At 46.3% G+C, this 144179-nt stretch overlaps 1 protein-coding gene across 1 annotated transcript; it reads right to left on the reverse strand.

The window, feature by feature from the left end:
* Positions 1–21384: 21384 nt before the first annotated feature.
* Positions 21385–91301, reverse strand: TUBB6 (tubulin beta 6 class V). The gene is made up of 4 exons (XM_069620480.1): positions 91125–91301; positions 88826–88934; positions 44899–45009; positions 21385–22733 (listed from the first exon to the last, which is right to left on the reverse strand). The coding sequence occupies exons 1-4, from the start codon at positions 91179–91181 to the stop codon at positions 21670–21672; spliced, it is 1341 nt and encodes a 446-aa protein (XP_069476581.1). The 5' UTR covers positions 91182–91301; the 3' UTR covers positions 21385–21669.
* Between the last annotated feature and the right edge of the window lie 52878 nt (positions 91302–144179).

Consider the following 144179-nt stretch of genomic DNA (forward strand, 5'->3'; position numbering starts at 1 on the left):
GGTGTTCCAGGTTGCAGGCGGGCGTGGCTGGAGCCAGGATGCAGGAGCAGATACGGTGAGCGTCCAGCTGCTAGATGCAGAACAACGCGAAGCGTGAGCTGCTGTCTGGGCGTGGTTTAAATAGCCCCCAAAGTAGTTCCAGATAAGTATTCTTCCTCAGCCACGCCCGAGTGGTAAAATAGTCCCATAGGTAAAATAGTCCCTTTCAGACCTCAAGGAGGTCTGGATCCGGCAGCATGGTCTGCATCAGGTAAGTCCATCCAAGCACTCCCATAATGAGCCTGGCACCTATGGTGCCAGGACTGATGCCTTCTATGTCCAAAGAGCCCCTATAAGGGATTGCTGGGTCCCTCCCTGGGGACATGATGTCTGCTTTCGGGGACGCTGGTCCTGAACTGGCTTCCCGGGAGTAGGCATCATGACAGCACTCTCCCCAAGGCCCCTCCCAAGATTGTTCCCTCCGGGGGTTTTGGTTTGTTTGGGAAGATCCGGTGGAATTTCTTAATTAATCGAGGTGCATGTACATGGTCACTGGGTTCCCACGACCTCTCCTGAGGCCCGTATCCCTTCCAATCGATTAGATAGAAAAGTTTTGACCTTAACATCTTTGAATCTAAAATGTTCTTCACCTCGAATTCAGGTTCTCCATCTATTTGAATGGGTTCTGGAGGCTTGATTAGTCTGGTTCCAGGTTGCACTGGTTTCAAAAGTGACACATGAAAAACAGGGTGAATTCGCATGTTAGCTGGTAAATCAAGTTTAACGGCCGCTGGATTGAATATGGCCGTAATGGAGTAAGGCCCCAGATATTTTGGATTAAAAGTTCGGGGTCCCTTGAGCGATAAGTGCCTGGTAGCCAGTCATACTTGGTCCCCAATCTGGTACTGAGGTGCTTCACTCCGATGCAGGTCAGCATTCTTCTTGTATTTTCTCTTGGCTTGTTGTAAATGTGTAATTGCTTCTTTGAAGGCGTGGGTAATTGTAGAATGCAGATGGTCCACTGCGGGCATTCCGAGGCCTTGAGGTGAGTCGAGGTCTGAGGTTCGAGGTTGATGCCCATATAAAGTATATAAAGGACTTTGCCCAGTTCCAGAGTGTACCGAATTATTATATGCATATTCGGCTATCCAAAGAATGTCTTTCCAGTTACTTTCAGATTGCTGCAACATACACCGTAAATATTGCTCAAGGGTCTGATTCGTCCTCTCTGTTTGACCATCGGTCTGAGGGTGGTGACTAGTCGATAATCTTACATCGATTTGTGCCAATTGACAACATCTACGCCAAAAGTTGGAAATGAATTGGCTTCCCCGGTCTGAGATTAGTACAGACGGGAATCCATGTAAACGAACAATATTTTCAAGGAATTATTTGGCTAGAACTGAAGCTGAAGGTAAACCTTTCAATGGAATGAAGTGGGCCATTTTGGAAAATAAATCCACAATAACGAGAATAGTGTTATATCCTGAACAAGGAGGTAAGTCCATAATAAAATCCAATGACAGGGTGTGCCAAGGTGCTGGCGGAATGTCTAAAGGTTGAAGGAGACCGGCTGGTCTTTTCTTTTGGCCTTTATTTTGGGCGCAAACACCACAGGTCATCACAAATGATTTAACATCTTTTCGCCAAGAAGGCCACCAGAATTGTCGTTTCACCTTTTCTTCCGTCTTGGCAATACCAGGGTGCCCCTCTATTAGTGTATCATGATAACGAGAAATAACGAGCTCTTGTAATTCCTTGTGTGGCAGAAATAAGCGCCCTTGGAAATAAGGTAAATCATTATTTATAATAAAGTCAGATCCCTTTTGTACCCAATCCTGTAAATCTGTAGGGTCCAGGAGTTGTTTAACTCTAGCTTGAATGTCTTCAAGCGTTTGTAAAGAAGTCATGCCCAAAATTCTCTGTTCGGGAATTATCGGTACAGGTTCTGAGTTAGTATCAGTTTCTCCCATTCCTATTCGGGATAGAGCGTCCGCTTTGCCATTCTTACAGCCAGGACGGTAGGTGATTACAAAATCGAATTCCGCAAAAAACAAAGCCCAACGGAGCTGTCGAGATGATTGAGCCTTGGCGGTCTTTAAATACTGTAAGTTCCAGTGGTCGGTGATCACCGTGACGGTATGTCTAGCGCCAAGTAGATAATGCCGCCAGGCTTTAAAGGCGGATTTAATGGCTAACAGTTCTTTGTCAGTGATTGCGTAGTTAACCTCGGGTGCCGATAATTTTCTGGACCAAAATGCAACGGAATGCAGTTGGTTAGTTTCGGGATCTCTTTGAGACAGGACAGCTCCCATGGCTAGGCTGGATGTGTCAGTTTCGACGACATAAGGGAGATCTGGGCGCGGGTGCTTCAATACTGGTGCGGAGGTAAATTTAGCTTTTAGTTCCTGAAAGGTCTGCTCGGCTTCTTCAGACTATTCGAAACGTTTATTTTTCCTTAAGAGCGTAGTGATGGGTTGTACCACACGAGAAAATTCTGGGATAAACCTGCGATAAAAATTGGCAAAGCCAAGCATGCTTTGAACACCTTTCACGGAGCTAGGCGATGGCCATTTGAGGATAGCATCCACTTTTCGTGAGTCCATGCGGACTTCTTTAGGTGTCAGGATGAAACCAAGAAACTCGACTTCTGTTGCATGGAAAACACATTTTTCAAGTTTAGCAAATAGTTTGTGTTGGCGCAATTTCTCGAGAACTGCCCTGACGTGTTTTCTATGATCAGATTCCGAAGAGGAGTACACAAGAATGTCATCGATATATACGACAACACAAACGTCGATGAGTTCCCGAAAGACATTGTTCATGAAGTATTGGAAGGCAGCCGGTGCATTGCACAATCCGACAGGCATCACCTGGTACTCGAATAGCCCATATTTGGTGCGGAAGGCAGTTGTCCATTCATAGCCTTCCCTTATTCGCACCAGATGGTAGGCCCCCGGAGATCTAACTTGGTGTATATGCAGGCATCCTTCACCTGGTCAAGGAGTTCAGGGATCAGAGGCAAAGGGTATCGGTTTTTAACAGTTATCTGGTTCAATGCGCGGTAGTCAATACAAGTTCTGAGGTCACCTTCTTTTTTAGGCACGAAGAATAAAGGCGAGGATGCAGGAGACTTAGACGGGCGAATAAAACCATTGGCTAGGTACTGATCTAGATATTGTCGTAAATGAAGATTCTCGGGTTCGGTAAGGGCATAGATCCTGCTGCAAGGGGGTTGTGCACCGGGCAATAGATCGATCTGGCAATCATACAACCTGTGAGGCGGTAGAGTGTTGGCCTGTTCCTTTTGGAAGACGTCTTGAAAATCTTGGTATTCTGGCGGTATTTGCAAAATGACACGGGTTACTGTAGCCAGGCCAATATTTGGATTTCTTGGATAACAGGTTTGTGCACAATCTGGAAAGGTTATCCTCTTTGCTTGCCAGTCAATTCGAGGATTATGTGTTTCCAACCAAGGGATTCCTAGAATTACTTGAAATTGCGGAGCCTTGATTACATCAAACACAATTGCCTCCCGATGTCCGTCTTGACCCAACAATGTCACTTCAGTAGTGTAGTGTGTTACCGGCCCAGAGGCGATTTCGGTTCCATCCACTGTGGTGATGACATCCTTACAGGTTTTAGGGCAAAGAGGGAGGTTGATCCTGGAAGCCAATTCACGATCCACATAGTTTCCTATAGCCCCATTATCGATGTATGCCTTAATGGCATATAACCGCCCAGGCTGCTTCGGATTTACGAGGACCATTGGCATGATGAAATGCGAGGTCAGAGAGTTCGTTTTTAAGCTCGGCAAGCGGACCCCTACACTTGTCAGGCGTGGTCGTTTCCCGACTCAGATTCCATCAGGTTCTTATCAGCGACACTTACCGCCTTCTTAGACGGTTTTATAGGGCAATCTCGTAAAAAGTGTCCAGAAGCCCCACAATAAAGGCATAATTGCATTTGCCGTCTTCGTTCACGCTCTTTTTGAGTTAAAGGTCCTTTAACCCCTCCAATTTGCATAGGTTCAGTAACATCGGCACCCTTGGGGTTAACATGGGTTTTAATCAAAACCTGGGTCTCAAACTTGGACCGATCTGCCTTTCTGTTTTGAAGTCTGTGATCTAATTGGACCACCAAGTCTATATATTCAGAGCAGTCTTGGGGTGGATTTACGACCTGGGCCAGGACATCCTTAAGTTCTCCACGTAGACCTCAATGGAATAAAGTGATTCTTTTATCTTCCGGCCATCCAGTCTCCACAATTAACCTATTGAAGGTCGCGATATAGGCTAAGAGGTCCAGGTTACCCTGTCGTAGGGATAGAAGCTCGTTGTCCAGGGCCTGTCCCTGAGAATGCCGCGCAAAAAGTCTTTCCATGCTTGTCTGGAAGGCTTGAAAGTTCCGAAGAATTGGGTCATCTTGAGTAACCAGTGGAACTGACCAATCCGCAGCACTGCCGATGAGATATGATAGTACAAAAGCGACCTTGGTTTGGTCGTTAGGGAAGGCCCCAGGTCTGCAGAGGCAGTGCAATCGGCATTGATTCATGAATACGGCGAACCTTTTGGGGTCCCCGGCAAAACGTTACGGTGGGGCTAGTGGCATATTTCCAGGTAGATTAATTTGCACAGGGTTATTTGAAACCACTGGGGCGGAATTACCCCCAGAACCTGGTAAAGGAGTTTGACCAGCCTGACCTTGTAATAGCTGTCTGGCAAGATCATCAGTTCGTTTTTTAGATACAATTAACTCTCTCCTGAGGGCATTCGTCTCCTGGCGACCGGAATGAACTTCAGCCCGTAATTCCCCCAATAGCTGGGCCAGCTGGTCTGTCTCGGAAGTCTCCATAGCGCCCGGGTGGGAAATTGTAGGTAGGCTTCGTGTTCTGTAACGCTCACCTGATTCCCACGGAGGCGCCGACCTGTTCTGGACTGCTATGACCTCTTCTAAGATGATGCGCAGGACTCGGAAGACGGACTGGACCAGACCCCCAAACCTCGCCTGACTGGCCCATAGAAGAATCCTTCTGTAGATGGAAAAGGGGATTAACTGTCTGCTGGATAATGTGTCGGATTCCCCCCCTTCACCCTCTTACACTCCTCGAACCCCCTCCGCGATTCCCCGTAGAGTCTGAAGGGACGAGCTCTCCATCCTGCTTCCGATGCAGGGGCGCGTTAATTTCCAGTTACTTCACTGGATCTCAGGTTTGGTGAGTATTCAACTCCGCTTGACTTTTCCGATATGAGGCCGTAAGTATTCAGTTGCAAAAGTTCAAGCCTTAATTGTCCGTTGTCCTTTTCTCTATTTCAGATGCAGGATGAAGAATCCGCGTTGAGGAATGGATTCACCGAAGGTAAACTCTGGTGAGTCTTTTTGATGGATGCTTCCCTTAGTGATCTTGCTTTCACCCACTAATGCGTGTGTCTTTTTCCCCTTAGGGGCCGGGGTACGGAAGTGCCAAAGAAGCGGCGCCGAACCGAGGTGAGGAAAGATTGTCCCAACAATAGTCAGGTAAGTCTTAAGGTGGAAGAATCAGGCCTTCCTCAATCCGTTCCTTCGCTCACCTTTGTTTTGTCTCTTTTTCTCCTTAGGCGCTGAAAGGCGACGGATGGTGCCAATGGTCGCTGAAGAGCCCGAGGGCGCCTCGTGAAGGTGAGAGGAACACGGCGCTGCAGCGAGCGATGCGCTGCGCTTCTAAAAATAATATCTTTTCTCAGGATCGTCAGAGTGATGGTTCCGGACTCTGGATGGAGGTAGGTAAAGTTCAATTATTCACCTTTCTCTCCTTCCTTTTCCGGTGTTCCAGGTTGCAGGCGGGCGTGGCTGGAGCCAGGATGCAGGAGCAGACACAGTGAGCATCCAGCTGCTAGATGCAGAACAACGCGAAGCATGAGCTGCTGTCTGGGCGTGGTTTAAATAGCCCCCAAAGTAGTTCCAGGTAAGTATTCTTCCTCAGCCACGCCCGAGTGGTAAAATAGTCCCATAGGTAAAATAGTCCCTTTCAGACCTCAAGGAGGTCTGGATCCGGCAGCATGGTCTGCATCAGGTAAGTCCATCCAAGCACTCCCATAATGAGCCTGGCGCCTAGGTTGCCAGGACTGATGCCTACTATGAGCCTGGCGCCAAAGGCGCCAGGGCAATGTCCAAGGAGCCCCTATAAGGGGTTGCTGGGTCCCTCCCTGGGGACATGATGTCTGCTTTCGGGGACGCTGGTCCTCAACTGGCTTCCCGGGAGTAGGCATCATGACACAAACCCTTGCAGGCAGATTGACCATCTTAGAAGTTTTGGGTTCGCCCCTTTCATTTGCATTAACCATCTCAAGGGTTGGTGGTCAGTTTGAATCACAAAAGTAGATCCATGCAAGTATGGTCTAAACTTCTTCAAAGACCACACAATGGCAAAAGATCCACGCTCTATGGTTGCCCACCTTGTTTCTGGTTCCTTCAGTTTCCTACTGATGAAGCAAATGGGGGGCACCCTACCTTTCTCATCCAGTTGACTAAGGACTGCACCTATACCTATATTGGAGGCATGTGTCTGCACAATGAAGGGTTGGTGATAATCAGAAGCTGTTAGGACTGGAGCTTGACAAAGGCTTGAGTGCACTCCTCATTCCATCTAACCTTTTAGGGAATTTTGGAGAGGAGATCACATTCAAGGGAGAAGCTATGGTCCCATAGTTCTCAATGACATTCCTGTAGTACCCAGTGAGACATAGGAAAGCTCTCACTTAGGTTTGAGTAGTAGGGGTGGTCCAGTTTTGCACAGCTTGTCCCTTGCTGGGCAATGGCCTTATCTCACATCCTCCTACCTCATGACCAAGGTAGACCACTTTACTCTTACCAATTTGACATTTGCTTGCCTTTATGGTCAGATGTGCCTGCTCAAGAGCCTGCAAAACATATCCTAGGTGATCAATATGTTCTTTCCATGTAGGGCTGAACACTGCAATGTCATCCAAGTATGCCTTGCAGAAGTCCTCCATCCCATTCAGAACTTGAGTAACAATCCTTTGAAATGTAGCAGGTGCATTCTTTAGTCCAAAAGGAATTACCTTAAACTGGTAGAGGCCTGCTGGGGTAGAAAATGCAGTTTTCTCCTTGGCATGGTCTGTCAGGGCTATTTGCCAATAGTCTGAGGTTAGATCAAATGTACTGAGGTACTTGGCTGAACCAAGTCTATCCACCAGTTCATCTGTCCTTGGTAAAGGATGGGCATCAGTCTTAGTGACTGCATTTAGAGCTGTTTAGTCCACACAGAATCTCAACTCCTTGGATCCTGCCTTTGGTACTAGAACAACTGGACTAGACCATGGACTTGTAGAGGGCTCTATAACCCCGAGATCAAGCATCTTGTTGACATCTCCTTTTATGTGGGATCTCACATATTCTGACATTCTATACCCCCTGCTTTTGACAGGTAAACAGTCACCAGTGGCGCACACGAGCAAGTACTCGTAAGTACCGCTTGGCCGTGTGCTCTGGACTTTCCTGTCTCCATTTGCTACCTATTGAGGACTTCACAAGTTGCAACGTTCGTGAAACACAGTGAAACACAGGTGATTGAATTTTACAACTGGACTTCACTAACGCTGCTCCTGCTTTCACTCAATCTTCACGTCTGTTTTCTGTTTTCCCCAGCGTTTTCTCCAGCATTTAGAGTGACATTTTCAACAACAAAAAAACGCCCCCCTGTGGGGAGTGGCTGTTGGGTTCTTTCCAAGCTCCTTGGCTATATCAGCCACTTTGTACGCGCACAGCGTGCGCGCGCACGAGCAAGTACTCATAAGTACCGCTTGGCCGCTTAGCCGCGCAGCCATGGTGCCACGGTTGAGCTTAATCCATTCCTCATCTGGAACATTGTAAGCTGACACCAACTCAATACCTTCCTCTTAAAGAAGACAATTAAAGAAAACAGGTCGAGAACATGTATATATTTGTCATGATTGCCTGTTGGTGGTTGTTTGTTTAAAACGTTAGTTATTGTTTTGCTCTATTGGGGAAGTACTTTGTTGTGTTTTACATTGTATTTTTTATTTGTATTTATTTTGCTGGGCTATTCTTATTAATGACTGCATTTACTTCATATAAGCTAACAACTAACATGCCTCCAATAGTGCCGTTGTCGTTAGCAATCCAATTTGACCCATTAGCACCCCCACCTTCACTTGACTCTGTGCTACTACCCCAAACATTTTTTTCCGCCACTTCTGTGACCCCACAGTCCGCAAATCAGTAAACTAGATTCCCATTTAATCCACCAAATCATAGACCTGGTACCTCACCTCTGTCATCTGCTACTATCTCATGTGAAGTACACACTCCATCCCCTTTAACTATCGGGAAACTTAATGTATCCCAATGTACTCCTGTGAGAGCTGTCAATACTCAACCAATTTCTGATATGACGATGATGGAATCTACAAAAAACGGTCAAATTTTGCATACTTCAAAGCTGTCCATCTGACCAATTGCATTTCCACAATTGTTATCTGACTGAGTTGCTCTTTCAATCCACGGTAGTACACGTGGGTCTGATCCCTCCTCGCGAGAGGCTGATTATATGCCTAGTGTTATGTCGGCAACTTGTGACTCGCCCCATGCGAATGACGTGCCTATGCTAAAATCCTTTGCAATGCCGACTCCTCGGGCGAATCACCCTTATCCAACTGATACCGCAATGCAATCTATTTAAATGATTCCACCAGCACTCTCAGCTCTTAACACTGCTGTATATAGCCTGTGCAAACTTTTTGAATCATTGGATTCTAAAGTCACCCATCAGGCCCTACAATTTGAAGACTTGATGAAATGGTTGTCCTCACAACAGTTATCAAAAATTTCTCAAAATCAGGATTGTCCCGAAGAGTCTGTTATCTTGATTTCTAACCACATGGCCGACGATGTCCTAAATAGATCAAGCGTACAAATATCATCTCAAACTCCCCAGGTGGTCACTCCTGTTGTCTTGGCTCCTTGCCCTGTTCCGCCATTTCCGGGTATAATAGGACCGGTGATGTCTTACGTGGCAAAACCCACCCCTATGTTGCCAACTCCAATTTTGAGTAATGAGGCTCCCTCTGGTCCACTAGAGATGCCAAATTCACAACTGATTGCAACTGAAGGGCAAAGTCACCTTCAACAGCTGAAATCCAGAAACCTGAAGCTCAATAATAACAAAACAAACAAAAAATCTGCTATTCCGATAAAAAAAAACCTAAAAATATGATTGGCACCAAGAATTCAAAAAGCATCCTTAGTACCTTTTTTAAAACCCTTGGTAAGTCGGCAGTCTTACCAATATCAATTCAACCCATCAGCATTGCCTCTGGTAAAATAGAGCAACCCAGGACAACGGGAGTGACTGACCAGTCATCACTTGCCATCTCTAACTCTAGTGCAAGTATAAGGTCTACTGTGATTCTTTCTCCTTTATCACAACTAGTCCGCGCCTTGCGTGAGACGCAGGAAACGTCCGCTGAACACCCAAATCCAATTGCCAGTGCCTTTGCTTGTAACAACTCGACGCCAGGCATTGACCAACAAATTATAGCTAAACCTGGTTCCAAGCAATTGCAAGTGCCATTACAACTGACAAAGGCCCCTTTGACTCAGCCTAAATCAGTATCTTTCGCGCCTTTACCACAACTGCCTCATCAAACGGACCCTTCTGTGTCCCAGACCATAACTGACGAACTTAGGAAAAGAGTGGACGATTATTTAGTGACTAATCTTGCAAAAACGTTTTCCCAAATAGTTGGTCAGTCTCAGTGTTCGTCTGACGTTGCACAAGGTGTTCATAATCTGCCTGACGCTATTTCTCTTAATAATTTTCCTAATGTGAGGGACAAGCAGTTGCAAAAGAACGCATGGCCACAAGATTGCCCTAACACCCCTACTACTCTGAAATGGTCATCCGGTAAATCTGAAACTCTGCCCCCCTCACGGCATTTACATCCACAACGTGCAAAGTTTCACACGTTGATTTTAAAATGCAGAGAGGGAGAGCACCCCGTGTACGACCTAAATCGGCAAAGTGTGCTGAATATATTTGGTGAATTAGAAGATCTGTCCAACATCTCTACGTCCGACATAGATCAGATTGAATTTTTAACTGACTCACCACTTTCTATAGTCCGACTCTGGATTCCATCAGGCTTGGTTTGGCATTCAATATGGCGCAATAAAATGCTCCTATTTGACATGGGCTGCCTGCTAGCTGAAGATCCGGAATATGCCACACCAAAATCTAAGTTACATACTACACTGCCTAAGATCTATCAAGGAACGCGTCGAGAAACCAGAGAGAATTGGGTGTCGGAGAGTGCACAACAATAACAACTAAAATGTACTATTCCAACTAAATTAAGTATTGTCTCCAAGGAATTCCATAGGTCACAGCCATTTGTCCACCTCATTTAGAGATATGTGTGACTCTTATCACATCATAGCATTGCAAGAGACTTGGCTAACTAAATACCCACTCTGGGACAACTATGAATTGTCCCTAATCCCGGCAAGTCCGACGGGTGGCAGACCATCCTCAGGATTATTGGTTGCTGTAAATATTAAAGCTGGTTTCAATATTTTGCCATGGGCTTCTGTCGGACCACACATACAGTTAGTTAAGATCATTCATGGTGCACTAATTCTAGCCGTGATTAACATATATAGAAATGTTGTAAGCATGCCCGATGAAACCTTTTTTTCTGGTCTTAGAGACATCCTACAGCTTATCACATTGGACATCTCAATAACATATACCATCCTACTGGGCGATCTAAATTTAGATTGCTGGAAGCTTGGTTCACATAGCCAAGCAGCGGAAAAGTGGATGGCACTGATGAGTGAGCGAAATTACCACATGGTAAATGGTTCAGTGGAGGGAGACTTTCCAGCCCACTATACATGGCATCGCAGATCATTCACGAGCATAATTGATTATATCTTTGTTGATGTCAAACTATTCCAAAAGATTGAATCATTATCCATAAAAGATCACCCTAAGAGTGATCATAGTCTGCTGTTCTTTCATATCAATCTAGCTATGATATCAAAGACTAGCAATGCCTATTATAGTGGTAACATGGAAGTCAATAACTCGCGCTCATGCCTCAGATGGACCACAAACAAACTGAATGAGTTTGACCATTTGGTTACTGGCCATCCTTAATGCATTTGGTAGAAATGAATATACAGATTTGCTATGCTCTTTTGCTCAAACAGTCACAATTCCCCGCCGTAACATCATTAGACATCCGCATGCCTTTGATCCCACCATCAGAAAAAGAAGAGCAGAATACAGGTTGACCAAAAAACAAATTCTTATGTCAACATCGGCACTTAAATGGGTGGAACTTAAATCAGCCAATTGCAAATATAAGAACTGGTTGCATGCCCAAAAATCAATTTTATTCCAGCAAGATAGCGAAGCCATGGCGCTCGCAATGCGCAACAAGAATTCCTCTGGCATGTGGTATTTGTTAAACAACCATACTTGTCATCAGCAGGCAGATGCACAGCTTAATGGAGTATCGGAGCAAGCATGGGTCAAACATTTTACAAATCTTTATACTGACCAAAAGTTTGCCGAATGCGTCTATGAACCAGTATCCATTTCATCTTGGCACATGGAAGCCTCCCATGAAACGATCTATAACATCATTCAATAGATCATTTCCTCGAGGGCAGAAGGTCCAGATGGGTTATCGAATCAAATGTTTAAAACACATCCGCAGATATGGGCCCATATATTGTCAACAATTTTCAAAGACATACTACATACGCATACCATCCCGTTGTCTTGGAAGTGCCCTATAATAATTCCCATTTTCAAAAAAGGTGATCGATCTGTCCTGGTGAATTATCGCCCTATAGCGTTATTAGACGCCCCTGGTAAGATTTTTACTAGGCTTGTACTTCGCGACTTCAACATCTGGTCAAAGACCTGCCATCTTCGTGACACCAACCAAACGGGGTTCATGGCAGGCATGGGAACGAACATCAATCTGTTGACCCTCAATGCTACAAAAGCTCAATGTCAGGATACAAGGGGTCAAGCCTGGTGAAAGTGAAAACAGGGAGGCAAACTGATTCAACAGAACTTTGCACTCCTCCTGTTGTTCAGAAGTCAGTTGAGAAGAGAGATTAACTCCTTCTATCTGTTCTTCTAAAGGTTGGCCTCTGAGGAGGTCAAGTAGAGGTGTACTCTCCTCTTTCTCTTGAGTTGAAGATAGAAGCAAAACTCCCACTTCTGGTCTCGAGACATAAGCCTTTAAACGGTTGGTGTGAAAGACTCTGGGAGCCTCCTTAGGTCTGCCTAAGTCCACCAAATAGTTTACCTCTCTAGGTTTGTCCACAACCTTGAAGGGTCCTATCCATTTGTCCTGCAAGGCCCTCTGCCTTGTTGGCACCCTAACTAGTACAAGCTGGTCTTGAGTAAACTCAACCATGTTGGCCTTCTGGTCATGCCAATGTTTGACTAGAGCCTGACCTGCTTTTAAGTTATCACTTGCTTCTGCCATCATGTGTGACATTCTCCTCTGGAGACCTATCACGTAGTCGGTCACTCTGACTGGCTTGGGGGAAGGAGCACTCTCCAACCCCTCCTTGATCAGGGCCAATGGACCTCTGATTGGATGGCCATAGAGAAGTTCAACGGGACTGTAACCCACTCCCTCCTGAGGGACTTATCTATATGCAAAGAGAAGGCATGGCAGCAGATGGTCCCACTTTTTATTAAGGGGTTCCTCTAAAGCACCTATCATGCTCTTCATAGTACGATGAAACCTCTCTACCAATCCATGTATCTGTGGATGGTAGGCGGTAGAGAACGTGTAAGTGACACCATAGTTTTTCCACATGGCTTGCATGTAGTGGGACATAAAGTTGGATCCCCTGTCGGATATCACTTCCTTAGGAAACCCTACCCTGGTAAAAAAATACCAAGTAGAGCCTTGCCCATAGCCTGAGCCGTAACAGTTCTCATAGGTATGGCTTCTGGGTATCTTGTAGCATGGTCTACTACAACCAGGATAAACCTGTTCCCTGAAGATGTGGGAGGGTCAAGGGGACCGACAATGTCAATGCCCACCCTCTCAAAAGGAACTCCCACCACTGGGAGAGGCTCCAGGGTGCCACATTCTTGGCTCCACTCTTGCCAGAGGTTTGGCAAGTGTGACAGCTCCTATAGAATTCGTCAACTTCTGAACCCATTTTAGGCCAGTAGAAGTAGAGAGAGAGCTTTTCCTTGGTCTTCTTGAAGTTCAAGTGACCAGCCAAAGGTATCTCATGGGCTAACTGCAGGAACTTGAGTCTGTTAGCAAGGGGCATTACAATCCTTTTGCAGTCCCCAGGGAAAGACTCAGTTCTTTCACTGTAGAAGAGGCCATCTTCTCAGCTTAACCTGTGCTTTCCAAACTTCTTGCCCATCAAGTTGGTTAGCAGCCTGTTGTCAAAAACCTTCAAGAGTAGGACACTGTCTCTGTCCTTTGGTACGGTACAGTCTGCCCTGTTGGGTCCACCTTCTGCCAGTAAAGACTGCAGCGCAGGATGGTCAACAGGGTCAAGATCTCCAACTAAGACAGTGTCTTCTTCCAGATCTGACTCTTCGGATGCTGGCTCAACCACACAGGGTTGCACATCACACTCTGCCTCAGCAGGTGGATAGGTCACATGTGTGACTTTGGTCAATCTTGGTGATGTCCTTGTTGGTAGCACAGGGGTGCTGTCTGACTTTTTCCTGGAGCTCTTAGGTTTCCCATTTGCCTCTGTTTTCTAGAAATAGCAGTGAACAACTCCTGTGGATTGGGGGTGATAGCTTCCTCTATCATCTCCTCTGGAGAGCCTCTCAAGGTTCTCTCCCTTGCAGACCTAGTGAGCTCCTGTTTCCTTTTACTGGGAGGCCTGGGGGTTCTTGACACAACTCTAAGAGTTTTAAGGTCATCACACTAACAGGTATCTTGACAGTCATTTCATTACACTGGATGAGAGCTGGTAACTGGGGAAGCATTTGCACAGGGCCTCCAGCTAACTTGGTGAGGTGTTTGGGTGCCTTAGCAACATCCTCCACCTTCAAAAATGATTCATCCACCACAGTTATGCTGGCTCCAGTGTCTCTGATGGCAGGGGTTTCCTGACGATTCACAAGAACACTATCTTTATAATACTCTTTAGTATTATCTGGGATGGAATTATAGACATCTAAATTCTGTTGTTGCCAGAAGCCCAGGGACACTTAAACACTAGCCAAGACTCTCATGGGTTCATCGGCCAGTAGGTGAAAGTTTCCACTTGTCATTGGTACTTCTTCCTCTGGGGAGAAGGCTAAGGAGACAGTGTGGATTCCTGAAGGTTTACCCTTACATCTGGGATCCCCTTTCACATGGTCAGTTGACCCACAAACATAATGAATGGGGGCTTGTTCCGACCTCCATCTGGTTTGGGTCCAGATGGTACACTAGCCTGATTTGGTTTCCCTTGTGGTTTACCCTTATGTTGCTGTTTGTGGCCCTCTTTTGGATTGGAGGTATTAGAATTCTCTTTGTTGTCTTCCTTTGGCTGTTTCCCCTCATCCTTTTTCTGAGTAGCCCCAGAATCCTTGTGAGTAGCCCTGTTGGCAACCCACAAGTCAGCAGCCTTAGCTAGTTTCTTTGGATCTATCTCCTTAGAACAGCCAAGTGCTGTCTGAGCTCAGGAGAGCAGACATCAAAAATAGACTCCAACATAACAAGATTTCTCATTCCTTCATAAATGTTTACTCTGTAACCCTTAATCCAACCATCTAAGTTTTTCAAACACTCACATACCCAGGTAGCCCAAGGGGTACCAACATGCTTTTTGAGGGTTCTAAACCTCTTTAGGTACTGGGAAGGGGTCTTCCCAAATCTAGCCATTAAAGCTAGCTTCACACACTCATAATCCATCTCCCCCAACTCCATCACAACATCAGATGCAACAGTGGGTAGCCTAGAGAAGAGCCAGGGAAGCAATTGATTCCCTGAAAGACCTTGAATACCATGGTTATATTCAAACATTGCCAACCAATCCAAAATATCAAGCTTAACCTCATACATACCCACAGTTTCTTTAGGCGTATACAGGGTTTTTTAGGTCTGGAAGACCTAGAAGACTCTGGGAGAGAAGCATTCTCAAGAGACAATTTCCTTATTTCAAGTTCATGATTCAACTCAATTTCTCTGAGCCTTAACTCTTGGTGCTTCATGGCAGTTTGTGCATCAATACGTTTCACTTGCAATTCAAGTCTCATTTTCTCAAGTGCAATAAACTCAGGAGTAAGTGTAGGAACTGTGGGGGTCCCTGTGGACAGAGGTTGTGCTTTCTGAGCAGGCAAAGGAGTTGTAGGGTTTCCTAACAAGGACTCATCTACTTCTTCAAAATGAACACTCTCAGAATCAGAAACATCAGTATCCACATTTGCTGGAGGGGTAGGCCCTTCTGACCCACTCTCCAGACTTTGTTTTCCCATTAACTTTGCAATCAATTCAGATTTTTTTCCTTTACCAGAAAGACTCCTCTCTCTACACATGGTTCTCAAAACCTCAGCATTGTAGTTCAAAAGACCCTCTTCAGTGTAGCTTTCTATATTTGACATGATTTCTTAGTTAAATAGAATTAGTGGTGTTAGCCTTGTGGTTAGTTGAACCCAAGCAACAGCAGCACTAAGTGTAATCACTCTACTTCCAAATCCTCACTGCTGTACACCAGTGTTAGGCAGAATCCTGTGCAGTGCCCTTAGGGACCACTACACACAATTAAGACTACAGGTGGCAATACAAGTTTTACCTTTGGTACACGCCTATACTACTATGTTATAGTGGTAGCAGTAGTGGAGCAGCCAGGCTTATCTCAAGAGTATATGAGCAGTAGCAGAGATTACACAAAGGGACCACAATTACTGTGACTCAAGCAAACACTGACTCAAGGTTTCAGGTAAAAAATATAAGTACATTTATTTTAAACCATTTGTTGTAAACAAGACACTTCTATTAATTAAAAAAACACACATAAAATACACCATCACGGGGGGCGTGGCTCGGAGCTGCCGTGATCGGCATGTCTTCCTAGGAGCTCCTGCCTGGCCCAATGTGCCGCACAACAATAGTGCCGTTTCCAGACCCCGTTGGGATCCTCAATTGAAGCATTTTGTTGGGGAAACCCTGCTGCAGCGACCGCTCGAGTGGGTCCCCGCTCCGATGCCGATCCAACATGATTCAGACTGTTCTCACAACAGGACCCACTCAGCGACAAGATGGCCGCCGTGACCCCAAAGCATGAAGAACGTCCATAAGGGGGAGGAGCAGGCATGTTAACGCCGCCAAAGCCGCTAAATGACTCCAGCTCGCTCGCAGGCTACCCAGCACTCCGACGAGTGAGCCTGCAACCGGGACCATAACACCCTGCATCGGCATCCCTCCCGGGTGACTCCAGGGGTTGAGGTATGAGGCGTCCCAGCACACAGCGACACACCGCTGCTCAAGACCCACTGCCCCGGAGCCTCCTACTCCCTTCCTCCCGCCTAGCACCCGTATGTTACCCCTCCAACGGCACTGATCTGAGCGCAATCACCCGCTGCACCCCACAGCACCGTCAACCAGGGGGCCGCGCCTGACCCCCGTGTGGGACCCAAAGCGGAGGCAATTCGTGGGTGCCTGCCCGGATCATCCCAGGGCAGATCCGCCAGCTGCCGCAGCCCACCCAACGCTCCGGAGGGTTGTTGCTGCATTGAAATGGGGCGCTGCGCTCCACCCACAAGGCCCGGCCGCATCGGCGGGGGATCTGGAATATATTCCCAGGGGCGGAGAACCGCCGAACAGGCACAGCAGCCTGTCGGCCGTGCCCGCCTCAGACAGCATCCAGCCGTCCATCAAGCCAGTGGAGTGAGCCCCTGCCGGCGGACCATCTAGGTCTCTGGCCCCTCCAGCAACACCAGACCTGCCGGCCTGCACGAGTGGCTCACCCGGGGGCAGACCAAAAGCCCAGCCCTTAAAGACACAGCGCTCCGAATTGAAGCAGGTGAGGAGTTGGGGTTGCGGGGGAGGAGGGCCCATCTGAGTCCTGCCTGGCTCCCGGTCCCCCTGCCAACTTTTGCCACCAGTCCTATCCTCAAGGGGCCCAAATCAGGACACTCACCTAGACCCAGCGGTGTCCTGAACCTTCACCCTCCTGCAAGCAGCCTCGTCACTTCTAATCCGCATCCATCAAAGTGCCCACTGGATCCCACTGCAGCCAGCAAACGGCCCGCCAAGTGGTTGCGCACTCACACCCTCCCCTCCCCATCTGAAAATCTGAAGCAGAACCTGGAGCCCGGGAGGGTGGGAAACAAGTGCTGACTCCTGGGCCCCTCACCTGCGGAGGGGAGCCAGGAACACTCCTTAGAAAGCGTGGCTGGGATCACCTAACAGAGGCAAAATGTCAAAAAGCGGGAAGGCATCCAAGCAAACGGACATCGCTGCCCTAATGCCCAGCTAATCTATCGAAAAATCCAAAAAGGGGGACCCGCCAGAGGACTCCACCAGCAGCACCACGTTTCTCTGAGCTGAAGTTCTTGGTGTTTCTGTTCAGTTTGAGCATTTAAACATTTGAATTCCAGTTCAAGCCTCATTGTCTCTAGAGCAATGAATTCAGGACTGAGTGTAGGACCTGTGAGGGTCCCAGTGGACAAGGGTTGGGGTTGCTGAGCAGGCAAGGGGCCAGGGAGGCCTACATTAAGACACACATCTATCTCTTCCAACTCATTATTAACAGACATAGCATCATCCTGAATACTTTCCACATTTGCTAGAGAGTCAGGTATTTCAGACCCACTCCCCAGACTTTTCAACTAATTCAATCTTTTTGCCTTTGGCAGAGAGTTTCCTTTCTTCACACATGTTTCTTAAATAATCAGCAGTGTAACTCAGAAGGGTCTCCTGACTGTGGCTTTACATATCAGACATGATTAATTTTGCTTTTTAGTGATGTTAGACTTGTGGTTAGTTGATCCAAGGTAATAGCAGCACTCTAAGCGTAATTACTATACTTTTATCTTCACCGATGTACACCAATGTTAGGCAGAATTATATGCAATACCCTTTGGGAACACCACACACAATTAAGACTACAAGTGACAGTACAATTTCACCTTTGGTACAAGCCTGTACTACACAGTTAAAGTGGTGGCAGTAGCAGAACAGCCAGACTTATCTCAAGAGTAAGTGAGCAGTATCAAATAGTTACACAAAGGACAGCAATTACTATGATTCAGGCAAACACCAACTCAAGGTTTCTAAGTAAAAGAATATATATTTATTTACTCAACAGTTGTATAACATTTCACTATTCTAAGCAAGTTAAAAATCACAATAATAAATACACCACACCACTTTCCTTAAATTCCAGACAAGTTAAGCTCACAAAATGAAGTGGGAGCAAAATGGCATTCCAGCAATTTAAAAGGGAGGGAAAGTCAAAGTCATTAGAAATTAAATCAAACCAACAGGTAAGTACTCAGGGCAATTCAACAAGAGAAACTACAGTGAGGAGATCAGCTAGAAAAGGCTTAGGGCCGCCAAAGTCAATGGGTCAAAAGTCTTTTGCTCAAGATCACACAGTTCAGGGTAGTTCGCGGTAAAGTTTGTGGCACAGATTACGGACTAGGTTGGTTGATAGAAAAGTTAGTTCAAAGAGAAGAGAAGGACAAGGCCTCGTCTTGGAGAAAGATTTCAAACACTTTCACCACGGTTGAATGAAACGGACAACCTGATTTGCACAGTACCTTAAAACAGATAGGGAGCTGTAGCTGAGGCAGACGTTCCTGGCAGTTCCTGCAGGCTCACGGTTCCTGAAACGACTGTCGGACTGACGAGAAGTAGGAAGACTGCAGGGTCCTGCGCCACCCAGGAAAGAAGCCAGCAGTAGAGCAAAACAACGAATAAAAGGTGCGCCCCTTAAAACCCAAGCAGGGACAGACTTCCTGGTGATCCGGCCTACTGTAGCGCTGTACAGCGAATTTTTACCAGAGGAGGGGTCCTGGCTTGTAGTTTGGGCGAACTGGTTGGTCCCATCAGCTCAAGGGAAGAAGTTTCCTGGAGGATCTTCTCTGTCGTTGGATTCTGAAGATTTGGACCTGCAGCAGGGCTTCACCGGGCGGTTCAGTCGGTGTAGGGGTCCTCTTCTTCCAGTTCCTCATTGGTTCTTTCGTTCTAGTGGCGACTCTGCTTTTCCAGTCCCAGAGACCTGCTTTTTATGCAGTTTTCCCCCATTCATACAGCCTGGCTGTCAATCACACAGCAGGGTGGCTGGCCTGGCAAGGCCAGCCCCCTTAGCCAATCAGACAATCAGACAAGAGTGCGACTTGGGTTACCAAGGGAATCCATGGCAGGGGCCGAAGATCCCTCCCTTGCATCCTGCCTGCCTAGGCTTTCAGGTGCCTTAAGGAGGGCTTCTGTGCAGAAGCCCGCAAAAAGATAGCGAACAGAGGAATCATCCCTGGTTTCACGTGCAGAGAAAAACATGAGAAATACTTTAATAAGAAGAAATGGCGAATAAACCCAGCAGGATCCAAAATAAAATGTATTTGGTCAAGTGGGTTTATGTTCAAGGATAATATAATAGCCTAAAACAATACCACGTTTATACAATAATATTGCAGTAGAAAAGTTACGGTAGTTACCACTGCCACCAGCTAAGTCTTAATGTTAAGGGAGCGAAACCAGGCTCCAAGAGGTACAGACAAAAAGGGATAAGGATTAACCCTTTCCAATACTTCATGTAAAATGGGGTGTACTGGGTCTGTGGTTTAAAGAGACTACATAAAGTTAATGGCAACTTTGCATGTTTCTGGGGCACAGTAGTCAGCCCCAGAAAAATGGAGTCAGTGGGAAGTCTAAAAGACAACCCTGTGTCACTGCACTGCATGTGCTGTGTAACACACACAACAAAGTGGTGCTCATGGAGTAGGTGAGGCTCCAGAGCCCATGAACACACAAAATGGTAAAAACACACATGGCAAAACACATGTAAGAGTGGAGAAAAAGGCTCATACTCTTACCAGGTAAACAAATTAATCCTAGAAATCCAGCAAAGCTGCTGAGGGATTCATTAGGTAAGGGAAATCGGCCATTTATGAGACTTCTCCCTAACAGTGACTGTGCTGTATTTCAGGCCTTTGGTGCCCCCAGTGGAAAGTCTGCACCATCGAGATGAGAGAGGATCAGATCCTATGTTCAGGGCACATTGTTGCCTCGGAATTCTGAAAGGTCGCGGGATGAAGAATAGGGCACTATGAGACGATCTGCCCAACTGAAATGCTTCTGTGCGCTTGGTGAACGCCATCCTATTCATGGTCTCGTGAGCATAATGTAACCATTTACTAAGGGGAGTGGAGGGCATTCGCAGTCAGCAATGAGATCCCGTATCAATGCATGCCTGATTGTGAAGATAACCGTGTGATACAGACCAGGTAGCCAACAATAGAATTGTGCATAGCTCCGGATTGCGATGTAATCGCATCTAGGAATGTGTAATCCTTATTTTTGCCATACCCATCAATGCAGAACTGGAGTTGTTAGCCAATCGGCCAGATCTAGACGCGGGGCTTGGCATCATGCTCATTCGGTGCCGGAATCAAGAGTATAGCAATGGAACAAGATCTACAGGAAACACAATTTAGAAAGTGAAGTTCTCCCAATCATGCACAATGCGCAGCTGCAAACATAAAGGACACAAGCAATGTGTAGCACTCGAGGCTTCTTTTGGTTTGCATGTGGTCAGTTACCATAAGATCCCTTTAATGTTATGTCATCGCCACAGAAACGTCCCGTGTCCCGCCCCAACCCTCTCTAAAAGCTTTCCTCCATCACAACTCAGATCTAGTAGGACCACGGAAGTCTGACCACCAAGAGGATGAACTGTACGCTCCATCATGCTTAATACGTCAAGCTCTTCCACCAGAATACGGCCTGGCTACTGTGTCCCTCAAACGCTTTCTTTAGCTAGTTTAACCCAGACTTTAGACTTGCAAATTGACCTCTGTCTACTGCTTGCCCCATCTTTTTTTTTTCTGCATGTACAAATATGTTCAACAAGATTCACAGTAAAGCCTCGATCCTTTTGTTTGCATAATTAACGAGTTTCGAGGCCACACCTAAGAAATATCTCACACAGGCTAAAACAAAATGACAAAATCGTGATTGTTTGAAGTCTGGATGCTCCCTGGCAATGCTGCTATAACTATACATTACCTGATGTTTAACCAACCGCGGTCTTGCAATTACGGATATTTTTTTACCGCGGTCTTGCAATTACGGATATTTTTTTTGCAATTCGGATCATTTTGCAAAACGTAGCAATGTTTCTATAAGTCTACTTTTCAGCAACAACAAAAAAAGACACACTGAAGTTGTTTTAATTTTTATTATGAATAGACATGTCTTTCAAAAATGTAATTCTGCCCATTTACTACTTCCACATTTTGCTTTAATTCCCTCAGCCTTTCTTCCCAATTCACAGCTTGACCAAAATACAGTGTCCTACTTTGAAGCAAACTACATTCCAATGGGTGTCCCTTACTTGAGTTCAAAGCAAAAGTACTCGGTTTCACAGAACACGTGCAAATTGATTTCAAATTCTGTCGAGCAACCTATGCAGGACGCGTTCATAGGTGTTTTGGTTAAAGGACTCCCTTTATTCCCCAATTTCTTCTTCCTCCTCGTCAAACTGCTCCTCCCCATCATCGGCAGTCGCTTCCTGGTACTGCTGGTATTCTGAAACCAGGTCGTTCATGTTGCTCTCTGCCTCTGTGAACTCCATCTCGTCCATCCCTTCACCAGTAAACCAGTGGAGGAACGCCTTTCTTCTGAACATGGCAGAGAACTGCTCTGAGATTCTCTTGAAGAGCTCCTGGATGGCAGTGCTGTTTCCAATGAAGGTGGCGGCCATCTTGAGCCCCCGCGGGGGTATGTCACATACTGCTACCTTGACGTTGTTTGGGATCCATTCCACAAAGTAACTGCTGTTCTTGTTTTGAATGGCCAGCATCTGCTCGTCTACCTCTTTCATTGACATGGGACCACGGAAGACTGTGGCCACAGTAAGGTATCGCCCATGCCTGGGGTCACAGGCTGCCATCATGTTTTTGGCATCAAACATCTGTTGAGTGAGCTCTGGCACAGTGAGTGCCTGGTACTGCTGACTGCCTCGAGCTGTCAAAGGTGCAAATCCAGGCATAAAGAAGTGAAGGCGTGGGAAGGGGACCATATTTACAGCTAACTTTCGAAGATCAGCATTAAGTTGGCCGGGAAAACGTAATGAAGTGGTGACCCCGCTCATTGTTGCAGACACTAAATGGTTCAGGTCTCCATAGGTTGGAGTTGTGAGTTTTAATGTGCGGAAGCAAATGTCATATAAAGCTTCATTATCAATGCAGTAAGTTTCATCAGTGTTTTCAACTAGCTGGTGAACAGAGAGGGTAGCGTTGTACGGTTCCACCACAGTATCTGAAACCTTTGGAGATGGCATGACGCTGAAGGTGTTCATTATCCTGTCGGGGTATTCCTCTCGGATTTTGCTGATGAGCAGCGTTCCCATACCAGAACCCGTTCCTCCACCGAGCGAATGAGTGAGCTGGAATCCCTGCAAGCAGTCGCAGTGTTCGCATTCTTTTCTTATCACGTCGATGATCGAGTCGACCAGTTCTGCCCCTTCCGTGTAGTGTCCTTTTGCCCAATTATTTCCTGCACCAGTTTGTCCTGCAGATAAAAGGAGATAGCACAAGGTTACTCAACTTTCTGACCAACCACAGTTCACATCTTGATTAAAAAGAGCTTCACGGTTATAGCCTTTCTGGGCAGAGCGTAGCCGTGTCTAAATACTTCCTGTTGGCCGCCATACTATCTACATGCATATAATGTATGTGAGGCTGAGAACTGCTCTTTAGGCAATTCACTTCTGTCTGCTGGTAGAATAAACTTAAAAGTAACTCTTGGGTAGTATGCCGAGATGTAAGTGTCTAATTAACAGAAATAGAGGAGACCTAAAGTTACCACCGTATAGTAGCAAGCACACAACATGGTATATATTTAGGTTGCTAAACTCTGAAGGGTCAAAGGTTCTAATTGTCACGGCTACTGGAAAATATCCCAGAAGTATTCTTTGAGGAAGCCATTTGAAACCAACCATGATCATTCTAAGTAACAACTGGCTGTTACGTATCGCAACATATCGTTGTACACCAAAATAGTGGAACAAGTTATCACAAACTAAATCTTCTTTCACAAGAAAAGCCCATAAGAAAAAACAAAAGTATGTCACAGAAATGTGCTCGAATATAGGGTTCTCCTTGTTGCACATAATGCAAACAGATGGTTACATTATGGGTTAATTGCAGACATGCAACAATATCTACTATGTCAATCGAAATATAATCCAAAACTCATACTCTAAGAAGGAAATCTGCCAAGAACTCATCAAGTGGTACCACAAGAGGGCCTTCACCAGTTAGGGCAGATAACCTTGCGGGCACCAAAGTAAGACTCAAACCGCGTTTACACAGGTTTCTTTTAAAAAAGATTTAAAATTATTTGTCATTGAAACCGGTTTCAAATACTCAAAAGTTATAAACAAAGATTTTTTATTATATGCATTTATATCTTTTTTGTATTTGGATGTATAATTAAATTTGTTATCACTTAAAAATATATTTCAAGTACAAAAGTAGTTAGCATGATGGTTTAAAAACATTTCTTGATGCCACAGACTTGAGAATTTGTCGCACTTGAAATAGCAAATGTTACTACCACTTTCATCAGCCAAGAAAACCAAAGAATTGCATGGGCTGAGAGCAAAGTGGACAGGGCTGCCCCTCTTCCCCCTATGCTGAGAGCTCGGTCCCAACTATTGGAGAGCACTCGACTGGTAGCACCTCTATATCAACTGAATTGTTTACCTTGATAACATCCACAAGGCCAAGTGCTTTGAAGCCGATGGAAGGTGGCGTGTAGCCCTCTACAAAACACCCAAATAAATACGTGTATGCAGCCGTCAGTTCATCTAACGGGCTATGATGCCAAAAGTAGACCTGCAGGATAAGCTAGTATCCAAAATCATCCAGCGGCCATCTTTTACAGCAGAACATGGTAACTGCGACCAGGGTGAAGAAAGGGTGGATTTGACGATTAACTCCCAGAAGGACCCAGACTGCCAGACCCTAAAGCCATCCCCATAAAGCTCCTAGCTGGCTGCCTCAAGGACTTCAGGCAGCCTGGTAAAGGGTCTTGCTCTAAAGGGATCCACAGTTCAAAGCCCATCCCCATTTAAATGTTCTCGTAGTCCCACTCAGCTTGCCTGCCCATAGAATATTACAGTTTGTGGCAGTTCACGACTTAGAAAGTAGGTCGCATTTTCTCTCCTGTCTCTTGTACATTTTTTCAACACACCCAAGCTAACACTGGCACCCAAGCATCAAGAAACGCCTTGTAGGAATGATATGATATGGCATTTATAACGTCCCCATACACAAGTGTTTCAAGACGCGACGAGACAAGGGAGGGGAAACAGTGGGAAGACAGATACAACAATCTTACAAGGCCAGGTGTCATTGAGATTGCGCAAGTGCAGGCAGGGGAAGGGTGACGGGGCAGTGCAGTACATGGGAACGACAGTAACAATAAATAGAATAAATAAAAACAATAAGTAAAAGTGCGGCCAGCTGGTGGCAAGTGCAAGGGTAAGTGCAGACATCAGGTGTCAAGTGCTGGGAGGGGGCTGTAGGGATACAGAAAACAGTCCAAAAGTACTGGGGGTGCAAAGGAGGCTGTGCAGGCAGGGGTGCAACTGGTGGGGAAGGGGACCTGGGCCCGAGATCAGAGGGTAGCCAGGTGACCAGTGCAGTTTCAGTTTCAGCCAGGAGTTCAGCAGGGGAGAGGAGGAGAGAAAGCAGAAGGAAAGAGAAAGGTTTTGAGGTGCTTCCGGAACCATACATGGTTCTCCTCAAGTTTCAGGGAGGCTGTTCCAGAGGGAGGCCCCAGGCGAAGAAAGAGATCTACCACCAATTTGTTGCTTGGATAAGCGACTGACCCTGAGGGAGTTGGAGGCGAATGATCGAAGAGCTCGAGAAGGAAGAAATTTAGGAATAGACAGCGGAAGGTGTTGAGGCCCCAGGCTCCAGAAGGCCTTGTGGACAATTCAGAGGGTTAATCCTTGCAGCCACTGGGAGCCAGTGCAGAGATTTCAGTCCTGGAGTACGATCCCTGGGCTTTAAGCCAAGGACAAGTCTTGCAGTCCTGTTCTGGATGAGATGCAGAGGGTGGAGAGTAGAAGCAGGCAGATTTAGAAAGAGGCTGTTGCAGTAGTCCAGCATAGAGAGAATCAGTTCTCTGGAGATACTGAGCTTCTGGGGGAAGGAGAGGAAATTAAGAATAAATGTGAGGAGATGAAGTTGGTAGTGTGATTTCATAGAGACGTCAGAGATGTGAGGAGAGAAGGAAAGTGTGGAGTCGAAGATAACCCTGAGGTTTTTAGACTCACAGGTGGGAGAAGGAAGAGGGCCAAGGTCTCAAGCCGTCATCCAAAGACCTATTCTAGGGTGTCAGGAATTTAGTATAGCTGCCTCCCTACCTGGAGAAATCTGCCCAGGTGGAAACCCACTTCCAGGGAAACAACCCACGTTTTCCGTGTTTCCATCCTCACCAAGTAGCCATGGAAATTGGGAATCGTGTGCCTTACAAATACCACATAAAATAACACAACAAAACACAAAAATAAATAAACAGGACTACCACTTTACTGTAGCGCCAATTGTCCTAACACACATGCAGATGTACTCCTACAAGTTAGACTTCCTTGTGCTGTGGTATTCAAATATATTACACACAACTGTGCTGTAACATTCCTATTGCAAGAACTTTGCAGTTAAACCCCATTAACAAATTCTAATACAGCTTCTCAAATAAATAGCATAGATCTGTTTAAGTCAAATGTTGTCCCTTGGGGACACTTTCAGGCTTCAACATGCTGCCATCTTTAATGGAAGGAGGTACCTGCGGTACAAGGAGGGAAGGCTATAGGGTATGGAGAATACCTGGGACTCGGGCCAATTAATTTAAGTTTTGGGACTTTAGTCTTTTATAAGAAAAGTAAACATAACAAACATGTTTTCTTTTCTATATATCTATTCTTAATTCTGTATTTTGTATTGAGTTGTGATCTTTGATTCTTTTATTTTCCTTTATGTGTAAAGTCTTTGAACATAACACATTAAAGTATAAATAAATAAATAAAAACATATTCTTAAAAGTAAGTCCAAAATGTAGGAGAATAATCCCACAAACAAATGCACAATCTGCCCTAAAATGTTTTCACTGGCTCTGATCCTGGCACTGTGGCTGCTACTCGAAATAAAAGTATAGGCTTGCATTGATAAAAATAAATGTGCATTATTTTAAACCTTAAGTAACACATCCTTCAAAAACAAAAAAAAATGCATTATCGTCCAAGGTCTGAAGGGCCAAATGGGCAAAACAATCCGAAGGCCTACTACCTTTCCATACACCTGTTACTGAATGTGGAGATAAGCTGTTGCAGTGGAATGGCAAAGGTAGAAAAGTGTCCAATCGAGGTAAAGTTGCAAAGTACATGGATGCGATACAAATTGGTATCACTCGTTTACTGCGAGCAAAACAAATTTGAAAGCACATTTATTGTGCATTCGGCAGTAACGAAAATGCTGAATCCCGTTATACTGTACAGGGGGTATGGGGGTTGCAGGGGTGTCCCCAGCTCCCTTTCACTGTATAATGGGTACGGAGGCAGTGGGGATGTTTGGAAGGATTGCGGCAGATAACAACAAATTATTTTTTTAAAAGGGACCCTGTGACGGAAGTCCCTACCCACTTTAGGGATAGGAAACATCCGTCACAGGGAGACGGGCGAGGGTCTGGAGGGAAGGTAAGTAAGCAGTTAAAAAGTAAGTATGGCTGCATGGGTTGCAGGTAAGGGGAATGTGGAACAAAGTGATCCATGTGAAGACTGCACAGCTCCATTTAGGATTCGCCATTTTCATTTTCGAAATTTCGGGGCGTGCAGTGATCACATAGATCCAGGGCTGGACTGACCAATAGGGGATTCCGGAGATTTCCAGGTAGGCCGCTGCACCCTGGCCCTCTTTTGTGTGGTATTTCCACACTTTTCCCATAGGGAAAGCGTTAAGCTTGCTGAAAATGTGTAACATGGGGTCACTTTGAAAATGATGTGCAGGGCCTCTTTTGGTTCCCAGTCCGCCCCTGCATAGATCCTAAAAATCTCTTTGTAGGCTTAACCGATTCAGTCACTTCCCATGGCAGACGGTTGTGGACTCGTAATAAGTGCTTTGTTGTCATGAGCACTGGTCTGATAAGATTCACAGAGTGACTATGGCACTGTAGACCACCCAATAAGAGCAGGGTGAGCTGGGAGTATAAAAACAAAGACAGCGAGAAGGAGCCGATGGATATCGACATCAGATAGAACCATGCATCTAGCCAAAGAGAAACTCAGTGAGGAATGAATCAGGGAAATGCTCCCTTTTCCAGTCATCGTATATAAAATCAAGATCTGGTTCATTCCAAGCATAATAACACCTGTAGCCTATCACTAACCGAAACAGCTGACACCATTATTTTACTGGTGATTTCTGTGGCACTTTATGCCAGACTCCTCCAGCTTCTGAGCGCTTGAATGTGGATCTAACCCATGTTGCACGACATCATCCTATCCCTGGCGAGGTCAAAGGTCTACCCATAGCCACCCTCCTACAGTGTGACAGAGGTGTGGTGGGCATTGGGACTATTTTGCTAATGGAAGGTGGTGGCCTAGTAGCTCCCACATCCTTATTAGGGCGATCCCCTTACCAATAACTAAAGGGAAAGACCGGCAAAAAAACCCAAAAAAACACTTCGTGTTTGGAAAACATGATCTATTTGTATTGATCAGCAACTGACAAACACAGGTCAAAGATCTCTTTTGCTTCGGAACACTAGCATTTATTTCACTTAAATGAGTTGTTGGGGCATTTTCACATTACATTTTTGAATGGGTTTCGGTATTTGAGCAAATAGCCAGCAAACTGCATATCTCTGCATTGTTTGTGCTGCCTCTCTGGGTAAGACCTGGTGTCAAACTTATACATTTCACCCCTTGGCTCCCTATTCCTCACCCCCCCATCTCTTGCAGTCCTCTGTGCTGTCCTTAGCAGGAGACCGCATAATATGCCCACTGTATTTGTTGAAACTAAACGAAATCGGTCAGTTGGGGACCACTTTCCAAGTTCTGACGATCAGACTGATATAATATGATCGGTTATTTATAACGCGCTTAATACACAGAGCTTTCTAAGCTCGGACCCAGAGATCGAACCTGTGTTGCTCCGTGTTGGCTTGCTTCCCAAGCGAGCCCGTTGCCACTGAGCTATCCTCCAGAGGGAAAGAAGAATACACCAATTCTATGTCAAGACGGAGGCGAGCATTATGCTTCCTCTTCTCATTTATTTGCTCTCCAGCAGTTTCAACAAAGTCAATAAAATAAACATTTTTTTTTTCCAAACTTCCTTTAAAACTTCATTTCCCATCAACCCTAGGTCCCTGTTCCCAGTGTCCTGGTCATGTGACCTAGTCCTTCCTCTTCCTGTAACCTCCTCTTCTTTTCCTGCTCTCCAGAGATAAGTACCCTTTTCATCTAGCTGTGTAACGCTACAGCATTTGTATGAGGGTTTTGATAGTATTTTAGTGTATATATTTTAGAACTATGTATATGAACATATGAGCTGCGAAGGAAGGGACCGCGCAGCGTATCATTCCGAGTTCGGGATAGTTTTGGAGACGCGGCGGCCCCGTGCTGCATTTCCAGCACATCAGGGGTGGCGCCAGAACGCTCCGGTGTCACAGCGCCTGCAGCGCTAAGGAACCGTGAGCGGACCCGGAGGAGCCGGTGAGGGTATTCCTCGCCTCACGCTCGCAGTCCGCGAGCGAAGGATTGACCCCCACCCTTCGGGTGGAGGAGGACAGAGGCTCCGAGCCTGTCAACGCCGCGACCCGCTCGCACGCGAGCGCGGCAGCGGCCCCCACCCTTGGGGGGGCGGAGCGAGAGCTTGAACAGAGCTCCGCTCGCAGCCCCCACCTTCGCGTGGGTGGAGCCTAACGCAGAGAGACCGGCGTTAGGATTGGAGGAGCGCTCAGCCCCCTCCAGTGGGAAGGAGGAGCCGGAAACGCTCCAGAGCGCTTCGCGGGCATTGCGCCCCGATCTCCCATCGGTGACACTCATGAATAGTTTTACCCGGTGACACGGAGCCTTCAAAGAGAATAATTTAAAGCAAATTATTGCACCGTTACAGCTCAGTGAGAGCTTTTTTCCCATTTACTGCAGTGCCCTGCACTAACTATAATAGAAACTGCTTTGCAGCACAGGTGCAGCCTCAGGAGAGAGTGACTAGTGGACGTGCCAAGACACCTAATACAGGTATTACAGGGCACCAAGCAGCACACACATCATGGCTGAATATGAATGGAGTGAGGAGGAGCAAGAAGCCACATATTCAGAAGACTTGGCTCAAAGCTTCAAAGATGTGCTAGGTGAATCACTCATAGAGGCAGTGGCTCTCGGGGTTAGACCCCTGCAGGAACGCTTGTACACAATCGAATCTTTCCTCAGCCAAAGAGATAAAAGCACCTCACCACGATCTAGCACGTCCACAAGGGCCGCGCCAGAGGGCCCTCAGGGGTGTAGTAAGGCCCGGAAGAGCGTGAACTCTTCTGACCCCCCGGGCCAACTTGACGGGGCAGATCCTAAGGCCCCAGAGGCATCCAACGCTTTCCTTAGGCTGAAAGAAGCCTTTATGTCCAAGTCGGGGGTGCCATGCCTCATGACCCCCTATCCAGGGGAAGATAATATGGGAGATACTGAAGAAGAGGTTCCCCAAGAAGAGGAACCCGCCGAATCTCCGACATCCTCGCAGGAGGAAGGTGAGAAAGAAGGAGATTACGGGAGCTTGCCACCTCCAAAAAAGAGACTGAGAAAGTTGAACAACATTGAGGAGGAAACCTCAGACATCTTTCAGCCAGAGGAGATCAGAAACCCGAAATCTTCAGAATGGGTGCCCTCTCCGAGAGTGGCACGATATATGACACAGAGGCTCCGAAAGGCTCTGGAAAAGGAGGTGAGGCAAAGGATGAGGGCGGAATGCCCCAGACCGGAACTCCCAGGAAAGGTGGCAGAAGCACCGGAATTAGACCCCAAAATGTTAGCCTTTGTAGCTAAGTCAAATAAAGATCCGAGAAAAGGGATTGACCGCTCCTGGAGAAGTTGCCAGGAGAAGGTCCTGAATCTAGCTGGGCCTCTGGCAAAGATTATGGACCTCGCAGAACGAGCAAAGGATACAGGGGAAGAGATCGACCCGGAAGTATTGGCAAACTGGGCTCAAAGAGCCGTATGTCTGTTAGGGAACGCAAACTGTGCGATATCTTCAGAGCGCAGAAGAGGCCTACTCCTGAAAATAGACCAGAAACTAGAAGACCTATCCTCTTCCGAGGCAGGCGAAGCGGCTCAGGGCCTGCTCTTTGGCGAAACATTCAGAAAGGAGATGGGGAGGTTCGTAGGGACCTACACCTCGCTAGAAAAAGCACAGGCCTCAATAAGAAAGATTTTCCCCGGAAGGGTTTTTGGAGGGACCGGTCGATACAGAGGCCGAGCGGCCGGTCGCTATCACTCGTCCAGAAGGCCTCAATCAAACAGAGCACAATACTGGGAGGATAAGAAACCAGACACCTTCTTCCAACCCAGAGGCCGTTTCCCCAGAGGAAAGAGAGGAAGAGGTCAAGGAAGAGGACAGTACGTACCCTCAGGTGAGAGCATCCGTATATCCTTCAGTAGGGGGGAGGACAGCAAAGTACTGGGAAAACTGGCGAGCGCTTTCCAACGACGCTTGGGTGCTACAGTCAGTCAGAGGTTTACACATACAATTTATTCAGACCCCGACACAGTGCAGTGCCCCCAGACCTATAGTGACAGCAAGAGTAGAGAGAGAGTTGTTACACGCAGAACTGCAGAGCCTAGCGAAGAAAGGAGCTATCGAGCCGTGCAGGGCTCCGAAGTTCATCAGCAATAAGTTCCTGGTTCACAGAAAAGAAAAAGTGAGACCAGTCATAAATTTAAAGGACATGAACAAGTGGGTAGTCTACAACCATTTCAAAATGGAAGGGACGCGCCAGCTGAGAGACACACTCAGACAGGACGACTGGCTGGCCAGAATAGACCTGAAGGATGCGTATCTCACGATCCCAGTAGACAAAGAATACCGATCTTTCCTGGCCTTCGACTGGGACGGGCGATTATGGCAGTTTGCCACGATGCCGTTCGGGTTGGCCTCCGCTCCCTGGGCATTTACGAAACTGATGAAGCCAGTAGCAGCGGCGATCAGGGAGAAAGGAATACGGATTACCATCTACCTAGACGATATCCTAATAATGGCGAGCACCGCGGATATTCTCCGTTACCAGACGAGCTGGGTAGCGAAACTCTTAACTTCCCTGGGTTTCCTCGTGAATATAGAGAAGTCGGAAATTACGCCAACAAGAAGGATAGAATTCCTAGGTTTTATCATAGATACCAGGACAGCGACCCTGGAGCTGCCGAGCAGGAAGATCAGAGACATAAAAAGGGAGATAAGGAACTGTCTCGGCAGCCCGAACACATCTCTGCGAACGATAGCATGGATCGTGGGCCTGTTAGCAGCATCGATCCAAGCGATCTTTCCAGGACCCATGCATTATCGAGCCCTACAGAGGCTGAAGATAAGACACCTGCAGCAGGGCCTCGATTATCACCAGCAGGTACCGCTGGACCAAGAGTCCAGAACAGAGCTAGAGTGGTGGCTCCAGAACATGGAGGCATGGAACGGCAGAGCCATTTTCGGCGATCGCCCAGATATAGTGATAGAATCAGACGCCAGCAGAGCAGGCTGGGGAGCCCGATGTGGGGAGCTCCAAACGGTAGGCAGATGGAGTTCGAAGGAACTCAAGCTGCACATAAACTGGCTGGAGCTATTGGCAGGCTCTTTTGCAATCAGAGCCTTCACGAAAGACAAAGTGTATTCTTGTATACTGCTGAAGATGGACAACATCTCAGCAGTCAGATACATAAATCACTTAGGTGGCACGAAGTCCAGATTGTTAGCAGAAATAGCCAAGGACTTTTGGCACTGCTGTCTGGAGTCCGGGACGGCAGTGATAGCAGAATATTTACCAGGCGCCCAGAATGTAGTGGCGGACTGGAACTCCAGACATCTAACAGACTCCAGCGACTGGAGACTAGACAGGACAGTCTTTCTACAGATAGAGAAGCTCTGGGGACCGATTCACACAGATCTGTTTGCGTCCAGACTGAACGCTCATAAGAGCAGATTCTTCAGTTGGAGGTTAGACCCAGCAGAAGCAGGGACAGATGCCTTCCTCCAAGACTGGAGGGAGGAGATACTCTATGCGTTCCCACCATTCGTAATGATAAGCAGAACTTTGACGAAAGTCCGCAGGGAGGCAGCAAGTCTGATAATAGTAGTCCCGATATGGAAGTCGCAAGTATGGTTTCCAGCGCTGATGGAACTAATAGCAGACTATCCGAGAATATTGCCACAAAGAGAAGACCTTCTCACGGACCCAGTTGGGTTGTATCACCCTCTGAGAGCGAAGGGGACGCTGCCGCTGATGGCGTGCAGGATAGCAGGAGACGCTGGAATCTCCCAGGAATTTCGGCAGAGGCTGCGAGTCTCATCGCAGAGTCATGGGCCCCGTCGACCAGAAGGAGCTACGACGCAGCATGGAGCAGATGGTCAAGGTGGTGCAGGAGGAGAGGTTTTCATCCCGTTTCTGCCCCTTTAGTAGAGATTTTGAATTTCTTAGCGGAGCTTTTGCAGGATGGCAAAGCCTATAGAAAGATTGGAGTGTATAGATCCGCAATATCAGCAGGTCATACGCCTATAGAGGGATCCCCAGTAGGGGAGAATGTAGCAGTGATTAGGCTTCTAAGAGGGATTAGATTTAGGAAGCCGCCACAGCCAAGATACAGGTCCCTATGGGACGTGACAGTAGTATTAAGGCTACTAGCAGACTGGCCCAGTAATAGATACTTGTCATTAGGCAGACTGTCAGAAAAGCTAGCAACGCTTTTGTGCATGATTTCTTGTAGAAGAGTAGCAGATGTCAGAGCCCTTGATATAGACAGAATGGTATACGGCCCAGATGGAGTGACTTTTCATCTGGCCAGGAGGACGAAGACAGATTCGGCATCAATATCGTACCCGTATATGCAAGAGCACCCTAAATGGTGCGTGGCCGCATGTATAAGATAGTACGTGCATAAGACAGCTGAGCTAAGGCCGATGGGGACGACGCAATTGCTGATAGCGCGCAGGAAGCCGCATAAAGGCGTAGCGACAGCCACCATAGCGAGGTGGGTTAGAGAAGTTATGACGCTAGCAGGTATAGACATGGCGAAATTCGGAGCACACTCAGTGCGAGGAGCAGGAGCATCCAAAGCGCTGAAGCAGGGCGCAACGTTACAGGATATACTGAAAGCAGCTGATTGGGCTAGTGATAATACATTCAAGACGTTTTACTTTAAACCTATTAGCTCACTAGCAGAAGCTATGGTAAAAAGCTTTGAACAAGCATAATGCTCGCCTCCGTCTTGACATAGAATGAAGATTCCCCCTGCTAATAGCGCAGGGAGCTCTTGATTCTATTAAAGACAAGGAGGCAAGCATTACTTTCCCGTCCTAGATACAAAGGAGAGACCGAGAGGGGACATAGTAATGTACTGTGTTATGTATCTGAATGTATAATAAGATTTTCCTTTCAGAATAGGATGTGTATCCACCGCCCTAACATGTATTTTTGTTTCCGCCTTAGGAGACGATTCGAAGAACAACTGAAGAAGTTCAAGAGAAGAACGAGGCAAGTTGATCAAGATCGCAAGTTAGAAGGCGAGGGATCGTTTTTCCGCTGAAGTCTACAGTTCAGAGACTTTCCGGATCAAGTTGATAGTTCAGTATTGGTTATGATTGCAGTTGAAAAGCAGTCAAAGAAGAGGAGGTTACAGGAAGAGGAAGGACTAGGTCACATGACCAGGACACTGGGAACAGGGACCTAGGGTTGATGGGAAATGAAGTTTTAAAGGAAGTTTGAAAAAAAAAAAATGTTTATTTTATTGACTTTGTTGAAACTGCTGGAGAGCAAATAAATGAGAAGATGAAGCATAATGCTCGCCTCCTTGTCTTTAATAGAATCAAGAGCTCCCTGCGCTATTAGCAGGGGGAATCTTCATTACTTTACCCTTTGGCATGAATCGGTCTCTCTAAAACCTGCAATATTTATCATCTAGAAGAGAATACCTAGGCACACTAGGGGAGGAATGAAAGTTGGCCAAGCCACATATCATGACTTGGTTGTGTTGATTGAAGTCTGGTGTTAAGTTGGCTCGCTCACTTTATTGCATGCCCCGCTGCTAAACCTAGGTCAATTTCACAGGCCTGTGATTGATTGAGATCCATGAACCCATTGCCCCTCTTCCTTGTCATAGTCCTTAACAATTGAGGTGGATCCCGTCTCTGGGGCAGGAATCCCTACTGCTTTAAATATGTGTCAACCCTTTTCAGTGCCTGCAGGCCGACTCTTCCAGGTGAGTTATGAAAGGCAGTGGAGTACCCAGAAACCATGTGTGTGTTCCCGGTCTCCTGCTGTAGATGGGGTCTTATATGAATGTAGGAGGGAACTCCTGCCGGGCTTCCATGTCACTGCAGCCTCTGGTAGTCCCACCCCCACCTTCCATGTCAGGTAAGGAGGAGAAGACTGATATGTGGCTTTATAATTATAATTGCCCTTTTATACTGCGCTTAATACCAGAGATTGGTTTCTAAGCACGGGATCGAGATTGTGCTGCGTTGTCTTGCTTCCAAGACAAACACATTGCCCCTGAGCTATCCCCCCTCTCACCATTCATTCATTTTTTTGTCATTTGCATAGCGCCTTTCACCATAATTATGGTCCAATCGTGCTGTTGGATGAACGCCCTCAGAGGGACCAGATTCCATATTTGGGAGGATTGGGAGGTGCTATTATGTGTGTGGGAGGGTTAACATAGGCAGTCGGGTACTGTTCGCCCCCCCCCAACCTGGCAAGGTATGTACAATCCTACTGTAGCCCACTTTGGCTAAATAACTGAGGCCAAACCAGCTCTTCTTATTGTGGTACAACAAGGCCGCAATTAATTCTTACACATTTCACACCATATATTCAAACCAAAACATTAATATCTTTAATAAAAGTTGCTCCTGCTGCAGGGGGCGCAAGCGTGCAAAGAGACCGCTCTCTCTGTGCAGGCACTACATATAGGGGCTAATGTTTATGGACCCATTTCCCCTTCCTGGGGGTCACCATCTTGGTGACACCGAGCTTCCTGTGCTTTCTTTCTGCAGCAGAAGGCAGCAGGGGGGCGGGGGTGTGCCTCTTCCACCATGTTACCACTTGGTGCCCACAGCCCCTTCGGGGTCGCACCATAGGCTTCCATGTGTGTGCGCAGGTCTGAAAATGCACAAACAGTGCAAGAGCACTGCACCTTTGTGTGAATGAGTGTTCCTGTCAGGATCGGAGTGACCTATAGGTAGCACCCTAAGTGCCAGGCCTGCATGGCCGGTTATATGTGCCAGGTCAGCTGGTTGTCTAGACCAATGCTCTTTAAAAGGCACCATTTTCCACAAATGTTACCAAAATGACACCCCCAGAACAATACACAGTGTGAGATACCTGATGATGTCTCACCCGCTAGTCCCCGGGCATCTGTCATCGCTTTTCGATCCAGTTTCTGAGAGTAGACCAGTGGGGAGGATCACCTGGTTGAAGGGTCCCGGGGGAGTGGAAGTGGGATACCGGATGGTGAGACGCGTAATCTCATTCCCTGTAACACCTTTACCCCATCCTACCAGGTAGCATACGTGGGAACTCAACCCCCACCCCCTTTCCCAACACAAACACTTTCTCACGGACAGCTCACTGTGAGAGAAAATGGACTAACACCTGAGCCGTATACCAGACATGTCCCAATACAATTGTCAGGCAATCACTGACCATTACACACACCTGATTTACATCACACTTCTCCACACGGATAAAAGGCAAAGCATGAGAGCACACTCTGAGCAAGGCAAACTCCACGATGAAGCATCGGTTCCAAGATGGCAGTTTAATGCAAGGCGAAAGACGGCACAACCCAAGAGGGTAGCAAGGGGGGTGAAGTTCCATTGACCTTTTCAATGAAAAACAGTTATTTTCAGGAACCTTTCTAGAATAGGAAACATAAGACCAGCAATCGAAGTTGAAGAATGCAGCATTGTGTGTCGGAGGTACCCGGGGCTCTCCCACTTCGATAGTCAAGGTGAGGAGAATAGTTTGCCACAGTGGTACTGTCCTAGGCTCCTACAACAAAGCATTGCCAGTGAAGTCAGCACAGCCGGTGAGTTGGGGAGACTGATACCAAACTGGTCTGTGTTGAAGCCAAGGTTGCAAGCAGCATTATTGTATAATCAAAACTGAAGAGAACCGTGAATGAAAGATTTGTGGCGAACGACGCCAACACAATTAATCAGCGGATGAGTGATTGAACTTTGAAGCCAAGATACAATACCGTAGACAGAGTGGTCCGTACCACGTGGGTGCTCATTCGAATGTCTCTGTTCGGTATCCAGCTGAAAGGTGGCAAATGTGATGAGTGATAACGAATTGTGAAATCAAAATGGTCATGCAACAGGTCAAGCAAAACCCTGTGCACATTTGAAAGTCTTTGATAGTTGATGAAATCATATAAGAAGTTGTTCCGAGCCCAGGCGAGGGAGATCAGCTCAAAGCGTTTTGGTTAAAGCAAGTTTGTGTAAAGTAATGAACTTTGAGTCAAAAGGAATCTGAGCCCGACTGAGGGAGATCTAAGCCCGACCGAGGGGGATCTGAGATCTGAGTCACCCAAGAAAGAATACCCTACGAGGAATTAGATGCATAAATAATGTATGAACATTGTGGTGAAAGGATCTGAGCCTGGCTGAGAGGGATTCGAGGTGAATAGCGAATCGCCTAAGAACTTGAGTACTTGTGATAATCTGAAAGAGGAAAATAATTTATTGTTCGCTTGTCGCATCAGGCCATCTGAATGAAGAGACTTTGAAAGGCAAAGAGACTTGGCACAAAAGGCCCTGATGCTAATGATTGAACTGTATCCTCGTGCTAGAGAAGCCAGAGACTGTGTTAAGCTTGTGTACCACCTTGTCCCGTGCTGAAAACGTGGGGAAGGGATGCCAACGGGCTGAACATCCTGACATATCATTTTGTGAACACTTCTTTGTTTTTCATAACATTGTCTCCCACACTATTTGTATTTGGAGGTAAGGATTGGCAATACGTTTTATTAGTATAGGCCCTTTTGTTTTGACAAGACACTACAAGGACGGTGTTATTATTATTTGATGGTCATAGCTTGCTCCCATCTGTAAATTTAGGATTAGATAGGCGCTTTTCAAACCCTTTTTGAAGTTCAATAAACATCCTTGAACTGTGGTCACTTGTGTTTGTCTTACTGTTGACACCATGACTTCCTTACAATAGTCTGTAGACAAAAGTAACAAAAAATATCTTTCAAATTTGAGGCACTTTTTGGGTGCCATGTTGACTGTACACATCCGTCACTTTAAGAATACTATTTTGTAATATTCTCATGTCACCCACAGCCAGGGGCCTAGTCCCTCGACTGTGGTCAACCCAATGTGTCAAGACTGCATGGAGTAAGTGACCCTAGCCATGAATGCCAACAAATGAGGCCATTGGCTCCAAGCAAATTAATCATCATGAGATAAGAGAAGGACTGTGACAAGTGTGACTGTCCCACGCATTTCAAAGCATAGCATTGACTAAGAGCTGGGATGGGCGGAGGGGGGAGACCTGTTACTCTGTTACTCACACTAGGGCCAGCTCTGTAACCTGAAATTGCTGCCATAGTACACGGCATGGAATGCTTTAAGGCTGTGCCTTCTTGACTCACAGGCGCATAGGGTTTTAAGATGAAATTGGAAGTGGAACTACAAGACTTACATTTTTACCATGCCTTACCCATGTGAACGCACCCCGTGATCTTGGAAATGCCCATTTTATCTACCTGTGCCTTCATTCAATTTTCAGTCAAGAATTGAGAGTAATTTCTTTCCAAATAATCTAAAAAACACTTTTTGATGCTGCACTTTAAGAGGAATAATGTACCACCTAGTGAACATTATAAGGATGTTGTGAGCCACCCAGAAGTTTCTCAACCAGCCAGATGTACAAGGTGCACTTCCTCTGCTACTCCTCCCAGAAAAAGCCCCAACTGGCGGACCCAAGCTTAGAGACCCAAGTTTCTACTCACTACTGAGGTCCAACAAGGCTGAAACATGTTTGGGGATGCTTGTGGTCTCCTGGAGGAGGGATGTGACCAAGCAGTTTGGGCTGGCATGCCCCTTTTGGGGTGGGACCAAGCCTGATTTGCATATGGTCTTTCCCCTTTGGTAATGGCTTGGCATGCGAAGAACAGTGGTCTGGAGAGTTGCCCAGAGCAATGCCAGAGGTTACGATTAATTCTAAACCTTCTAGCCTTCTCCTCTTTTCTTTTGCTATGCTCACCCCGAGTGTGACGGGTATGCCCTTAGGACTTATAATCAACGTCCCAAATTGGTGGACAATCTGTGTGTTGCCACAAAGCTGAGCAGTATGTACAACACCCCTTCAGAGTGGTGCAAGGTATTTATTTAAGATAGATTTGATACATTTCAAATAGTGTTTAGATAATACCCACACCCCTTTGCTCTGCACCTGGGATTGCCTCCTGCCCTATGAGGAATTCTGAGACTCAATCAGTTCACCAGCTTTTCATCCCCATTTGGGATGAACTAAAGTCGCATCTGTGTAAAAACAGGGGGGTTTCTCTGTGGTCTCAAGCAATGCAGATATCTCAGGGTAAAAAAAAGTTATAAATAAGGCCAAGAGTTTCTGGGTGAAAATAAAGGATCTCCAGATGCAAAACAAACTTTTCAACGGTTTTTATCTCGTGAGTATCAAATTTGAGTCAATCAGAATCTCTAGGGATTTAAGTGGCCCCACACTTCTTTAAGTAGATCTGGGGTCCCCACTAGTGGTTGTCTTCTTCTCGTCCTGGTTCTACTGGTTACAGGAGACCCAGTTGCCTGGGGCTCAGGCCGAGGTGCACTTGCACGTTAGGCTAGGCACTTAAGAGGCTATGCAGAGTGGGTCCAGGCCAGGCCCCAAAGCTGCCATCAAGACCTGGGCAACTTAAGCTGGTTTGTGAACTGGGGTCGGTATTGCACCTCTTTTCCCTGTTCATGGAGCTCTCAGCACTGTTTCCCAGTTCCCCACCTGTCGTCACCTCCTTGGCGAGTCAGGACGATCGCCTTCCGAAGGGTCTTTCCTCTACTCTGTACTATTGCCTTCTTGGCGTTCGTTCCACCACGTACTTGCCCCACCCCCGCTCCCTATCCACCTCGCTCACTGGCTTGTAGGGTGCCTCTTTCTCTTCTCCTTCTGGACAAGGTTGGCCGGTCTCATTGCATCCAGGGTTTATTTTACCTCCCTCCGCTTCAATTACTCTTCTCCCACACAATAAATTCTTCTCCACCTCCTGACCGTTCTCCCTCTCCACATCCTTAGATTCTGCCTCCTCTATTAAATAAACAATACCACTTCAGGCATGAATGATAGCACAGTGACATGTTACACTGGCTGGTTATCGGCAAGGCTCAGGTTCGAATCTCCAGTGTGGGTGACTTTTTTTTTTTAAAAAGATGCTGGCCTGGAACGGTAATTCGCATTACATAAACAAAGGGAATGATCATGGATTGCGCCGAGAAGTAAGGGAATGGCGTACCCTTTAGTTCCTGCCCACTTTGACCTCTGGCTGTTCCCTTAATATTCAACCAGTATTACTTGGTTGACAAGCCTTACAATTGTTATCAATTGCTAATTTTTACATTCTGTATTCATTTATTATAAATACTTAATAAGAATTGCTTAAGGAAAATATTTACCGAAACATAACTTCTGCTTTGTGCTTAGATTTTGGGTTGAACGATTTTAATGGGGACTGTTAAATAGCTGTGTGGGTTGACCACCCCTAACAAAGTACAAAAGGGTGATGGGGTGAGGTTGAGTCTTCCTTTCATTTTTTCTGGGCGCAATACAATTAGCACCATTGAGTGGAAACATAATGACACATATTCTTACAAGACAGAGAGTGTTCTGATGTCTTCAGTAAACTTAAGCTTGCAGGCATAAGCTACTGTATTTGCATCTGACACTCAGTCCATATTTGCCTCCTGCCCGTAACCTTGGTTTCACCTTCTAGTAGCCTAATTGCATCTTGGAGTGCCCTTGCCTTGGCTCATAATGGAGGAGCAGGGAATTAACACACAGCATTACTGTTTGCATAAGTGGGCAATAACACGTAATAAGAACATGATTTGGAATATTGAGAACATGACAATACTGACATCGACTAGGATGGTTATGCTTCTTGTGATCTTGAAACTCACAGTTCCTTTCCATTTTTTGCAATTTAATGCTGTTATTGACTTTGCTGCTGGTCAATAGCACTGGTTATTTTCAGTTACTGTCTTTATGCACCCTTGCATGTGAATCAGACCCATAATTGGGTACTGGTCAATAACTGGTGGTATTTGCCAGCTACGCTGTAATTAACACTTAATTACACTTTGGGGAATGGTGTGCATTAGGCGAATATTTGCCACGCTGCAATACAGGCTGTGCTTGGCACACACGATTTTTGCTTTCCAGCACTTATTTTAACCATTTGACTGCTTCCTCTGCACTTCACCCCCAAGGGTCAGACTGTCACGTGCCAAAAAAGGTTTTGGCCATGGACAGATGGAGCTGTTGCGCACTGCGATTAAGTCTCCTGCCTGACGCATGGGGAGAAGGGTGGGGTAGCTGTGGGGGGACAGGTTCTGCTGTCCTCTAAGTGATGCAGGGCCCAGGAGCAGTGTGTGGGGAGCATCTCCTGGCTTGCCCCACCTCACCCGAGTGATGTGACCGGGGCATGTCCCAAAAAGCCCACTTGTGACACTAGACCTTTAAGGGGTCCTTGTAATATGATCACATTTAAGAGCAAACCAGTTTCCCTTGGTCATATTCACCCAGAGTCTGGCTGTACCCCAAAACTGTGAACCCTCCCTAAACCCAACAAAGTATAGTGAGAAAACCAGATGTAGATACACCTGGAGTGCAGGCCTTAGAAATTCCTGAAGGTTATGTGGAACAAAACCAGCCAGTTTGCACTAATCCCCACGTGCAAAGCGTATTTCAGCTTCCACGCCCAAGTATGGGAAGCCCACAAAGCGTGCAACTCTGCTGCACCCACTTCTCTTCGGGCAAGAGTGAACTGTGAATCAAAGATGGCACTGGTCTAATCTAAAGGTCCAACAAGTGGGCTAGGCGGAACCATAGTGTGGCAAGAAGGCTGAGACAAAGTTAACCAGTCATGTCACGACACGCAAAAGCCGATACAAGCCCCTCCATAAAGGCTGAGGGTTGTCAGAAGGGTGTGGACAGTGGTCAAAGTGGACGGGAGCGGTTGGAAGCGGTGCACCTCTACTTTTTTAAATAAGGTTTTACTGTCCCTATACTTTCATTTTTAAAAGAAACGGTTCCGCAATGGTTTCCTCTTGAATAAAAGTGCAGGAAGAAGCTGAAACGTGCACTTCGGTGCACTGCACTGTACAGTCCCTTAAACAGCAGGAGTGTTTGGCGGTTTAGATTACGTATGGGAGCGATTGTGTCGATAGTGTTTGTGGCGATACTTCTTTTCGTACACTTCGACCACTGATCTGGGTGTTTCAGAGTTGTAACATAGAGAGAAGCACCAGCAGACTCCAAAAAGCACCAACACAGCGTTCTGAGTGTACTTACAAATCCATGTTGGCATCTACCCGGCTATCCGTCCTTCAACGCCTCTTGGATCATAGTCCAACACGGTGCAGGAATACTTCTTCTGTCATCTTAGTATTCGTTTTGCTATGGGTTGTGTTTCACATAATTTGGAACGAAGCCGTACAGATCAATATCACTTCCCATTCTTAAAGTGTGTTTTGGCATACCCCAAGAGGATTATGGGGATTCTGGTTGGCAATGAAAGCCTAAGTGGGACAATCACATTTCTGGAAAAACAGAAATTCCAATGAGTGGTCCAGCTTTTCTTGAAGGGTTACATTTTCCTATAAACTTAAGGTAACATTCCAGGAATTAAATTCTCTCCATCCGTCCCTGGTGGTCGACTGATGGTCCTCTGATTCCCCTTCTCAATAGGTGGGCATCTTCTCAGCGTTTGCACTACACTTAATTCCATGGGATCCTCCCCAAGACTGTACTGATTGAGCATCAAACATACTATACTTCAAGCAACAGCTTCTACTAACCATCAAGTCAGGTCTGTGTTGCCTGCCTCGTGCTCTGCCCCATGGGCATTCATAATGTGAGAGTGCAACACTAGGCACCAACATCAAATGATGCAGTGTCTGTAAATACAAGACCATGTACTAAGGGACATGGTGGGATCACATCCCCGGGCTTTTACAGTTGCCAGGATACGGAAGATCATTCTTCAAGGTTAACATCGGAAAACAATGTATTGTTTGTCTTTGATTCAATCAGATATACAGTGGACTGTATCTTTGGCGATAAATCTCAAATTAAGCACATTAAGTCCCTTTTCTTGTGGAAAAAAACAATGAAGATCACTGTTCATTGCATTTTTGACAGGGCTAAGAATCACTGTAATTTTCATCAGTGTTTTAAAGTAACACATATTGTTGTATTAGGACCTAATTATAGGTACCAGTGATTTGAAGATGTATTAGATCATTGTTTGACATTGCTGGTCTAATGATCAACAATGATTATTGGCATGGTGCAGGTCTGAGATTACCTGTCGTTCCCAAAAAAGTGGTTATTTAAGAATCATTGAATGTACATAGAGTACTGTAGAGCACACGTCACTTTAATGATTTTTGTATTTGCGATTGTGTATATTTTTTGTATGTGTTTTTAAAACTTTGTATTTAATAAAATGTCTTATAATTGAATATCGATACTGTAGTTGTTATTTGGATTACTAACCGTACGAAGTGTCTGGAGCAACAGTTTAATGACATTAGGATCTTTTGGTCTTTCTAATTCGTGGTCTATTGCAGGGTTTGATCCTAATGTCTTTACATACCCTGTGCCTCTTGTAAGTTATTTGTGTTTTTGACAAGGTCGCCATATGAAAGGAATCTAATACATCCAACAGTTACTTGAAGAGGACGAACTTATGTCTTTTTGTAATTGAATGTACAAGCATAAGCTTTCTCTATCAGGTTTTCTTCATTATTTAGAACTGTGAATGCAATTAAGAGTAAAGCTGTTTTATTAACGATCGATCACGCATCTCCAGATAGCTACAGGCTGCCACCGCAGAAGCTTTTTCAACCTCAACTGCTTCCTTATAAAAATCCTTACTGGTCCTGCCCCCTCTCACCGCCCCCCATAGAGGCAGGCCGCGCTTTGATGATTTCTGTTCAACTCGGCTTGAAAAACTTCATTTTAGGGAGTTTATACATTGCCTGCGGTCCTCGTGGAACGGTTCCTAAATTAGTTGATCGATTTATTATTGTAAGTGTACAAACTATTTCATGTGACTGGAAATAGGTTTACTAATCAAATGCTAATACATAGTGGCGCAGCATTTGCAATATTCATAGATACGTGACCAGACATGAGTCTAAAGGGACGCCATTTATTCAATATCTTTCCAACAGCAGAACTGCACCTGACCCAGTCACATCAATAAATGGCTGATGCGGCTGTTAAAATGGCAGCTGATTAGACTGCATCGTTACTTTTCTATGATGCATTATCCTAATTCTCATGCAATAGAGTACGCTGTGATCCGCAATTCTCGCTGGTTACCTGTCCCTCCCTTTGCATCTTGTATTGTCTTTTTAGTGTCTTGTTTATGTATTACATAGATATGTGGTAAATAAATGGATGCCTTTTCATATATTCGTGTAACTCATAATCATTGATGTTTATACCATACTACTGCTGTAGAGCAGAGCAAATCGGCATGCCACCATGGGCAAATCGAAGGTAATATGCATTCTAACATGCATGAAGTCCACCGAGCTGGATGTTGACTGGACGACAACTTGCAGGTGGCAGATACCATTTGAGCACTGTAGGAGGGTGCTAGTGGCAGATACCATCTGGGCATTGTAAGAGGGTGCTAGTGGCAGATACCATCTGGGCACTGTAAGAGGGTGCTAGTGGCAGGTACCATCGTGGCATTGTAAGAGGGTGCTAGTGGCAGATACCACCTGAGCATTGTAGGAGGGTACAGTAGATATTATCTGAGCATTGTAAGAGGGTGCTAGTGGCAGATACCATCGTGGCATTGTAAGAGGGTGCTAGTGGCAGATTCCATCTGAGCAGTGTAAGAGGGTGCTAGTGGCAGAAACCACCTGAGCATTGTAGGAGGGTGATAGAGGCCGATTCCATCCTAGCATTGTAGGAGGGTGCTAGTGGCAGATTCCATCTGAGCATTGTAGGAGGATGCTAGTGGCAGATACCACCTGAGCATTGTAGTAGGGTGCTAGTGGCAGATTCCATCCTAGCATTGAAGTAGGGTGCTAGTGGCAGATACCACCTGAGCATTGTAGGGGATTGCTAGTGGCAGATACCACCTGAGCATTGTAGGAGGGTGCGGTAGATAACTTCTGAGCATTGCAGGAAACAATATACAATAATCAGTACATACCAAAAATGAAATTGTCGGGCCGGAAGAGTTGTCCGAATGCGCCAGATCGCACACTGTCCATGGTCCCTGGTTCCAGGTCCACCAGTATCGCCCTGGGCACATACTTCTGAGCTGCAAACACAAATAAATCATGGTCATGAATTTTCTTAAGTGGACTCAAGCTACCCAAAACGTCACGGTATCTAGTCAATTAGAATACATGCGTCTACATTCTAGCTTAAAATGCACAATGATTTGCCTCTTTCAGACATAGTACCCATCGCAAAAAGGCTACAACTGCTTCAGGACTTATATACTTTTCATGCTTTGCATTTGGGTGGGAACAACATACAAAGCAGCGGGACAGTTTAGCTTGCTGGGGGAGCAAAGAGGCAATACGTGCTACTTGCAGAAGCAAAATGAACGCATTCAACCTCATTACAGAGTCATTGCTGTCCAGAAAGCAATTATTCTCGCCAGGTGGGAAAGTCACAGCAAGTATACCCAATCACCTTGAGCGTACAGGACAAATGGCAGAGTGGCCTGGTTTTCTCCCACCTGGCCATATCTGCCCTTCTTAATCCTACTCCCCCTCCCCTGTATATTCGATCTGTTGTTACCTCTGAAAAGCGCTCCATTATGCATCTGTACTTTTGTATACCTCTGTAAAGCGCTGTGTTATGTATCTGTACTGTTGTATACCTCTGTAAAGCACTCTGTTATGCGTCTGTACTGTTGTATACCTCTGTAAAACGCTCCATTATGTGTCTGTATTGTTGTATACCTCTGTAAAGCGTTCCGTTATGCATCTGTAGGGAGTAGTTTCTTACCTGTAACTCCATTTCTCCAGCATTGGTATCTTTCATGGATTCACATGCTTAGAATATTCCCCGTCGTCAGACTGGGAACCCTCAACCGAGGGTTCCCAGTCTGACGACGGGGAATATTCTAAGCATGTGAATCCATGAAAGATCCAATGCTGGAGAACTGTTGTATACCTCTGTAAAGCGCTCTGTTTTGCATCTGTATTGTTATATACCTCTGTAAAGCACTGCGTTATGCGTCTGTACTGTTGTATATCTCTGTAAAGCGCTCTGTTATGTATCTGTACTGTTGTATACATCTGTAAAACGCTCCGTTATGCGTTTGTATTGTTGTATACCTCTGTAAAGCGCTGATTTGTATCTGTACTGTTGTATACATCTGTAAAATGCTCCGTTATGTGTCTGTATTGTTATATACCTCTGTAAAGAGCTCTGTTATGCATCTGTACTGTTGTATACCTCTGTAAAGCGCTCGGTTATGTATCTGTACTGTTGTATAATTCTGTAAAGCGCTCTGTTATCTATCTGTACTGTTGTATACCTCTGTAAAGCACTCCGTTATGCGTCTGTACTGTTGTATACATCTGTAAAACGCTCCATTATGTGTCTGTATTGTTGTATACCACTGTAAAGCGCTCTGTTATGCATCTGTACTGTTGGTACCTCTGTAAAGCGTTCCGTTATGCATCTGTACTGTTGTATACCTCTGTAAAGCGCTTTGCTATGCATCTGTACTGTTGTTACCTCTGAAAAGCGATGTGTTATGCGTCTGTACTGTTGTATACCTCTGTAAAGCGCTCCATTATGCGTCTGTACAGTTGTATACCTCTGTAAAGTGCTCCGTTATGCATCTGTACTGTTGTATACCTCTGTAAAGCGCTCTGTTATGCATCTGTACTGTTGGTACCTCTGTAAAGCGTTCCGTTATGCATCTGTACTGTTGTATACCTCTGTAAAGCGCTCTGCTATGCATCTGTACTGTTGTTACCTCTGAAAAGCGATGTGTTATGCGTCTGTACTGTTGTATACCTCTGTAAAGCGCTCCGTTATGCGTCTGTACTGTTGTATACCTCTGTAAAGTGCTCCGTTATGCATCTGTACTGTTGTATACCTCTGTAAAGCGCTCTGTTATGCATCTGTACTGTTACCTCTGAAAAGCGCTGCGTTATGCATCTGTACTGTTGTATACCTCTGTAAAGGGCCCCGTTATGCGTCTGTACTGTTGTATACCTCTGTAAAGCGCTCTGTTATGCATCTATACTGTTGTTACCTCTGAAAAGCGATGCTTTATGCGTCTTTACTGGTGTATACCTCTGTAAAATGCTCCATTATGCATCTGTATTGTTGTAAACCGCCATAAAGCGCTCTGTTGCTTCTCGAAGCCAGGTCTGCGTGCAATAAATAGCATAATAATAATAATACAAATCTGCTGGCGGTCTGTAGGACCACTGGGTTGAAATACCTCTGCCAGGAGCAAGGTCTGTGTGTAGCCCCCTGCCAGGGAGAAAACCCTTTTAGATCCCTTCCTTTGTGGCAAAGGGTCCCATCGCACCACACCCAGTGCAGCGCGCCGCTGCCCTCCAAGAAGTCCACCCATTTTCAGAGAGCTCTCAGATGGTGTCAAATTGGCCAGATTTGCTTTCTTTGCTACCAGCTGTGTAACAGGGGACGAGCACTCTGAGCCTTCATTACTCGCAATGAGGCTGATTAATTCTACTGAACGGCCCCTACCACCCACCCACTCCGATCTCCTCCGAAAGCGATGGGCGGAGGTTCACAGTGGTGGGATCCCCATCTGGCATTGCAAGCCTCTGTGGGAGGCCTTCGGGGTCACCCGGCTACTTCCGGGCAGTCCGCTGCTACCCATTCCTGTCTTGTGGCCCATCATATTTAATTAATAACTTTTGCTGCAGAACTGTTAGATGGGTCTCCCTTCCTTAGTTTAATCTGTTTAACCAAACCATTAAATCTATTTATGTTCAGTTTCTCTCCCCAGAGTTATACGTTATAACTGCCATTCGGCTAGGTACTGTGACAGTGCTAAGCCCGTTTAGGGATAGCCTTCCTAGTTATGGCTACGTCCTGCAGGCCTGGACACAGTACCAAGTCTGGTTACGTAAAATCAAACCAACCCAAGTGGCACTGTGAGAGGAGCACAGGTATGTCTTTTCTGTTTGTCTTATGGCTGGCTACTCATTGGATCAGAGAAAGTTGCCATTTTGAGTAGATACAGTGTACATACACTCAGAGTAGTTAACTGAAGCACGTGGGTACGGAAGGGAGTCCTGAAGACGCTAAATGCTGTCAACATCCACATATGTCTAAAGTTATTGAACTAATGCTGCTCTCGGTGCCTTTATGCTTCTCGCCCCCAGCCAAACGGAGGGACTAAAACTGCAGAGGTTGCTCTTGAACATTAACTGCTCTTGTGCAATGTAAAATCTGCCTGTGGGTGTCTACAAGCATGTCCCGCCTATAAGAAAACTACTCGGAATTAAGCTGGATGCCTGGAACGTGCTTTGTTTTTGCTGTCACTTTCACATCAGGTCAGACAGCCTGGAAGCGACTGCCAATGGTCAAAAGAAAGAAGTGGCCATCTTGAATTCACAAACTATTGAAGCATGAATCCTCTGGCTGGGTCCTGATGGGCCAGCTGTGACCTTGAGCCAGGCTGGCACCAGAGGCCCACAGGACACAGGCATAGTGGGCATAAAAGGGAGGCACACGAGGCTGTTCAGCGGGTGCTCTTCGCTCGGAACAGGTGTGCAGGTGGCCTTCCTGTATTTAGTTGCTTTTCTGTATACGAATTGTTCTAAATATATGCCAGCCAGTTATTTGGACGGTATGACCGTTGGGTACCGCAGCACTTGGTGACCCTCTAAGCAAGATTCACAAAGTGTCTTCATGTCCTTTCTATGATAGGCCCAGAAGCCTTTAAGAATAACTGCAAAGACTGGTTGTGCATGATTTCGCCAACTTACTTGAACCGAACCAGCCACACACCTGATGGAGATTGACGCCTGTAGGTGGCAGACAATTAAGTGCTGAGGTTTTGCCAATGTCTTATTAAGTTCTTGGACCCCAGGCCCTGGCCTTAGAATATGAGCATGCATGGTTATAGCGCAGTGAGGCCACCAGTGTGGCAGATGGGCGCTATACAAGACCCCTTACATTACACACGATTGGTGAATACACGGACTAAGTCCTAGCTGATGGCCGCCACACATCACTTTTCCCAATGGGAACAGTGGGAAGTTGCTGTAACTGCACTGCAAAGAGAGGGATACTTTCCATATTAGAGCAGATCCACTACACTTGGCCTCGACCCTCTGCTTCTCCTCTACTGTTCGTCTTGTGGCAGGTGTTAAGATGGATTTCTGAACTCTGTCCTGGAGGGGCAGAGGTTCAGAAGGCCAGCCTAGTTTCTTGGAACAGGGTAACCTCTGGACAAGCCAGACCAATCAAGGTAGCGATCGCGGCGGTCAAGACTAGGTCTCAAGAGGGGTGAGGGTGACTGAAAGCCCGCAATGAGCACACAAAGCAAGGACACTTACAAATTACTCCAAGCAGGTGTTATATTAAAAATATAGACACATTTATTACAAGGCCTTTGTAACATTGACCATAGCGAGAAATCACAATAAAATTCAAGTAAACCAATACATCACAATCAAATACAATATATATATACAATTACCAACGAGTTAGACGCACGAAATGTGCAGACCACCTAGATGGGGAGGAAAACAGGCAGTGCGAATAATAGTTAGACCCAGTCCGCCTTCAGAGGCATCTAAATAGAAGGAGGTCCGAGCCCTACGAAGAGTGGAGCCTTGTGCTCAAAAGTACCTGCACACGCGGGTGCCAACAGGCAAAGGGGAGTCTCCTCGAGGGAATCAGGCAGTTCAGTTCGGTGAACAAATGAAGATGAACAGAGCTCCGCGACTCAAGCGCAGCCTCCACTGTGGGCAGAAGCAGAGCGCGAGTACGGAAAGGCGTGCTGTTTGAAACAGCGGGGAAAAGCTATGGGCTACTGCAGGAGGGCGACCAGTTCCTAGCGATGCTACTCACCGGTCTCCGATGCAGGCAGACCCAGGCTTCTCCGCGTCAGTTTCAGTGCTGGCAGGTTCAGATGCGAGCAGGGGACGTCTCGGCGGTGTGTAGATTAAGCGGCAGGAGAAGTTAGAGTTGAGGATGTCCCAAACGCAGTGAAACCGCACAGTTTGTTACTACAGCAGGGCAACGGAGCGGTCGTGTGTATTTCAGCCCAATGTACACTGCTCCCTTCAGACCTGGGAATGCCAAGTGTACGAATCGTGCGAGAGTGGCAAGGACTCGTAATACAGCAGCAACCTGACGGCGGTTACAGAGCAAGACTCCTGGGTAGGCTGGTCAGTCCACTGGATGGCCCAGAGACACTTCCGAAGGCTTACGTGCAGGAGATGGTGAAGATGCCGAGAATAGTTGTTCCCACTATTCCAAAGGGTCAAAGTACCAGTACAGGCCTTCTCGTTCGATCAGAGGTAGAAAGGGTTTCACAAAGCGACAGCGGTGCAGAGGAGCAGTCCTTCAGCGGGTCACCAGCGATTCCTCGGTTCAGCCTCGTAGTTGCAGGATACTTGGCTCCTGTATCCCTTTGTTCGTGAGAACTCAGGAGATCGACATGGTAGTGGTGTTTCCAGCCTCCTCTTATCCACGGGTCCCTTCGCGCCAAAACGGAGAGGACCCAATGGGAGATCTGCTCACAAAACACTCACACCATACGTGGACCTATCACGGACCACGGTGGTCCCAGGCGTTCACGACCCACTAGACTCTCTGGCACCCAGGATGTGTATTGGGACCAGACATCCCAGCCCACATCCTGGAGGTACACATAAGGCCTGTAGAAGCCCCCAAAAGCATCTGTGGTTCGCGGGAAAGTACATACCCAAATAAGGAAGGCCCTGGGTCGGCTCGACCTGGGGAAGGTGAAGGGGGTAAGACGGTCAGCGGACCGGACAAAGAGCCTCGTGGTCTGGCCATTTTGGAAGCCAGGCCAGCATTTTGGGCTAAGTGCGAGAAACGCGCTTAAACAGCCAAAAGGAGCTCAAAACACAAAGAAACAATCGATGCCACCAGTCCCGTCCGTGATTCACTTGCACCGTTCGTTAACAATCCAAAGAGTGTCTAGGGCAGTGGTATTCAAACTGTGGGTCGCGACCCACTAGGGGTCCGCGGGTGCATTCCAGGGGGGGCCCTGAGAGCTCAGCATGAAAAAAAGATTTTTTTTTTTTTTTTTTTTTTTAGATTGGAAGAATTGGGCAGGGGTGGCCCACATGGGCGGGCTGAAGCATGAAACTGTCTCAGGCAACAATGAAAAAGTGGCCCACAGTTGTAAATGGATATTCATTCCTTTAGTCACAGACTGGGCCTCATTACTACTATGGCGGACCAGTAACAACGGTGCTGGTAAGCTACCGGCACCGTTGCTACCGTTCCGCCATAGTAAGAGTTGTGCTCGTGGGTGCTTGACAGCCCCCGCCAGGTCTGACCTCAGCTCGTCGGATGCACCAGCACCGTTATTAACGGTGCCGGTGCATCCGAGCTCCCCATTCCCATTTGAGCCATATGGGGCTCAAATGGGAATGGGGATCTACCGGCACCTTCGAAAGGGCAATTATCATGTCCGCCTAACTCGGCATGACCTAGTAATTGCCCATTTGCGGGTGCCAGACCCGGATGCAACTCCAGTGGCAGCCGTGCCGGTTTTACCGGCACAGCTACCGCCAGAGTAGTTATGAAGCCCACTGTTTCAATAGTACCCAAAGGGGTGCTTTGTGTTAAAATGTAAGTAAATTGTGATATATTCAGCAACAATGGTCAACATTACTAACTGCATAGTTAAGTAACTCATCAAAATGGTCCACATTGGCCAAAATGGTGGCCCATTTTGATTGGCCCAAACTAGCATTTTACATTTTTGGTACAGGCATTGCCCTATAGGCCTGTCCGAGCCTGGCGGCTCATCCATAATGGCAAGAGGCGCCCACCCAGTGGCCCCTCACCCATTATGGAGGAGCTAAGGAGCCAGCCCAGTGAAACAGTGAGCACTCCCTCAGCTGCTTTATCCAGCTAATGGAGTGCTCCTGGGCTGGCTGAACTGTCAAAGGGAAACACTGTTTCCCTTTGACAGTTCAGTTTAGTTCCCCAGCCGCACATGCTCACTGAGCCATGCAAGTGCTGGGGCGTTTTGCTTCGCCAGCATTGCATAGCTCATTGGAAATGCTGGCTGGGGCACTGCATGTCTGTATGTCCGAGGGGGAGCTCCTGCGCCTCCTCGCACATACGGACAGAGCAGCTGGAGCAGGCCGTTTCAGCACCCACACACAGGCCAATGCAGAAGGTACGTTTATGTTCAGTGTTTTTATTTAAACATGTGTATGGATGCGTTATGAGTGAGTGTATGGTGATGGATGCTCATGTGAATGATAGAGTGATTGCTGTATGAATGTGCAGCGCCTTGCATATACACATAATCATGTTCATTGTGTTAGGACCAGTGGGGCCCAGGGGACAGGGATGGTATCTTTTTACCGGACATCTATCATTCAAAACCCTCTGCCTTGTCCACAAGGCTTTCTGGGGCCTGGGTCCAAAATACCTTCAGCTATTCCTCTGCAAATACCTCCCCTCTCGAGCTCTTCACTCCTCTACCTCCAACTCCCTCAGGGTCAGTCGTTTATCAAAGAAACGAGCTGGGGGTAGATCTCCGTCTTCGGCTGGGGCCTCCCTCTGGAACAGCGCCCTGCCACTCTAAAACTTGCGGAGAACCATCTTTCTTCCTGCACTTATCAGACCTACCCTGTCTGCTGCCTTAAACGTAGCACTTGCAAATTGCTGGCTGCACTACCACTGTTTGTTGCCTTTATTATTTATTTATTGTTATTTATCTGTTTCTCCTCTGCTTCGCACTTTCCACTTCTCCCCCCTTCCATGCACTTTTCCCCTCACACTTGCGCGTTCTCAATGTCACTGGGCCTAGTAAGATCGCTGTTTTATTCTCCTCTGTTCCCCTCCCTTGCCTTGTCACGCTCTGAAACACTTGTGTACGAGCGCGATAGAAATAAAATATCAATGCCTGCCCCCTGGACTCCCAGCAACAATTGCAAACTGTTTGGCTATTTACCCATTTTTTGTTAAAAGTATGCTCTACAATGCAACATTTTAACCTATTATTTAAAAAAAAAAAACAGGGGGAAACCCCCCCGAACCTCCCCTTAATGCCCCTCCACTTAAAAAAGATTCACCAGCCGCCACTGGCCCTCAGACTGTGTTGGGAACGGGATGGGGGAACCGAGGGACTATGGTGGGAGCACAATGGGCGGGAACCATGGGATAGTGATGGGAGCAGAGTGGGGAGAGCCCTGGGTGTGTGATGGGGTGGGGAGAGACCAGCGACTGGGTAGGAGTGGGATGAGGGAGCCCAGCGACTTTGATGGGAGCAGGTGACGGCGCGCAATATATACTGTCCATTTGGCATTTCTGGGGGGTCCCGACCTGTCCAAATTTTGCTCAGGGGGGCCCTGGCCAAAAAAGTTTGAAGACCACTGGTCTAGGGCCTGTAGAAGACTAGAGACCCAAGAGAGCAGTAATTTAGCTTACAGTGCCCTCTTGTGTCATGTTGCGCGAAAGCTGCAACATGATAAAAGAACTACGGAAAACAACGTTTCCCGGTACTGACTGTCTTAAGGGCATGTCAGTTTCCCCGTAAGAATGGAGCGAAAGCCCAGAGGAGTGCGGCAGAAGGCTGCACTTCTCTGGCAAAGTCTAGATCATGGTGAAAACAACAACAAAAAGTTTAGGGGTTGCCACATGAAAGGAAAATTACCCACAATTAAGAAATCTTTCCTAACAGCAGGGTCATTTGCATGACTACGTGTGCCTCTCATGGTTAGACAAGGTCGTGGTGTCCTGAGCCAATCAATGCAGCCCAGGTGCAGGGCCCTGACACGAGCTCTGAACTCGCCAGAGCCGCAGCTGAGTTCTGCAGAGCCAAGGCTTGCTCCTCTATCCCACATACCTCTCAAAATGACAGTAGCCTCATTAAGCTAGAGGCGCCGATACATTAGGAGTCTTTGACTTTGCATTGATATACTTTGCTCAGTAATAACAGCACATATAGTTGTATTGGTTCTAACTTTATAGGTTGTAGCTGTATAAATGTACTGCTTACGTTGAAACATTGTGTGTATCCAGCAAAGTTATTTTTGCCAAATGAAAATGTTCTGTAGCGCCCGTAGGCGAGTGAGGCGACTTGCCGCTTTGGTACTGTTCTGTCCAGTCAGTCTGTCCCGCCTGTGAACAGACTAACAAAATTGCACTGGTGCTAAAAGTCGAGCAAACGCATTTGGCACCTTTTTTCTGCTTGTATAATGCGGAACAGAGCAAAGAGGTTTTGCCCAAATCCGTAATGCGCAAAGATGTTTTCAATGGAGTGAACTGGTTTTGCCAATTCTTTTGGGCCAGCATGGTGGGAAATCGAGAAAATAGGACTTGCTCCAAATAACGGGTACATATCACGTTGAACCAAGGTAAGAAAACTTGGCCCACATAGTGATTTTTCTTGGTTTTCGGCTTATGCAAGAAAGGGTCAAAAATGTTACTCCACTTTTCCAACGTGAAAGACGGGCCTTTGATGCAACATTTGGGAAGGTGACCCAACAAATAACAGGCACGGCTGGCAATCATTTCCCTTGCAAGGCCGCCACTCTATTGCATAGCTTGAGCTATGGAATACGTACACTATGCAGATACTCGCTCGTACACCAAATCTAATCAAACCTCATAATTATAATTGGCTATTTATAACACGCTTAATACCCAGAAGTTTCTAAGCACAGACCCGGGGATCGAACCTGTGTTGCTCCGCGTCATCTTGCTTCCAAGGCGAGCACTTCACCCCTGAGCTATCCTCCCGAGACAATATACACTGATGAATGACTGCGTCCCCATGGCGACAAAGTAGCACAGCAATGAGTGCACTGCGAAACCCTTCATTGATAAGAGAGAATAAATGTGGCCCTTGCATGGACTTCCAAAGACTGCAATGGGATCGCAATTGGGTGGCATTGGTAGTATTGTGTTCAAAGCCATTGGTAGCCATGCTGGCCCCTCAACCTCTTCTACACCTGCTCCTAGAAACCTACCACATAGCCCACCAGGGCTATCTGCAGCCATCTAGATGTGTTGGCCTACAACTCCCATGATACCTCTTCATTGCTTATACTGGCCAGGAAGGATGGGAGTTATAGGCCAAAACATCTACAGGGCTGCAGATTGCCCACCATTGCTGTAGAAAGTAAGGAGGCTGCGCTGGGACATGTATGGCAGGAGCTGAGTCACAGAGATTTTCGTGTGCCCACCACTTCTTTTTGATACTAGATTGCGCGCACCCGAGAAAGTACCGCAAGTACTGCTTGCTGGCAAGTTACGTTACGAGCAGCAACAGAAAATCAAGCAGGAGATGTGCTTTTACTGCTGCACCGTCTGTGGAATCTACGAGGACTGCACCTTTAATAGAAATCTCTGAATTCTGGTCACGTGAGGCTCGGACCCCTTCCCCAGAGCCAAAAAGAGACCCATATATACCCAGACCCCAGCGCACCCTGCGTGCACACCCGAGAAAGTACTGCAAGTACTATTTGCTGGCAAGTTGCGTTACGAGCAGCAACAGAAAATCAAGCAGGAGGAGTGCTTTTACTGCGGCACCGTGTAGAGACATCGCGAGAGCCCGCGCTCTGCCTCCGCGCGATTACGGGACGAAAGGAGGACGCGATAAGGAGCGTCCTGCTTAGCCCTTGCTGCTACGGGGCCCGCTCCTTACAGATCTTGGACAGAGACTCAGTCATACATTCTCCCAGCCACCTTAGGCCCGTTGGCCCTTAGCATTAAGGCACACACGTTGTGTGCACGCTGCATAAAGCTTGTGAGTTAATAAATACAACGTCACAAGATCAGAGGCTCCTGTCTTCATTGAAAGCATTATACTACATAAATTGGCGAAGAGGATCACCACCAGGACCCACAGAGGAACATGCAAGGAGCAACTCCACCGCCACCATTTCTCCAAACTCCAGGTAGGCCTGCCATTCCATGGCCACAATGGCAGCCCCTATTCACGACATATGTGGAGGCCCTAGGTGGGGCGGGGTTTTCAGCGGCGAGGCGCAGGGCCATGCTACTAAATGCCCTGGGAGTGGAAGGACAGAGAATATTCGAGAGTCTCACCCCGATACCGGTGGCTGGCGACAATGACGATGTTTTCAAGGAGGCTGTCAGGAGAATCATAAAAAGGTTTGCCAGTAAAGAGAACACAGTGCTCCACCGAATACGCTTTTACACACGAAGGCAAGAAATATCTGAACCAGTTGACGATTACGTCACCAAGCTGAGGGAATTAGCGGCGCTGTGTAATTTTGGCAACAACGCGGAGAGTCTCATATGTGACATGTTGGCCGTCCATACTAACAGCCGGAAAGTCCAAGATAAGTTTATTGTCGAAAAGGAACTGCAGTTGGAGAAAGCGATTGAGATCGCCAGGACAATCGAGGAAACGGCGGGAAGACGTAAGGAGCTTACTGGGGCCCAGAGTTCTGCAGAAATACAAGCAGTGGGTTTCCATGCAAGAAAAGAGAGGCTGGCTGCTGACACGAAAGAAGGGAGAGGGAACAGAAAAGAACCCCTAAAGTGTCACAGGTGCACCAGCACGAAACACCTGGCGTTTGACAGGGAATGCCCGGCCAGAGACAAGGAGTGCTCCATTTGCAAACGCATTGGCCATTTCTCCATTGTGTGTCGGTGGAGGAACAAGAAAGTCTCCAGCCTCAATGAAGATCGCAATACGGAGAAAGAGTCATCCTCAGAAGATGAAGGTAGACCCACTGTAATCATGGTTAACAGCACAAGAGCGAGGAGAGAGAAGCCTCATTGCATGATCAAGATTGATGGCATGGAAACTAAGGTCATGGCAGATTCAGGGTCCGATCTAACGATCATTCCCCATAACGAAGCACAAACCCACGGTGTTTGGAGGGGCGTCAGTCGAACTGCTAGGATATATCAAAGCCAAAGTTGAATTCAAAGGAAGGGAAACCACGACCAGGGCCTATTTCAGTCACGAAGGCCCAGCAGTGCTAGGGTGGGACGACCAAGACAAGCTGAAAATCAGACTGGATCCCAGCACCGAAGAACAAGTCCTGTCGGTCAGGGTGACGGGAAGACCGGTTGTCAAAAGCGACTACCCAACACTTTTCTCCGAGGAGCCGGGGCACATCAAGGGTTTTCTGCACAAAATAATACTCAAAAGGAATGTGGTCCCTGTAAAGCACCGACTGAGGCCAGTACCAGCCACGGCAAGGGACATCCTTAGAAGTCAGTTGGAAAAGATGAAAATGGAGGGCGTCATAGAAGAAATCGAAGCATCTGAATGGCTGAGCCCTGTCGTGCTCATAAAGAAACCCCAATCACAGGAACTCAGGGTATGCATAGACCTATGCAGCTTAAACTTGGAAGTCATCACAGATAACTACCCCCTTCCAAGCATAAATGAACTCATTCTGTTAATGAAAGAAGCCAGGATATTTTCAAAACTGGACATGAGGAATGCATATCACCAAATACAGCTACATGACGAATCGAAACCCCTCACGGCATTCATCACTCCATTTGGCACATACCAATTCACCAAAATGCCATTCGGGTTGTCATCAGCAGCGTCGGCGTTCCAACGCATGATGGATGTCTTGCTGAAGAAAGTTAAAAACGTGGTGTACTTCCAGGATGACATCCTCGTGTATGCGGAGGATGAACAAACGCACAACGCCACGTTAAGAATTGTCCTAAACAAGCTACAAGAAGCAGGGGTGCGGTTACGCTATGAGAAATGCCTGTTCAGAGTGAAAGAAGTTGAATACTTAGGATATAAGATTTCAGAAAAAGGGATCAGTCCCAAACAGAATCTCATGCAAGCAATCATTAAAGCACCGGAACCAATCAGCAAAGAGGAAGTAAGGTCATTTCTGGGGCTGGCTGAGTACTATGCGAAGTTCATACCGAAGTTTTCCGAAACCACGGCACCCCTTCGCGATGTACTCAAAAAGGGCTCGGAATTTGTATGGCAAGAACCCCAAAAGACAGCGATGGTGAAGATAAAACAGCATATCGTAGATGCACCATGCCTTCAACCATTTAATCCGGCGTGGGTAACAGTCGTCACCACCGACGCCAGTGCTTACGGACTGGGAGCAGTGCTAACTCAAAAGAAAGGCGACACTGAACACGTTGTGGCCTTTGCATCGAAGGCATTATCGGAGGCGGAACAGAACTATTCCACCATTGAAAAAGAAATGTTGGCCTGCGCATGGGCGGTGGAACATTTCAGGACCTATGTATGGGGCACCAAATTCAAGTTGGTGACTGATCATAAGCCCCTTATCCATATGCTTAGCCCGGGAGGCACAAAAGTATCCACGCCCAGAGTGGCACGCATTGCAGCCAAGCTGCAAGAGTACACGTTTGAGATCCAGCATATCTCAGGCTGGAAAAATTCACAAGCCGACTGCATGTCGAGACTGCCGGAGGGTAAGGATAAAGCCACCACGTTCCTCCACGGAGAATGCATAGTTGCATCCATTATGGACTTGAGAGCGCCTGATTACCTGGAACTCAGTGAGAGACACTGGGAAGCGGAAGATGGGAGAGACCCCACCATGGCCATGATCCACAAATGGACCAAGGAAGGATGGCCAAGTGAAAAGGCGTTACCCGAGGGCATGAGACCCTACTGGAAGGTGTCGGACGAACTATCAGAAACGGAGGGGATAATCATGAAGTCAGACCAGATTATTCCTCCCACAGGAATGAGAAGAATCATCCTGGGTAGATCCCACGCGGGCCACTTGGGAAACACCATGACCCGTCGCAGAGTGAGAGAAGCCTACTGGTGGCCATCCATGGACCAAGAAATTCGATCCATGATAGAACGTTGCCATGAATGCCTCAACAGCGACAAGAGACTCAAGGTCCGCCAAGCACCCCTAATACCCACAGAAATTCCAGAAGCGGTGTGCTCAAAGGTCGGCATTGACTTCATAGGGCCTTTGGAAGCAATGGCTCCCGAACACCGGTACGGCATAGTACTGGTTGATTACCTGTCCAAGTGGGTGGAGGCCGCGTTCGTCCCGAACATAACCACGGCAACCGTTATAGAAGTACTTACAGAAATTTTTCAGAGGGAAGGCCTCCCCAAGGAGGTAGTCACAGACAACGGGGTGCAACTATTCTCAAAAGACATGGAGGAATTCTTAAAAAAGAATCACATAAAACAAAAGAAAGCGGCCCTGTATCACCCCCAAGCAAATGGGCTTGTTGAGAGGGCCAACAGGTTCATAAAAGGCGCCATCCAATTGGCAACAGCTTCGGGCATGGACCCGCTCAAAACCACCAAGGAGGCCATAGCAGCCCACAGACTCACACCAAATGGGATCACCCAAATATCCCAGTTCAAAATGTTGAGAGGGAGGAGTGCGGCATCCACGCTGATCCCACCATGGTTGTCGAAAATACGAGAAGATGAAGCGGTGGACATGGCAGAAGTAGTCTGGAGAATCGAAAGCAATAAGGCACGCATGAAATCATGGAGTGATCGGAGAAGAAGAACCAAGCAGACGTCAGACATCGGAAAGGGAGACTTGGTTAAAATTCAGTTACCGAAGAAAGATCAAAGCACAGGGTCTCGGTTTAGCCGACCCATCAAAGTGATTCACAAAGGAGCAAACCACATCCGCACGGAAGATGGGCGAGCGTGGAATCTTGAAAGAGTGGCACTATACCAGAAGAATCGAGGAAGAGCGAAGACCCCGGAGAGATCACAAACGGAAACCGAAAGAGACTATGGAGCAGGCGAAGAAAGAGAACCAGAAAGAGACGACAGAGAGAGGGTTGAAACCGAGGTTGAACCGGAAGCACTGGGTGCAGATCCCGATCAGGAGCAACAAGAGAATTGCACCCAAACTGATGATCGTCCCCGAAGGGAACACAGAAGACTGGTGAGATATGACTATGTTTTACAATGAGTTCGGTGTGCGTTGAAAAAGAGAGATGTGTAGAGACATCGCGAGAGCCCGCGCTCGCGAGATCTCACGCGAGGCTCAAGCTCCGCCCCCGCGCGCTCCGCGCGATTACGGGACGAGAGGAGGACGCGATAAGGAGCGTCCTGCTTAGCCCTCCTGCTACGGGGCCCGCTCCTTACAGATCTTGGACAGAGACTCAGTCATACATTCTCCCAGCCACTGTAGGCCCGTTGGCCCTTAGCATTAAGGCACATACGTTGTGTGCACGCTGCATAAAGCTTGTGAGTTAATAAATACAACGTCACAAGATCAGAGGCTCCTGTCTTCATTGAAAGCATTATACTACACACCATCTGTGGAATCTACGAGGACTGCACCTTTAATAGAAGTAAATATCCCTTTATCTCCGTGTGAGATAATGATCTGAACATTGATATCTTGATACATGTAACCCGATCGAGCATCCGCTTATGGACTGCGGAACTTCTTTAACTGTGGACTGTGGAGCCTTTTCCACCGTGTGTGATAATTGAAGTCCTTCATTTGTTTTTGCCCATAGATCTCTGAATTCTGGTCACGTGAGACTCGGACCCTCCCCCAGAGCCAGGAAGTGACCCATATATACCCAGACCCCAGCGCACCCTGCGTGCGCACTCGAGAAAGTACTGCAAGTACTGTTTGCTGTTTGCTGTGCGGCAGGTGGTGAGCAGGGGGTAGTGTGGAAGGCATTGGCGGGCTGAAAGTTGGTGATAACCAGCTAAGATAATTTATATGGTAAGGAACTCTGTGTCTGTAGAAAAGTTGTTTACTCTCTGCTGGAGGCTTAGCCAAAGGTAGAGCGTAATATAAGTGCAATAATCTATGGAACTAAGATCCCGCGCTAAAACGTGGAGTGAGAGCGAAAGGATAATGGAAGTACAATGTACTAATCCTAATACAGATACGGAAAAAAGACCTAATAGAACATGCAAGCGCAAAATTATCACTAAACCAGGTTTGCTACCAGTAGGAAAACTAGCCAAGATGACATCCTTTTTTAATAAAATTGAACCTAAAGCCTCCTCCCCCCAGATGACATCCGCTGGGAAAGAAATCTGTCGGAGTGAAATAACAGACAACTTAATGTTAAATCTACCATGCATAGATTCTAAGTTGTTCACATTAGCCTTTAAAGAACCAGATTATACTAATAACGCTATTGCTGGTCCTGGTATATCAATGAATGAATGTCGTGCAATCACTAGATGGGAGAAACAAAACCAATATAATTTAGATGCATTCCATGATGCGAGGAGAAACAACCTCCTCCGCGAGATGTGGTGTATCCAATCAACTAATACAGCAACCCCACTATTGAAGGAGGTTGATATTAATAAGTTTGATATGGGAAACATGAATCAAACAATTACCAGTTTGATATCTGATACCCATGTCCTCACTACTGAAACAACTATGATGGCCACAATAAAGGAAGATAAAAGCAGAATCATTGTCGATCCTAAAACAGGGCTACTTACGTGCACTGAAAGATTGATTGAAAGTGGGAAACCCACAGAATGTCTCCCCCTACCCTATTAAATAACCATAGTCCCCGTGTTAGTAACATACCCATATCCAGCAATACAAGCTTTGCAACGATGGGCACTTAAGAATTGTCTGAAGAACTAGAAAGATTTCTGACCGATTTAGTAGACAAGTGTGATAATATTGAAGAGAAGCTAGATGTGTACTCTATTCTGCAACATAAAAGCTCAAATAGAGCAAGGAAAGCTTTTACTGAGGTTGGCGTTAATACAGAAATTTCACAAACTGAGCTCAGTCTCTCTGTAGTAACAGAGGTACCAATGAAACAAGAACAAGATAGGTGCAATAATTTTCCTGAATTAAGTTATACGATATCAGAACAGATAGAACAAAACGAATATGGTAGGAAAAATAGAAAAACAAGAAAACAGAAGATCAAAATACACCAAGCAGCGATGTATAAAGGTTGCAATGAATGGAAAAGCAAGAATGGTTGTATAATGAATGAAATGGTTGATGCTGGCATTAGCGAAGACTGTAAATTGAATACTGAGGTAAAAATCTCACCACTGTCTAAATCCTCACACATTACGAAGGAACCAAACTATTTAGTTGAACATAAAGTAGTAATTCATAAACAAAGATAATACCTACAAAAAAGGAGATGTGGGAAAAGTAATAAATAATAAGAACAAAACCAGTGATGCTGCCTCCCCCACGAACACTGGGCCTCCGACATTAGACAAATGGATATTGTGCTCTAAAAAGAAGAAAGTAGGCAAATCTAAGAGAGTCAATGAATGTGGTATACCCAATTAGGTGCTAAAAGACATACAAAAATGATTCGCCAAACCAATGACATCTAATAAAATAGATCTAAGAACTGATAGTTGCCCTAAACAGATGTTAAGAGACAATATCAAAGGAGATCTAGGTCGAAAATCTGCGCATTTTCATGAAGAAGAGAAGGAAGAAAATAATATTCCAACATATAAGAGTGATTCAGCGAATTATATTAGAGCCTTGCAATTTCAGGGTATAGAAGAATCACAAAAGGTTGAGGTACTTAATAGACGGCAAATTTTGGATCTATGTGCAACTATTGTTCCACTGAGGATGGTGACTCTAGCAATTTTAAAATTGTAGATCAGCTAATTACGCCGAAGCAAGCGATTACTAATGTATGGTGTAGTGACAATGTCATTTTAGAATATATATTAGAATTCCGTGATCTATTTGACCAACTGGGATATAGATGTCAAGAAACATCCATGCGTAAAGTAAAAAACCAACAAATACCAATCCCTACTTTCTGGAAGAAACCAATTGAAGCAGATACTAGAAAGATCTTTCCGAATACCTTTGTGGAAGTAGTAAGTAAAAACTGTGAAGAGGCTGTCCTACAATTCTGCATAAAGGAGACACTTCCAAGTCTAGTAACAATTTTATAAAAAAACTCTAAACTATAAAGAAGTGCAGATGCGAATATGGAGGGCTATTGGCAATGGCTACCAGCAGCCTTTAAAACCCATTTTCAGTCATGTCCCTGATGAGATAGGGGTATTTATGTCATGTAATACCTGTGGGAATCTACATTATGCTGTGGAGGGTGGGCTACTAGAAAATATATACTTGTCCTGCATAGTAACACTTCAAGAAACATGGCTACACAAATCTTGCGACTTTGATGGTCGTAATATCATACAAAGCTTAGCCACTAAAGGGAAAAAAGGACACCCAAAAAGGTGGCCTGATAATCTCAATTAAAAATCCCTGGTCTGCTGAAAATACCAAATGGTCAACTGAGATGGTATTAGCAGTTATTGTCAACATGAACTTGGAGGAATCCCCACACGTATTGGTAATTAATATATATAATCCTCCAAATGGAGCATATGATAAAATAAATATAGCCACTGTGTCAAAGATTTTGCATGAATATCGTAAAGAAATCCCCATAATCTTAGTAGGAGATTTTAATGCTAAGATTGTGTTACCTGGCAATGCAACTATGACAGGAAATAGATCTGGACCTATTGAGCATGGACAATCCAATCGCAGTGGTAGAATATGGGCTACTATGCTTCTAAAACAACATATGAGGATGCTCAATGGAAACACTATAAGTGATGCTGCTCGATGTGTTACGCGGGTGGGCTATGGTAGTGTTTCAACAATCAACTATATATTTGTGAATGAATATGCCAACAATTTGGCAATAGATATGGCTGTAGGTGTAAGAGAAGAAAGCGACCATCTTCCACTCTATCTACTGACGAAATTCCCGAGAATAGAGAAGGAGTACCAACTTAATGGTAAAATACAAATTAACGTAGCGGCAAATAGAATAATTTGGAATCCCACAAAATTGGCTAAAGCAAATGAGATCGCTCAAAATGAGTTAAAAATATTCATTAAACAACAAACAATAGTAAATGATGAACAGCCTCACGAAACTATTAGGAATTTTGAGCAAATTGTTAATAAAATTAAATTAGTCACGGCAAAGAAACAGGAATACGTCAGTATTGGAGAAAGATGGAACCTTTCACATAACAATAATAAGAAATTTGATTGTGAAATACCCAAGGCAAAACAAAAGCTACGACACTCTATAAAAGAAATAGCAAACTCTGGATTGGGTGAAACTGCCAAGGTGATAAAGTATGTGAAAAAACAATATGAGACATGGCTTCGAAAACATTGTAAACATAAAGAACAAGAAACATGGTGATCTATTGCTGTCAGTGCACAGTCTAATAATCATTGTGGAATGTGGGAAGCAATTAATAATGCTAAAAAGAGATCCTTACCTATAAATAGTGTACCTGAAAATAAATGGATATTACATGTACAATCCACCTTGGGGATGTCCAGAGGAGATAGGAAAGCAAATGGAGCCATAAAAATTGAATGGAATGGTATATACACTATAAATAGCCTGAAGAAAATAATTGAACAGCTCCATACCTCCAGGGCAACCGGCCCTGATGTTACATGTAATGCCCTTTTGAGGCTATCACCTGAGTTATGAGCTAAGATACTCTTTTCTTTATACCGCTACATAGGAAAATCTGGTGTCATCCCTGATACATGGCGTGAAAGAATCATCCTCCCTATATACAGAAAAGGCGTGCAGAGTGATACAAAGAACTACAGAATGTTAGCCATGTTAGATATCCCTGCAAAAATATTTGTCACGGTCTTGCTCATAGAATTAAATGAGTGGATAAATGAGAACAACATACTTCCAAGAAACCCAGCTGGCTTTAGAGCAAAATCATCGACCCTCCATAATATTAGCAACCTAGTATCCGCGGTTGAATACTCCTGGGAGGTGAGGAAACTACCGGTATATGCTGCTTTTATAGATTTTACTGCTGCCTTTGATACCATTATAAGAGAAAAACTATGGACTAAGCTAAAGAAATGGGGGATACCGGGTGGCTTGTTATTTATGATACAACAGCTCTATCAAGACACATTGGTACGCATTAGACTTGATGCTGAAGGAAGATTATCTGAATCCATATTAACCCACCGTGGGGTAAAACAGGGGTGCACACTTGCGGCAACGTTATTTAATTTATACCTTGCAGATTGTGAAAATGAAATAAGGGAAGGGAATACAGATATGATTAAGATTGCTAAACTTAAGCTGTGCTGGTTGGGAAACGCGGACAATTTAGTTCTATTAGATTACACCCCTTATGGACTACAAAATAGGCTCAATAGCCAGGTAAAGTTTGCGAAAGAAAATGGGTTAGAGATAAATATTAGAAAAACTAAGGTGATGGCCTTCCTTGATAAAAGAAAACAAACTAGATCCAATAGATCTAAATGGTATATTGAAAAAACACAAATTGAACATGTAAACTACTATAAATACTTAGGAGTGATTATTGATGACAAATTAAGTTGGAAACCCCACTGGCAAGATACCAAAATGAAATGTTTAAAAATAACTGGAGCCAGTAGTGATTTTACAGGCAGACAAGGCGGCTTCTCTACCAATACAGTTTTATTATTATATTCTTCTAAAATTATCTCATCTCTACTCTACGGTGCTTAGATGTGGGGAAAAAAGTTCAGTAAAGAAATATGCACGTTCGAAGGAAAAACTTTAAGATGGCTTTTTAGACTTGCTAAAGCTGTTTCGTGTGTATACATTTTACTTGAAGGTGACTTTAGATATGCAAGTGACATTTTAGAATACAAAGCTGCCATGCTATTTGTGAAATTATGCACTTTAAATAACCATACCTATGTAGTAGATCTGATGAAGATGTTTAATGAACAAGATCATCCGAAAGGTTTTAAAAGTATATATCTCCTCTACATGACGTATGTGAAATGGGCGAAACAAAATGCAAGTAGTTGGCTACTCTATTCCCATGCTAAGGTTAAACGCCTATTGAAAGGGACAATATATACTGTGGCAAAAGAAAGAGATATGGTAAGTTTAGCCGCTAAAGCAAATAGTGGCATGTTTTTCGAACACTGGACCATGTATACTAGAAAACCTAAATATTTTTACGCATATCCCTGTGCTGACACTGTAAGATCCTACATGTTATTTAAATATAACAAATGTGATACTATGGAAATAATAGGTGCCAGACTGGGCATAACAAGAGCTTTAAGACTGTGCAGACTGTGTGGTTGTGAAATTTTAGAATCTGCAAAGCATTTAATATGTGACTGCGAAAGCCTAGAGAAGTTGAGAAACCTATATTTGAAACAATATAATAACGCCTGTACAATAGCAGAAATTGAAAAAATATGGCAATGTCTTCTTCAAGGTAACAATACTAACTTGATATATCACATGATGAAATGTTTTAGTCTCATTTTAATGGTTTGAAAAAACTTGGCTTTGGGAATTTTATATGTTTGATTGTATTTTTAAGCTGTTTTTAAGTGATAATTGGATGTATTGATTGTATTTGTATGTAATATGTAAAGCCAATCGCACTAAATGAATATTTAAATAAATAGATAAAGATACTAGATTGCCTGACGCCCCACCACACATCTCTTCTAGAGGACTGGTGCAATAATAGTACAGAGGTCTGCAGCCTGCGGCTCCACATGTTTTGAACTACAATTCCCATGATCTCTCACATTTGGCTATGCCCGCTAGGACTGCTATGAGTTTTAGTACAAAACATCTGGACAGCCAAAGGTTTCAGACTGTTGCAATAGTGGCTCAACTGAGCTGCTGCCATGCACAGTCACCTGCTCTATTATAAGAGTCGGACGCAGCAGGGACGCAGAAGCAGTTTTGTTTGGGGCCCATTTTTTTGCAGAAAGTTGGAACTGAATATTGATGCAATCTTTTATTATGCGGGTAGTCTTTTTTTTTAACTCTGTTTATTTGGATTTTACCAAGGAAACAACATGAACACAAACAAAGGCACTCATCGGGAAATCACATCAGCATTATCCGTGAAAAGAGGCGATGCATGCATAAAAAGTAATATTTCATCCGCCTAACAGGTAATAGATGGCAGTTCTGGTAACATCTCATAACTTCAGATTATAGGAGGGGGGTGATAGGGAGAGCAAGGGGGGGGGGGGGGGGGTTGGGCAGAGGTGTGTCTCAGAAAGCGTCTAGCCATTTCCCCCATATCTTCTCAAATTTTCGGGGGCAACCCCGCGCGTTGTAGATGCGGCGTTCCAGAGATGCGCACCTACTCAGTTCAATGGTCCAGCGGTTCAAACATATCGGGTCCGCTGAGCCCCAACCTGCAGCAATAAGTCTTTTCCCCGGACCCAGTGCCACTGCCGTAAATGTTTGTTCATGCATAGTAAGGTCAACCTCCCCCCAGATTCCCAGAAGTGCCATTTTGGGACCCTTGGGGATTGGCGTTCCTAATATGGTGGAGATCATGTCCATGCATTTACCCCAGAAGACTTGTAACACCTGACAGTCCCAAATCATATGAAAGAAGGTGGCTGTCTCTCATTTGCATTGGGTACATGTCGGACCTCCGGTTTCGCCCCACCTGGCCAGGGCGGTAAGAGAGTAGTATGAGCGGTGAAGTATTCTGCGTTCTATCAGTCTAAGTTTGGCCTCGATGCCTATCTCACAGGGGGACATTAGTGCGTCCGTCCAGTCCTCAGGCTCCAGAGCCCCCAGGACCCTTTCCCACCTTTCTTTCAGCTTACCTAGTTCTTTGGCACCAAAGGAGTCAAGGGCCAGCTAAAGTGTGGAGGTGACCTTGGAGGGGATACGCTGCAGGAGAACATTGGTTTCTATGGGGGAGCAGGGAGGTATGGTAGTGGTATCTGGAAATTGGGTGCATATAGCATGGGCGAGCTGTGCATATCAAAACCGGTCCATAGGTGCCAAACCATATCTGTCTTGCAGGGTATCAAAGCTTAGTAGGCGTCCCTGTTGAATCACATGAGCTAGTGTGGTTATCCCTCTATTTCCCCAGTTCCCAAACCATCCCAATTTCCTTATTTCTGGAAGATGTGCGTTGTGCCATATGGGTTGAGCAAGTGTTGGTTTCGCCTTCCAGCCAATAAGTTTATGTGCGTTCCTCCAGGCATGCCGGAATTGACGTCTCATTCTTGGTATTCTCGGGAATTGGTTGTTGGTGGCGTAAAGGACCTGTAGGGGCGGGACTGAGAGCATAGTCTCAATTTCAATGCGGACGTGAGGTAGGGTGGGGTCTGCGTGTAGCCAGTCATTCACCACCCCAAGCTGTGTTGCTAGGTAGTATGTGCGTATGCAGGGTAGTCCAATGCCTCCCTCCCACACTGATCGCTGGAGTGCAGTGAGGGCGATTCTGGTTTGTTTCCCTCCCCAAAGCAGCGTGCAGAGGTTCCTATCTATGAGTGCGAAGGTTTCATGGGGGATGGGCAGCGGAGCATTTTGGAGAATGTATAGGAGTCTAGGTAGTGTCATCATTTTAAACAAGGCTGCCCTACCCATTAATGATAGGGGGAGCAATTGCCAGTAAGAGACGTCCCTATTAAACCTGTCTAGTAGGGGTTGTAGGTTGAGTTGGAGAAAACTGTCTAGGGTCTGGCCAATGCGTATGCCTAAATATTTAAACTCCCTGATGCAAACGTGGAAGGGGCAAGGCTCGGGAATTGCAGCTTCGCCGCCTTGGATCAGAAAGTAAATAGTTTTGGACTTGTTTACCTTTAGGCTGGCAAAGGTTTGGTATTCTTTAAGGATGCAGGATACAATAGGCATGAGGTGACTGGATTACTGAGGTATATAAGGAGGTTGTCTGCATACAACGAGAGCCGATCGTCTCCTCCCCCTGGCCAAGCGAATCCGGACCAGCTTTTGCTTGATCGAAGTTCGATTGCTAGTGGCTCGATGGCGAGCAGGAATAGGAGTGGGGAAAGGGGGTAACCCTGTCTGGTGCCTCGGCCCAGGGGGAATGATCTCGAGGAGTTGCCATTCACCCTCACAGTGGCCTCTGGAGAAGCCTAACGATAAAGGAGTCTAACTCAGGAGATGAAGCTTCGCCCAAAGTTCATTCGGGCCCTAATTTCCCACAGGGCCTCCCATCCCACGGAGTCAAACGCCTTCTCAAAGTCCACTACCAGGAGGGCCAGCCCACCCGATATCTCAGAGGCTCTATCGAGGGCGAGTTGGATCCTACATAGATTTATGCGGGTAGATTTGTTGGGCATAAAGCTGCATTGATCTGCATGGACGATTGTCTCTATCACCCTGAGCAGTCAGCAAGTACCCTGGCCATGGTTTTGGCTTCCCCATTGATCAGCGAGATAAGGTTCGGGGGGAGTGCGCCCTGTTCTTTACTGCGAAGAAACAATGCGGTTAGTCTTTAGTTTCGACTTTTCACATTTACATAAAACATTCAACAGTAGAAATACTGAAATTCCCGTTTATAATTCATCGATTAAAAGCATTCAAAGCTTTATAAAGCGAAGTTCATTCAAAAATCTTCATAATTCCAGTATTAAAAAACGTGTCTTTTTGGGAACGATGACTAGTTTATATAGTAACATTATCCTCCAATCCAAATAAACTCTGAGTGCCAGCCCAGTTTGCACCGTGGGCGAGCCTTGGGTAAGGATAGGGGAAGATTCAAAACCTTCTTCCACAGGAGGCCCTCAATTCTTGTCTAGTTGATTTTCCATGCATTAGGTTCAATATCCACATGATATAAAATGGTCGGTATCACCTTCCCCTTATAAAATCTTATCAGGGGTAATAGGGAAAACCTACAGAATGAATGCACATTTATTTTAATTTGACAACTCAGTTGGCTTATTTCACCTTCAATAATACTTTCCACGGATCTTATAGTCCAATTGGCTGTTATCCGGAATCCCAAATATATAAGTTCACTTGTTACGGGCAGATGCTGGCCCCCTATCTTCCAGCCATATTTGGGAATTTGCTTCATGGGATTACAAAAGATTTACGATGTTAGATTTCAAGGGATTCATTTGGAGATTGTTCAAGCCTGTATCATTTTCAAAGGCGGTCAACAAACGTTGAAGACCAATGGACATATAATCTAACAAGGCTATATCATTGGCATAAACCAGCCAGCTAATGGAGCAAGAGCCAACTTTGGGACTAGCTAGCGCATGCTGAGCCAATATTTCTGCCAGATAAGCCAAGTATAAATTAAACAGACAGGGAGCTGGTATGCATCCTGTCTGATTCCTCTTTCTGTTGATATTGGAGATGACAAATGACCCAGCATGTCTAACCGTATTTGGATGCCTGTATTCTCATGGAGATTAATTACAATAGCAAGGAAGCAAGCTGTCATGTAAGCCCCATTTGTTTAGTTTAAACCACAAGTTGCCTCTATTTATAGTATCAAATGCTTTGGATAAGTCAATCCATGCACCATAATCGAAGGACCATTCCTCGGTCAAATTAAGTGTTTAATGATGTTCATTACTACCCCATTCAAAGTAGTTGACAAACATTTACTAAACCCAATCTGATATTCAGTAAGGATTCCTTTCTTATCCACCCAATCCTCAAATTCCTTTAAAATGATCCCTGAAAAGATTTTATCAGTGTCCAGGACAGCTATGGGACGGTGATTAATGGGATTGGCCCGGTCCCTTTTTTTAAAGATAGGAATTACTATGGCCTGTTTCCAAGAGTCAGGGACTCGTTTAGCTCTTAAGATTTCAGTGAATAGCATCATAAATAACCTGCCTCAGGTTGTAACATCGTTCTTCAGGATTTCATCAGTCAGACAGTTAGGTCCTGGGGCTCTCGAAGAGGAAGCCTGGATAATTAGGTCTTCAACGGTCTGTAGGTCAAACGATAACTTCCATGAGATGTGATTCAGCAATTAAATTCTCACTGGATTAGATTCTTTGAATATTATACAACAGTATATCAACCAATAATTTTCTAGAACTGTATAACTTTGCATGTATACTTGAGAGAACTGCTAGAGTTCCCGGCATTAGCAGCCTCAGGTGACCATCATGGCGGTTACGATTAAACCTGGACCAGTTCCTATACTGGTTAATCAATTACCTTTTTTTTTCAAGAAGGGTTAATCTTGGGATCTTTTGAACTTCAAGAGTTCTTATTGCTTTTCTTAGAGCTTTTTTGCGCAAGGCATTTGCTTCATCAAAGATATGTTTATGTTTACTGATTTTTCGATTATTATTGACTTGAGATTGATCCAGTTCCCACAGAAATTCTACAAATGAAGTCAGTGAACAGGACTTTCCCATATCATTATCTTCTACGATTCCTAGGACCTCCATTAACTTCCTATTTAAGTCGCAACCCCCTTTCCTAAAATGAACCGTTCTATTTTTTCTTGAGAATGTCTTAGCCACAGAATAAATCCCTCTTTCTGGTTCTTGTGTTTTAACGGAGAGGGACGCTGTTAAGAGATTATGAACACTCAAACCTTTCTCCAAAATCTAAATATTTTATTGATGAAACCGTTCCATTTTTCCAGGTGTTCTTTCGAATCAAATCTCCTCGAATATTCCCATTTGCCACATAGATTCCACTCTGCTAAAAATTGTTGCCATTCTGCCGCCCCACCGAATTTTCCTTGTTCTTATCCCCATTTGTGCAGCAGTATGAATTAAGGTCCCCTGCCAGCAGTATAGTATCATGTTAAAAAACTTGTTTTCACAGCAGTAAGCAGGGACGAGAGATCCTCCAAAAGGGTGGCAAGTCTGGAGTAAGCAGGGTTCCAGTAAATATTAATAATGATCATGATTTTAATCAATTTGCCCCCTCTAAAGGAGACTCTTGCAGCTAAAATTCCTTGTACGTCCATATTGATGCATTCCAATTTGAACACCAAAGAACTACTACCTACTATTAGTAGGCCAGCTGAGGGTCTACCACCATTCAAACGAGTGGCAAATTGATCCATAATCATAAAACCATCTAATGTGTAGCTTTCTGGAAGCCAAGTTTCCTGGAACAGAATCGGATCATGCCCTCCAAATATTAGGCCTCTCATATTGTTCCCTTTAAAAGAATTAGAACCCTGCGTATTCCAACTCACCACATGCATTCGATCCCTTACTAAAGTAAATCTTCAGCCTCCGTCAACGTTTGCAAACCTTGAGTCAAAATAGCTGGTATGAGAGAGAAGATTTTAAACTTATTTTCAGTAGGGGCGTTGTTGTTACTTTGTCCCAGTCTTCCACCTCTTTCGGTGTTGGATCTTTGGGGAACACGTGTGTCTCTCCTGTTAGGAGGTGGACTATTTCTATCGCTATTCGACCCATAGTTTAAGAGATATCAGCTCAGGTAACGAAGCCAAGATCTCTTTCCCAATTTTTTTAAATCATTCGAAGCGTCCAATAGAGCTTTGGCACCCATTTTAGTCTTACGACCAACCTCTACTATATTAGTTACTTCGTCACATGGAAACCATACGTACTCAATGTCATGTGAGGAGAACAAAAATCGATCTGGAATTTCCCTCACAATTGTTAATATAGCACCACAATTTAACACCTTGCCATCCTTATCTCTATTTAGTTGCTTCAGCTAGATTCTAGGTATTGCAAATGGTTTCAGAGTTAGTAGCTTTACATCGTCAGCCCACTCTTTCTGAGAACTAGTAGATAAGTCATCTACTGGGTTGGCCTCTTGACACAAAAATTTACTGCTAATCTGCTTATTGTTAGACTGAACAGATGTAGCAGCCAAAGCGGTCTCAGCAGAGACGTTCACAGCAGGGTTCACAGATGAAGTTGAAACAATTAAATAATCTGTTGGAGGCTTCACAGATTGAGCTTTGGCAAAAGTCTTTAGATGTCAATTATTCTTTGTTCTGCAGAGGATAGGTGCCCAGAGAATTGGTTGTTTTGTTGGTTTCTCAATCAGTGCTTTGTTTGAACAGCCAAACCTGTTTTAGACAGAGCTGATATGGCAACCTTTGATTCCATATTCTGAGGTAGTTTGATCATATCAGGCTCAGGCTCTACAATTTGAGTCTCGCACATATCCACCTGCTGACTAAAACTCTTGGATTTCGTTTTTTGTGATATTCCAGTCATCTTAGGCTCATCTATTATCTTATGTAGGTTTTTTAAAAATCTGTTATTTTTAGGCTTTTTTTCTTCTTTTCTTTTGTGTTGTTATTTTTTAGACTGCTATTTGCATACCAGATTCGGTTGCGGCTGCCAGAACTACCTTTGAAGAGTCTTCAAAATTAAGGTCAGAGACCACAACTTAGGATCAATGAGCGGAGGACTCTGATGAGTCACTTCGCGGGAATTTGAAGCCATCAGCCCAATGATTTCATTCCTCATCAATTCTAGTTGGCAATCGACTTTCCAAAAATTGTCACTGAGCTTAACTCGGGCAGCTGTTTGTTCATGTGGTGTGTTTTAAGGTCTTTCAATGCGCTTATCAAAGTTGTATTAATCGCCCCACTGATGCCCACCATCGATGCATCACAGCAACTAGATCCCTTTGTAAGTTCCAAGAGCGTACCCAAATTAGATTGAACCTCACTTTTCAGCATTTCAAATACATTAACTAAAGATGTCAAGACATAATTCAATGCAGTTAATGTAAAATTCGAAAGGTTCTTTTCAACAGAAACGTCTGGATTTGTTTCAGAGTTTATTTCAGGCTATTACTTATGTAGGTGTCCTAACCTGCTCCATTTCCAATCTAAAAGAATGTGGAGCAAGTGGGCCACCTAAGATTCATTTAAAACATTGTTCCTGTCCGTTTCTATTATTAAGGATTCTCGCAATGGAGACTCTCCAGAGGCTGCAAATATTGAAATTGAGGGAATTACTTCCAAGGTATCTAAATCTCCCAAACTACGTGATCTTCTCTTCAAAAATAATTCCGATATTTTCCTTTTCATCAAGGTTGTCGATAAGGTGTATTCAAGGTTGTTTTGAAACACATCTCTTGATAACCCGTCCCTTACTGTAGAATTAGAGAGGGAGTTTGAAGGAAAATTGGGAGATGATGCTCTGCATGTTATAATGGTAGCTGCAGCCATGTGTACCATGTCCAAATCATTGTTCCTAGAGGGGCATACAGAGCAGAAGTCGTAGCCTGTTCTCTTGTAGTGGGCAATGATGATAAATGAGACTGCGCTGTCCTCGGGTCCAAACATGGGAAGTGGTCCATTTCAGGCGTCTGTTAAGCTCCCACTTCTTAAATAATAAAAGCTGGTTATTCGTAGAGCGTTGCAAGTGCAGCATGGCTCAGCAAGAGGTAGTTAAAGAGAAGCACCTGTGCTCTACCTTAATCACATTTTTATGTAGGTTGATTAGTAGGCGTATCGCAGGTTCAACAGTTGCTATGATCACAGCAAATGATTACATCAATTGCCCAAAAGTAGATCACAGGACTCCAGACTCGGTACAATTCTTCAGTTGAAAGACCTTATATAAAATGCTAAATAAAATTGCGTTTCATTTTACGTTTTGACCATGCCACCACGGGTTTTGAGCTTAGGTACCAGTTATACAGTGACAAATGCAGGTCACAATCCAAAACAAAAAGAGGAGGAAAATAGTAAGTTCTGCTTGTCTGGGATCGAAGAATAGTGACTGGAGTCAACAGGAGTCACCGAGGCCGGAATTACACTCACAGATCAAGAGACTACTAGTCACTCACTGCTCCGTTACCCTTCTCCACGCAGCTTTTATCGTACAGTTTCTCCGGGTTTCTGCTCTGTTCCATGTCACCCGATGTCAGAGTCCAGCACCCAACACACTCCACCACACTCTGCAGCACTCTGCTAGGAGTCGGGCTATTAATAACCTTGGAAATCTTGCCGCCGCCTCCTCCATTGAAAGGGTAAACAGACTGTAGTCCACCACTCGGAAATACACTCTGCCACACTCCACACCTCTCTGCTAGGAGTCAGGCTATTAATAACCTTGGAAGTCTTGCCGCCGCCTCCTCTAATGAAAGGGTAAACAGACTGTAGTCCACCACACAGAAACACACTCTGCTAGGAGTCAGGCTATTAATAGCTTTGGAAGTCTTGCAGCAGCCTCCTCCACTGAAAGAGCAAACAGACTGTAGTCCACTACACGGAAACACACTCTGCTAGGAGTCGGGCTATTAATAACCTTGAAAGTCTTGCAGCAGCCTCCTCCTCTGAAAGGGTAAACAGACTGTAGTCCTCAACACAGAAACACACACCGCCACACTCTAAATGCTACCTCGACATTCACATGTATCTTCAAGAATAATGTGGATGGATACTTCCAGGCCAAGGGTAAACAATCCAACCATGAGCAACTCTTGTTGCGCTGATGTTCTATTCTATCTGCGCGCTATTCGCTGCTATGGCAGGTAATTTCCCAAAAATGTCACCATGTGTTTGTGATGTATACAAGGCTTTGTGAAGCTGTATATATACTTGGACCAGTTCCCAGTGGAAATTGGGCGGGTGCCCAAGTTGATCCTGTATACTTGTGAGTAAGAAGGTGTGGGAGGTGGTGCTGGATGTTCCATCAATAGGTGCGTGCCATATTGCTCAGATATTGAGGCATCTTGATTTTAAATGTCTCATCCCAATCCCGCCACTTCAAGGAGGGTGGGCAGTGAGGGTCAGTAGAGGCTTGTTAGAATCCAAAGGCATCACTGTATTCTGCAATATTCTGGTATTAAGACATTTGCACTGGGGTCAGCAACTGGACAAGACTGTTCAGGGGTGGGTCTCTGCCCCCGAGAGAACTGCATGGCTAGGCAATCCATTTGAACTTGGCCTCGTGAATAGTTACCGTGCGTCTACAGCGAGGCAGCTGTGGGTGCTAACGTGGGGTAGGGAGGCTACATTTGGAAGGCAAAATGTGTTGTGTCTGGACTCAGGGCACAGGGTCCAGGCACATAGTTGCTGTGGGGCGCCCGGCCGACATGCCCAGTTACAGGGAGCACCCTGTGAGACGGTGAGCACACGGTCTGATCATGGCCTGGGGGCACCCAGGCCCACACAGCATTATGCAGCTGGAGTTGCACAGCAGGGGCTCGAGCTCACCAACGCAGAGTTGCCGGCAGGGACTTTGCTAAGCAAAGGTGGTCAGGGACAGCACAGGCGCAATATTGCCTCACAGGGGCACTGTCATGGTGGCGGGCCTTGCAGGGCAGGCCCTCTGCCTGGAAATGCAGCACCAGCACATCACTGCAAATCACAACACATCAGGCAGGAGTCTGGTGATTGTGACTAATGAGCGGGAAACCGCTCCTCCCTTTTATTGTGTTGGTCACCTGGTCACAGGCATGTGACATTCGCACAAGCCCTGGCAGGGACTCCTATTTTCTTAAAGGGGTGGCACACCAAAAGCCTCCTTTTTCATGACAAAACAAAAACAAAACCAACCATCAATGGAAATCACAATAAAGCCACAGTCACAAACAGTAATACTTGGTACAATTGGGTGCCGTGGGGTAAATAATAGGTACATATTTGTTATAGCCCCGACATGATGCAACATGAGATTGTTCCAAACACCTCTGTCACATATTTCTTTGACCACATATGATTTTGGCGGGCTGTTGGTCATAGTGCAGCATAAAAAAAGCATGCCGACCCCCACTACAATGACTAATGGGAGCAGGGTTTGTGGGGGGGAGGTGACCCCCTCTCCCCTTTGTCAGTGTATTGGGGGGTCAAGGGTTGCAGAGGTGTCCCCCGCTTTCCATTAGATGGTAGCGAGGGACAATAAAGAAAAAAAAAGTTTGGAAAAAAGGACTCTGCAACACCAGTTCAGACCCAGGTTAGTCTGCAGGGTCGGAGGAGACTGCGGCACACTTCGCAGTGTGCCGCTGAAAAAGTAAGTGGAAAGGGGGAGGCGGTTATGGGGATGCAGGGTACAGTGATCTATGTGATCACTGCGCCGCACCATAATGGGAGTCAGCAATTTAATAGTCTACATTTTGGGCAGCGCAGTGATCACATAGATTCTTTACCATGATGGGCCGCGGGTAGCAGTGCAAAGGGTTTTCAATGGTGGGAGTGATCTTTCTGATCAGAGGGAGCCGCTCATCCCTTTTATTGTGTTGGTCACCTGGTCACAGACAAGTGACATTCGCAGGAGCCCTGGCAGGGACTAATATTTTCTTAAAGGGGTTGCACCATCCCCTTCCCCCAAAATAAGCTTTATCCATGGTGCACAATGTTTCCATCCATGTTGTTCCAATGGAGGCCAGAGGCAGGATTTCAAATCAGTTGTTATTTTACATTAATGCATGGCTGGTGACCTAGTTTTGTATCGGCGCAGTGTTTCATTTGTTGTTTAGTAGGCCAGGATGGTACAGTAGTCCTAGTCCAGTCTTGATAAGTGATTATAGGCTCCACTAGAAATACCGTGCATTTTCTGTTGGAATCTCGTTCCCTTGTGAAATAAACTATTGGGAAGAAACGAGAGCAGGATGTTGAATACTTTTTTTGTTTATTTGCTTGGTATCCATGGAGACCGTGGAGGGACCCCTGGCAGACCGTAGACGCCATGGTCTAAAAACGCACAATGAGACGTGCGGGACGACACATTGTGAAATTAACAGGGTGCCAACGCTCCCATCAGCTTTACACTGCGTGTGACCATCAATATCCCCCTCTCCATGGCGACGGCCACGGGTTACCCCAAAGTGCCCTCCCCCAAACGCCTGGGTCGCGGTCCTCCATAAACTCGTTGCTGTGTTACAGGCTTGGTGTTCCGGCCCGAATCGCCTACCACCGTTACGTCTGTTTCAGTTCCGTTCAGACAGAGGGCAGGAAGCGCTCCTTTATCCTGTGCATACTTGAGCCATGTCTCGCCGGGACACGCCCACTTACGCACAGCTTCCTTAGTCACTCAGCATGACTCTTTCCTGGACAGCTCATGGGCAGGCTGGTGACGCTGACTCACCATCACAACTTAATCAACGCTGAGGGTCTGTGTGACCTTGGAATATTATGCTTCGACAAAATTACTGAAACGTAAATATTGAATTTACAAACATCACGTCTATGGACCTAGCCGCATGCGGACTTTGCCATCTTGAAAAAAATGTATTTTACAGGAGATGCTAAAAGAAGGTTTCCAACCACGGGGCTCTGTTCTAATGTAATCAGATGCCAGTAAGCAGACCATATATGTCACCTTTATCCGGGAGAAGAATGCCGGAGAACAATTCCAAAATATAAACAAAGACTGATAAACTGCGAGCCAGGGAGAGGATTGTTCGGAGTTACAGGTTCAGGTCTATTGAGGAAACTGAATGCTAAAATCTGAGCCCGAAGCCATTCGGGTATTATAAAGATACCTCGTGCCATTCACAGACCACATCACACATGCATTGTTTATGGTGCCTCGGAAGCCAGAAACTCCAGGGGTCAAGTCCTAAAAATTAAAGTGAGGGGACTCATCAACAAACGCAATGGGATATGACGTCGCCAGAAATTAGAAAATCAAGGTGAAATATGCGCATTTCATTACATTGGCTTTGGATAACCATGCAAATTGAACAGGACGAATGGCATTTGCCTTTCATAAAATCAACACACACACAAAACCAAGAGAGGATATTTTATTCTAATAGTGTTTTTGAAAACTTTAAAAGATGTGCCTGTTTTAAACTCCAAGAACCAATAACAATGTTTACCTGGAACTTGCAGTACAGAATTTGAATATTTCACCTTGAGTTGTTTGTTATTTTTCATCAGGTTATATAGTGTAGTGGTGAAGTGTCCGGCCTACAAATCTGCCGACTACCAAGGATGTCTTTAATTCATCAATCCATAGGGGATATTCAATGTTTCTCATTTTTGCTGGGGGGCGGGAGGGGTTGAGTCGACCCTCTGAATGAAGTGGGTGGACTTCCTCCCCCCGCGTGTACCCTTGACTTGAGCCCTGAGAAACTCATAGAGCCATACAGATGAGCATTCTCAGCACAGGGGTTTGCAACCTTTTGCTCTCCAGATGTTTTGGACTACAACTCCCATCAGCCCTAGCCAGCAGTCAGTGTTGTGGGATCATGGGTGTGACATATTGTATACTCCTGATCTACAGCGTGAGGTGGAGATGGTCAGTCTCAAGACAAGGTTGAATTTTATTATTCTACGAGTCAACAAGTCCAGCCTTAACCGTTTTTAAAGAGGGCAAACTTCTTTCAGTAGATATTCAGAGCATTTGCCTTATTCTTTATTTTAAAGCATATAGCACATACCCGGTACAGGTCTCCATGAAAGCAACACATTGATCGTCTCAACCTACCACTGCCCAATCCACAAAAAGCAGAATCTGTGGGCAGTATCAATTTAATTAGAATTCAGCTTAAAAAGTCCCCAGCGACCTCTTGCATCCAAGGAGCCTGGGCTCCAGTCCACTGATTTCCTTACAGTAATCTTTCCTGGGGGAAATCCCTGTCCGGCCACGTGCGGCCGGGGGACTCCATTTGATGGCCCGTCATCAAATAGATGAAAAGGCCCTATTTCACAGACACAAAGCGGATTCTGTAGGCTGCCCTTATCAGAAAGGATCAACACTGCAGTGGAGGCTCCCTGCTAGCAGCGGGCATGTCCCCAGCCCTTGCTGCCTGCCCAACAAGGAGCTCCATGTCCATAATGCTGGTGCTACCCGACATCGCCCATCACTGGTGAATAAGAAGTCGACGAAGAACAATTTTGGCTGCATCTGTCTCTCGGGTCAGGCCTGATGTGTGAAAGAGAATTTGTATGTTTTGTCATGCTATTGTGTAATTTTGCTCACTGTCTTTTACTCAGTGTCTATCACTCTGTATGTTTCGATTGTAATTAGGTGACCATCATCTGACATAGATAGGGGTGGGCTGAGCAGAACTGGGGTTCAGGTCACTGTGTCGCAACTAGTGGGCGAAGTGTACGAAAAGAAGTAGTGCAACTACGCTCCCTACTGGCTTGCCCCTGCTCCCCACAAACCCTATCGCCACCCCTCCCCCCAAACACACCTGCCTGCTGTTTAAGGCAATGTTCAGTGTAGTGCACTGAAAGTGCAAGTTTCAACTTCTTCCTACACTTTTATTTTAAAACTAAACCAAACTAAAAGTATAGGAACAGTAAAACTGTTTTTTTAAGTAGAGGAGGACCACTTCAAACCGGTCCCACTCAATTTGATCACTGCCCACAAGTCAACCTAGCACTCATTAAAGCAGTGAAAATGCCTCACCCATTGTGCCCTTTAAACCCACTGTACTTGCCAGGCTGCTGTTTTGGATGTAGTAATAATAATACTGTTTGCTTATATACCTTTTCATGCCAGACTCCCACAGCTTCTAAGCACTGTAGCAACAGTTGTTATTATTACCCCATGTTTAATGGTACTTAATTGATCAACTTTGGCATTAGGAATGGCTAAAATTGCGCAATTGGAACTTGAGAGGTGCAGGCTGCCCCTGTGTCAGAGACCAACGCTCTACTTGTGTAGCTATCCACCCCTGGCTAAGAGCTCAATTTGTTCTGTTATATTTCCAATTTTATGTAAAACAATCAATGTCAACGTATTAAAAAAGTAGATTATTTATTGTGAATTTGTAAGGCGCATAGACATCAAATTGTGTTTCAAAGTGCCCACATGGCAAATGGGAGGGAATATGGGGACAAAGGTAAATAGAATAACTGATGAACAGGAAAGGGGCTGTCCTACTAGGCCTTGTAAGTATTCAGAGCGTGCAAGGGCAGGGAGAAGAGAGAAGCGACAGGGGTAAGCGCTAGGTGTTCCACAGAGGGAAGTGCCAAGGACTCAATTGTATACAACAGTAAACGCCTGTCAGAGATCGCTTGGTACAGAGTGATCACCTGCCAATAGTAAGTGCAGGCCTGTGAGAACACAAGCCAATGGGTGCCTGAAGGCAAGTGCTGGGATGGGGTGGTGGTTCAGGTGCTGGGATGGGGTGGTGGTAATTAGCACAGGAGTGAGAGGGGGAAGGAGGAGGTGAAGAGGAAAGTCTTGAGGAGCTTCTGGAATTTGAGGACATCCGGCTCAAGACGGAGAGGAAGCGGGGCAGACTGTTGCAGAGGAGGGAGCCAGGCGAGGAGCGAGATCTGCCACCAGCTGACTGCTTGGCTTGGAAAAATGTCTGACACCAGAGAGTTGGAGCCGGAGGAGCGTAAAGATCGAGAAAGAAAGTATTTGGTGAGTGCAATTTGTAGCTAGATTGGTCCTCGGCCCCAGACAGCTTTATGGATGATGCAGAGGGATTTGAATTTGACCCTTTCAGCAACCCAGGAGCCTGTGCAGGGATTTTAGGGCTGGAGAGATACGGAATGAGGAAATAAGGGCTCCAGGCAGCAGTGATGAAGAAACAGTAGTTTATTTCATTACAGCGACAGCGGCCTATGAGAGCCAAGTGCCAACATGGCTCTCTCCCTGCAGTCTCTACTGTAACTCCTCTACATTCTTAGAATAACATTCTTAGAACTTAATGAGCTCATAGTGCAGCTCAATGTGTAACTAGGATCTGGTAATACATTTTTATGAACTTGTTTTAACTTACACTTACATCATAACACATCTCATCCCTTATGTGCATACAGCTGTTTACTCCACATAATAATCCTTAAACCAGCTGGGTTTGTTCTTGACTATATTTGAATGTGTCTCTACTGAAGGCCTTGAATTGTTGTCATCCTTGGAACACTTATCTATGACACTAGAGTCTCTGATACTGTTATTAGCAAATTCACCATTGTCATGTTCACCATTGTCATGTTTATCATGTGCATTGTCCTTCATACATTCTGGACATTTCACAATTCTGGACATTGACCAACACTCTCCCCCTTCTACAATTACTACATTGTTTCTTACCGCAGATATTTTCTTGGGACCAATGTATTTGCTTTCTACACATTTGGGAGTGAATCTAGGGTTCTTTATGAGAATACAATCTCCCACTTTCCAGGTATTACTTTTGACACTCTTGTCCTCATCAAATCTTTCTTTGTACACCTCCTGTGCTTCTTTGATGAGAGTCATAATTCTCTTGCGATCAATGTTGGAACTCTTGGCTAAGTCCATCCACCCTGGACATAGTTTTGTTCCAGGTTGTCTCTCTTTCAATGACATGAACGGAGATACATTTGTAACTGAGTGTGGTGTGGTACAGTAGTTCCATATCATTTCTCTTACTACACCAAACCATCTTAGATTAGAAGCCATGGCCAATTGCAAACCACCCTTTATGAACCTATTGGCTCTCTCAACGAGGCCGTTGGCCCTTGGATGATATAAAGCAGTTCTAGTGTGTTTGATGCAAAATTTCTTCAAGAAAGTTAACATCCTTTCAGAACAGAATTGTACTCCGTTATCAGTGATTAATTCTGTCGGGAAACCCTCCCTGTAAAACACTTCCTCGAAGAATAACACCATCTCTGCAGTGGTTGCCTCACGCAAAGCCTTCCATTCAATCCATTTGGAATGGTAGTCTACCAACACAACAATGTATTTATACCCATTGTCAAGATTTTGTAATGGTCCTATCAAATGAACTGCAACTTTTTGCCATGGTTCACTCGGTACTTTGACAGGATTTATTGGTACTTCTCTAACCATCTTGGTCTTGTCACTCTTACCACACTCTCTACAACCCCTAACACACTTCTCTGCATCGCTGTCAATCCCGGGCCACCAGAAATATTGCCGCAAATATCTCTTTGTTCCTCCCATGCCCAGGTGACCTTGATGTGCTATATTTACTAAATGAGATCTGACTCCACTGGGGGGTATTATCCTATTTCCTTTTCTAAGTTTACATCCGTCCTCAGACATACTTAACTCGTCCTTCACACCAAAATATCTGTCAAACTCTTTTCCCACAATATTCTTGTGAGGCCATCCTTCTCTGGTCCAAATAATAACTTGATTCAATATTAAATCCTCCTCACCAGCTCTTATCCACATCTCTTTATCAATGGCATAATGCTCAATTTCTGTAATGCTCACATCTTGAAATTCAGGTGCTCCCTCCAATTCACCACCACACACAGGTAATCTGGATAAACAATCTGGTACCACATTCTCCCTCCCGGGAATGTAACACACCTTGAAATTATAACCCAAGAGTTCTGCCATCCACCTCGAAACTCTTGGAGACCCTTTGGCCCACTCAGAACCGTTCATCAATTGAACCAAAGGCTTGTGATCTGATCTGACAATAAAAGGTCGACCCCATAGAAAGAACTTGAAGTGCGTGACTGCCCAAAATACTGCTAGTGCCTCTCTTTCAATGACCGAGTAATTTTTTTCTGCTCCTCTAAGTGGCCTGGATGCAAATGCAATTGTGTATTCAGTTTTACCTGAGTCAAACTGAGTCAAAACTGCTCCTAAGCCAAGGGTACTAGTAGCAACAACTGAAAGCAACGTTTTCCTGCCAAACATGAATCCACTTAAGGATGGGGCCTTGACTATACAATCTTTGATTTGCAAGAATGCTTCCTGACACTCTTTGGACCATGTGTACTTCACGTTCTTTTTTAGTAACTCCCTCAATGGAGATGAGATGGATGCAAAGCCATTCACAAATTTATGGTAATATTCCGCTAGTCCCTTGAAAGAACGTAGTTGGTCCTTGTCTTGGGGCTGAGGAGTATTACTAATGCTTTCTATGAGTGACTTTTTGGGAGAAATACCTTCTTTCGAAACTTTGTGTCCCAGATACTCCACTTCCTCAACACTTATTTTACATTAGCTTCTTTGGACCGTTAACCCAGCCTCTTTTAGTCTGCATAGTACTGCCCTAAGTACTCTGTCATGCTCATGCTCATTACTTGCAAAAATCAGAATGTCATCTTGAAACACCTTAACATTTTCCAACCCTTTTAATACTTCCTCCATCACCTTTTGGAACACAGATGTGGCCGAGGCCAACCCAAATGGCATGCGATTGTATTTATAAGTGCCTTCAGGTGTGATAAAGGCAGTGAGATGTTGCGATTCTCGGGAAAGGGGAACTTGGTGATAGGCAGCAGAGAGATCAATGACAGAGAACAATTTGGGTTCGCCAAGAGTGGAGAGTGTCTCGGAAATGTTGGGTAGGGGATGTCTCTCCACCAGAATATTGTGATTAAGACTGCTCAAATCTACACACAGTCTTAATTTACCATTATTTTTGGCCACTAAAACAATGGGGGACAACCACTCTGTGGCCTCAACAGGTTCAATGACACCCTTATCTACTAATTTATCGAGTTCACTGCGTAGTTGCGCTCTCATGTTTAACGGCACATGTCTCACTTTATGAACAATAGGCTGAGATTCTTTCTTTAGTCTAATATGGTGTTCGAAGTTCTTGAGTCTGCCCAGAGCTTCGGTGAAGAACTCTGGGAACTCTCTTGACCACATATCATCAATCTCAGCAATGGTGACAGGCTCAGTGGCACTAGCTTGCACCCTGACTCTCAACTTCCTTTGTTCCTCCCAACCTAAAAGGGAGGCTCCCTTTCTTGCAACCAAAATGTCAGCTATGCATCCTCCACCTCTGTATTGCACACTTGCAGTAAACTGTCCCAGCATCTCAATAGGGGATTCCGCATAGCCGCAGGGCCGAATTCTTGGTGGATCCAGCATTGATTCATCCTTTTTTAGAACATCTTTAAATGTCTCTTTAGAAATGATGGTCCATGGGGAACATGTGTCAACTTTCATGAGTATTTCTCGACCATCAATTACAAAAACATCTGTTGGACCTTTGCTGACTCCTCCTCCAATGGTCGAAATCTCGAAGACATGTCTGGGGTGGTCTTGCGAGGAGTATACCTCCTGTATGTTGTAAGCTGAGTGAGCACCTTCTACTTGGTTGTCTGTGGTTTCTAAGAGATTTATTGATGACCTCTTGCATACATTAGCGAAATGTCCTCTGGTCCTACACTTGAAACATTCAGCATTCCTTGCTGGGCACGAAGGGTAATTCGGACCATGCTTGTCACTGCCACATCTGGTACACTTCGCACCCCATGTTCCTTTCCTGCTTGTATTGACATTAAGTCTCTTCCTGTGATCAACTGCGCACACAGCTTGGGTACTCTGTTTGTCAGACTTCAGTTCTTTGACATATTGTGAGGTTTGTTCTATGCTTCTGGCTAGGTCCACTGCTTCATCCAACTTCATGTCTTTTGCCAACAATTTCTCCTGTATCCTAATATTATTTGTGCACCTCACTAACTGATCTCTAATTAACGAGTCAGAGGTTCGAATTCACAGGAGTGGCTTAATGTTCTTAACGAGGCTATGTACGATTCCACGGATTCTGAGGACTCCTGCGTACGCTGAAAGAACTTGTGCCTCTCGAATGTAACATTTTTTTTAGGCTCAAAATGATCCTTGAGTTGTTTAATCGCAAGGGCATATTCATCTGTGTCCTCCGCTTCACCAGCTTGTGCACTGCCTAACCCATCAAACACTGCCCGACCTTCCACAACAAGATTGTGAAGTAATAATGCCTTTTTGCGAGTTGAGCTGAATCTCTCTCCTCCCATTGCCACCAGGTAGTTTTCAAACATGTCTTTCCACCTGTCCCACCTAACTTGGGGGGCGTCCAGGTTCATTCAAAAATGACATTGGCGGAGGTATTGAAGCTGCCATGTCTTAAGCGGTAAAAAGGTGGTAAAGAGTGGGCTTGCTAGATGCAACCAATAGACTCTGGATCAGTTCAAGTATGCCCAGTGGATGCACAGACTGAGCAGTGACAGTGCTGTGCTATGCAGACAAAGGGTTCAGTCTTGTATGAGTACAATCCCTTGTGTATGATGTCACAATCCTCCTTACATCGGTCTGAATTGGAACGTGATGGCTGCTCATCCACAGAATGGATACATGTCATAATGGCTGGCTCCTGAAACTTGCCAGAACTGCATGGGCAGGTTGCTCAGCAACGATAATGTCAATGCTAGGGATCCTTGAAAGTAAACACTGTTGCTTTGAGACAGAGTCAATACAGTAATAGGGAAGGCAAGATTACACCCCCAGGGGACGCGCCTGCTGACCTGTTGTTCCGCTCCTCCTGACCTTCCTGCAGCGTCCGCTGTCGCACGGGAGTGTGGAATAATGCAGGCCGCGCTATGACAAGACTTCAAAGGAGTATGGAGACACTGCTGAGAGCCATCCTCGTCGCCAATGAGGAAATAAGGGCTCCAGGCAGCAGTGATGAAGAAACAGTAATTTATTTCATTACAGCGACAGCGGCCTATGAGAGCCGAGTGCCAACATGGCTCTCTCCCTGCAGTCTCTACTGTAACTCCTCTACATTCTTAGAATAACATTCTTAGAACTTAATGAGCTCATAGTGCAGCTCAATGTCTAACTAGGATCTGGTAATATATTTTTATTAACTTGTTTTAACTTACACTTACATCATAACAGAGAGATACGGTCCCTGGGCTTGAGGCCAAGGATAAGTCTTGCAGACCTATTCTGGACAAGCTGGAAGGGGCGGGTGAGGAAGAGGGTAGATTAAGGAAGAGGCTGTTGCAGTAGTCCAGCCTGGAGAGTACCAGAGCTCTAGAGACATTGAGCTTCTGGGTAAAAGTGAGGAACGGAAGGATACATCTGAGGAGGTGGAGTTGAAAATAGGCATTCTTGGCAAGGTCCATGATGTGAGGGTGGAAAGAGAGAGAGGAGTCAGAGATGACTCCAAGGTTTCTGGCTTCAGATGCAGGAGTAGCGGGAGAGCCCATAGAGGGTGGTCAGAGTGAAGGGAGGAAAGAGGGAGTGGGAGTCCCAATAGGAAGGATCGCAGTCTTGCTGGGATTGAGGCAGAGATCATTGGAGGTACACCAGGATGACTGGATAGCAGACAGTCAGGAATGGTAGAGGAAGTAGGGAGAGCATCTGAGGGAAATTTGAAGAAGAATTGGGTGTCATCAGCATAACACTGGAAGTGAGGGGAGAAGGTGGAGATAAGGTGAACAAGTGGTGCGAGATAGACGTTAAAGAGCAAGGGTGAGAGGTTAGACCCCCGGGGAACACCACAGGTGGAGATAGACGTAGTAGAGGAGAAAGAGCCCCGGATGACCTGGGAGGGATGGTGAGTGAGGAAGGCGGTCAGCCTGTCCAGTGCCTGCTCCGAGATACCAAGAGGATCATGGAGCCGTTTTATGAGGATGGAGTGGTTGACCATATCAAATGCAGAGGAAAGATCAAGTGGAATGAGGACAGTGGGAGAATTAGTGTCAAGAGATCTGCTTTTTATATGGTTGTTAAACCTGATATGTCCATGGAAGCCTACCTTGGCTACCCAGCAGGGAAAAAGAAGGAATGCTTTCTCAATAAACTTTGATTGGGCATCTTACCGCTTGTGCAATTCATGAGACATTGAAGGATTGACCATTGTCCCCCCCTAAGCATGAGCACTGAGTGGTACGATTCAGAAAGATCAGTGTGGTATTGCCTAGTTTAATTAATATATTCCTATAAACCCTTCTTATTCTCAGTATGGGAATCTATGCCCGGCGCCGTTGGGGATAGTTTTCACAATTTCTGGTAACATTTACTGTCAAAATCAGCCTCAAGATGGTGTTAGCCAATCAAAGTGTAAGTTCACAGAGAATTGGAAGGCCTACGTTGGCTCTTACAGTAATGTGGAGTAAGGAGAAGTCTGCTTGTATAGCACACTGCTGCCATTTGTGGCTACCTAGTGGAACATATAATCGAGACCTTATGCAATCATTGAGAACATGGCTGGATTCCTATAGCACTGACCGGGCTATAGGGCGTTGGTAGAGCATTTACACAGCTTGAATCATATGTAAAAGTCTCTATTGGATGGAATCGCCCTATGTTGTAGTCTTATAACACAAACCACCTTGAGGCAGGCCACAAGGGCAGCGCCAGAAGCAAACTCACCTGAGCAACAGACTTTTCCTATGGGGAGAACTCTGTTCAAAATCATTTATTTGAGTCACTGGCCTGACACCTCTGGTGGAATGGAGTTCACTGTTGAGCCCAAGTATGTAGGCTTACCCATTTAGCGTTATTATTAAGAGTTTATGCTGAGGCTTCAGGGTGTGGTCTTAAGGTTGGGCCTCGGGAATCTTGAAGTACAGGTTTAATTAATTACTCATTTAATAACACGCTTAACACGTGCAGGGGTGTAGGGGATTCGAACCTGTGTTGCTCTGCGCTGTCTTGCTTCTAAGACAAATGTATAGAGCCCTTTGGCTATCCTCTTAGGGATAAACGTATGGCTTCACACTTAGGCTTAAGAGTTTAGACTTAAAGGTGTACATTTAATAATAGAGTTTTAGTGTTAGGATGCAGGGCTACGGGTTTATGGAATTACTTTTAAGAGGTTAGGTTTAGCCTTTGGTATCTAGGTGTAGGTGTTTAGTCTTACAGAGCTAGTGGGTTCTCTGTAGGTTTGGTTTTATGATTTACAGGTTTTGTCTTATGGATTTAGGCTCTACAGGTTAATAGGAAGGGGATTAGTCTTTGGATCTTAGACTAAGTTAGACTTGGGGTAAGGTTTGGGAGTTCCGCGTAGCTCTAGTTTGCGGCTACCCTATGGGTTAAAGCATGCACGTAACATTGGAGTTAACCCTAAACCATCCCAACCGAAGCTACATCTTTTCACATGGAATTAGCCCAAAGAAAATAAATATAAATGTATTATTTTCAAAAAGAGTTGGGTCAATTGAAATAGCCCTGAAGAATGTAGGCAAAATGGACGCTCAGCAGAGTGTGGGAAGAGCAGCAGGCTTGTTGAATACCAGAAGACAATGACGTTGAATGGGATATTGTATGAAATATGGATACCAGCACAAAGGGAATTGGGTTGGTGGAGCCCACTAGGCCGTTCCTTCCAGGATTTTGAACAAGGTCAGATTTACGAGCGCCCCAGAGATCGGCCTACCAATCTAAGTTGTGCTTCCTCCTACCCTGAAACAGTCAGTGCCACTTAGGGACAGAACGTTTCCCACTTTCTGAGGACATTTGGGGACATTAGTAGAGCAAACTGGCCGTACTGGCATGAGCGGCGGCACGGCAGGGAGTACGTTACTGGCCACGTGAGCTGACCCAGCGTGTACCCACGGCGCATAGGTGACTTACACGAGGACTCGTTGTAGTAGACGTTGATTCTCTCCAGCTGCAGGGCTGAGTCGCCGACGTAGCTTCCGGCTGGATCAATGCCATGCTCGTCGCTGATGCCTTCCCAGAACTGGAGGCAGAGGGAAAGGAGAGTTTTCAATTAAAGCAGCTTAGTTAGTCATGCCTGTTCAAATCCGAAGACATTATTGCCTGCCTTCCCAGAGCTCAGCAGCATTGCCTAGTAAGCTTTACGCATAGTGCTGTAAACACCAATTCGGGGAATTGAGGGGGTACAATGACTGCATCTGTTAGAGACAGAGAAGTGTGGATATGGGCGCCGCAGGCCAGTGAGTGTGGAGAGCTGTCTGGGAGAGGGGGGGGGGCTCAGGGCAGGCCGGCCTGCGTGCACAGGGAAGGCGATACATATGTGTCGCGAGGACAGGCCGTCTTCGTGGCCATCTCATGGGTGTTGGCATCTCTGGACTCTGGGGGTGAGAGGAGGGCAGGAATGGGAAGGACAGCTGCGGGATTCCTGGCATAGCTGAGGAGGCTCTGCGGTAGAGTGGCAGAGCCGTGCCCGGCCTGCACTGCTTCCCGAGCCTCAAACCATGACTGCCACTTGCATTTCGACTCTTGGTAGTCACTCCCTGCCTCCCAGGTTAAGCTCTGCCACATTCTGACTGCCACTGCCATTCTTTGCCACCTTATCTTAAACCTCTAGGCCCTTGCTGCCTCGCACTCCCTTCTGTAAATCTCTTTATTAGCCTCATTAGACGTATGTTTCTGCTGTCACTCTGGCGTTTTGCTCCCGACTGTTCCTCACAGATTCCCAATCCTGTCACTTCACCCTCAAAACCACGTTTCACCCTTCTTGCTACCTAGTTCACTCTCCTAGCCTGTCACTCGCTGCCTCCCACTCTGGACACCCTGTCTCTCTTGTCAAGTCACTCGCTGCCTCCCTCCGGCCTCTCACACTTGACTGACACATTCTGCCTGTAACTCAGTTGTTCCCATTCTGGCTTCCTCTGCCGACTGCCTGACCGGAATCCCTCCCTTGTTACCCCCTGTTTTCCACTGGAGGCTGTCACTTGAGTCACTCTTTCCCTCACTGCCACCACAACGCCTCCCTGTCCTGCAGCTCCCTCTTCCACGGACTCTTTCCCATCCCTCAAAGGCAAACCTTGTTGGCACTGGCTGATCCTCGACCACTGGGAGGGTCATGTGTTTTCTTGTAAGCCCCCATACATGCCAAAATGCCCAATTGCATCTGGAGAGGTTATTACAGTACAGGTTTCAACATTGCATTCTGGTCCTTGTAGTTCCAGATTGCCCCGTTATAAATCCGCGACTAACAGTTCCAGATTGCAAAATAAAAATCAGGACTGCACCAACATTTCCTAACTGGAATGGGGCGCACTGGAGTGTATGGGTCCGGGCAAAGAAAAAACGTAACCGCCCCCCCCCCCCCCGCCAATTAGCGACACAGGGCAGTTGTTCCCTTGCAATGCAGGCCTCCTGGAACTCGAGGGCGTCTCCCAGTAATGGGCATCAATTATATGGCAACTCACAGAAAATATTAAAATGATCTCTATGAACTTGTAGCAAATGCTGCGTCGTAAGTCTCCAGGGTGGCACCCGCCGTGGCAGGGCGTGGAAGCTGTCTATCAGGGCACATGGCACTAGAAGGTGAGAGGCACCGCCCGGCTTTAGGAAACATCCCAGGGTGGGGGCGCTTCTCGCGTCACAGAGACGCCCTGGACAGAAGTGAACCCGGGGAGGCCCAGAATGAGGCCAAGTTCCACGTCCCCGGATCACACGGTCGGCAGAAGGGCTCGGCGTAGGAGAGGTGGGCTAATAAAACTCGCCACCGCCCATTGTGAAAGGGAGAGGGGACATAGGATAAGACAAAGCGTGGCCGCCCGCCGAGTTGGCGTGTGTTGCTATGGTCATGCCCCGAGTGGAGAAGGCGGTTCCCCCTACTTGCCATGAATGAGGAACGAGGGCGCCCCCATTAGCGGATCGCCAGACCCATCTGTGTCTTTCGATGAAACTTTCCACAACACATCTGAACAACGGGCAGTGCGCGGCTCCGCATGGTAGACTGGTCGGAGAGGGCACACGCAGCGGGCACGGGGGCGAGGCGGTGTAGAATACGGGCGAGGGTGGTCAGGCCATTGGATGAGCCAGGGGCCGGGAACGCATCCGTTCCCTTTGGATTCGTCTAGACGGGTGCGACAACCCCATGAAACCTTGATCCCCTCCGGAGGCTGTGGAATTGGGCACAGACCCGCACTGCACCCAAGATGCGCCCCCCGCCTACCTTGGTGCCGATCTGGTTTCCGCACTGGCCGGCCTGGATGTGCACGATCTCCCGCATGGCGCTGCCTGTACCCCTCTGCCGCTGCTGCACTGACTGGGGGTCCCCGAGGGAAGCTGCTTTTTTACACCCTCCCCTGACCCTCCTCCGCACAGCTGTGCCGCGCCTCGCCTCTGCCACTTCACTGCCAAGGCATCCCGCCCCGCCCCAAACGCCGGCCAGCCTGTGCACACCCCTCCCTCCCCGCGATGATGTCACGCAGGAGGGGGAAGCGGGGTCGCTCAGATCGTGCCCGTGGGGTTCAGAAAGTTACTGTGTGGCACAATGACTTTTGTCCTCCGCGTATCAGCACTGCAGTGCACTAGGCAGTGGCATTACATCACCCCTGTGATCTCACCTCACTTCCTTCTGATGCCAAGTGAAAAGGGCGAGCATCAGCTGACAGATCAGAACACGACACTACGAGGAGGCTCAGCTGGCGAGTTAGTAGGTTTGGGGCCGGTGCACCTGGGCGTGCCATGAGCGTCCCTAACGCTGTGATTAACCCCCTGGGAAAGAGTAGGTGTAACTCCAACTTACTCTCAGGGCTCAGTGAACATGTGTCACAGGGGCGCCTTTAAAAATGATGTGTGAGGGTGTTACATTTCTGATTCTGCACTCTTGGTTTCTTTGAGATTCATCAAACACATACAAACTGGCCTAACATCTGAACATCCGGGCCAAGTGATGTAGAAGAGCACAGCTGATATGTGGAATGCCCTAGGCCTCAAGATGGGCGTGAACAGCCCTCCCTTGAGAAGTATACAGTTCTGACGCTGTTGGCTAAAGTCCCAAGGCTGCCAGGCAAAGACATAGTGGTGTCAGCCCCCATTGGCATCCCCCACCCCCTCCGTCGTGTGAGGATGACATACCTTGGGAACCAAAACCTGAGCCGTCAGTGAATAATAGACCGACAACAGTTTACATTTTTTGGAAACACAGATCACAGTTTATTGGAGCATACGATACAAAGGGGGCAGTCCCAGCCCTAACGCACCATGGTTCCTGACCATCTATACCACAAAACGCCTAGCCCTCAAAAAGTGGGGCAAAACTTCTGACTGTTCCGGTGTCCCCTTGACGCCTCCATGCATGTCGCAAGGCACCGGACATTTGCGCCAGATTGGTGCACAGAGTGCTTCTCCCTCGGGCCACTGCACATGAAGGTGAGGAGTCTCCAGTGTCGATAGGGATCCAATGCCCGTCGTCTGACTTTGGCTCGAGTACGGCCATCGAAAAACTGCCCACGGTTCAAGCCGCGGCGTCCTCCCTGGCTAGGACTGCCCCTAACTCCGCCTGTGACAAAAAAGGAAAAATTAGTACAAAATAAAGCCAGGAATTTCACACAATTAACTTCACCCACTTACACCTCGAACTCTGCTGAAAACGTAAAAATGAATACAAATTGAAGCATGAAAGCAATGTTAAACCTTTTCCCTGACGCACTACCCGCTCTATGCTAAGAATTGGAACAACTATACTCCATGAAACAAGAACCTTAAAAACTGTCCTTTGCACCCACTTACACCTTGATGTCCGCTGAAAACGAACATTCAATAGAAATTGAAGTCCGACAGTTTTTTAAAAACTTTTCCCTATTCACAGCCTACACTCTGTTGAAGAATTGAAATTTGTACAGCATGAAGCAAACAATGTAACCCACTTTCCTTTTGACTTACACCTCAATCTAATCTGAAAAATCTAAAATTAATACGATTTGAATTAAGCAATCCTATGAAATCATTTTCCTTTTCCCTCCTTGACACCTCGCTCTCTGGTTAAAAATTGATTAATTAAAACCCAACAAAGAAAGCCAACCCTTGAAACTCTTTACAACACCGCCACTTACACCGGGATCCGATCCTCCTTCCAGCCTAATTCCAACCTCTCTTTCTTTTCCTACCTAGATACTTACACCCTAGTTGGAACCCACTGTGCTCCCCAACCTACCATTGGGTGCGGGTGGGTGGGTAATTTGCTGGAGGAGGACTGCAAAGAGGCCGTTCTTGCAGTCCTCCTCCGTATTTGTAGGCCGTCCCCAGGGCTGGCCGGAAATGCCTGCTCTGGGGACGCCCGCCCTGCTCGTGACAGAGCGGAAGGGGTAGGGACATGCAACCAGGGTCGGATTGGCCCCTCGGCCAATCGGCCCGTGGCCGTTATGAAATCATTAGTCTCCTGGGGGCCGGTTTCTGCCCCACGTGTGGGCCGGTTTGAGCGAGGAAAAAAAAAATAGTTTTTTTCGCACTGAACTGTGCATTGACAATAATAACATGCCAAGTTCAGTGCGAAAAAAAGTATTTTCTTTTGCTTTGTAGCCACGGGTGGCCCGCACAACTATAATGGTTGTGTGTGCCTGCATGCAGCGGGTCAGTGGCTCGCGCCGCTGCATTGTGCATTTCATTGCACATGTTTGTTTCCAATTTGGGCTTTCGGCAGTCAAGCCCACGCAAGCTCACGTGCCGTGCCGCCCAGGGCTGCAGGCAAAGAACCTCTGGAGTGGAGTGGGCTCATTGGGCCTGGCTGCCGGCTGGCCCGTAATTACAGTGCCTCTGGAAGATCACCTGTCTGCTCTGCAGGGGGAAGGGGTTGGGCTTGCTGGGGCTGGGCAGCATAATCAAAGCAAGGTAACACTTGTTACATTGTTTAGATTTCCATGCATGCAATTATGGTTATGCACACAAAAAAGTAGACGGGTGGTCCGGACCAGATGGTGCTTGAGCCCGGCTCATGTTCCGCTCACACAGAGAGAGCATCACTCAAGAGGAGATAATGTTTGTTTGCAGCAACGTGTCAGTGTGAGAACTCACACCTGGTCTGAGGCGCCTGGAGGCAGGATGCCTGCAGAGTTGGGCTGGGCAAGGGGCGTGCACATTAAAGTTGATTTCACTTTTGCAGGATGCAAGCAACCAATTTGTTGCACTCCACTTTGCAAAATTGAAAACAACTATTGTCAATTAAAATGCAGCAAGACTTCGTGTCGCCACCAGCCCTCACTGGCACTGCCCACCCCCTACTGACTATTTTGCGTGGGCCCAGCAGCCTCTCTCTGACCCTGCTGTCAACTGTGCTGAGCTTCCCTGACACAGACTCACAGCGCAGAGAGGTCAAGCTGCAGCTTGCAGAGCTCCTTCAGGCTTCAGCCACGCACGCACAGACAGAAAGGAGGACCACTGCCAGGGCCCAGGAGTCCAGGACTCAGGAGGACCAGGGCCACAGGCTGTGCGAGTCGAGGTGGAGGAGGAGGCTGCTGACCGGAGGAGGCCAGGCGGCTGCTGTCCTCACCGAGTCTCGGATAGACTCGGAGTCCAGACATTGAGGACCACTCAGGCAAAGCAGCAGTGTGAAGCAACAGCCAGAGAGGGCTGCTGCCCCCGCCCCAGCCAGCCCAGGAGGGCACAGAGCGGCACTGACTCAGGCAGCCACCCAGGCCAGCTAGCCAGCCGGCACAGAGGCGACCCTCCGACCCCCTAACCCACAGCCCACTCACCACCACCACCACAGGTGGCTGAGACTGCCTGCCTGCTGCTGGTAGCGGAGAGACGGAGAGACGCAAACAGCCCTGAGCTGAGGTAAGAGATGCACCACCCTGATACTAGCCAGCACCATATGGACACATTACCTTGTCCCCTTGAGGATCATATAGAATTTCTATAGTGTTTGGGCTTGATGATCGACATATGTTTACTTACTCTCATGCCATATTCCCTGAATACAGCCTTTAGCCACGTAGAGCAGAAGTTCATAAACCAGAATCACACCTTTCACTGACTTATCGTGAAAGATGTGGCCAGCGACAGCTTCTGAGACCCATAATATGCAACGAAATTTGCCATGCTGGAAGTATATACCCAGGGTCCTGGGTAGAGCTGCCAATGTAGGTCTCTGGGCTTAGAGCCAAGTGGCAATTAATTCAAATCCTGCCCAGATCCTAAATGCATGTGTACTCTTGGTGCAAATAATGCTGTGCCTCCGTTACCCAAGCAGAAGCAGATAAGCGTGCGTCATGTGCGGTGCGAGTAGAAGGTAAGCGCAGAACTGATGAAATGCTGACCCTTCCCGCTGGGATGGAGTGGGGAGCTGAGACATGTTGGTATTTGACATAGGTTTAGCAGAGGGCGTACCAAACTGAACTTAACTGGTCTGCTGTTAAATCTCAGTTACCAGTTTAATGGTATCCACTACATAATAATTGCTCATTTTACTATAGATGATATGATAGCTCAGTGGGTTCAGCACTCGCTGCTGCAATGTGTGTGTGTGTGATCTGTAGGTTGCACGTTTAGATCCCAACAAGGCCATCTCACTCTTTCAAGCTTCTGAGGTCAATAAATGAGTACCAACACAGGTTAGGTGATATTGTATGCATATTTGTTTTATAAATAAGAATTTAAGCGTAAGTGCAATACAATACAATATTATCATTTGGCCTTGAACGTCAGCTTGCAATCACAGTATTTTGACAATATGGATCTATAAACACAGATATTAATGATACATATGGTGATCCATTCTTGTATGCAAAGTTGTTATTTTATGAGTTGTGTTGTAATGTAACAGACACATGAACCCTCCATAAGGAGCATTTTCTCTAAAGTCGTGAATTGACGCAATTCACGGATGATGGTTTGAGGGCCACTTTTTTGAGGCGAGGGTGGGCCACTTTTGTTTGGGTGTCCGGGCCTATTTCTTGTCCCAGTCCGACCCTGCATGCAACGCCACGAGGGGAGGAGGCTGCCAGAGGGTGAATAATAGTCCAACAACAGTTTACATTTTTTGGAAACACAGATCACAGTTTATTGGAGCATATAATACATAGGGGGCAGTCCCAGCCCTAAAACACCATGGTTCCTGACCATCTGTACCACAAAACGCCTAGCCCCCAAAAAGTGGGACAAAACATCTGACTGTTCCGGTGTCCCCTTGCCGCCTCCATGCATGTCGCAAGGCACTGGACATTTGCGCCAGATTGGTGCACAGAGTGCTTCTCCCTCGGGCCACTGCACATGAAGGTGAGGAGTCTCCAGTGTCGATAGGGATCCAATGCCCGTCGTCCGACTTTGGCTCGAGTACGGCCATCGGGAAACCACCCACGGTTCAAGCCGCGGCGTCCTCCCTGTCTAGGATTCCCCTAACTCCGCCACCCCGAATGCCCCCATGCTCCAACCACTTACCATCACGCTCCATTGGTGACGTGGTGGCAACACAGTATTCCTCGCCATTCCTCCACAAGGGGCCCTTAAGTCATCCTAAATCCCTGAGAGAACCCTCCCTACAGTAATTGCCTATCCCCAGCACTCGGGCGTTCCTGCGGAAATTCAAGGGGCACCCCTCTGTCCACCGGGTGTGGCCCCTTTGACCAAGCCTCCTCATTACCCTTCTTTTTGCCCTCCTGCAGCCCTGAGTCCCCCCTCAGTTTTGGAGCAGGAAATGGCTGGGTGGCTGCCTTCACATCTAAAACATTGATGAGAGAAACAGCACTTGCTTCCCCAGGTGCAGGACCCTTTATTGAATGGCCTTCATTTTTTCCCCTCCCTCAATTGCCAGTTGGCTTGTTCTCTCCCATCTGGTCTCTGCTTTCCTTCCATGGATAACCTGTTGGCCTGGTCCCCCCCTCCCTGTCTTGGAGGGGGTGGCTGAAATGGCTGCCACTCCTTCTTTTGGTCCTCCTTATTAATCCCTGGCCCCCTGCTCCCTTGCTCCCCGCATCATTAGACAGGCTGGTCCTATCCTTACCGCCCATAAACTTAGTCCATGCATCCTCATCCCTGTCATCCCACCTCATGTCCGGTACCCGGGTCATCCTCCTTCTAAAGGTTCTATCATAGTCTATCCAACCCGTAGTCCCGTATTTTTCGTACTCCGTCATAATTCCCCTCCTATATGTCATTAAAGCCTGACCATCCTTTGGCCATTTCTCCACCCAGCCTGCTCCCAACCGATCAAACGCCAATACCCAATTCTGTATATTCTCCTCTGGTCATACTCTCTCACCCCTCTTTTTGTCCTTGCCCCGCTAATGTTAAGATCTGGTCCTGCGTTTTTGGTCTCGCAACTACACCTTGTGTCACACTGCTCTCTTTCCCACATTCCTCCTGTAAATTCTTTATGCATGTGCCAAGCCATCCCACACGTGGAAGTTAATAAGGGTGCATTTGCAACCCGCCAGACTGTGAACCCCCCTTCCTTAATGGATGCGAGACATATTGTTTCGGGCGCACTTGCTGTCCCAACTGGTTGATGGGCGGCCACCGGTGTGTGTGTGGTCATTTGGGGGTGGATGGGCCGACCGCATCTACCGCTAGTGTTGGGCTACTTGCTGTGCTGCAGGACAGCGATCCCGATGGTGTTTGTAGAGTGCTGACCACGGTCTGTGCCGCCCTACCTTTCCCAACCGCCCGTTTCTTTTGGGTTGGTGTACTTTGGACCCCCAACCCTGTTCCCACCAGCGCACTTACCGGCACCAAAAGCGCCGCCTCACCCTGCTTGGTCCTGTATGACCTCTTAGGAGTTGGGACATTCACTAGGGTTACATCCCTAAGTAGGGGGATGTGTGGAACTGCACGTCCTTGGGCTACCATGGTATGCTGATTGGGTAGCAGGCCTTTTACTTTGCTCAGAATTTTTTCTGCCCATTCCTTTCCTCTGGCCGCATTCGTTCCTGGAATCGTGCGAACAACCAGGCTTCCTCCTCCAATTCATTGGCCGATGTGTCCAAAACGATCTCCACCCCTGCAAACATGTCTGAGAGATGATTTCTATGCAAACCTGGAGCTGGGTGAAAAAGCAGAACAAATTAATTTCCATATTTTTCATTCCTCACTTCAGGCCGCTTCACCTGATTGTTTCCTGCTCCTCATTACTTTAAGTACTAACCAACCGGGTATTAAGATATTATGTGCAACTTAAACCTCCCAACTCCTTTGTTTTGACCCCCGCTTCCCCTTTCGAAACTCCCGCACCTGATCCTTTACGCAAACCTTTTGTGCTGCTGTTTTCAACAGGAATGTATTTCAATCAAAAAAACACCTTACCGATGCGTAAGCGCTGTCCACTGTACCTCCTGCACCCTAAAAAGTGGTCCTTTCCAGCTGGCCTATAAACCTGTTTTTGGTACAAAATTGAAATTTGTTATTCCCATATGTTGCAAAAAACACTTTGTCCAAGTATCAACCACATTGAGTCAGGCCCTTACAACTTTTGCCAACTGAGGTGTGCCACACTAAACCCTGAGATAAACAATGCCAGAAAAAATAAATGAAACTCAATAAATCACTTGTCAGCCAGAGTGGCGGCCCGAAAAGTGAACTGCGGCTCACATCCCTGTGTAGTGATTTTGTAGGCCCCCCTACCTTACTGAAAAGCACTGAAACACTTGTGTATAGGCGTGCTATAAATACTGTCAGCTTGTTTCTTGCTAGGCCAAGGAAACACTTGTGCAAAGGTGCGTTCTAAATACCCCATCCCTCTGTACCTATCCCCCTATCTTTCCGGCTTCGCCCCGGACAAAAGAAACACGTGCGTGTGTAACATACCCTGTCACCTCCAACACACCCTATACTGCATTTCTACTGAAGCCATGTGTTAAATTATGTCGAAGCCGCCCCTCCCTTTCCGTTGAGTATTCGCCCTTGCCCTTCGCAGAGACAAAGAAATGAATCTTGCAGAGCCCTCCATTCTACTAGGGCCTTAAACCTACCACCGCAATTAGTAACTGTTTACAAACTTGCATCACGACCCAAAAAGCAGGGAGCCCCCAGCAGACCCGAGACCTCCTACACCAGCCCCAATTGACCTTCCCCTCCATACGTACAACGCTTATTTACCCCTTCACTCAGCCGTGCACCAAACCTTGTAAGTAGCTTTGGGCCACTAAAAACAAATGTGCGCAGCACAGTGGTCCCAATTATTTCAGCACACAAACATGATGTATTAAATTCCCCAAATCCAACCCATCTCCCGCATCGTGTTCTTTTAAAACCCGTCCAAAATCTCAACTATGATGTACAGGAAATAGCCATCAATGAAACCATGCTGCTGTTTCGCCACAAACATGCCATGGTGCTCGTAAAAAACCCTGAGCCCTTTTCAAATTAAACCCAAAACTTTCCTTTTCAACTTTTGCAAAATCAATCAACACCTTCCCCGCACCATGGTGTTTTCCACCCACAATGGAACGTGCAGTTTTTTAAAAACATCGGGTGCCCAAATGTGTCATGACCACTGTGAGGGGGCACAAGTTGTGCCACAAGCAGGCTCCCACCAGAACCCTGAGGGCCTTAAAACCACTGCAAAAGGTCTCCTGGAGCCAGTCCTGGCGCTGTTGGCACCAGGCTCATATGTAGGAAGGAAGGGCTGTTCAAACTAGGTCCCATTTATGTACATGGCCCTTTAAATCCAACATGGAAGCACCCACACAGTCTAGTTCTAAGAACCAGGCCATGCGGTCTAGTGTTTTGGGTGTGGCAGGCCTGGAACTACTTTCCCTGGTACTACTTTACCTGGGCTATATAAACCACACCATGACTGCAGAACACTCTTCGAGTTATTCTGCAACCCGCAGCGTGACGCTCACTGTGTCCAGCTCCTGGTCTTCAGCATCTTCCTGTAATCCTGCAAGAACAAGAACAAGATTATTCTGTCTTACCTGAGAAAACACCATCCAGCACTCAGCATCTCAACTGGGCTGCAGTCTGTGGAAACCGAGAGAAGAAGAAACATCACTCACCTGTGAGTACTAGCTTAAGGACTTCTGGTGAACCGCTACCACAGCTGCTGTTCGAACATTGCGACATGCAATAACGAGAAAGGGAAAAACAATATTAGAATGCGCTCTTCCAAAACATCGAATTCCATCAGTCTTACCTGAATTCCATCGCGCTACGCCACGCTTCCATCCAGAGCACCACAGCAACATCTGCAAAGGAAAAGAGACATATTCAGGTTTGCTTTCAATATTAAACAACCGCACAACGCTGTACTTACCTTGACGGATTCCGGGGGCCTGGTTTTCATTGCGCTATCATCCACTCACAGCACCACAGCGGCCTGTGAGGAGAAGAAGAAGAAAACACAGATTAGCTTTAAAAAACAATAAAGACGCTGCGCTTCCCGCTTTCTATTATCTAGAAAACGTGCCTCTCCATCCGGCACGCCAGTATCAAGACCTTCGCACCTGAGAAGAAGGAGATAAAGACATTAACGAATTCCCACCATAAACAGAACAACGACTTACGAATAACAAACCTACCTGCCTACCAGCAGATTCAGGTTCACAGCAGGCCTGGGCCCAAGGAAGGCGTATTGCACCAGTGAAGCAACTCGGGCAGCTCACCAACCAACGTCAAGCGCCCCTGCACAAGAAACGCAGGACGGATAGCTCACCCTACAAATAACTAGGATGAGAAAAGAACCCAGTGGGAAGGGAATCGGTCAGAGGGATGTGGGAGATTCACCCATTAGAGACAGTTATCACAAATCCTCCCTTCTGTAATTGCAGATTCATTATTCAGCACTGGGCAACTACGCATCCAGGGTTCCAGATCTCAGAGCCTTCCAGACGCCCCCGGGGATATCAGATGAGCGTAACAAAATGCTAATCACCACCCGGAACGACCTGATCCAACCCCTTACAAAATGTCCTCCCTGCTTTATCATCGGGAATAGGAATGGGAATTAATCGGACGGGTGCATTCAATCGACCCTCTCTGTGTAATGCAAAACTTACTTCACGTCAATTTGCCATGCCGTGCGGCGGCTGTCCATGGGTTCAATCAAATTCCGCCACCCGTCTAGCCTGCAAAAATACGTCCATGGCGCCCCCAAATGGCGCACCGCCCAGGGAAAACAAAGGAGGACACAACCTGAACCAGCCTGATAGATACCAATTTGTATTCATCCAACACCCAATTTGCGGTGCCAAATCCTTTGCATTGCAATGACACGAGCGAATGAGTTGAGCCCCAAGGCGTGCATTACCATGCGGTAATGGCGGTACCCTAGTCACACATTACATGTATCTCTTCAAATCAAACAACCAACTCACGGTGCAAATTAAACCTCTATATTGCACAATTGCAGAACCCAAACAGCCCATGTGGCACTCATACATCAGCCACACAAGTTACTCCCCCTTGTTTGCACTCAAATGCGCTCTAAGAAAATGCTAGTAACCCCAAACCAAAGAGTGAAATAGCACTAAGTCAAAACATACCCATGGCAGTGGAGGAAATAGGTGTACTACCACCCCCCGGTGTCAGCAAAATGCTGCCATTTCTCCCCAACTGCCCATGTGGCACGGTGACCCTGCGCACCTCATCCTGCAATTGTGCTAAGCAAATACACACTCGAACAACCATATCGCACAGCGCCCCTACCTGCGCCCCTTCCAAAAACCAACTGCCCAAGCCTTGGCCCTGTGCTCCGAGTGACAAATATCCCTGTAGCACAACCAGCCCTGTGTTCCATCCGCAGTCCCAGAGGCCCTGCGTAGGCAACAACAACTTACCAGGAATCATCCGACGCTGAAAGGTTACAACACGAGCAACAGCATGACTCCCTAATTTGCCGGAGGAGGACTGCAAAGAGGACGTTCATGCAGTCCTCCTCTGTATTTGTAGGCTGTCCACAGGGCTGGCCGGAAATGCCCGCCCTAGGGACACCCACCCTGGGGACGCCCGCCCCCACTCGTGACGGAGCGGAAGGGGTAGTGACCTGCAAAGCCACAACGGGAGGGGGCTGCCAGAGGGGCGCAACGCTATGTGGGACGTCCCTCGAGCGCCCCCTGTAGGGGCTGGAACATCCCCTGTCTGCTCTGTTACGAAATGTATTTTCTTTCCCCCGTTCAGCGAAATGTGTTATCATACATGGTGTTAATGGGTGGAGACTAATATGTAGCTTCTGCATTGTACATAAGTATGAGCCAGCCTTGGGAGTGGCAGAACCGAATGCAGCCCTCCCAAGCACTGGTGTGTGTTTGCATTACAGAGCTTTTTGATCCCACTTCTGGTCTTGTGTATTATTTGTGTCCAAGTGCTGAGTGCCTGAAATGCCTGAGATGGTGCGAGGGTCCTGGATGAGCACTGGTATCTGTTAGGGAGAATTCTCATTTTATGGCTAATTTCCCTCACCTAGTGAGTCCCCCAGCAGCTTTGCTGGATTTCTGGAGTTTATTTTTTCACTTGGTAAGAGTGTGAGCTTTTCCCCCACTCTTACCCATGTTTTACCATGTGTCTTCTACCTATTTTTGTGATTGTGGACTCTGGAGTACAACACTTCAGTAGTCCCCTTCTTTTGTGTTACACAGCACCTTCAGTGCAGTGACACAGGGTTGTCTTGTAGACTTCCCACCGACTCCATTTCTGAGGCTGACTACAGTCCCCCAGAAAAGGGTAAAGTTGCCATTAACTTTATCTAGTCATTTAACCACAGATCCAGTACACCCCATCTTACATGGAGTACTGGAAAGGGTTACTCCGTATCCCTTTTTATCTGTACCTCCTAGAGCATTGTTTCGCTCTTTTAACATTTAGACTTGGCTGGTGGCAGACTTGGCTGGTGGCAGTGGTATCTACCCTAACATTTCTACCATGATTATATCATATAAACGTGGTATTGTTTTAGGCTATTATATTAGCCTCAAACATAAACCCGCTTGACCAAATACTTTTCCTTTTGGCTCTGGTCGGGTTTATTCGCCATTTCTTTTTGTTAAAGTCCTTCTTGTGTTTTACTTTGCGCGGCAAACCCGGTTTGCCTCCTTTGTTCACTGTCTTTTGGCGGGCTTCTACCAAGAAGCCCTCCTCCAGGCGCCTGGGTGTCTAGGTGGGCTGAATGTGAGGGAGGGGTGTATTCACCTCCTGCACAGGGTTTCCTAGGAAACCCAAGTCGCACTTTGCCATGATTGGCTGGGTGGTTGTCCGGGCTGGACAACCCCCCTGCTGCGTGATTGACAGCCAGGCTGTGTGAATGACAGCCAGGCTGTGTGAATGGGGGATGTTCGCATAAAAGGCAGGTCTCTTTGGGCTAGAAGTCAGAGTCGCCACTGGAACTACAAGGAACCAAAGAGAAGCGGAGAAGAAGACGGCTGCTGCAACTACCCCGTCTCGGTGAACCCCTGCTACAGTCCTGAACTATCTACCCTTCGACAACCAGAGAAGATCCAGTCCGGAGCCTTCTTCCCTTGAGCCTGGTGGGGATAACCAGCTCATCTTCCACAGCCAGAGGATCCTCTTCTTGGTTGAAATCGCTGCACACTGCTGTAGTGGTCCGTATAGCCATCTGAAGAGCCTCTCCTGTTTTTAAGGAGCGCACCTTTTATTCACCGTCGCTGCTGCCGGCTTCATAACTGTGTGGTGCAGACCCCTCCAGGCGTCCTCCTTCGCACCGAAGCTCCAGGAACCGTGGGTCTGCAGGAAACCAACAGGAACAACTGCCGTGGCACCAGCTTCTTCATTGAATAAGGTACTGTGTTCTGCTTGAGGAATTAGGGTGAATCCCTTTTCCTTTGCCTGCAAGGCTTGCCCTTTTTTCCCCTCCTTCTTTTAACTCTTGCTTCCTCTGTTGACAATATGTAAGTACTCCTGGCAACGTTGAATCTTGAACTGTCCGACTGTGTGATCCTCGACAACAGGAACCCGGTTCCACTTGACACTAGCTCCGGCCTATTGACTCTTGAATTCCGTCAAATAGTGTTCTCTGATTCTGTCTGCCTTAACAAAAGTATTGCCTATGATTTTTTCCCCCCAACTCTCTCTGGTTAACTCAGGTGCTAAGTGTGTTTTTGCCCCGGTAACATTTCTTGCCATGGATATGCGTTTCTTTAGTAAGACCGAACAATCATTACTGTCAAAAAGTGATCGCAAGTGTATTCCCGGTAACGTCTTTTGTTTCACAACACCAGTCCGTTAAAACATAGGGTGCTTACCTTGAATTAGAGTGTACCAAAGTGAATTGGTTGGTTGTAGTGTATTTTACGTGTGGTTTTGAATTAATAGAAGTGTTGTGTTAATAACAAATGGTTTGAAAATAAATGTACTTATATTTTTTACCTGAAACCTTGAGTCAGTGTTTGCTTGAGTCACAGTAATTGTGGTCCCTTTGTGTAATCTCTGCTACTGCTCATATACTCTTGAGATAAGCCTGGCTGCTCCGCTACTGCTACCACTTCCACATAGTAGTACAGGCTTGTACCAAAGGTAAAACTTGTATTGCCACCTGTAGTCTTAATTGTGTGTAGGGGTCCCTAAAGGCACTGCTCAGGATTCTGCCTAACAGTATCGTGGGGAGCAGGATGAGCCCTTGACAGAGGGCCCCATTGCTTACAGCTGGGTAAACCAGTCTGAGACACACGTGGGTTCAAAGATTACATGGAGAGATAAAGGAATGGAGAGCGGGCGATTATACTGGGGGCAAAAAGGGACGGAGGGAGAGGGTTAGTAGCTGCAGATTATCATGGGACAGGTTTATTGGCCTCTGCACAGAAAAAGAAATGCAGCCAGCAGGGAGCTGACCCACTGCATGTCCACTGAAAAGCTATCAAGCTCTCTTTGTCAGCAAGGTGCTGCTGTAGTCGAAACCGGAGTGAAAAGGCACGGAGGCAATCAGAACGCTGCTGGTTACTGCAAGGCCTGAAGGAGGTGACGTCCTTAGGGAAACCAGCAAAAGCAGCCTGTAACGTGCTGCTTCAATGTGCACATTTAATGTACTGAATTAAAGAAGTATTATGCTTTGTAATAAGACTGCCAACACAGGGGCAGCAGCTCAGACCCCGCCCCCTGGGGCTCCAGGTCAATTTCAACTGAAAATTTTGAAAGGCCCTGGCGACGTCCCTGCTTACTCCTGGAATACGAATAACAAGTTAGGACACGTCTCATATTTCGGAATCAGCATCAATATATGCATTTGGTAGAGTGTTTGGGCGCCTCAAAGAGGCTTATTGGCATTGAGGAACCATTAAAGGCATGGTCTAGTAAAATTTTTTATTGTCCCTACGGGTCAGCCATGTTTTTTTAAGCCTAAGTGGCTCGATTTTAGAAAACTTTCCTATGGACCTTACCCGAGTTTTCGTCCAATAAACGCACGCGAAAACAAGCACCAGGGAGCCACCATTTTCTGATAATCCTATCTTTTCCCCTATCGCCCTGGCTGACCTGCTTTTGCGGCACTAAATCAATTCCCCCGCCCCTGAGCCTGTCATCAGCAGACTCGTACCGCCCATTTCCCAACGCCAAAGCACGTCTTGTGTCAACATTCGCTGCGCTTCAGCTAATGACGTGTCGCCATGGAAAAGGCAGGACGCCTCTTTCCTCAATAAGTATAAACAGACCGTTTCACAACACACAGCAGCAGATTTTCGATTCCATTCCTCTCTCTGTGTTACTTTGAGTATTCTGTGACTCGTTTCAGTGCTCTGGTCAGCTACCTTCGCCGCTTGTAGCCCGTGTGAACAGATACCAGTACCACCGCTATAAATTATTTTAGTTTGTTTAACACACAATGGCTACAATAATGCCCTACATGTACGAGCCCGAGTATACCGAGGAGGAACTACTGGAAAGGGAAGCACGCGAAAACAATGGGGATTCGGACGGCAGTTGGCAAGACGAATCAAAAGATGAAGAGCCTGGGCCTAGTCGAATGGACGGCGTCACCACCTGGTGCACATGCAATCGGTGCGAGCTAATGCCAACTGAGGACGAGAACTGCTGCTGCCGAGAAAACTCTGGATGCCTGGCCTACATTTCGGAAGGCGAGCCACGACCGCAATGCATCACCGAGCTGCCAGACTTCAGGGCAGCCTGCCTCACACGGGCCGTGTTGAGAATAATGATGGTGCTTATGCACGAACTTCGCGCAACTGTTCGTCCTCGTAATCCGAGTAACGAGTAAGTATACTCTGCTTGTCATGCCACTCCTATTTCATGTTCTTCTACTATATCCAAAATTACATCTACATATCATTGTAACGCATGTAAGTCGTTCAATAGTGTGCATTGTCTAGATAGCATTTGTCCGTGCAGAATGCCATTAGTTACAAGAATTGTCATTGACAACAAATGTTTATTAAACTTATCTTGGTCATTTAAAAACAGTTTGTTTCATTCCTTTTCACAGGTGGTACAGGCTGGTGGCCTATCGTTCCTTTACATGGTGGCTCCACGGGAGGCTTGGGCACCGCGTTCGAAGAGTGATACCCGCCTGTGCCGTTCGTGCCATTAGAGAAACGTTCCCGAGTGACAGCGGTCAGTACAGGGGATTTTCTCTCGCTGTGCTGCAACCTGAACTGTACAATGTGTAAAGTTTTGTATTTTTGTGTCATCAAAATAAGCTACAAAATAAAACACCACATATATTTTAACAACGGTTGTTTCGATTTTTTAAATGAATCAAGTGTGTCTCCATTCAAGGATGGACGTCAGACATCTGTGCTCCGAATGGGTGAAGGTCTGGTCACTGTGAAGCTAACATAACATATTCTCGATAATGCATGCACTAAATAACACTTGTTCAAAGTCTTTCAGTGGGTTATGTCTCTATAAAAGTCACACAAATGTCTATACTAACAATTACCATTGGATTATACAGGCCTCGGGTCTTGACCACTATAATACACCGGTTGAAGTGTGGGTCTGTGCTCACAAGAATCTCCGGTATGTGGCATTTGTTATTGATAAGCAACGATATACTATCATTGATTTAAAGACGATATACTATATATTGATATAAAGGCGGTTCGCGCCAGTGGATGCACGCTGGCATGGGGGGCTGTCAGGGGCGCGAAAGGCCAAGGTGCCAAACTACATGTACACTTCAAAAGGTATCCCACGCCAAGGGGCCATTGGTCACATGGCCTCCTCAGACCCCGTGTCTCCAGCCAGGCCTCCCCTTGAAGCAGGCCGCCCCCCTGCAATCCACATAAGTGTGTCTCCATTCAGCAGTCTTCCTGTGCCTTATCTGCACGCCCCAGGCCCATCCATCCCACCCCCCTGTATCAAAGGCGGTTCGCGCCAGTGGATGCGCGCTGGCATGGGGGGCTGTCAGGGGCGCGAAAGGCCAGGGTGCCAAACTACATGTACACTTCAAAAGGTATCCCACGCCAAGGGGCCATCGGTCACATGGCCTCCTCCGACCCCGTGTCTCCAGCCAGGCCTCCCCTTGAAGCAGGCCGCCCCCCTGCAATCAACATAAGTGTGTCTCCATTCAGCAGTCTTCCTGTGCCTTATCTGCACACCCCAGGCCCATCCATCCCACCCCCCTGTATCAAAGGCGGTTTGCACCGGTGGATGCGCGCTGGCATGGGGTCTTCAGGGGCGCGAAAGGCCAAGGTGCCAAACTACATGTACACTTCAAAAGGTATCCCACGCCAAGGGGCCATCGGTCACATGGCCTCCTCAGACCCCGTGTCTCCAGCCAGGCCTCCCCTTGAAGCAGGCCGCCCCACTAAGACCACGACATACATACGTCATTCATTCACAAACACATCCCTGTTTCTAATACTTTATAAACCACTTGATATGTCTCATGAGAACATCTTTGTGCTTTGCAAGTCAACTCCTGAACGTGTTACCTGGCAACCACTGAGATCTACGCTAATCTGCTCGTCGTCGTGCTATCCGTGAACTTCTGTGACCGCTTAGAGCAAACCCATCAGTGTGCTACCTGTGGCCACCCACCTATTTTCCTGCAACATACTGCTCTGCTTGCTGAATCCAACTGTTTGTTGGTCAAGGTAAGGCCATGTATCCTAGTCATATTTCGCAGATTTTTAAATTTCTATCTATTTGCGAGTTGAGTACACAATAGTGCTAGGTTCATTGGTCTCATTGCTATTGACTTGAGTTTCCATTGCTATGCTATCAATAGATCTATTTATTTTCATCTGTGTCTATTGTCATCGAATTGCAGTCTATAATGTAAGCATGTTTCCTTCTCGTGCAATACAGAACATCCAAGGGATGAGTCACATGTTCAGTTTTTAGTCACATCCTTTATACATTTCTGCAACTTATGCAAATACTAAGCCGCACATAATGAACTGGTATAGTTCCTGCGACCAAAACAAACCTTGCATTGATCATTGTATGATTCATTTACTTTTGTATCAAATCTTTATTCTTGAAGATTGTTTAATAATGTCGATATTTACTTTTCAGATTTATCAACAATGCCTGCATGTTCGATTAGCGGTTGCCTTTCGAAGACCCATGTGAAATCTGAAGGCACTACAATGCATGTATTCCCGCAAACTGTTGATCGAATAAGAGAATGGGTCAGACATTGCGGATATCCACTGGATGAGCTGGAAAGTAGAGTCCAACAAGTCTTACAGGACAAGAGGGGTGATCGATACCGCATCTGCAGCCGGCACTTTTCCTTGGACATGTACACAACATCTTGAATAAACGGCGAACGACACGGAAATTGCTCAACGCTATTCCCACTCTATTCGTCCACATTCCGCCACCGGTGAGTCAAGTGTCCGGATTTAGCTTTAGGCCTTGCGGTAGTGTGTAGGTATCCGAACGGATTAATTGATATTGTAGGTGTTCTATCCCTTGTAATAATTTCGATATTGATATGAGTGTATAGTTTTTTGAATAATGACATTTACCAATATATTCTTTTTCGATTTCATAACCCACAAACGCAATGTATATATATGGGAACAGGGAACTGTGCTGTATTGAGCATTTTACAAGTATTCTGTCGCCTTACATGGCTATTTTTAATATTGGTATTTCATTATCAATCATTAATTTACCTTTACAACTTCTTGACTATCCCTTGAATCTGAAGCAAGAACATTCTACATCCTTGACGTGGTCGCAGTTATCAACCACTTCTAGCGCGTATCAGGTAATCTTACTAGACTAATCCGCTACAGACTTGTTTTATGCATGTCAAGTAATATTTTTATTTTATCGTGTAATCATTTTACCGAATGTTTGGTTAGTGCTTTCCAATTGATATACACCTTAGTTATCGTCCACTGGTGTTTGTTTTCAGTTATAATTAGTGTTATCCATACTAATGCAAGTACTCTCTTTCAGGGAGATGCTGAAGCGTCCGCCACATCTACAACATTTCTAGATGTTCTTCAACAGCAGGAGGTATGGATACTGACAGCTCCATCGAGCGTCATCATCAGAGCTGGAATTCTTGTCGTTTGATTGTTCTACACAATGTTTCATTCGTGGTTAGCCTTTGATATGTACCTGTGCTGTCGACCCCAGGTGTGTGTTATGTTTTCACTATTGTAATCCTCACTAATGCAAGTACTATGTTTCAGGCAGTTGATGGAGAGTCAACCCCTGCACTTGATGCAGAGCCTGACATTCAAGTAATTCCAGGGGAAGTGGAAGCGGGACCATGCGTATACGAATCGGCGCAACAGCTTTCGGAAGTGCGCACTACATTTGCAACATCCATAGATATTCTTCAGCAGCACGAGGTATGGATAATGACAGCTCCATCATGCGTGATCATATAACGTGATTCCATTTGCTATACTTTCTTCCCTATTAATGCAAGTGCTGTGTTTCAGGGAGACGACGGAGCTTCCACCACAATCACAACATCTCATTTAGATGATGCAGATGTAAAGGAATCGTTGAAATAAGTAGATGAAATGTGATCATATTTGGATTTTCCTTGATTCTTTTGGACAATGCATCATTTGTGGGTATCTCTTTATATGTACCTGTGCCGTCGACCCCAAGTGTGTGTTGTGTTTCCAATATTGAAAAGCATACTAATGCAAGTACTGTGTTTCAGGGAGATGCGGATGCCTCCTCTCCAATACAACCATTCATGGCAGTCCATGCAGAGCCAGAGGTATGGATACTGACAGTTCCAGCGAAATAGATCATCACTGGTTGAATACTTGTCGTTTGATTGTTGCACACAATGTTTAAATCGTGTTTGGCTATTGAGATGTACCTGTGTGTTCGTCCTCACGTGTGTTTTATGCTAACAATATTTTGATACATAGTAATGAAAGTACTATGTTTCCGGGAGACGATGGAGCCTCATTCCGTGCTGTCTATGCGGATACAGAAAATATAGTCGTTGCAGCGCAAGAGGAAGGGAGGACATGCGGAAACGAATCGGAGCTACAGCGTGCAGATGTTGAAGGTCGAGTCAAAAAAGTTGCAAAGAAAAAAAAACAAAAAAAGTTTAGTTACAAACAGTTCATAACTTTAATAAAATGTTTGTGCTGGGGACTATTTTATGTTTTTTTTCCAGTCAATTCTACTACACTCCATCTTGTGTTTAAACTGAACATCCCTTTTCCAATCTCTCCTCCAGTTACCCGTGGGTGTCAGAACTATACACACACAGACAGTGAAGCGAATGAGAGATGTGGCTTGCCAGACCGTGTACACTATGGAGGAACTATTAATTGAGGCGAGGCGTGTTCAGGCTCGAGATGCTCATGTCCAATGGCCAGAACATAAATTAACTGTGTTTGGAGACTACAGCAAAGTTGCATTGGACCATAGCTACAGTGCGACCGCACCACCACAAGAAGATGTTATTGAATGTATTGAAGATAGCTCTGAAGTAGTTGCAGATCAATTTACACAATCTACACCCGCCAAACATTTGCCACCAAAAATCCTGTCGACATTGTTGTGTTCTCCCATCAATGTTGAAGTAATAGATGTCGAAATGACAGAGAATGAACCAGCCGCAGCATCCATAGACGCATCAGAACTTGATATCAGCGATATTACTTACCAATGTGTTGAAATCTCCACAACGTCACAGGCCGAAACAACGTTGACGCAGGATGACAGTCTAATGAAAGAGAGCAAATACATTGTATTCGGCAGTTGTTTGATGGAAATTATAAGTATGCTGAAATGTGTGCATTCCATTAGAGGGAAAGTATGTGGGAAGCCATTGATTAATGTGACTCGTCAAATAAAAGGCAGTAACGTCAAAATAAATGCCGCCTGTAGATTAAATCATAGGTTCTCATGGTCTGCACAACCGATGCTGGGGAAACTGCCAGCAGGCAATCTACTGTGTGCAGCTGCATCACTTTTTAGTGGCTCCAGTTTTAGAAAGTTAGAGGCTTTCTTTCAGTTTGTGGGACTCCATTTCATTTCTAAAGCGCTGTACTACATATACCAACGTGATTATCTGTTTCCGGCCATTAGTGATGCTTGGAAAATTGAACAATTGTCTCTAGCAAGTACATTCGAAGGCAAACGATTCAGGCTAGCCGGCGATGGACAGTGCGACAGCCCTGGATGTTCTGCCAAGTACTGCACCTACCACTTTCAGCACATGGATAGTAAGAAAATTGTGAGTTCGGTGGTCGTGCAGGTAACACAATGTACATCGTCAGTGGCCATGGAGAAACTAGGATTTATAAAATCAGTGGAATATCTACAATCAAGGGGAATGCACATCGACCTCATAGCCACGGATAGACACGTTTCAATTGCCAAGACAATGAGAGAGCAGTTCCCACATTTAAACATCAATTTGACGTATGGCATCTTGCTAAATCAATCAATAAGAAAATCTCGGCTGCAGGGAAAAAAAAAGGTTTTGAAAGTATTTTGCAGTGGTCACATTCTATCACCACCCATCGTTGGTGGAGCTCAAAAACTTGTGAGGGGTCAGTGGAAATACTACTTGAAAAATGGCGGTCACTGATGTCCACTGTACCAACGTTCACCGCTGGACAGCAAATCAACATTTCCACCAATGTGAACATGGCCTTTGTCCCCAGAGCAGGCACGGAAGAAGAAGTGGTTGATTCCATCTTCACCGACACACAAAGCCATTGAGAAGATTGTTTTCGACAAAACTCTATCAAGGGATTTGAGAGGACTGACAGAATTCTGTCACACACGAGATTTGGAGGTGTTCCACAATATGTGCCTAAAGTACAGGCCAAAGCGCTTGCATTTTAGCTTTCGGGGCATGAAACATCGCACTCTACTAGCGGTCTTGGCCCATAACAGCAATGTCGGACGTGAACAATCTAGGACTAGGGGTAAAGTAAGGATGCCTCGCTACACTAAGGTGTTTTCAAAACGAAGTAAGCAATGGGTGATCAAACCAGTCTATGAGGAAATGCAGTTCGACTTTGTGAAAGGCCTTATTGTTGCTGTGTTAGAGAAGCACAGATATGGAATTTTGGACGTTTCTGTGCAGAGCAGTGATCCATTGCCACCGAACATTGCGACTGTGCCATACCCACCCAAAGGAGAGCTGGTTTTGAAATACAAATCCCGGTTTAAATAATTGCAATACGATTGTCTTTTTGTAAATAAATGTTATTGTACAGTGTACCTGTAAATCTAACCCCTACATTCACTATCATGGGTGGCGAACAAGCTGGGTGTCATCTTTGAATTCTCTCTATCCACCTCACATATGTGTATGTACATATTTCTCTCATGTCTCATCTCATGTAAATGTAAATGCTGCACACTGTTAACGGAGGGGAGGCTTGCGTATTGCAAATAATAAAACAAACAAACAAACAATAAATCTCACTTTTAACTCAACTCCTGTGGTACTTTATACTTTCCCTGACCTTCCGCCAAAAATTAAATGGCTCAATTTGGGCTGCAAAGCTCGCAGACAACGGGGACAAAATTGGGGCACCTAGAACGCGCCAGCCAAGCGGGCCGTGGCATTTGGGAGAGAAGCCAGTTCGCATTTGCCCATTGAGGCGCACTACATAGACGGATTCTAAACTTCAAGTTCTCACAGATGCCTATACTACGTGATGTTGCAAATAAAGAATGCGAAGGACAGCCCCCAGATGAGGCCCACAAGTTGCACTGGAAGTATAAGGGTCTATTGTTTTTTGACCTTGAGACAGGGACCATGCCGAAAGAACTACATTTGAAGGGGGTGCGCAATAACGTAAGAGACGATAAGGCAGAAAATTCAGAAACTAGACCGAGTTTCATTTTAGTTCAGTATACGAAAAATCGTTGTCAAGAGCACGGTCCGTTTTACAGACTGCATTAGGAAGAGACACAATGGAAATTTCAAATATAATGTAAGTAAATCTTTACACGCTTTTATACCGGAATGAAGATTTAATGAATGGATGCATGAATAAATGAATGAATGAAGAGCTAGGAAAAGCAAGTAAAACGTGTTCGTAGTGGGCACATGGGCATGCAGGTCCACTGGTCTCACCGATCTCGGTCCTTGGCCCAGCCACTTTTCCCTGCACTGCCTACCTGCACTACGGGACTGTCTCTGTATCCTTCAGCCCCTTCTCCCGGCATTTACCTTGCACTTGCCACCAGCTGGCTGGCCCTATTATTTAATTTGTATTCAACTAACCATGTACAGCACTTTTACCCCCTCTCCTCCTCCCCATGCGCGATCAGAAAGACACCTGGCCTAGTAGGATCGTTGTCTGTCTCCCCTTGTTCCCCACCTGCCTCGTCGCGCCTAGAAACACTTGAGTATAGGCGCGTTACAAATGCCATATCATATATCATATCATTCCTCACGCATGTAGACTAACTGTCGTTTGTCATTGTGTGTTGGCCTCGATTTATTTCGTTACTTTTCGCATTGATTTTAGAGCTGAACATACTCCATTGAACTATCCTTGCAAGCAAATAGTTTCTGATCGGCTGTAATAAATAAAATAAGTAATATTAATGAAGATCAGCTGGCGAGACTAATTATAATTTTTTTGTTTTCATAACAGGTATTTGCTCCCCTTCTGCTACTGCCATCGGTTTGAGACACCAGCAGATGGCTTTTACAGTAGACACCTGCAGCTTTGTGTGAACAACTGGAGCACACTGACAATTTTATGGGACGATCGCCAAGGGCCCACATGCCCTTACCCTGTACTAGTGGCTAGAAGCAACATATCAACCTTTACGATGGACTAGTGCCTAGTTGATGGAACAGCCTTGCGGTTCACCGTGCTTCCAAAGTGCTTCTTTTAACAAAAAGCACCACCCTGTGTACCATGGCGGATACAGATAAAAGAAAATAAATGCCTTTCGGAGTTCATATGGCAATTGCTGAATATTCTCTAAACATTTAATGTAAAATAAATGTACTTTGCCAAATGTACCGTGTTGCTGTTTGATTTTAAAGTACAGTTTCATATTCCGAATTGTGGCGCGCTGTGTTGTGAGATGGTCTGTGTTGGTTTCCGGTTCTGTGTGGAGTCGCGTAGAAGATGACTGGGCGCGTTTGCCTACGCAGCACAGTAACGTCACGGAGAGAGGCGGGGAATATGAATATTTTGATAATGTCAGGCTCAGGGGCGGGGGAATTGATTTAGTGCCGCAAAAGCAGGTCAGCCAGGGCGATCGGGGAAAAGATAGGATTATCAGAAAATGGCGGCTCCCTGGTACTTGTTTTCGCGTGCGTTTAATGGACGAAAACTCGGGTAAGGTCCATAGGAAAGTTTTCTAAAATCGAGCCACTTAGGCTTAAAAAATCATGGCCGACCCGTAGGGACAATAACATTTTTTACTAGACCATGCCTTTAAGGTAGTACAGAGAGACAACATTTGCTGCCTCTTCTAGAGGAGTCAGTATTGGGATTTTAAGCAATTTGGCAATTTCAGATACTCCCTATTGGTTTGAAGTTTCGGCAAGAGGTATTTCATAGGAGAAATGTCTGCATAGAAAAAGCTGTGCACTCAGATCTAATGCAGTTTACTCCAGGGTCCTCAACCAGATTGTTTTGGGATGAATCTGGATGTGCGAGAAGGAACATATTTCGTAAAACCTATCTGAGGAGGCTCTGTGCAAGGTGCCTTGAGTTCAACTCTTTTAGTCACTGGGAGACAATGCAGGCTTCTAATCGCAGGGGGAATGGTCTTGCTCCTGCCCATCCAAAAAACCAACAGGGCTTAGCCACATTTCCTAGGTGTGTATAGATGCACTTCATTAACATATAGATAGACAAATACTTTATTTCGGCTCTCACTATTTACAAACAAAATAAAATACTGTACAAATTGGATTATTAAAAACAGTCATGATAAAATATATAATACAGGTATTAAAAAGGAAGAACATTATGAACTTAACATGTTCTTGCCATGTGCTTAGAAGACGTAATCTATTTGCATACATCATTAACACAGCAAGCATCAACACAGGACAAGACAATGTTCAAAGCTTCAGAGACAAGCCTAATATTGTTCGCAATAAAATGTCTTCTCAGCCATAGGCGTCTCAAATCTAAAAGTTTCCATTCGGTGTCCCAGCAAGCAGACATTATTCATGCTGTTTATAGCAAGATCAAAATCTCTTCTTCTAGCTTTCACATACAGCTGTTGTTTAGTCATCAAGCCCTCCCTGGGATCATCAAAAACAATCCCCCACTTTTTGCACAAGATGGGACATTTCTTATACAAGGGGTAAGTGGCAAATGTCTCGGCTTTGTTTAATTCTTCCATCACGTTCACGATATTGGGCTTCACCAAAGGGCATGAGTGTAATTTACGAAAGTACTCAAGGAGCCTAAATTCAGCCCGGGCCCCAATGTTTAGGACCCTTGCTTCCAGAGCAAGAGGGAGCCCCGGGGTGATAGACATCAGACTCAGCAACTTTCTCAGATAAATATTTAAAATGCGTTCCAAGGCAGTACAGCTCGCGCTTCCCCAGATTTCGCTACCATGCAATATGGAAGAATAAACCTTAGCTTCCAGCACCTGACTGCATTTATCGAAACGGAAGCCGCCATATTTTTGATAAAATCTTTTGATACCACCAAGGCTTGTCCGTAAACAATTTTCTAATAATGCTAGATGAGCAGACCACAAACAGTTACTCAAAAACATGACACCCAAATAACAATATGATTCAACCACATTTAGATTCAAATTGTCTGTACACCAATTATGCTTACGTTTGTTAATGCCGAACACCGCTATCTTGGTTTTCTTCAAATTCAATTTTAAGCCGTTAGCTTTGAAATAACCAGATGCATAGTTCAAGCTACTGGCGAGTCCCTTTGGAGTCGAATCCAATAGTATGGAGTCATCTGCATGTAGTAGAGTAGGGCCCATGGCCCTGTTCAGACACGGAGGAATTGAGCCTGGCAGAGGAGGAGCAGACATAACATCTGATAAAAAGATGATAAACAATAGCAGAGCCAGTGGACAACCCTGGCACACACCTTTATTAGCTGAAAACACACTAGTGGGCCCTACTCCAGAATGACCACAGAAGCCTTAGAATTAGAGTATAGGCAAACGATCAGTTGAAGAAGGGGGTTTGGGATGCCATGCTCTGGAGTTTATTCCAGAGTTATGGGCTAAATCCAGGAACCCTGCATATACTGGATGTGCGAGAATGAACATATTTCATAAATCCTATCTGAGGAGGCTCTGTGCACTGTGCAAGGTGCCTTGAATTCAACACTTTTAGTCCCTGGGAGCCAATGCAGGCTTCCGATCTCAGGGGGAATGGGCTTGCTCCTGCCCATCCAAACAACCAGCAGAGCTGGGCCGAATTTCTTTGGTGTCTATAGACGCACTTCATTAACATATAGGTAATTGGTTTCCTTTCATGTTTTAGAAATCTGTCACTTTTAACCACTAATATAATGGGATCATATTATTACTTGAAATGTTTTACTGCGACAACCGAAAATGTCGATGTTTGACATCCCCATTTCAACCCATTTATATATTTGGGGGATGGGTATAGTATATAATGAACATAGGAAGGAGTAGGGGGAGCTGTAGGGGTCTCTTCCGCATATATATGTGATGAAGAGGGGGTACAAATAAAAAAAACAAATCGTAATTTTCGGTTGTCGCAGTAAACAATGTGCTGTCATCACATAGATCCGATATAATGATCCCGGAAGTATGTTTCAGTGACTTTGAGGGTAACTCAGAGTTTGGCAGTATGCTCTGGTATATACACACAGAAATACCCTCACTTGGTCTGGCAGATTTACCACTGGGCTATGAGTGGCAGCACAACAGTGCTAGTCCCCATTTTTGGAGTTCATAGAACTCCTCTTGGGATTTGGTGTTTTTTTTTCCATGGGCCCCACTTTTTCACATTAAAGTGAAGGAGTTCCCTCCAGCCGGTTTGTTGTTGGAGATAAATGCTCGACCTTAAAGTTGAAATGTAATTTGGCTTTACGGTAAAAATGATAGTAATTTTGTTAATGGCGGTAACTTGGGTGGCCACCAAAAAAGTAGCGGCAATGAGCCGCATTGTCTACGTTTCTTGGCGTACACGATATGTGAGGGGTCTGCATGTCTATGGGGGTAAAAGATGCTCATTAGGATGTTACGCCAGTGGGGGGGTGGGTACCCAAATGGGAGCTTTAGAGACTAAATAAATGTGAATGAAATTCAATGTTTATACAATGAACACTATGTAGATTAATAATGTAATCTCCATGTTTGCACTAATACGGTCAGAACAAAGTTTAAGGTTGAATTCTCCTATTTAAAATAAGTTTTACTGCTCATACTAGGTAACAACGATTGTTTGTTTTTATGATTCGTCTTTGTCTAACACGCTATATACATTTCATGAATGCCCTTCTGTGATTAATCCAAATTATTCGTTTTTTTTCTCCATATTTTGTACCGTATGTCATGTTTTTTGGCATTTGGATAGCACCTACTCCCATTGGTATGGCCTAGAAGGGCTGTGAGGCTGAATACCCTTTGGAAGGCCGCACTCTGAGTTGAGAGGGGGTGCGACCAATCGTAAGACATGCGTGTGTGCATTTATTGCCTAATGGAAGGTAGGTAGAGAATGGCTAGGTCCCTTATAGCAGCCCATGTTATCGGGCGTGAGGACAGGTGCTGTGACAAATGTATTTCATTTAATCGTTTTTTTTATAAGTGCGTAATACTGTACTTGAGCTCAGTTTCTAAGCGCAGATCCGGGTTTCGAACCTCTGGACCCGCGTGTTGCCCCTCTGCTATCCTCCGTTCTCATTGTCAGATGAGTTAAGCTATGTGAACAGCTGGACCGAATCTTGCATGTGACTCAGCTGTAGAGGGCAATGTATGATGTATGATGTATGGTTCGGGTAGGTAGGGTAATGACATGTCAAATGTGTGCGGCTGATGATGCATTTTGGTCTGCTAGTAGATGATCATGTGATAATACCGTTATTTATTTTTTGAATAATGGAATACATGGTAATGCATTTACTTCAATCAGTAAGTATTTTGTTCTGTGATTTTGTGATTAGCTTACCTCTAATGCATAGCATGAGGATGGAGTACTCATTATTTCCAGATTCCATATTATTGTATACTGGGACAACATTGTGGATCAGATGTGGGCAAAAGGTGGAGTGCTTAGTGCTTGGGTAACACTAAAATGAATTGTTATGGGAAACCAATGTAGACGATGTGAACGCATTAACCATAAGAACTCGATGCAGGAATGCAATGAAGAAAAGAACTCTGACACAGCTCTTGCTGGGCTTCAAGTCTTCCTCTCTGGCACACCACAGCAAGTGGAACATGCCCCTTTCCTTCTGGATGGCACCTGCATCATCGAATTTGGTGTCTGTCAAGGTTCCACCCTCTTTTTCAATGGCTACATGAGACCACTTGCGGATATTGTCAGGCTCTTCAATCGGGAATTTCACATGTATGTATTTATTTATTTATTTATTTATAGGGTATTTATAATGCGCCTATGCTCAATGTGTTTCGGGGCACTGTATGCTGAAGACATCCAACTGGCGGTGAGAACTGGACATGAAATTCAACCCCCAGCGTCCACCCTTTGCCTCTGTCCCAGCAGTCTCAAAGTAATACAGTTTTGGATCAACAAAAGCAAATTTGTCATTTATGGGGACACGTCTGAAATCCTAGTCCTTGGTTCCGCAAACCATCCTCTGTCTCCCTCTCTTGGACTCCGGAATTGGACCCACTGCCTTCTACTCCCAAATCTATTTGAAACGCAGGATTCTCAGTCACTTTTTGCAACCAGCACATCAGATCCTGCAACCTCTTGATTAAGATGGCCTACAACATCACATCATTCGTCTTAAAGAGCTTCTCTCTAAACAGATATTATTACATCCGGGATTGACCAAGATAATTGTGTTCACTTTTGCCTTCTCCTGTCCTCCCCCTCAAAACTTCAAATTACCCAGAACAAAGCTGCGGGACTGTATTACAACCTAAAACCCCATGAACGCACCGTACCAACTCTTACCCAACTCCATTCGCTCCCTCTTGCCTCCCGATTCAAATTCAGACCTACAGATGACCAAAGTTCATCATATCTCAATAAACTCATCAATCAATGCCAACCTGCAGGACCTTCCGATCATTGCGCTCTGCCTTCCTAAGCATCACAAAATCCACATTTGACACTTCTGCAACTGGTGTTAGTCACAAGTCGAAGGTCCCCCGCTGATTTGATGCTGTTCTGAACACAGCAGAGAAATAGATCTATCTTAAGGGATTCACCTTTAGTCTATTCTTTGCTCCTTCTGAGGTCAGCCGCAGCTGTCTCCAGATGCCCCTTTAGACAGGCGAGGATATGAACATCATCAGCATATGTGCAGAAATAAACCCTGTGATGCCCTAGAAGATAGGCCTCAGGCTGTACAAATACATACTTCTACGTCCCACCCTCTTTCCTCCCTCCATTATGGACATCCCCTGTATGTGGATGGGGCAAGGAATCTTCTAGCAGCGAAAAACTGAGCTTCTCCTTTTAACTTAAGTATGGTGCTTGGGGGCATGGCTGCAGGCGTGAGTATGCATGCTAGCCTCGCCCTCCGACACCTCATCTCAGTCCCTTTTTACTCGTTGCAACTCGTGCGACCGCTCACTCCCTGCATCAGATTCCCACACGCTCTGCCTTGAGTGCCTGGGTGTCGACCATCGGTGGGATGCGTGCACCGCTTACCGTGCCTTAACACAGAGAACTCTCAAGAACAGATTAGCAAGGTGAAGGGGAATCTTCTCCAGATCACCTCCTGATCCGACCAAGGTCTTCATGGGCAAGTCCTCCAAAGCACAGGGAAAGGTAAGTGCATCATTTACCAAGGTACCCCAGCAGGAGAACTCCTTTCCGGGGAGGGGTCTTTCAGATCCTAGTATCGGTGTCAGGTCAGAGGCTCAGAAGGATACTGGCGCTCGCATGAGGGATCTTGCTGTCCTTCCGGGCCTGGCACAGAGGGGCACAAAAGCTCTTCTTGGCCGTGGGCTCTGTGACCGGGCCTACTCCCGAGGGGCACCTTCACACACCATGAGCCAGACAACTAGTCGGTCGACAGAGGGCATGAAGCCTACTGGAGCATCTTCTGAGGTTCGCTCCAACCCCACTACGTCATCTGAGGGCTCGCAGAGGCCTAGTACTAGCGACACTGCGCCTAAATCTGTTTTAATGTGCGTTCTCGAAGTACCGGTGCAAGCACACAAAATGGTGGCTGACCATGCAGCAGGCAATGCTGGATCAGATGAGGGTCTTCGCACATAGCACTCATCTTCACCCTCATAGTGGGCTACACCATCCAGAAGAGAACTGTCCTCGCCTTCAGCTTATGGTGCAACTCCAGTGGGCAGGGACAATTGGTCTCTGCACCTACAGGGGTACTCTTATAGAGTGCAGCAGGGATACGATCTCACATCCCAGTGCCGGCGGGAATGGCCTGCTGAACAGCACAGACAAAACAGTTCCTACCAGTACACCTTGATAGCGCAGCAGTCCTCACAGGTGGCCTGCAAAGATAGATTATTCTACAGATTCAAAAGTACAGTCTCATCTTAGTAGCAGAATGTACCATGTTGTTATAGGTATATTCAGCGCTGGGCAACAAATCCACCCAGTTATCTTGCTTTGAGTTAGTAAATCAGCGAAGATATTGCTCCATGGTGTGATTAATTCTCTCTGTCTGTTAGACTGCAGAGGGTATCTGGAAGATAGGGCCGTTCTATGCTCAAGATATTGCATAGCGTCTTCCAAAAGAGAGAAGTATATTGATACCCTCTATCAGACACAATGGTTAAGGGAAGACCATGTAGTCTGAAAACATCCTTCAAAAATATTTTAGCCATGTTCGCAGCCGAAGAAATACTGCATAATGGGGAGAAGGGAGCCATCTTGCTAAATTAGTCAATCATCACCATAATAGCAGTTCAACCTTGGGATGGAGGAAGATCAACAACGAAATCAGTAGAAATATGGAGCCAAGGTCTTGTTGATGTGTGTCCTTGTTCCAGGGGGCCGGTGTTTTTGGCCCTGGTATACTTTCCTTGCACACACACCGAACAGGTGTTTATGTACTCTCTCACCTCTTTTCTAATGGTGGGCAAACAAAAATACCTTTAGCAAATTAGCGCCGGATCACGGGTTTGGCAGAACGGTAATTTCCCATTCCCCACTGGGCCAATTCGGGAATTCTCCATTCCCCATTTTCAGCACTACTACTGTCGCCGGTATTAGCGTGCAGTAGTAGTGCCGAAAATTCGTGGCAGATGTACCCCCAGCTAAAAGCTGTGATTTGGCGGACCTTTAAATGCAGCGGTAATAGCATAACCGCCACATTTAAGGGTTACCGTCAACTTCGTGATGAGGCCCAATGTGAAGAACAAAACTCTGCGTTGAATTTGACATTGTTCTTTGACCAAATGATACAAGGATTGTGCTGCCAGAGCCACAGAATACCCCAAATAACTGGGAAATGAGCAGCTTGGATAATGTCAAAAGATAAAGTCTGATGATGGTCGTAGATGGATACCGATATGGGTAAGGAAGTATGTGTGATGGGACCTGTGAGAAACCTGAAGTTGTCTCACCCGCTAGTCCCCGGGGATCTGTCATCCAGGTGGCCAGGACACAGCCATCGCTTTTGTATCCAGTTCCTGGGGGTGGACCAGTGCGGGAGGATCACCTGGATATGGGGTGCTCGGGGAGTGGAGGTGAGACACCAGAGGGTGAGATGCGCTATCCCCTTCCTTGAACACTTTTCCCCCATCCTACCAGGTAGGATACCTAGGAATTCAACCCGCCACCTCTTTACCAAGACAAACACTTTCTCACACACAGGTCACTGTGAGTGACAATGGACTAACACCCGAGCCGTTTACCTGACATGTCCCAACACAAAGGTCAGGCAATTACTGATAATTACATACACCTGACCTCTATCACACTTCCTCACATGGATAAAAGGCGGTGCATGAAAGCACACTCTGAGCAAGCCTAAACATACAAAGAAACAGCAGTTCCGCGATGGCGGTTTAATACGAGGAGAAAGATGGCGAGACCAGAGAGGGTTACAAGGAGGGAAGTGCCCCTGGCCTTTTTAGAGGAAAGAGACTGCTACTTTTATGAAGCCCCAAGGACAAGAAACATAAGGCCCAGAGATAAACTGAAAGAAAGCTGCATTGTGTGTAGAAGGTCCCCAGGTCTTTCCCGCATCGACAGCCAAGGCGAGGAGGAGCGATTGCCACCGTGGTACTGTCCTTGGCTCCGACAAGGAAGCTGCTTTGATAGAGTCAGCACAGCCGGTGAGTCGAGGAGATCGATAGCAAACCAGTCCGTGTTAGAAGCAAAATTGCAAGCGGCAACATTGTATAAAGAAATTGACAGGCAACAAAATACAGAGCGTGCATTGCGAGCAATGTAAGTGTAATTAAGAATCCAAGGAATACTTGGATTTTGTAAAACAAGACAAATACCGTATACAGAGTGGTCCGGTCCCACATGGGTGCCCATTCGAAAGCCTCTGCATGGTATCCAACAATAATGAGTAAGATTTGTGAATTGTGAAATCAAAGTGGTCCTGCAATGGGTCAAGCAAACCCTGTGCACATTCGAAAGTCTTTGATAACTAATGTGAACTGTAATTGGTCTGTGCCCAGCTGAGGGAGACTAATTGTGAGTAGGGAATCTGAGCCCGGCTGAGGAGGAGCCGGGGTGAACCGTGAGTCACTCACAGAAGAAGTGAGTGAACTGTAATTGGTCTGAGCCCGGCTGAGGGAGACTAATTGTGAGAAGGGGATCTGAGCCGGGTTGAGGGAGATTCGGGGTGAATTGTGAGTCACCGACCCATGTGAATATTTGGAAAGGAACATTTTGTTTGGATCCATCAGGCCTTCGGAATCAAGAGACTTTGGTTACGTAAGAGCCTTGAGCATAGAAGGCCCAGATGCTTGTAACTGAACTGTGTACTCGTGCTGAAGAAGCCCAAGAATGCACTATGCTCAAGTGAACAGGCTTGTCCCGTGCTGAAAATGTGGGGAAGGGAGGCTGGCTGCCTACAAATCCTGACTTATTTTGGGAACACCTCTTTCTTTTTCATGAACATTTTCCCACACTATTTGTAAATTAGCAGTAAGGATTGGCAATAGTTTTTTTTTTATAGGCCCTTTTATTTTGACAAGACCCCACTAGGACTGTCTTATTATTATTTGATGGTTGTAGCTTGCTCCCATCTTACATATAGGTTTAGATAAGTGTTTATCACACCGTTTAGAAAAAGGTTCAATAAACACCCTTGAACTGTGGTCACTTATGTCTGTCTTACTTTGATACCATGCCTTCCTTACAGACCAGAACTCAAAGGTCTACCATCAAAACCCTTATTTTCTTCTCTGGGTATACCCTCCTGGTCAGCCCAAAGTATGTCCATGAAATTGACAGCAGCGCCACAATCAAGCAAAACTATCACCTCAGTGTGTCTGTAATACCATAAGTCTGGAATCAAAGCCATCAGTGATTGTTTGTGTAGTTATTGAGGGACTATATTGATCTTCCTGGATTGTCGTCCCATCTAGGACCAGTGTCTTCTGTTTCTCTGTCTTGTGGGAAGAACTTCTGGGCAGTCTTGTAGTAAGTGATTACTAGAACCACAAGATAGACAAAGCCCCATGTCCCTTCTTCTTCTTTCAGTAGCAGTATGGGCCCTCAGGCAGTTCCTATCTGTATCAGTTCTTCCCACAAAGGACCTTCTGTAGGAGTTTGGTTTGAGGACGTAGGTTGGAACGTGGAAGCAGTTACGTTATATTTCTCGCGTTCTGTGGGTCGCTTTTTCCAGCCTAAATTCAATATTGAGTGCCAGTGATACAAGGTCAGAAAAGGTATCTGGACGAGTTGTTCGAGCTAACTCATCCTTGATGTTGTCACTTAACCCTCTTCTGAAAACAGTGTACTGTGCTGTTTCAGGCCAGCCTACTTCAGCAGGTATACTCTTAAAGGAGGATACATAGGTCAGTACATTGGAGTTGCCTTGACGGATGTCTAGGAGTGACTCTCATGCTGTGTAGACCACTTCGAGTCTTTCAAAACTTTGTTTAAGCATTGCAATAAAGGCAGTATAATCCTGTAAAACAGGATTAGGTGAAGTGACAAGAGTAGTTTCCCAGGCAAAACAGGTGTTTGATATCATGAAACCGATCTTGGACCAGTCTGTGGAGTAAGTTGAAGTGCAGAAGGTAAAGTAAACAGTACAGGCATCGATTGATTCTCGCATCTTCTTCAGAGAACCATCAAACTTCCCTGAAGCCAGACCCAAAGGTGGTAAATCTGTCGAGTGTCTCTCTCTAGCCATCATCAATTGCCTGAGCACAGCGTTTTCTGCCTTTAGGTTCTGTACTTTCATAGTGATTCCTTGAACTGCTGAACATAATTCCTGGAATTGTTCTAGACTGGCCATCTTCTTTTGGCATTGTGAACTCTCAAAACTCTCAGATACTTCTTCACCTCGCTCATTGTCATGATGCCTACCCCCGAGCATCCGGATCGAGTCCATCAGCCCCGGGAGCAGGCATCCAGATACTCATTAAAACCACAACAGCCCCGGCTGGGGGCTGTTTGGATTCAGTCCTGGCGCCTACGGCGCCAGGCTCATCATAGAACTCAGTCCTGGCGCCATAGGCGCTAGGCTCATAGACTTTACTTACCTTATGCAGACCATGCTGCAAATGAGCCCAAGCCAACGTGAGGCCTGGGTGGGACTATTTTATTACAGGGACTATTTTTTACTCGGGTGTGGTTCTGGGGAACTTCTTACCTGGGACTACTTTGCAGGCTATTTAAACCACGCCCGAACAGCAGCTCATGCTTTGTGTTATTCTGCATCCAGCAGCGTAACGCTCACCGTGTCTGCCACGCCCGCCTCGAATCCGGAGCTCCTAGACAAAAGGAAAAGAAAGGAGAAGAGGTTAGATCAGGGACATTATTTGATTCCTTACCTGATTCCGGACCCAGCACATCTCCGAGCCTGGAAAGGACATTATTTCAGCACACGTCGCTTCGCCAGCAGCAGCGCCGCGTTATACTCACCATCCACCGCATCTTTCAACTCGGCGCTGCCTCCATCATTTTCTTCGTCGAAACCCAGCACCTGGGGGGAAAACAAAAGGAATAACAAGGTGAGCCGAGAAAACCGACAAAGACAATCTCTTTGCCACCATAGGCTTACCTGCTTTACCACCGGAGGTATTATCTTTTAATTTGCTGCATCTTTCTATGCCGCACCTATAAAGGGAGAGAAAACAGCAAGTTAAACTCATGCAACTTTTACCGGACAGTGTTTGGTAATACAGACTCTTACCTGAACGCCATCAGCTGCCTCCAGGCAATATTCTTTTGGACCCAGCTGCAACCTAACGAGGGAATGGAACAAAAGTGAACATCAGACATATTGAACTCTTTGAACTTTATAGACACTGGAGTCAATATTCCTCCAGAACTCCTCCAGTACCTTCAAACCAGTGAAGTAACTGGTATCTATGCGCCCCTGCATGCCATGCAAGATGGAGAGCTCATCATTTAAAAACATAAGGAGAATACTTCTACGAGTCCTGCAGACAAGATTAGCCGGGCCAGTCCAGACTGTCATCTCTTCACTACGCATCACGTTGGTGGAGACCGCAGCTGTCCGGGTCCGATCGACGCCCCTGTGGGAACCAGGTGAGCGTAACACTCATCTGGATCCTCGATGGAAGTGTCAGAAGTGCCCCTTCGACGTGATCCTTGTTGTGCCTTCTCCTTGGAAGACTTGCAACCCTCAAATAGAAATGGTCTGTCTCTGTTAGAGGCCACAATGCTCACCTGATATTATACAGGACAGACAGAATGAACCCTCACAGGAACAGCCTGGCCAGGAGAAAAAGCAAAGTGAAGGCAAACAAAAACCCTGGGCCGAAATCCTGTCTGTGCAGCCTGATATATTTCCCCAGTAGATGAAGGTGGCATGTAGTTTCCGTGGCGGTTGATTACGAGTTGAAGAGGTAATACTAAAGAGTGCAAGGATGGCTCCAGAAGGAATCCACAGACAACATCCAAGGAATGCTATTACAGTTGAGGAAATCAGACAGCTGGATGAAAAATAGTAGAAAAAGGCTGCTGTGGGATGGAGACAAGCAGCACCAACAGGAAGCACAGTGAAGCAAAAGGCAGAAGGATTGGGAATACCGATGACAGCACCGGTAGTAAAAGCCAACATTCTAGGAAAACGTAGCAGCAATCCTCAATGGCTGTGTCTCCAGCAATGCCACAGCCCCCAAGGAGAGCGAGCCGTAACACGTATAATCAGAGCCAGGGCGGACCTGACCAAAAGGCAAGGGCGTTGGGAGGGTTCAGAGGCTTCTAGGATCAGAGAACCCACCAACCGTATAGGTTTTCTAGTGTGCAAAGGAGAAAACAGCAGCAGACGGCCACTAAATGGTTTTTCCACCCCCCTCTCCCCTCAGGCTCAGATTCGAGTAAGAAAGGATATCCAGATCCGGGTCCACATCTCCCCTGTGGATATATGTGAGCAACTGGCATTTGATTTCCAGCAACCCATGGAGCCTATCAATAGTTTAATGGGTTTCAAACTCCCCATTACACCCTCCCATCCCTGTTCTCTGCCGTTTACCGAAAGTGGCTCTCTGGGACTACTCACAGAAATGGCACAAATCACCAAAGATCAAGCAGCCGAACCTGTGCCCACCGTGGACATTTGCAATTCCCAAGTAGAACCAGGCTAGCCTGAGGGTAGTCCTGGATCTTTCTTTTCACAATCTGTTCCTCCCCCTAGAGTGATTCAAGATGGTGATACCAGCCCATATTGCAGAGGCGCTCTACAAGGGAAATTGGATGTGCTCACTGGACCTGAAGGACGCATGGTTACATGTCCCTATCTGTCAGCCACACAGGAGATTCCTTAGGTTTACTGTGATGGGCATGCACTTCCAAAACAACGTGCTGCCACGTCAGCCCCCGTATTTTCACAAAGCTAAGGAACACAGCTACAGCTCTGCTCAGGAACGAGGGTCACCATTGTTGCCCTTACCTAAACGCCTGGCTCATCCGGGCTAGCTCGCCAGAAAGGGCACAACATTCATGGCACAAGCTGGCGGATATGCTGCACCAGTTGGGGTTTTGGCTCAATCTGAAGAAATCTCAACCATATCCTACTGAGATAATTATTTACTTACTTGGAGCAAAATGGGACTCTGTGGCTCATCATGTCGTCACCACACAGGAGAGGATGGCAGACAATCAAAGGTTGGTACACCACTTTCTGAGCAGACAAATAACGTTGGCAAGGTGGTTCTATCATCTACAGGGGCTCTTAGCCTTGTGCATCTTAATGGTTCTACATGCCAGACTGAACACGAGGAGCGTTCAAATTCATTTGGGATCAACAGACGAACCTCAAGGAGAACTACCCATCCCGATGTCGCTCCATTAGGACCTCCGTTGGTGGTTTGTGCCCAGCAATGCAGCGGTTGGGATCCCACTCTAGCAAGTAACCCTATCGGTGATAGTAACCACATATTCATCCTTGACGGGCTAGGGAGTCACTTTACAGAACAACTTCATACACAGACTATGGTGCAGAGAGGACTCTTAGCTGCACATAAATGCATAGGAGCTCAAAGCCATCGGGCTAGCCCTGAGAGCTTTTCTCCCTCAAATACACGGCAAATCAGTCCTAGTGAGGATGGACAGTTTAGACTCGATGTTTTACATTAAAAAACGGGGGCGGGGGGACCAGGTCCACGACACTATGCATGATAGCGCTAGGCATCTGGGAATGGGCGTTGTCTCACAACAACACTCACAGCGGTTCACCCGCTGGGGTGCAGCAATGCAGAAGCCGACAGGTTGAGCAGGCTGCGCAAAAATACCTACGTGAGGGAGCTGCAGATGCAATCACTCAGGCCGATCTTTAAAGAATGGGGTCCTCCCCTAAGTAGACCTATTCGCAGCGGAGGGCAATGCCAAATGTCAGCAGCTCGTATCTTGGGAGGGTCAGGAAACCAACTCCCTGGGGGATGCAGTTCAAATCAGCTCGGACAACCTCCATGCTTATGCGTTCCCTCTGACCCCACTTCTACAAAGGGTACTCCTCAAGTTCAGGACATCAGTTAACTGCAGGATGGTTCTAATAATCCCTTGGTGGCCCTCCCAGGTGTGGTACTCTGACCTGTTACTCCTGGCTAGCCAGGTCCCTCGTATGCTACCGATCCAGTCGCAGGGGTTCCTATCCCAGCAGGGGGGGCTGTGACTCACCCACAGCCGGTGACACTAGCCCTAGCAGCCTGGGTCCTGATCAGAGAAAGCTATGCCACTGGGAACTCTCAGAGAGTAACCTGCGCGTCATTCAGTGGGCTTGGAAGGAGACCACTATAAGAGGAAATGAGCGAGACTCTGCTTTTGGGCCAGCGATAAAGGAATTGACTCAATTACTTTCCCTTTGAATGTCTTGTCGTTTGTGATGCTTCTTGCGCACACAGCGGTTCACATGCTGCACATATTTAGCAGTGAATGGAATATACAAGAATTCAAATGACACAGGGCCTCATTACACGGTAGGCGGTAAGGGTTTACCGGTACCGGTAAGGGCACCGGTACTGGTAAGGGCACCGGTACCGGTAAACCCTTAACACCTTACTACGAGGTCTCTTTGCGGGGCCCGACCTTAACAGCTGGTATAGACCAGCCGTTAAAGTTGGGACCCGCAAAGGGACTTTGGTGCTAATACGGTACCGCAATTTGCGGTACCGTAATTAGCTCCTTCCCCATTCCCATTGAGCCCTATGGTGCAATAATGGGAATGGGGAAGGGTCATGGTGAAAGGGGGCATTACCGCCCCGCCAACCTTGGAATGGGGTGGTAATTCCCCTTTTCTCCATGGTGGTACTGGTATGGTACCGGCGGCAACCATGGTGCTAATAGCACCATGGTTTACCGCATTCCGGGTAATGAGGCCGACAGTCTTTACTGCAGAAATCCAGTGGTCAAGAGGCACCTTAAAGGCCTGTCAAGGTTGTTTCCCTGACCTGAATGGCTAGGCCTCACCCAGTCTGGGATCTGAATGTGGTCTTGTAGGCTTTAGCTCATAAACTATTTGAACAAATGTCCTACGTTGAAATTAAATGGGTTACGTTCAGAACAGCCTTGCTGCTAGCATTGACATTAGCTTGCAGAGTGAGGTCAATTCAGGCACTGGCAGTGTCAGAACCTTTCACAGTATTTCACAAGGACAAGCTGTTTTAAAAACCATGTTTGCATCTGTGTAAGCCATACAGGACCCCCCCCCCCCCCCAGTTTCCATGGTTACATTGAAATCACCCTTACAGGATGGATGAAAGGGGGTGGGATGCATGAGTAATACAATGTTACTCACTGCAGTGATTAGAATACTCCAAGTCCTTAATCCCCTTTCCTCCATACGACACGCCTTCCATCCCCCTCAAGTAGGAACTTACTCTGTTGTCTAAAGACCTTGGGTAATAACATCCTACATGTAAAAGCTACTGAGGTGAGGGGTCGGAGGGCGGGGTTAGAATGCATAGTCATGCCTCTGGCCGCGCGCAACCGCACACCATACTTACATTTAATGGGGAAACCACATTTTTAGCTGCCAGAAAGTTCTGGTACCGTCGCCATACAGGTGACGCTGATACAGGATGGAGGAAATGGGACTAAGGACTAGGAGTATTCTAGTCACTACAGTAACATTTTATTTAAACAGAAGGGTGGAATGTGGTGCTCCATGTGGCCTCCGAAAAGCGAGTTCAGAAGGAAATGACCTGTATGGAGGCAGCACGACCATTCCCAATACAAAGGACTTTATCCCGTTGAGTGACTGGCATTGAATCCTACCGTGCCCAAACGACTCTGTTGAATGCTGCCAACAAATCCAAGAGTGCCAGTTCACGGCACTGCTGCCACACGTGCACTGACACTGCAATCATATGATGTCATCCATCATGGAGGCCACTACTGTTCTGTACGGTGATCAGAAAACTACCTTGGCAATCAAAACAGGCCCACCATGTCTGTACAGCTGCGGCTTCCTGCTGCATTGTAGGAAAGACAGCTGTTGAATGAGTCTGTGGTTTTCTGTGTTGGACCCATACAGAGAGACCTTTTCCATCAGGAGAATAACCAAGGCCTATTATAGGAGGTGGCAGTCCACAAGCAAATAATACATTGAGGATTGCTATTAATTAATGATGAAAGAGAACGTTTGCCTAAAATAGCACCAGGGTACCCAGTGTGTTCAGGATAGCAGGGACAATGATCTACAAAACACACCATTCCCTTGAGCATACACCTCTATGTAATTAGTACATAGCCCTTCCTGGTACACCTATCCATGTATGTGTACCAGCATGTGCCATCCTAGGTTCCTGAGGCAGGGGACACACCCAAAGACCCATTCAAAGGGGCGATAACCCGTAGTGTAGCCCACATAATGTAATAAATAAAAAAATTGGCCAGTGATGCAAAGTAATGAAGATGTATTACATTATAGAAATATAATAAACAATGACTGTAATTACAACAACTTGGAACAGCAAAACATATGACACTGGGGTTAGGTCTACTTGGTCGAAAATATTTGACCTTTTCCAATTTGACCTATTTTTTGGTTGTTTAAAGTGCAGGAGGAGACCTTCCCTACTCCCCCCAGCCCCACTTATTCCCTTACCCCTGCCAAATATGTATTTAATTTAATTTGACAGATAAAACTATCAAAAAAATTCTGTCAAATCAAAAAGGTCAAAGGTTTTTCCGAGCAAGCATGCTAATATCGAGACTCTGCATACAATAATATCAACATACCTAGATTGTGTGTGCAAAACAGAAATCCCATGTAGACAAAGTCATGAGAACTAATAGCAATGTTTACACAGGTAACCTGAGACCAATGGTCCACATCTAAAGTACTTGGGAGGCCTAATGCTAGGCTCACCTATAACCTGTGATCCACTGCCATATTGTGGACACAAATGCTGCTGCTAAGTTTGAACAACTTGGCTGTGATCACTGGGAATTAATCTATTGGAGATCCATTTGCACACACTTTCCTCAGTAGCTGACCAAGCTCTGTGCATTTTACTTCATAAAAACACCCCTTTCTCTATTTTCTGGGACGTGCATGCTTACAACATACAAGGTGTCACAGCTGCAGGAGTGCTGGCAGTGGAGGAGTAGGTGGTGCATTTGGCCAGTGTTGCAGTGGTGATGGATGGTGGAAGTTGTGCAGGTGGCGGAGGTGCAGGGGATAGTTGAGGCAATTGGCGGCTTTACATTCCCAGTGGCGGCTGGCTGCTGGTCTCCTCTGTGTGACAGTCCCTTTGGTGTCACCTGTTTGACATGCAGATGGGACATAATGGGTGCGTGGGCATGTTATGTTATGTTATTATATTTCTATAGCGCCAAAGCCCATAGGCATCCAGACGCTGTCACAGAGAAGAAAACAACAGGGAGACAAGACAGAACACAGATATTTACTCGAACAATCTGGTCTTCAGCCATTCCAGGCCCACGCCATCAAAACTGGGAATGCACAGCCATTTCCTCAAGCCCTTTTTACACAATCTACTTTAAGGCAACACGCCTGTGCAGATCGAAGACTTCTTTTAGGGTGATAGTTAAACACCCTTTCCTTCAGGTATTGGGGAGTGAGTCCGAAGATACATTTATGACATATTGTCAACAGTTTGAAGGAAATCCTTGCGGAGATTAGTAGCCAGTGGAGCTCCCTTCAGGCTGTAGATGTAGGTTCATTTCGAACCCATTTGATAGACAACTAGCACTGCAGCATTTTGTACCTTTTGCAATTTTTGAATGTCTTCTTTGCTTTCACCACTCAATAGAGCATTGTAGTAGTCATGCCTGATACACGTGTCGTTTGGAGGCCTCTTAGTCTCTAAGGGATTGTGCACATTTAGGGCTACGTGTGTTCTTTGGGGGGTGCTATCACTTGAATCCACAAGTGGCTAAATCCATCTCTCCACTTGTAGGAGAATATTTCTACGGGTCAAGCAGACAAGATTAGGAGGGCAGATCCAGTCAGTCATCGCTACACTACGCATCACGTGGGTGGAGGCCGCAGCAGTCTGGGTCCGACCGATGCCCCTGTGGGAGCCAGGTGAGCGTAACAGAACGCAAAGCCTATCTACAAATCCCCACCCGGGCGTTATGGAAACCTCAGAAACCGACCAACTGGCCCAACTATTGGGGGAACTTAGGGCGGAAGTGCACTCCGCTCGCCAAGAGACTAATGCCTTCAGAAGAGAACTAATTGTATCGAAGGAGCGCACAGATGATCTTGCTAGACAACTGCTGCAAAATCAAGCTGGACAAGCACTCCTACCTGGTTCCGGGGGAAATCCAGCTCCGGTGTTATCGAGTAATTCTGTGCAAATAAACCTACAGGAAAAATTCCATTAGCTCCACCCGAACGCTTTGCTGGAGATCCCAAAAGGTTTGCCGTGTTTATGAACCAATGCCGCTTGCACTTTTTATGCAGACCAGGAGCCTCCCCAAACGATCAAGCCAAGGTAGCCTTTGTATTGTCATATCTCAGCAGCAGTGCAGCTGATTGGTCAATTCCACTAGTTACTCAGGATGACCCAATTCTTCAGGATTTTCTGGGCTTTCAAACGAGCATGGAAAGACTATTTGCCCGGCACTCCCAAGGACAGGCCCTGGATAACGAACCTTTGTCCCTACGACAGGGTAACCAGGATCTGCTAACATATATCGCAACTTTCAATAGATTGATAGTGGAAACCGGATGGCCTGAGGAAAAACGAATTACATTGTTTAATCGTGGACTTCGGGGAGAACTTAAAGACGTCTTGGCTCAAGTTGTGAACCCACATCAGGATTGCGCAGAGTTTATAGACTTAGTGGTCCAGCTGGATCATCGACTCCAGAATAGAAAGGCTGACCGAGCTAAGTTCGAAAATCGGGTATTGGTTAAATCCAACGTTGCCCCCAAAGGAACAGATGCATCAGAACCTATGCAAATCGAGGGGGTCAAAGGACCCTTAACTCAAAAGGAAAGGGAAAGAAGAAGACAGATGCAATTGTGTCTGTACGGTGGAACCTCAGAACATTTTCTACAGGACTGCCCTATAAAACCACCCAAGAAGGTGGTAGGAGTTGCTGATAAAAGTCCAAAAGAGCCTGATTCGGAAAACGTCCACGCCCGACCAGCGTAGAGGTCCGCTTGCCGAGCTTCAAGAAGGACACTCAAACCTCGCATCTGATCATACCAATGGTCCTAATTGATCCTAGACAACCCTCACGTATGCACGCAGTAAGGGCATACGTTGATAGCGGGGCCATAGGGAACTATATGGACCACGAATTGGCTTCAAGGATGAATCTACCTCTTTGCAAAAAGACCACTTTGGATGTCATCAACACAGTGGATGGAACTGAAATTGCCTCTGGGCCTGTAACTCATTCCACTACAGAGATGACACTGTTGGATCAAGATGGGCATCGAGAGACTATTGTGTTTGATTTAATCAAAGCCCCGCAGTTTCAAATAATACTGGGGATGCCATGGTTGGAAACACATAATCCTTGTATTGAATGGCGAGAGAAGAGAATAACCTTCCCGGATTGCGCACACACCTGTTACCCGGAGAAAACCCCGAACAAAGGCCTGGCCACAGTCATCAACCCAATCATGCAGACACCTCAGGAGTATCAAGAATGTCAGGATGTTTTTCAAAAAGAACAGGCCAATACATTACAACCTCACAGATCATACGATTGTCAAATTGACCTTCTACCCGGTGCACAACCCCCATGCAGTAGAATCTACGCCCTCACGGAACCTGAAAATCTTCACCTACGGCAATACTTGGACCAATACCTGGCTAATGGCTTTATTCGCCCTTCCAAGTCTCCTGCATCCTCAGCTTTGTTCTTCGTGCCAAAAAAGGAAGGTGACCTTAGAACGTGCATAGACTACCGCGCATTAAATCAGATTATGGTAAAAAACGGTACCCACTGCTCTGATCCCCGAATTACTAGACCAAATAAAGGCTGCTTGTATCTACACTAAGTTAGATCTCCGAGGGGCATATCATCTGGTACGTGTAAAGAAAGGCGACGAACGGAAGACGGCCCATCGCTCCAAGTAAGGATTTTTCGAGTATCAGGTGATGCCCTTCGGGTTGTGCAATGCACCAGCAGCCTTCCAGTATTTTATTAACGATGTCCTTCGTGAACTCATTGACGTCTGTGTTGTCGTATACATAGACGATATCCTTGTGTACTCCTCCTCAGAATCAGACCATGTTAAGCACGTACGTGCAGTCCTTGAGAAACTACGGCAGCACAAGTTATATGCAAAAATGCGAAAATGTGTTTGTCATGTGACGGAAGTTGAATTCCTTGGATTTATCATGACTCCAAAAGGAGTCCGAATGGACTCACGAAAGGTGGACGCAATTCTCAAGTGGCCATCACCTAGTTCAGTTAAAGGGGTACAAAGCATGCTCGGATTTGCCAATTTCTACCGCAGATCCATTCCGGACTTCTCACATGTTGTACATCCCATCACAGCACTTTTGCGAAAGAACAAACGTTTCTTGTGGACCGAAGATGCTGAAAAGGCCTTCCAAGAGCTGAAAGCGAAATTCACGTCTGCGCCTGTCTTAAAGCATCCACGCCTAGAGCTTTCATACATAGTGGAAACTGATGCATCCAGTTTAGCCATGGGAGCTGTCCTGCCCCAGAAGGATCCTGAAACTGGTCAACTTCACCCAGTGGCATTTTGGTCCAGAAAGTTCTCGGCACCCGAGTTAAACTATGCGGTTACCGATAAAGAGTTATTAGCCATCAAATCTGCCTTTAAGGCTTGGCGACACTATCTTCTCGGTGCCAGGCGTACCATTACTGTAATCACTGATCACCGGAACTTGCAGTATCTAAAAACAGGCAAAGCCCAATCATTGCGCCAACTTCGATGGGCATTGTTCTTTGCCGAATTCAATTTTGTGATCACTTATCGACCAGGCTGTAAAAATGGCAAGGCAGATGCCTTATCCCGAATAGGAATGGAAGAAGCATATGCGAACCCGGAGCCGGTGCCTATAATTTCTGAACAAAGAATTCTTGGCATAACTACTTTACAGACACTAGAAGAAATTCATTTAAAAATCCAACAACTCTTTGATCCAGCAGCCCTGCAGGACTGGGTAAAGAAAGGCCCGGATTACTCAGTCATCAATGATCTACCCTACTATCAAGGACAACTATTTCTACCACACAAGGAATTACAGGAACTTGTCATCTCCAATTATCATGACACCCTGATGGAAGGTCACCCAGGTATCGCAAAAACTGAAGCTAAAATTAAGAGACAATTCTGGTGGCCCACCTGGCGAAAAGACATAAAGTCATTTGTGATGTCTTGTGGCATTTGCGCCCAAAACAAAAGTCAGAAGAAAAAACCAGCTGGCCTTTTACAACCTCTGGATATTCCACCTACACCATGGCACACCTTGTCTTTAGACTTTATTACTGATCTACCTCCATGTAATGGATTTAACACCATTCTAGTAATCGTGGATCTTTTTTCCAAGATGGCCCACTTTATTCCTTTGAAGGGATTACCTTCTGCTTCAATTCTGGCCAAGGAGTTCCTCGAAAACATTGTTCGAATATACGGGTTTCCTTCTGTATTGGTCTCTGACCGAGGTAGTCAATTCATTTCACATTTTTGGAAGAAATGTTGCCAATTGGCGCAAATCGACGTAAGGTTATCAACCAGTCACCATCCCCAGACCGATGGTCAGACGGAGAGGTCCAACCAGACCCTTGAACAGTACCTACGTTGCATGCTTCACCAGACCGAAAGTAATTGGAAAGATATTTTATGGATTTCCGAATATGCATACAATAACTCTGTACATTCAGGAACCGGACAAAGCCCCTTTTATACCATATATCGACATCACCCTCGAACCTCAGAACTCGATTCGCCTCAGCACTTAGAAATGCCTGCAGTTAGTCATTTACATTCTACTATTACACAAGCCTTCAAGGAAGCAACAGAACATTTGAAGCAAGCAAAAGAGAAATACAAGAAAAATGCTGATCTACATAGAAGTGAAACTCCACAGTACCAAATTGGAGATCAGGTTTGGCTAGCTACAAAACACATACCTCTGAAAGGAACTCAGACTTTTAATCCTAGATATTTGGGACCTTACACCATTAAGGCCATTATCAACCCGTGGCCGTCAAACTGGAATTACCCTCCAATATGCGAATTCATCCTGTCTTTCATGTTTCACTTTTAAAACCAGTTCAGCCAGGAACAAGATTAACCAAACCACCAGATCCTATCTTGATAGATGGAGAACCTGAATTCGAGGTGAAAAACATCCTGGACGCCAAGGTGGTTAAATGAAAACTTTTTTACTTAATCGATTGGAAAGGTTACGGGCCACAGGAAAGGTCATGGGAGCCTAGTGACCACGTTCATGCACCACGATTAGTGAAGAGATTCCATCGGGACTTCCCAGACAAACCAGGACCAAGGAGAGGAACGCCTTTAGGAGGGGCCTTGAGGGGGAGTGCTGTCATGATGCATACCCCCGGGCATCCAGACCACGTCCATCAGCCCCGGGAGCAGGCATCATGTTGCCTTGAGAAAACCCAGCAACCACTGCTAGGGGCTGTCTGGGTTCAGTCCTGGCGCCTATGGCGCCAGGCTCATATGGGACATCAGTCCTGGCGCCATAGGCGCCAGGCTCATAGGTGCACACTTACCTGATGCAGACCATGCTGCAAGAAGATCCAAGCCCATGTGAGGCCTGAAAGGGACTACTTTACCTTAGGGACTATTTTGTTACTCGGGTGTGGTCGGGGAGGAATACCTACCTGGGACTACTTTGGAGGCTATTTAGACCACGCCCGAAGAGCAGCACACGCTTCGTGTTATTCTGCATCCAGCAGCGTAACGTTCACCATGCCAGCAGCAGCATCCAGCCTTCTGCCACGCCCGCCTCGAACCTGGAGCACCTAGAAAGAAGGAAAGAAGCAAAGGTTAGAACAAGAGTATTACCTGATTTCTTACCTGATTCCGGATCCATCGCATCTTCAAACCTGGGGAAAGACTTTGTTTTAAACGCGTCGCATCGCCAACAGCAGCGCTGCGCCATACTCACCGTTCCACGCAGCATCTCTTCGATCCGGCGCTACCTCCATCTTTACATCACTGAATCTTGGCACCTAAGGGGGACAAGAAACAACAAGGTGAGCAGAGAGAAAAGACAGAGACAATCTCTTTAGCCGCCATATGCTTACCTGATTTTACCGCCAGAGGTATTATTCATCAGCACGCCACATCTTCTTATGCCACACCTGTAAGAAAAGGAGAAAGCAGCAAGTTTAACCCTTGGCATTATTTATCGGACAGTGTTGGGTAACACAGTCTTTTACCGGAGCGCTTTCAGCTGTCAATCTTCTTATTGGGTCAAAGCTGCAAGATAAAAAGAGGAATTGGACAGGAGTGAATTCCAGACATTTTGAACTCTTACGAACTATATACTTACGGCTCTTCGCCAGGACCTTTTGGAGTCAGGATTTGTCTACAACTCTTCCAATATCTTCAGGCCAGTGAAGTAACTGGTCATCAACGCGCCCCTGCGTTCTTTGCAGGATGGAGGGCTCATCCTTCAAGAACATAAGGTGAGATTGCTGAGAGGGCACTTCAGAGGTGATTAGTGGGGGTGCTATCACTTGAATCCACAAGTGGCAAAATCCATCTCTCCACTTGTAGGAGAATATTTCTACGGGTCAAGCAGACAAGATTAGGAGGGCAGATCCAGTCAGTCATCGCTGCACTACGCATCACGTGGGTGGAGGCCGCAGCAGTCCGGGTCCGACCGACGCCCCTGTGGGAGCCAGGTGAGCGTAACAACAACCAAATATGCCTCCATGTACCCTCCTCCTGGCAGCCCCTCCAGAATAGTTTGGATGTGTGTGGGTACATTATGTTTAGCCTTTCCGGAGTATAGTGCCATTGGATCACAATCTTTACCCACATTTGGACCGCACAGGTCAATTTAGGTTTATTTTTCCTGAGCTCCTCCTGCTGTGATTTAGTGATAGCTTCCCCCAGGATGTTTTCCCACTTCCGCATGTAGCTCCACTTAATATCCTCTGTCTGCACATTAATGAACTTGTACAGTGACAACACCAGTTTCTTGGAGCCAGAGTTTGTCACTGTGAATTTTTCGAATTGTGTGAGATCCCTTGTGGCCGCCGGCAAGATAGTCGGCATAGCTAGCCAGTGCCTTAGTTGTTCATATTTGTATCTGTCCGACTCCTTTAGGTTGAAATGTGTCTTAAGAGGCTTCAAATGGTCTAATTTCCTGATCTTGTATCATTTCTCCTATTTTTGTGCAGCCTGCCGCTTCCCATCTGCTGTACGCCCCCTTTTCCATTCCCGGTGGAAATTCAGGGTTCCCAAACATCGGTGTGAACGGTGCATGTACTTCTGTTAGGGTGCTGCCCTTCTGCACTGGCTCGTCCCAGGCTTCCAACGGGGCCCTCATGACTTCGCTGATATGCAGATTGGGGTGTCTGTGTTGTTTCCCTATCCACAACATTCCTGCTATTGGGGTTCTTGCTACCGCCCTGTCTTGTACTGCCCAAATGTCCTCTTGATCCTCTCCATCCACTCCTTTAGTACCCATAGCTGTGCTGCTTTATAGTACTTGTAAAAGTGTGGGAGAGACATCCCTCCCTCTTGAATTGGTGCTGTTAAGACCACCCTAGCCACTCAAGGGGGTTTCTTTTTCCAGATGAATGAGGATATTATTTTTCAGAGCGCCCTGAAGAAGGATCTGGGGACTCTTATTGGGATAGCCTGGAAGTAGTATACCAACCTTGGCAGAATATTCATTTTTACCGTTATAATATGACCCCACCATGAAATCTTTAGTGGGTTCCACCGTTCCATGTCTCTCTTGATTTTTCCCAACAGCTCTTGGTAATTAGCCCCATATAATAGGTCCATCCTCCCTGCAAGGGTTATGCTCAAGTCTTTTATCCCCTTCTCTGCTATCTTCACATTTAGGGAGATTGCACTCTGTTTTATCTCCCCTCCCTCCCCTGCGAGAATTAGTGTTTCTGATTTATTTCTGTTAATTTTCAGCCCAGAAATTGCCCCAAATTTGTCTAACTCATGTATTGCTTCTGGGAGGGCACGTACCGGGTCTGTAAGGGCAAGCAGGAGATCATCTGCATATGCCACAACCTTATGCTGCCTGCCTGCCATCTCTTTCCCTCTAAGAGAGGGTGTGTCATGGTCATGAAGTCAGGTGCACAGGCATGCAGGAGCCGCATGCACAGAAGACCTGGGTGGACACTGTCCTGGCGCCTTTGGCACCAGGCTCATGAAAAAAAAGTAAACAAGAACATCCATTTAACACCAAAAAGCTTTTATTATGGACATAACCTTTCAGATGCATTAACCTTGAACATTCCATCCATTAAGCTGGATGCATTAACCTTGAACATTCCATCCATTAAGTGTATTCTTGGGTGTGGCTGCTAATGTATTGCCTTCGCACATGCTCACTCTCTAGGAGTGGCAGGGTGTGGCTGGTAAGCCAGCCCTAATGGGCGTGCCCACGATCTCAGCTATATAAGCTGCCCTGATCCTCAAGACAGACGCTTTGCATTATTCTGAACTTGCAAGCAGAGTAACGCTCACCGTTGCCTGAGGTCAGACTTACCTTTGAAGATCCTGCTTCCTGGACATCCTGCTTCCTGCCAGCATACTTACCAACTGGGGGAAGCTGTTCTTACCTGTATATCTCTTCGGCAAACCAAGTATTCATCTTTACACTTTCCGCAATGCCGAAATCTTCATCTTGGCACTGCAGCACGACATGCTCCATCGTCGACAGCAGCGCCTGCAAGGAAAAACAGTAGACAAGGTTAGACATCGAAAAAACAGTCAGATTAAGGTTGCGCTTCGCCATACTTCGCGCTTTTCCTTAAACCATCACTTACCTGCTGTCGAACATTGCAGTAGCATCCCTCTTCCATCCGGCCGCGTCTCACGTCTCACAGCTGCATTGAGGCCGCATTTCCATCTAAGGGAAGAAAACATAAGAGAGACATTATTGCGGGCATAAATAGGAGCAACATATAAAGACATTAAACAGAACGAACAGCATCACAAGAGCTCAAGAAAGACTTACCAATCATAAGGAGAAGCATAGTCACAGCTGGACTGGACTAATCCTTATCAGGGATCAGTGAAGGAACTAGATCCCATTCGACGCGCCCCTGCCAGAAGTAGGAGGATGGAGAGATTATCTTCCATAATTCACAGGAGCAGTATCACCACGAACCACTGCTTACAGCTTTTCTACTCAGGGAGAGGCCTGAAGGGGGTGATTCAAGTTCAGGGATGGCTACAGCTGTGCCCCAATGAGGAGCGTTGAGCATAACAGAGTGTCTCTCTGATTCTGATGAGTAATGGTTCTAAGAATATAGCGTATAGCAGGGGGGACAGCGGGCATCCTTGTTTTGTACCCCGTGTTATCACCACCCTCCCTGTGACTTCCTCGTTTATGGCATTTCTAATAGAAGGGGTATTATAGTTAGCCCTAATCATTTTCACATATTGTTCCCCAAACCCCATATATTTCAACGTTCTGAACAGTAGTGACCATTCCACCCTGTCAAATGCCTTTTCGGCATCTAAACACATTAATATAGCCGGGGTATGTGTTATGCCGGTTTTCTCCACCAGGTGTATTATACGTCTCAAATTATCGTGGGTTTGCGGGCCAGGGATAAAGCCTGATTGGTCAGGATTTATCAATTTGGGGAGGAGAGGAGAGAGTCTAGCTGCTAGAATTTTTGTATATATCTTCGAATCTCAATTTCTTAGGGCAATAGGGCGATAGGAGCCTGGCTCCAACTGATCTTTTCCAGCTTTATGAAAAATGAAATCCTTGGCTTCGTTCATTGATGGAGTCACGTCCCCCCCTCCTTGAAAGAGTTCAATAGCCTTGTTAAAAATGGGATAATAATGCCCTCGTATTTCTTGTAAAACACGGCCGTAAACCCATCCAGGCCTGGTGCCTTATTTATCGGGAGACCTTCTATTGCTTTCTTCACTTCCTCCTCCCTTATTTCCATTTCTAATGAGTCTCTATCTTCCTTCGTTATTTATGGAATGGGTAGGGTTTCAAGTATGCTTCCGGGTCTGCGCTGTCTGGTCTGCCAGATGCATACAGCGTTTGATAATACTCCCTGAAAACCACCCCTATTTCATTTGAGTGGGTTAATGTCTCTCTCTTTGCATTCCGCATACTCTTGATTGATAGTGCTTATTGTTTAGCCCGTAATTGTCTGGCTAGATATTTATCAGCCATATTGGCCTTCGTATAGTACCAGTGACTGAGGTGTAAGAGGCTCCTCTCTGCTTTTTTTGTGCGGTACACATCTAGTTGCCCCTGCACATGTCTCAAGCCTTCTTTATGCTCGGCATGGGAGTCTGTGTTAGTTCCTTTTGGATGTCTGTTATTTTCTTCTCTAGTTCTTTTTCCCATATATACCTCTGTTTGTCTCTAGACGCTTTCATAGCTATCATATGGTCCCACATTACTGCCTTGAACACCTCCCATACCGTTCCCAGTGACACTTCCCCTGTATCATTGTGGGCAAAATATTCTTCTATCTTTTCCCTGAGGGAGTCCCCTAGTATGGGATCATAGATTATTTCTTGAGGAAGCCTCCATCCCCACAGCCCTCTATTTCTACCAGGTGTATTGATTTCCATCCTCAGAGGGGCGTGATCCGACAGTGAAATTGGGCCTATTTCCATCCCTTGAACCTTCCCCATCAGCCCCACTGTAACCCAGAAGTAATCTATCCTGGACATTGCATTATACATACGGGAGAAGTTGGTGTACCCCTTTTGCTGCCCTTTAAGCTTCCGCCTAACATCACAAAGCGCCATGTGGCCCATCTTTTGGCAGAGATTTTTTATTGGCACCCCTTGCCCGTGGTGCCCTCCTGCGCTCCTATTAATGGGTCCCATGCCAAGTTCAGGTCTCCCCCCAGTATTATTTCCCCATTTGCAAATTCCTGCAGTTTCCCTAGTGATTCCTGCAGGAAGCCATCCTGACCCGTATTGGGCGCATATATTGAGGTTAACGTGAGTTGGAACCCATCTATCGTTGGCAAATAAGAAGCGCCCCCCCTTGTCCACTAGTGTGTTTTGTAGCTGGACATCTCGGCCATCATGAATTGCTATCAGCACCCCTGCTTTTTTTTCTGGGGCGTTGTATTGCACTACCATTTTGTAGCCACTCAGACGCAGCTTTGTTTTGTCCAGAGATCTAATATACCTTTCCTGCATTAGTATTATGCCCCCCTTTTACCTTCTGAGCAGGCTCTCTACTTTCTTTCTTTTGACCAGGACATTAAACGTGAGAATGTTCAGCTGCCCCATGTTTCCCCCTTTTAGCCCGAGCTGTTATTTGCGTCACCCTCAGATCCTGATTCCCATCTCTCTTCCGATGGTCCCCCGCTGCCCCTCCCCCTAGCCTCCCTCTCCCCCCAACATATAACATTCCCACCAAACCAACAGCTGTCCTGAGGAGGGTCCAGGGACCTAATGATGCTAGGGCGCGTGGCCCGTCGCTCCTGACCCTCTGCTTACTCGGGTTAAACCTTGCTGGGAGTCCTAAACGCCGCATTTACCTCTGTTTTAGCTGGATTTGGCGATGAGGCCCCTCGCCGGGCCGCGATTCCATAAAAGACCCCTTGAATGCTTGTGTCACCCGTCCTCCCCGATCCCCAATCTTGCTTCGCCACGCCGTATTCTTATTATCCTGCTCCTGGGTTGTGTGCGTCGATGTTCGCTCATCGCTTCCCACCCCTAGATTGATTCTTCATATGATGCACTGATTTCGATTCCCATGGATTTCTACGTGGCTCCTCTCTTGAGCGAGGGTTCCCTTCATCTCTATCTTCTTCTTGGATGTCCAACACCTGAAGCCCTTCCTCACATGGGATTACCCTCCGTTGTTTTCCCTCCCAGGAGAACAGAAGCCCAAACGGGAAAGTCTATTTGTACCTGATTTTCCTCGTCACCAGTTCTGTCACCATCAGTGCCATCGCCCTTCTCTTCTGTAATGTCACCAGGGCTAGGTCTTGATAAAGTTGTATCTCCACACCGTTCATCCTGATGTGGTCCATCCCTCTTGCCTTCCTTAGGATCTGTTCTTTCTGGAGGTATGAGGTTAGGGCTAGCAGTACATCTCTCGGACGTTCCCCTGGTTCCCCAGTCCTCTTTGGCCCCACCTGATGCACCCTGTCAATTTTAATATCATCCACCTCTTCGTCTGCGAGAATGTCTCTGAAGACCTCTTGAACTGCCGTCTTGAGATCTTTATCCTCCACTGTCTCCACCATATTTTCCATGCGGATATTGGACCTGTGAGAACGATTTTCTAGGTCCTCGCATTGCAGCTCTAAGTTGTGGGTCAGTCTCACCAGATGCTCTTGCGTTTCACTGCTTTGCTATGCTTCTTCTTCCACGTTTTGGACAATTTTTTCCAGCGTGTCCATTCGCTCTTCAAGCTTTGCAACGTCTGTGCGCAGTTCCTGGACAGCCTGTTTCATATCTTCCCCCATAGTTGCAAATTGGTCTTGGACCGTGGTCATGAATTTATCCTGCAGTTCCCTAAACCATGCCTGCATGTGATCCTTAGAGGCCGGTGATGAGTGGTGAGGGGCAGGGTTCTGCGC

Source organism: Ambystoma mexicanum, chromosome 5q (assembly GCF_040938575.1).
Source record: "Ambystoma mexicanum isolate Mex_15411 chromosome 5q, UKY_AmexF1_1, whole genome shotgun sequence".
Classification (NCBI taxonomy): Eukaryota; Metazoa; Chordata; class Amphibia; order Caudata; family Ambystomatidae; genus Ambystoma; species Ambystoma mexicanum.

Coding starts and splice junctions, on each gene's coding strand:
- TUBB6 (XM_069620480.1), bottom strand. CDS start 91,181: ATGCGGGAGATCGTGCACATCCAGGCCGGCCAGTGCGGAAACCAGATC. Junction 88,935..91,124: donor GAAACCAGATCGGCACCAAG/GTAGGCGGGGGG, acceptor CTCTGCCTCCAG/TTCTGGGAAGGCATCAGCGA. Junction 45,010..88,825: donor CTACTACAACGAGTCCTCGT/GTAAGTCACCTA, acceptor TTGTGTTTGCAG/CTCAGAAGTATGTGCCCAGG.